Below are 144,179 nucleotides of genomic sequence, written 5' to 3' on the forward strand. Positions count from 1 at the left end.
CGAGTCCTTCTGGGCTTTCAGGGTGCTTAGATCCTAGCTAGGATACCCTGAATTCCGCCCACACAGCCCCAAGCCCAAACTCAAACTGCTTCCCTCCTGCCACTCCCTTCCTTTGTCCCCTTCCCGGGCAAAGGTGTTGACCTTTCCCCTCCCTTACCTAGCTCAGGTTACAGGCCCTGGCATCGTCCATCCCCTAAAGTCCTCCCCTGCTCTCCCACTCCCCACACAGACAGTCCCTACTGCATCACACTCTGTAATGCTTTTACTCTATGGATACATGTGTTTGCTTAGGAAGAGTTAGGTGGCAGCTTAACCGTGGCCATTACACAGTTTACCATCACTGAGGAGAAAAGTAAAGTGGATTGGCTGGGAAGGTCACAGTGTTGGCAGGGTTTGTGTTTGTGTTTGTGTTTGTTGTGGTGTGCTTGCTGCTGGACCGAAATATACTGTGTGATCTGTCAGTTTGGGGCTGTATGCTGACCACGTGGGTGCTGAGTCTAGCGCCCTGAGAGGCTGAGAGCTTCTTAACAAGGCGTTGATCCCTAAGCCCTTTAACACCCATCAACCATTAACCAGGGGGTGAATCAGGAAGACCAGGGCTTTAAAAAGCCCCGTCCTAAGCGACCAGGGGCGCTAGCGACCAGAAGCGGCTAACAGGGGAGTTTTGCGAGGAAGTTCACAGGGAAAGTGTGAGGGGGGCTATATACACTTACCATGCCTTAAGCTTCCTTAAACTAAAAGCCCAAAATATCCCCTGATAAAAACAAAACAAGACCAAAGGAACCAGCTGCAGGAGTAAAAAGGCAGAAGTCCAACGAAAGAGTGGGGGCTACCCAGTTTTTTGTCCCCAAGGCAGCATGTCTAATTACCTTCCCTAGGGCAGGTGGCGTATGTGTGCACTCGGTGCAAGGAGCTCCTGGCCCTCAGAGACTGTGTACAGGTTTGGAGACCAGGGTGGCTGAGCTGGAGGAGCTGAGGGAGACAGAGGTACATAGATGAGACTTTCTGGGACACAAGAGAACAGTCCCACCCCCCATCTGACAGCCTCTGTGCTGTTGAGGAGGATGAAAGTCCCAGGGAAGGAGAACATCCAGCTGGAGCAGAGGGAAATGATCCCATAGTTGAGACCCACCTTCCAGGTGATGTTGTGGCATCCTCTTGCACTGAGGACACCTCTCTGGGGGAGGGAACTCCAGTTATTAGGAAGAGATGGATATTAGTAATGGGCGATTCGATTATTAGAAACATAGATAGCTGGGTTTGCAATGACCAGGAGAACTGCATGGTGACTTGCCTGCCTGATGTGAAGGTTGCAGATCTCTCAAGACATCTAGACAGACTTATGTGTAGTGCTGGGGAGGATCCAGTGGTCCTGGTACATGTAGATATCAATGGGAGAGAGGTCCTGGAGGCCAAATGAAGGCTGCTAGGTAAGAGATTGAAGTCCAGGACCGCCATGGAAGCATTCTCTGAAATGCTTCCAGTTCCATGCACAGGACCTGTTAGGCAGGCAGAACTGCAGGGTCTCAATGCGTGGATGAGACGGTGGTGTAGGGAGGAGGGCTTTAGATTTATTAGGAACTGAGGAAACTTTTGGGAAAGGGGGAGCCTATACAGGAAGGATGGGCTCTACCTAAACCAAAATGGAACCAGATTGCTGGCACTTACAATTAAAAAAGGTCGCAGATCAGTTTTTAAACTAAAGGCTGGGGGAAGCCGACAGGTGCGGAGAAGCACATGGTTCGGACAGTGACATCCCTTAGGGAATAATCTATTAATGGAGATTCTCTATGTCCTAGTAAGGAGGAGAGGATGGAAGATGATAAAATACAGGTAGGATCTGATGAGAAATAGTCAAAAGAAAAAAGTCCCATTCAATCTGGTTGCCCCATCTCAACTGGAAAAGATTCAGAAAGGGGTAACAAAAATCATCAGGGGTATGGAGCGGCTGCCATATGAAGTGAGATTAATAAGACTGGGACTTTTCAGCTTGGAAAAGAGACGACTAAGGGGGGATATGATAGATGTCTATAAAATCATGACTGGTGTGAAGAAAGTAAATAAGGAAGCGTTATTTACTTCTCATAACACAAGAACTAGGGGCCACCAATGAAATTAATAGGCAGCAGATTTAAAACAAACAAAAGGAACTATTTTTTCACATAACGCACAGTCAACCTATGGAACTCCTTGCTAGAGGATGTTGTGAAGGCCAAGACGATAACAGGGTTCAGAAAAGAACTAGATAAATTCATGGCTGATAGGTCCATCAATGGCTATTAGCCAGGATGGGCAGGGATGGTGTCCCTAGCCTCTGTTTGTCAGAAGCTGGGAATGGGCGACAGGGGATGGATCAGTTGGTGATTACCTGTTCTGTTCATTCCCTCTGGGACACCTGGCATTGGCCGCTATCAGAAGACAGGATACTGGGATAGATGGACCTTTGATGTGACACAGTATGGCTGTTCTTGTGTTCTTATGGGAGCTAGGCAGTCTGGAAATACCCCAGTCAGGAGGGAGTGAGACGTAGGTTTCCACCCAAGAAGGGTTATGGCTGAAGAACCAGGAGCCTAGAGTGGGTGCCCTGCTTGGACCATAGAGAGGGGAATACGGGTGCAGTTGCACTGAACTGTGACTATCTGCATTTTACTTATTGGTAATATTCTCCAACAGTCACTTAAAACGTGCTGTTTTGGGGGCCACTCCAAAGCCCAATGAAGTGAATAAAGAGACTCCCATGAACTTGATTAGGCTTTGGATTGGGCGCTTGGTGAACATTCAGTTCAAGCAAACTCACTTGCTAGAATATCGGCATTTAGCACAGGCATGTGCATTTAAACATTCCAGTAAATATTCAGATAGTCTTTATGCAATATCCTCCCAGCTCTACTCAAGGTCGCAACAATATTCAAGCAATTTTACTGCAAAAATACTCCTAAAATGATTATTTAGTAAGATATTGCCATGATGTGGATTTGCAAACTCAGGATTGGATCCTCAGCTGGTGTAAATTGGCCTGTGTCTGTTGAAGTCAAGGGGACTATGTTGATTTATAGTTGCTGAGGATCTGGCCCTTAATTTTTAATGACTCGTTTGTATTTTAGAAATAGAAACATCCATTAGAGCATTATAAAACAACAGCCTACTGGAAACCTCCAAGCTTCCTTCTCTCTGCATGGAGCTTTCGCTCATACAGATATGATGTATTTGTATGTAAAACAGACTTTTTATATTAAATAGGCAAACAGCTACCAAGAAAAAATCAAATATTAGGTTTCCAAAGCTGTCATTATCATGATGATTTAAGACAAGGTTATGTACCAAGCCAGAATTATGGGAAAGCTGTTTGCAGTAATGATAGATGGGGCTGAAAAAGCCAACTGTGAAAATTAGTGAGGATTCTCCCCACATTAACTTCTCCTCAGGGAGGGTAACATTATAAAACAAACACCAGCCTAACGGAAACCATGGTAGGGGCTCACAACCACACCGGTGCGTTGCTGCCGAGAGGTGGACTGCATCTAACTCCAAGAAGAGACCAAACACACATGCAGATTGCAATTTACCCACTGGTCATAAGATCAGTGCACGGCTGTGCAGCCCAGCATAAGAACTGCCTGAAGGTCTCCCTCGTGGAGGCACAAGGCTGCCTGCCCACCCCCAGCCCCTACACATCACACAAAGGGCCTCCTTGTTGGCTTCATGTAGACCAATGTGGGAAGCCACCACCGAAGTCGGTCATGGGGCGGGATCAGAGGAGAGGCCCCATATCCACTTTTACATGGATTCAGTGTGCTCCGTACAATCAGTACAGATGGTCTGATATTCCAGAGAGTAGGGTTGGAAAGTAGATTTCTCCACACCAGCTGCCCCTCCAACCACCTGCAGAGGTCCTGAACCTACCCCTCACTGAAGACCATGGAAGCTCTGCTATTGCCTTCAGTGGGTAAAGATCAATCCCAAAGACGCAGAAGGAGTGGAGAGGATCTCTCCCAATGGACACAAGCAGAAGACAGAGGGGACTGCGCCCAGACATCTCAGCAATCCCACAGTGTTCTGTCAAACACCCGATGTTTTCTCACACCTTTACAAAGAATTAAAATCGAAAAAGGAATTGGGGAGCCCGCAAATCCTGTGTTAATCCAAAAGAGCTTCAACTCCCAGGCTGAGCCAGTTCAAGGCTGGTACCAAGCCGTCTGGGTAAACTTCTATTTATTTGGTGTTTTGGCACATCTCGGCTAACTGCAGGCCCGCACTCATCCCTGGAGCCTGGCACCATCCTACCTTTCAGGAAATATGGATCTGGATCCCAACATTGCTGCTTAGACCCGTTTCTGGTCTCCACACAGGAAAGTGTTTGGGCGTGTGCTTAACTTTGCAGACATATTGAAGCCTGACTGACTTTCCTGAACAGGGATGGACTTAAGCATGCGCTCAAAGACTTTCTTGAATCAGGGATTGGAGGCAGCTTGCCTGAAATACCACCAGAAAGTCAGGGGTTTGGCGTAACCTGTTTTCTCATCATCCCCTTGGAACTGCCACGTGCCGACATGCACAGGGTGAATATTTTGCTCCAGCTAATTATTCATTTCTTTTCCAGCTTTACAAGGTGGCCATCAATTCTGACACGACATGCGTATTTGTGATTGACATTTACAGTGCTAGGCTGAGGAACTATTTCTCCTACCAGCTATAAAAACCTTTTGTTCTTGATGCATGATTTAAAGATGCTTTTGACCTCTATTCATGTTCAGCAAATAGGATTCCAGAAGCAAACCTTTTAGCATTTAATTAAATATTATGTACAGGAGAAAGTGGGCAAACAAAGACTTCTTCCAGCTGTCCAAAACACACATTTTTTCCCCTACGATGGAAGAACAGGAAAGTGTTTTAAAACAAAACACAACCAATGGATGACAAAATGTATGCACAGCCTCACAGAGCCTCTGAGCAGCTTATTCCTTAGGGCATTTAACTAACGGAGGTTTCAGGAGACAGAAGAAAGTATATAAATTACACTAACAGATTCCATGATCAGTTATTAATGTTAACAGCCCAATGTTTCCTGAACGGAGAGATTTTGTCCATGATCTTTTGAACAGCCCAGGACATACAATAAGCATAAAAATCAGGTTCTGCACATGAACGCAGGCTGTTTTGCGCAACTGTGCCCAGCGGTCAATAGTTTCCTGCACTCATATGACCTTCCAATGGTCAAGAGTGCTTTGGGGTGTTGGGGTGTCACTGATTCTGATTGGCCAGTGATCCTGTGTGTCATCTTGTGCTGCTTTTAGAATGTCCTAGCTGATTGGCTGATCAGGACATTAGTCATTTGCCTCAACTCTTTCTGCTAGGATCTAGGCGGGGACCAAAAAGTCATGAGACCACCTGTTAGGTGGTAGAGTCCCTACCCTACTGCTAGCACATACCCAGCATGCTATTCAGAGAGCTAAAAAGCCAATTTACTAATCAAATGGTCAGTCCAAAATAACACAGCAGTCCCAGAGGGAGAGAGGGCTGGCTCAGACCCCAAACTCCCTCTCTGGCAAGGGTGATCCCCATTTGTCTTATATTCAGGATGAAGTTGAATGAACCCACCTGCCCCATCAATCAGCTGTAATTAACCTGCAACTCCCAACAGGGTTCTGACACCCAGTAGCAGAGTGGAGGGGGAACAGGAAAGTCCTCTTGCCAAAAAGCTATCATGTGCCAGTGACTCTGGGTTGCTGCAGTGATTTGGGCTTGATATGAAATAGTGACCAAAAGGGGAAGACAAAACTGACTAGGGTTCACTTGAAATGTCAAACTAAGGGATATTATTCCTACAAAGCTGATTGCTGAGTGGAGCCTCCTGGATCTACCAGGATTCCAATATGCAGGCACTCCTGTTGTAATCACAGACATGGACCCCCTGTGTGCACTTTACTACATGGCAGGACATGACTAGGTTCCAGTTTGCAGCAACAGATCAATGAGCTGACTAACCCCAACAATGAAGAGATCTCTGTAAATTGTGCCTTACTTTGTACGGAGAGGGGATTAACAAAGGGTGTCGCTGTTGAAAATAAATAACATTGCACTCCCGTTTGCTTCTGGAGGCATCACAATGCAACAAACACAATATAATGTCCAGGCCTCAGCTGGTTAATACCAAAGGGAGGAGTTGAATACCTGGATCTCTCTTTAGATCAGTGATACTCAGACTGTGACTTTAATGTGTCTCCTGCTGCTCTTTGCAGCACTTGCTACTACAGCTATTAACCAATCAGGATGCTTTTACTGTGCTATTAACCAAGTAAGTTGTCAGTTTGCACTAAGTTATCAATTTATTTGCTTTGAGAATAGTATATACACATATAAAAACAAAATATTTCCCCATCAGATTGTTTCAATGTGAATAGTACGATAGTCAATGAAACAATGAATTCACACTACTGCAGCTCTTTTGGGTAAGTCTGAGCACTAATTTGGCTCCTGTACAACTGAGGTCTAGGTACCACCGCTTTAGATAATAACCTAACTGCTCTTTTGAGGGGAAGGTTAGTGAATTTGGGGTTCTTTATTAGAGAGTTAAGTGTTGGTGAACTATCCTGTAATGTTCTGTTATCTAACCTTCTGTTTCTCCCCAGAACAGCATACTAGAGGCATAAGCAATGGAAATATCCCTTGGAGGTTCCTGCGTCTCCTGGAGGAATCATTCTGTAAACACATCAACGTTGGAAGGAAATTGCGCTGTGAAGATTGCCACTGCAGTATGGTTTTTAAAGGGAATCACATTCTCTTCAGCCTCCAGTCCCACCCAGAGCGAGGTTCCGCAGCTCCGTTTCACAGTGAGTGCTATTAACAGAAGATGCCAGTGCTGAGATGAGCCCTCAGCCTCATTTCTGGGCTCAGCCTGTAGGTCTGCCCACTAAATGGGAGCCTGGTGTCAAAAATCAGGCCTTGGCATTTCCAGCTACATGCAGAGAAGGTGGTTTAGGGGAAGCCGCTCTTCTTCTAAAACCTCTTTTTAAAAATCTCCCGTCCTCGCCTTAGTAAAAATGCTTTCAGCCCATCAGTGTTATTGGGAAAAGTGTCCAACAGGTGGCAGTAGCTTATCTCCTATTAATTTGCTTGATAGTCCTGTCTGGTACAATATTCATTATCCTCCTTCTTGGTTCAGGCTGACCAAATTTGATTTTCAATACAAATCCCCCTGACCTTCCTATTCTTAAATGCCTGAGAGTAACACGAATAGAGATCTCATGTTCTCACTATGTCCTGGCAACCATCAGCTCTAGGCTAGAAGGACGTTCTGAGTTGATTGAGCTTCTGGCTCACATTTCAGCAGATTTTTTCCTGCTTACTTGGGTTCATTTTCAGGGATTGGCACTGCACCTTGATCTGTGTGTACTGGGAAGATGCCAGGAGCAATTGTAGGACTGATGCAAACAGACCAGCAGTGATAACGAATATCCAGTACTCAGCACTGGCTGAGCAGCGGCCTAACTTTGAGAGTACCGAGGGAGAAGTCCTGTGGCTAATTTCAAGCCCATTTAAGCATCCATGGGGTTGAAAATGCAAAATCAGTGTTATTGGGTTCATGACCTGTGCTAAGGAGGACTGGAAAAAAGAGTGGGACCCAATGAAAAACCAACCCAGAAGGAGACTGCAAGGAAATGTGCATGGGGCAGGGAGAGCGCAAACATCAAAGGTAACGTGTCTCGGTATCCCCTAAGTATGGCAATCGCTTGGACCAGCGCAGCTGTGGGAGGTTGGGCCTACCCCGGATACATAGAACAGGCTGCCTTTAGCGAGATTGATTTTTGAAAAAAACATTTAAACATCCTTGGAAACCAACCCTGGGTTTAAGGGTTATGTACCTGAATGAGTTTTGCAACCCACCTAAAATAACCGGAGAGGCTTGACTCTCCCCTCTGCCCACCAACTCCAGGTGGCTCATCCATCCTGTCTTGTATTTCATGAAGGCTGCCCTGCAGACAATGTAGCAGCTATTCACAGTCCTGTCTCCTTCTCTCCAGCTTGTTTGGTAACCTGCTCTCTCTCTCTCTGTTTATAGATCTCTCTCTCTAAATACATTGTCAGTTTCATTTCCTGGTTCCCATGCTTGTGCTGTTCAGGTTGACAACACCACAAAAGAATAGGTCAGATTACCCTTCTGGTCTCTCCTCCCTTTCCCCTCCCCGCAACCCTGGCCAAAGGAAAAACACCCTCTCTCCTTAACTCTCATCTCTGAATGTTCAGCCCTACGCCAGCAGAGCCGAGCAGTGCCAGCCTCTTTCCCTCCCACACTGCCACATCATGCTGTTTGAAAGTGCATGGAGGGGTGTGAATGCCGAGATTAGGGTGTTACCCAGCAAGCTCGCTTGCTTGCTGCAGAAGAAGATGGTCCCTGTTTTCACTTATTTGCATGGGGCTAAGATGTTTCCCTGATGCCAGATAAACAGGGTGCTGATTTGGAGTGCCTCTACCTTACCTGAAGTGGTATTTTATTGAGATTGCCGTCTATCTCCTTCTTAGCTGATTATGATTTCCAGAATTCCTAGGACTCAGCGTGCCCCTGTGTATCAATGCCAGATGCTCACGTCAGATAAAAGGCTTTATCTACAGGTGCAGCTTTCCTATTAGTAACAAACCTTTCACTTTATATTTCAAGCATAAGAGGCAGTTTTATTTACTTTCATCACAGATATTTGATTTTGGCAAAAACTCCTGGAGTGGGATTTTTTTCATGTCAATCACTGTATATGGTTTTATGTATTTATTCTATTCGCTTTTCGTTGTTTACAAGGGTTTCTCAGCATCTTCAAAATAACATTGCAGGCTAAGAGCTTGGATTCTGCACTGACCAGTGCCTTAGAAAACCCTTGAGTAGTTAGATATTATTAATAGCACCTGGAACCTCCGCTGAGACCAGGCCCACGTTGTGCTGGGTGCTGCCTGAAAACCGAGAGGTCTGCTGCTTGCCAGAAGCTAGGATTCACGATGTGACGGAGAGACTGCCAAGACTCATCAAGCCCTCAGATCACTACCCCTTCCTGCTTCTCCACGTGGGCACCAATGATACTGCCAAGAATGACCTTGAGTGGATCACTGCAGACTATGTGGCTCTGGGAAGAAGGATAAAGGAGTTTGAGGTGCAAGTGGTGTTTTCGACAATCCTCCCTGTGCAGGGAAAAGGCCTGGGTAGAGATCGTCGAATTGTGGAAGTCAATGAATGGCTACGCAGGTGATGTCAGAGAGAAGGCTTTGGATTCTTCGACCATGGATGGTGTTCCAAGAAGGAGGAATGCTAGGCAGAGATGGGCTCCACCTAATGAAGAGAGGGAAGAGAATCTTTGCAAGCAGGCTAGCTAACCTAGTGAGGAGGGCTTTAAACTAGGTTCACCAGGGGAAGGAGACCAAAGCCCTGAGGTAAGTGGGGAAATGGGATACTGGGAGGAAGCATGAGCAGGAGAGTGCAAGAGGAGAGGACTCCTGTCTAAGACCGAGAAAACGGGACAATCAGCGACTTATCTTAAGTGCCTATACACAAATGCAAGAAGCCTGGGAAACAAGCCTGGGATTGTTTAGTCTGTAGAAGAGAAAGATGAGGGGGGATTTGATAGCTGCTTTCAAACTACCTGAAAGGGGGTTCCAAAGAGGATGGATCTAGACTGTTCTCAGTGGTATCAGATGATGGAACAAGGAGTAATGGTCTCAAGTTGCAGTGGGGGAGGTTTAGGATGGATATTAGGAAAAACTTTTTCACTAGGAGGGTGGTGAAGCACTGGAATGGGTTACCTAGGGAGGTGGTGGAATCTCCTTCCTTAGAGGTTTAAGATCAGGCTTGACAAAGTCCTGGCTGGGATGATTTAGTTGGGAATTGATCCTGCTTTGAGCAGGGGGTTGGACTAGATACCTCCTGAAGTCCCTTCCAACCCTGATATTCTATGATTCTATGATAGTGCAAGAGAGTCTCTGCCCCTAATAATCTACCCTAATAATCATTCTTCCGCTCTACTCTGCACTGGTTAGGCCTCAACTGGTGTATTGTGTCCAGTTCTGGGCACCGCATTTCAAGAAAGATGTGGAGAAATTGGAGAGGGTCCAGAGAAGAGCAACAAGAATGATTAAAGGTCTAGAGAACATGACCTATGAAGGAAGGCTGAAAGAATTGGGTTTGTTTAGTTTGGAAAAGAGAAGACTGAGAGGGGACATGATAGCAGTTTTCAGGTATCTAAAAGGGTGTCATCAGGAGGAGAGAGAAAACTTGTTCACCTTAGCCTCTAAGGATAGAACAAGAAGCAATGGGCTTAAACTCCAGCAAGGGAGGCTTAGGTTGGACATTAGGAAAAAGTTCCTAACTGTCAGAGTGGTTAAACACTGGAATAAATTGCCAAGGGAGGTTGTGGAATCTCCATCTCTGGAGATATTTAAGAGTAGGTTAGATAAATGTCTATCAGGGATGGTCTAGACAGTATTTGGTCTTGCTGTGAGGGCAGGGGACTGGATTCAATGACCTCTCGAGGTCCCTTCCAGTCCTAGAATCTATGAATCTACACAGACAAAGTGTGGAAGGGGAAACAGGTGCTGGGGGGTGAAGTGACTTGCCTAAGGTCACACCACAGGTAGGGGCAGAGCTGGGGAGAGAAAGCAGGTCCTCCCTGTCCAGTGCACCACACTACAGCCCCAGCTTACATGCCCCAATGAAAGGTGCTGTGGGTAACCCAACGGGAGAGAGATTTTTCCCAAATATCCTTTCCCTTTGGTGCTTTTGGGCACAATCGGCCCATCTGTGGTTTAACTTCTCCCTTGGTTGTCCAAAGCATCCTCAGGGAAGTCCTGACACCTGCTTCTCTTGCTCCCCTGTCGGCCTTTCTCTGCTTGGCACCGAACAGAGAGAGGCTTGTTGTGAAAACAATGTCAGTCCTTTAAAAAACTACAGCAGCCGCCTTTCTGTGTTAACAGCCTGCGAGTGAGAGGAAGATACCTCAGGAATGGCTCCAGCAGGGCTGGAACTTTCGATTTAAACATTTTTTTGCAATGTGCTTGTAAAATACATCGCTTCCCCCAGGGGCTGTCCGCAGCTGGGGTAACCTGCTACTGCAGGCTGCTAATGGGGTTGCCTAATGCACGATGGCAGTTCCTGCTCTGCTCCTGAGGCCTGTGTGCGCGTGCAAACTCGCCTGATCATCTGTATGCAACAAGGAGAACAATCCCAGTGGAAGCTTCCACATGTTGCCAACCACGGACTTGTGAGGGAATCCACCCCTCTGCAGCCCGGCTCCCCATGCTGTGACAGTGGCAGCTCCAGCCTCTCCCCAGTCCAGATGGCCCACTGCGCCCAAGCATAATGTGAGAAGCGGGAGGGGGCGAGCACCTGGCTTGGAAGGAAAAGGATCCGATGAGCGTCAGCTGGTTCTGTGCTTTCCACAGTACGGATTGAAACACTAAACACTATTCACTGTGGAATCCCGAATGGATTTGCCTCAGAGCACGTGTCTTGATCCAAGGCCAGTGCTTTAAAACCTCCAGCCTTGTAAATCTAAAAACCAGCCCTAATCAAGAACTAATTTCAGACACGGCTTAAACCTCGTTCCTGTTTGCCTTTCGTTCCCCGACGTGTGCAAAGCCTCTCAGAAGCCTGCTAGTCCCTTTCGCATGCAGTTTGCAATATTCCTCTTCCTGTCCTCTCCCATTTAGCAGGCGCAGCTATTTTACGCTGATTTCTTTTAAAGAGCCCACCACACGATGGCAAAGCCTGTCCACCCTTGTTGCGAAAAGCCCCCTGGACCCAGCCCAATAGTCAAAAGGTCCATTAAGTCAGGCTGCAGCCCAGGTGCAGAGGTGACAGAATGGCAGGTCTCTCCTCAGCACACTGCAATGCACAAAGCTGGGGCTGGATAGATGTGGGGAAAGCAGAGCATGATCTTGTCCCAATCCCAAGACAGCACCAGGCTCTAAGGCCCAGCACCTCACTGTGGCAGGAACAAACATGAACGTGCTGCTTAGCAACGAGAGCTAACTCCCAGGCCTCGACAGACTGACAGGTTGAAGGAAGAGGGCGTGAGAGGACAGAGGAAGTGTCGACTTGTCTGAATGCCACCCGGGGAATGCAAAGGCTAAGACCTGCTGCCACCCGGGATTTCTGCTTGACCAAAGCATGTGAGAAAGAAACTGCTACTCACAGAAAATGAGAACAGATGGGGGCCTGGCGTGAGGACCAGCCACAGAGATGGGACGGGAACATCCCACCAATTCCCATGGGACAGCCTCTCCCCCAGACAGCTGCTAATGGTGCATATGTAGAACTCAGGCTTCTCACTAGCCCAGCAGCCTGCTGCTCTCCGCCTACTCCACCGTAGCCGCTGGCAACAAAGCAACGTGCTCAGGAGCCTTGCCAGAGGCTCCCACACCCCTGCACGACTGAGTCTAGAATTAGTATCTGGGGAATGAAGAATGAGGTGCCAGTGCTGCAGTCTGATGGGCTAGGGCAGCCCCCTGCTCCTTGCTAGGAGACCTGAGTCCTGGATGAGAGCCTTAATCAGCAATTTCCCTTTTCTCTGTCTAAACCCCAATCCCACAGGGGACCGAACCTTTACTTTTGACTCCGTCTATGCCACGAATAGCAACATTATGTTTTTACCAGAGGTGCAATACGGGACTATATAGGGGGAGGTGAGGGAAATTGAACACATCATAGAATCATAGACTATTAGGGTTGGAAGAGACCTCAGGAGGTCATCTAGTCCAACCCCCTGCTCCAAGCAGGACCAATCCCCAGATTTTTACCCCAGTTCCCTTAATGGCCCCCTCAAGGATTGAACTTACAACCCTGGGTTTAGTAGGCCAATGCTCAAACCCCTGAGCTATCCCTCCCCCCCCTATCATCATAGGCGATGATAATTCAGGGATTGTCATAGGATCCAAGCCATCAAACTGCTGTGCAGTAAGACAGAGGGGGAAGGAGGAATAGATGGGGAACTGAGGCACAGGGAAAGACTAAGTGACTTGGTCAGGTCACACAAGGAGTCTGTGGCGGGGTGGGGAATAGAATCCAGAGTCCTCATCCATACTGTACTAGCCTTCTGTTTCTGGTCAGTTTCACAGACAGGGCACCTTTCACTGCAGCTGGACAACTCTTGGCTTTAGAAAATAGCTGCTATTATTATAATAGACTTTTTTCTTAAGTGTGCATGGAACTATTTCCCATGGGCCTTAGGTTTTTAAAGCTTGTTTTCATACAGCCTAAATGATGGGCTGGATTCAACCTTAGACTGTCCCTTTATTTCTTGAGGTTATGTTACCAATTGACACTTCAAAAACATATTGTCACAGGCCTGCTCCTTTGCCACTCAAGCCCCTGGGCGTTTCACCACCCACTGCAACAGGGCTTAAGCCCCATGTTTTCTGTATTGTCAGAGCAGCAGCATAAACCTGATTTTCCTCCCTGCTGACTCTACCCAGACCCACCAAATAAGATTGTTCATCTCCCCACCAGAAAGGAGCCTTGGGAAGATTCTGTGCTGCCTGTGACACTTTGATTAATTAGTTTAAATGTGTGAAGCTCCCTGCAGATGAAAAGCACCAAGTGCTAAATGTTGTTGTTGTTGTGAGCCTCTCTGTGTTACAATCCAAACTGTCTTGATGGGGGAGCCTCTAACAGAACACCTGAAAACAGGCATGCAAAGCACTTTATTCCCCCAGAACATCGCAGAACCTTAGTGATCAAAGCAAGTTTGCTCTGTGCTCACAGAACAGATTTCCCTTTATAGCAAGCTGCAACACAAAGACATAAACCATCACTTGTCTTTCTCTGCCCCAAATCCCCCATGCTCAGCCACTGCACTCCCTAGTTATGCTCACCAAATACCCAGTTAACACCCTACTCAGCTGCTTGCCTGCAGTAGTTTATCCCCAGACCATTGCCCAGTTGCTTCCTAATCTAGGCTCTGATGCTGCAGTCAGAACCGCTTGGGTTCCACTTGGAATCAGGTGGTCAGGTTAATGTATCTGATTGCAGGGTAAGACCATTGGGCTTGTCTACACTGGATGTTTAATTTGGATTAGGGTAGAATGTGAATTTAAAGCTAACTCCATGTATGGACACTCATTCCAGAACAAGAATGTCTTGTTGCTGTGGATTAAATTACCCCTGAATAACTCCACATGTAGACAAGCCCAATTACTCTATAACTACATTCCACCCCAGCTCTAATTAACAACTTTCTGCAACAATTAGGCTTGAAGAGACTTGGCTCTTTGCTCCAAACAGAAATGCCAGGCTACGGGCAGCGGGGTGATTAGGAATGGGCACACACAACTTGTCCTAATCGTCATTTCAGCAAGTTACAGAGTAAAGGAAAAACACCCTCCTTCCTTTCAGTGCTATATCTTTGTATGATGGGCACCTACCACAGGGCCCTTGGGCAAAGCTACAGTTGTAAGACACAGTCAATTAGCAGCTACTTTCAGGGCTGAAATTTCAGAACAATCCTTGAATAAACAAGTACTCCTAAATCTCCTTGTCTCCCTTTCAAGGAAAGCTTGGGGCAAAGGGGGTGCCCAAAGGGGATTGGACTTTCTTTCATTTAGGGCCTGCACCAGTCAGATGAATCGGAGTTTTGCAACTGATTTCAATGGGAGCAGGAGCCAGAACTTAGACCCCCATCCTGCAATCAGCTTTATCCTGCACATTTCTGGGTTCCATAGGGACTGGAGGGGTCTGGCTGCAAGGACCTGATTGCAGAATCGGGGCCTTCCTTTACCTGGCTGGTTGGTTTGATTTCATTCCAGGGCTTCTGTATTTGAATGTCTGCAGGTTCTATTTTCATTGTTCTGCAGGTTCCTAAATAAATAACAAACTGCTAGAATTGATAAATGCAGAGGTTTCCAGCTTCACCAGGAGCCCCCAAGTTGCACTGGCTGCAGTTTTCTGCTTGACCTTTCTCTGCCATTTCATGTCTTCATTGTTCCACAATCTCCATCTCTAAACAGTTCGCACAGAAGAACTCTCCCAGTGCAACTGATTCCAGCAAACAAGGTAAAAACACCAGCCCGGCAGCCACCCTTCTCACTGCAAAAAGGTGCGTTTTTACATCCAGACAGTTAACAGGGTGTAAAATCCTAATAGAAACAAGGGGACAGCATTGTTTCCTGGATGTAGCTAGTCAAGACCCAGTGGGGATATAGGGTTAACATCACCTGGACACATCCAGGCTGAAAACGATGTGAGTCTTGTCTCCACTAGCATTCTACACCCAGATAGTTATCTGCATGTAATACACCTGTTTTTGCAGGGATGCTTTTACTCTCACGTTCACCTGGTGCTCTTCTGGCTAGCAGAAGCAAGAAACATCAGGGATTCTATCTTTCTGTCTATCTAAGGAGAAAGGGACAACTTTGGTGGATGTGCCTGGTCTCTCATCTCCCTACCAAGCTGATACTAACAAGATTATGCAGATGAGACACTTGATAGATTAGAAAAGCCCTGCCATGGGGGCTGGGGGGAGAGCTGTCTGATGATCTGTTGGAAAACCAGCTCTCTCTGCAGCATGTGGTATCATCAGAGGTGTTTCTACTGCCTGACAGTGCAGCTCAATTACTCGGGCTTTGTGAATCAGTGTACAGCTGGGTCTAGCTTGAGCTTTTGCTGATGAGACCTGTAAATAGCTTAGTGTCTTTTCAGGTAGCTGCCTATTGACTTTTTCCTTTTATATAAAAATATATATTGCTCCTGTAGGTGTCTGTGAACAGACTCCCAATTACTGGGAAAGGAGCTGGCTGGCTGATGTTTTCTAGAGCTGTAAGATATAAAGTCTTCCCAATGGAAACTGAACACGTTACAGCCATTGGCCTTAAATAACTTGCAGGGGCTTTTTAAAAAACATAATGGTCATTGCCACAGCTTCAGTTCCTGGCTCTTCCCTTTTAAGAGCACCAGGGAGGTTAAAGCAGAGGGAGGAAGACCTGCTGGGAGGTCACCTTCTCCAGCTGCCAAGTAGTGACATCAAGAGTTAGACATCTAAATAGCAGATCTAACTACACATTGCAACCCGGTCGTCTCGTTTCTGGAACCAGCCTTGTGCTATAGCCCCAGGACCAGGAGTTGCTCTGTTGAACACAGAGCTGTCTGTAACTAATCCTCTTCCCTGCCCCACACCTTTCTGGGATAATTCATAAGGAAACCAGCCCTGCCTGGTGGATCTCTGCTAATTAATTTGTACAGCTAGGAAATGGCCATTGCTGGGGTCACTGCTCCTGCTAGGCAGGTCAAATAGCTGTTCCAATCTTCCATGAGAAATTAAATCTTTGCCGTTTATTTTTCCTGTGGGAGCCTCTCTCTGATGCTCATGTTGGTAAACAGATGCAGTGTGGTGCGCTTATGGGCTGTAATGTATTCATCTCTTTAAATCATGAGGATCCCACAGCTAATACCTTGCTACATGGCAACCATTCAGCATTGCGGAGGTTGCTAGACCTGCAGTGGCCCTCAAGCCAGCGACCTCAGCACGTGGTACCCTCTCATAGGGTATACAAACTGTATTCGAACAAATGTTCAAGTGATCTAATACATAGGCTAAGAAAAAAGAGTCTGTATATCTTGGTACAGTGCTTAAATTATTCAAAAGTACAAAGGTTGGTTTAAAAGTAATACAGTATATATAATACAGAATCAGCAATAACCTATAAAGATTAAAATATGTATCGATACAATTTACATGTTAGCATCCAAGCATTCAGGTACATCAGTCCTGGAAAGTTATACAAAGAGTTATGGAAATGCATGGAGATTGTCCCTCAGTAACTGAACGTTTAGGGTTGGTTGTCTGTTAGAAAATACAATCCATCAGGGAAGTATTTCAGTTACTTTCCCGAGTGTGCTCCTCAGTGGCACTCCAGCTCATCTCTCCGGTCGACCACCTGATGGCATTTGACACCATGTGTTGCTGTATCAGCCGAGTGTAGCGCTGACCGATTCCGCCTTCTCTCAACACTCACTCATTGCTGGGGTCCGATGCACCCAGGGCTCCAGCGATCAGAGCGTGAGTTTGAACCTGGTTTGTCCAATGGTTAAAGTGGAAGGGGAGCTGAGCCACAACTCCTGAGTTCTATTCCAAGCTCTGCCGCTGATTTGCTGTGTGACTATGAGCAGATCATGTTGCCTCTCTGTGCCTCAGTTTCCCCATGTGAATAATGAGACTAATACTATTTACCTACCTCACAGGGGCTTGTTGAGACAGCTAGTTAATTAATTACTGATCATGGAAAAATCAGATCCTGAGGGTCTTTCTCAGGCAAAACTCTCACCGAGTTTTAATACCTGCTGATTTTAATGTATTTTAGCTCATGATTTGTAAGTGCGCTGTCCAAGGTGTCAGATAATTAACGAGATATGAACTTTCCATGGTTCTGATAAGCATCTAACTGATCACGTCAGTGGGTGCCATGGCATCCCATCTCTCTATCAATTCCACACTCACCAGATTATGCAGATGAAACACTTGTTTGGAGGTTTCTCCAAATGTCTTTGCTCTGTAAGTCTAATCAACAAAGTATTTTAGACCCAGATCCTCAGATCTGTTTAGGGTCTTCATTCTGAAATATTAATAGCTTTAGCCTCACCATAGCCTCATGAGGGACAAACATATCGTTATCTCCATTTGATGGGGAAACTGAGGCATGGGACATGAAATATGTGCTGACTCCTGATCCAAACGCCTCCAAAGTGTGGGGCTGGTGAGGTGCCAGGTTCTTGGTTAGACCTCTCTTGGAACTGGATTTTTTTTAAAGGTTGATTTGTTTGAACAATTTGAGCCAGATCCTCAGTGGGAGTAAATCGGTGTCAGTCCCTGGGTTTCAGCAGGAACTTTGCTTATTTATGTGAGCTAAGGCAATGGCCTTTTTTAAAAGAAATTGGGCAAAACTGGGCAGTTCATAGTTCATCTTCACTGATCTTCATAAATCGATTGTCATAGCTTTTTAGACCAGAAGGGACCATCCTTGTCCTGTACATTTGGTCTGCTCACCTGCAGAGCCCAAGCCAGAGAACCTCACCAGTAATTTCTGCATCAAGCCTGGAAATTTTGTTTGAGTCACACACACAAAAGGACAGCTCCATTGCAGCTTTGTGGAGGCTTATCCAGGATTTAAACCCAGCATGTCTCTCTCCCAAGGTGGCAGTCATAGTCTTTGGTCAGTAAGTACAACTCCTCCCCTTATGCAAAATAATATAGGCATGAACAGCAGCAGAATCAATAGGTTTCTACAGGAATTTATCTAACACCCAATAGAACTCAATCTCCTTCTTTGCATATGTTTTTGGAACTATCCAATAGAATTCAATAGCAGGGAAATAATTCTCTATGTAATTCTCTAGGTAAAACTTGTCTGTTGGCAGGTTATCATTTTCTCACTGGGAGACCATGGTATGTGGCCTAGTGGTTTACAAATGACCTTCATGCTACCTGGACATTAACCTAACAAGAACCTGCCCACTGATTTGCATTTTTTAAATATCATTGTCTTGATTCTTTTCCATAGATTTCCCTGTTTTACTGATCATTGTAATAGCTGTGTCTGATACAAAGAAATCAACATATAAATAAGCATGTCACCAGCTTCCACTCATTGCTAGCACTCAAGAAGCCAAAGCATGAATTATCTCCCAAATTAACTGGGCATGAAATTGGCTAGCGCACGTGGCTCAGCCCATCTTTTATCTAGAAGATCTATTAATGGGCTATGCAGGCTCCCTGAAAGGTAAAACAGCCGGCAGGAAAGTTACTTGATGGGTGATAAGGAGGGAAATCTTGAAGTGGGATTTATTATTTGAAAACTTTCTATGGGTGTTTTGTCCTCTGCCTGGTTGGGGGGCAGCACTAAGGAATGATGCAGAGTGCATTGATCCTTGCTCCCCCAAGCCATCTCACCAGGCAGGTCCAGGCCCCTCTGCTCTGTCCAAACACTCTGGGAGTGCAACAGAGCCAGCCCCATCTCTTTAGCCACATGCTGGGGCTGGTCCTCGCCCTGCTGCTGGCCCCTTCGTGCCCAGGGGCTGAAGCTCTCCGAAAGAGTCAAGCTGGCAGAGCCAGCTGTGCCCCCACCCCAGCCTAGAGCACGTCAGAGGCGGTGGGCGGGGCAAAGAGTAGAACTCCTCAAATCCTCAGCTCCCCCTCTGCCTTCCTAGCCCCTTTTTGTGCTGGGGGAGGGGTTGCTTGGCATGGGAAGGGCTCTAACCACGGGGCTGTCATTCAGAACCTGGCCATGGAGTCTTTTGCCTGCAGACAGCACCTTGCGCTATTGTGAAACTCTCAGTTTGCACCACCATAGCTTGTAAATGGTAGTTGTTCCAGCTAATGTTATTTATGGATTAAAACTTCCCCGGAACAAAGCTGCGAGGCAACTGGCTTGAGCTGAGCCTGATCGATAGATTTCTCTTCTCTACACGGCTGCCAGTGCCGATAAACCAGCCCATCGATTTTCACGTGGTGTTTATGACTTCTGAAGTATTGGTTGTATTATTATTTTTTCTTCCCCCTCCATTCGCCGATCCCCTGCTGTACTGCATTTAGGGCTAAACCCTTCCGAGCCAGGCTTGGGAACCCATAGGAGATGCGATCTAATCATAGGCCTCTGCGCATCAGCCACCTGCTGCCGGGCTCCCGGGGGTCAATTTGTGTCAGTATCGCACAACTGAAAGGAAGCATTAAGGAGTTTTTGTTTTGCCTTGCTCTGAATCAATAGGCATCGAGCTAGAATGGAGTTAACATACCACACCGGAGAGACTGTTGCTACCACTCCTGATATGTGAGCTGCTCAGAGATGGGGTGCGGGGGCTGGGGAGGGACCTGGGAAGATAGTTCACTACTGGAGCCTGGTGAAAGCCACTCGAATGAGAATCTTGATTGTGTCTTTGAAGAGGTCCTGGGGCACTGTGCCTGGATGATGGCACTACCATGACCTCATTCTGCCTCGTAAAGAACTTTCGCTTCTGAGAAGTCAGGGATAGGCAGGGGGCAGGATAAAATGAACCCAGCCAGCAGTTTGACCGGCTTTCCTAAAAGGGCAAAAGTGAAGCAAAATGCTTTTTGAAATCTTGCACTTCTCCTAGCCTGGAACCCTTTGCATCCCTGGGAGAACTGTTCGGAGGGTTTCTTTGTTGCCATGCTCAGAACCCCGCATGAGACAAACATAGGGTAACTCTACCCAGCAAAACCACCTGCCTGGCAATGAGTCTCAGGGCATGGGTGAGCTGACTTGGGCTCATGCCACAGGACTAAAAAAGCAGGGAGATGTTCCTGCTTGGGCTGGGGCCCAGGCTCCCAGACTCTTCCCCCTTGCTAGGTTTTAGCCCAAGCCCGACAGGCTACCCTGCTATTTTTAGCCCCTGCCAGCTCACGGCAGTTGACCCAAAGAGTCCTGTGGCGCCTTATAGACTAACAGACGTTTTGGAGCATGAGCTTTCGTGGGTGAATACCCACTTCACCCACGAAAGCTTATGCTCCAAAACGTCTGTTAGTCTATAAGGTGCCACAGGACTCTTTGCTGCTTCTACAGATCCAGACTAACATGGCTACCCCTCTGGCAGTTGACCCAGGCTCTGAGAGTAGCTGCTGCAGCCTGTGTAAACATAGGCTGCTCCAGTATTCAATTCCCCAGAGGCAAACCCCTTGAGTGCCACTGATTTAACGTGGAGCCCCTTGCAGGGATTCACAGTTATTCATCAGATCCAGCGGCGATGGATGCTTCCACAATTTGGAGCCTCAGGACTTGAAAAATGAAATCATCAGAATTTGCTCTGGTTGGGAGGCAAACTGATTTTTGCCCAGAAGAAATTGCAAAAAGATTGTTCCCTGTATTTTGCAGAGAATTTTCCATTTCTGGGATGCTGTGTCTGAGCCCAATCATCCTCCCCAAACCCCGAAATGTTGCTGATTGTCAGAGTGCTTTCCTGATTCAGCAAAGCACTTAACTCTATGCACAAGTGTAAGCCCATTGACTGCAGTGAATTGACTCTCATATTTAAAGTTCACTATGTGTTTCAAAGCTTTGCTGTACTGGGACTAAAGCTACCATAGTGGTAGATGTCTTGCCAAACCCTAGATGGGAGGATGACGAATCGAGTTATTCCCCCAAGCTGATTGGTGAGAGCATGGGAGCTGGAGCCAGCCCCGAAAACTCAGCAGGATCTGTTTAGAGGGACTCATGGCAACCTTTCCTTCACTCTCAGACGAACTGGCCGTGTTTTGTCAGGGTCCCCTCTGAAACCGGAAACCCCCTGCCTCAGGCATGCTAGAAACATAACCTAGGTTTTGCTGACAGCATGGACCACTGCTGGGGTCTGTTCTGAAGCAAAGACCAAGAGACTCTTCATTTTGTCTGTTCAGCTGACGCTAGGTAGCTATCTCCCGATCTACCCACTGTAGGGTATTTCCAGGGAACTTGTCAGACCATCTGGCTCGCAGCGCTCTAGTGGCTATGCCATTCTGAGAGGCAATGCAGGCACCAGAGGGAAACATGCCCATTAAAACTAACATCCGCAAGACTGAGGGGCCCTTAAAAAATCCCATGGCTCTTTTGGGAAGCCTCACCATGGCGCCCTGGCCGAATTCGCACTTTGGGAATTCTACCAACCTCGCGTTCCCTTATGGCAGAGTGCTGGAGAATGTCCTAACTCAGGAATGCCAAATCCGGCTCGATTCCGATGTAGTGAAAGCCCTAACTCACCAGTTGTGAGGCTGATTTCCCCTCTTTGTAGACAGAGAGGTTAAGTGCTGGCAAAGTGGGGGCTAAAAATAAAACTCACTGCAACCTTATCTAGGTTCTGCTCCATAATTATATCTCCACTAGAAAATTCTAAAGGGTGGAGCATAATACCATGGAAAGGGGATTATTCTCTATTAAGTATTATAGGTCCTTAGAGTAATTTCTATATAAGCCTGTCACATTTCTATAGTGCCCTGGTACTTTTACTCCTGTTAAATTCTACAGGACTTTTCCATCAGTTCTCCCACTCAGTTTTAATCACACAAGTTATTCTTCACTTCTTGTCTGAAACGGTTGTGTAGTGTTTTTGCATGTGGTGCCACATTCAACCCCAGAGATGGCTGCATTGTAGCGGTGGAATAAGTTATCCCGGTACGTAGTACGTATATCAGGAACGCTTTCTGACCCCTTTGCGGTACAGGTGTTATGTGAGTGTGCGTTTTTTTCAGTATTCTGTCTGATATTTATTTGTTCTTCTGTATCCCCTCTGACTTAAGGTGGACTTGATGAGAAAAGAATATTCAGAACACAATTTTAAAAAATGATTATACTAGTACCAACATATTCTATGCCTTTAAGAGGTTGGTTAAGTGGCAATATGCATACACTGTGCATAACATGTTCATAATCATTTTCTTATATAATAGGCAATATATATATCCCAGCTAGAGTAGCGCCACATTTTGATCCCACTGTGTGATGGGCAAGGTGAAGATTTTGTCACAGTTATTTTTAGTAAAAGTCACGGACAGGTGTCCCTGCTGCCCACTGCCCTCCGGGTGCCCCTGCCACCTGTGAGTGGCACGTCAGGTGCTCCCGGCACCCTCTGGGACCTCCTGCCCCCTGCAGTGGCTGAGAGTTCTGGGGCCTTCAGAGCCTGGCATAGCTTGGAGCTCCAGGGCCCCTGCTGGCTGACAGCTAGGGCCCCTGCTACCCTGGGGCTGAAGCGGAAAATGTCATGGAAGTCTGTGAAAGTTACAGAATCCATGTCTTCAGTGACATAATATTATCCTTAGTGGTGGGCATTGGAAGGATGTCCCCAAAGCTAAGAGTTAGAAGTCATGGCCTCCTCCACCTTCTCCCCAACTTCACTGAGAAGCAATCTGATTTTCTCTTCTCTGCACTTTTATCTCTCTTTGGCATAAGTCTCTTCAATTTCCTTCGTCTCTGGAAACGTCTACATTACCCAGTCTTCTAGTCATTTATGGCCAAGTTTTCTAAATTTGGGTGCTAATTTGTATGTGCAAATGAAGATTTGTGCATGCAAATACCAGACTGCATGTGCAGTCACCATTAATGCAGAGTTTAAACACACAATTATTGGGTGCAAGCATGTATAATCTTTGAGGATCTGATTTGGGCCAAAGACTGAATGAATGAACTAGTCCAATAGCCAATAGCCAAAGATGGAAATGCATTTTGGCCACAGAGCATTCCAAACTCTAGGACATCATAATCCATATCTGTAGTTTTGATTCCAGGTGCTTTAAGGTGGTATTGTCCTTCTCTGGAGCAGTTCAGGAGGCATGAGGAGTGTAAAGGTGCAAGTAAAAGGTACATGAAGCACTGCCAGCGTTGGTATTGGGACTGCATATAAAATGTGCTACGGTTTGTCCCTTTAACAATCTGGGTCAGAGAATCTATAGTGAAGATTCATGGCACCCGTCATCAGACATGACTAATGTGGGTAGATGCACAGATTTGATAGGGAAAACCCAAGCACTGCTTGCAACACTTGGAAAATGTTCTTCAACTACAGTTTGAAAGCACTAGAGAGCGTTCATGGATCTCAGTGCAATTATCTTTTGCTTCTAATAAAAGCGGATGGGAGCTTATCCTGGGTGAGCCCCTGACGTACCAAACGTAGAGCTTAGAGGAGGGTGGTATCCTTTTCAGTCATTGAGGACATCTTAGAGAAGCTCCTCTGAGCAAGAGTCGAGTGGGTGGCGTCTTCACTTAGTGCATTCACTAGTCTGGAGAGGACGGTCACCTTAAACTTTTTGAAGTCCTGGCCCATGAAGACATACAGGATGGGATTCATGCAGCTGCTGGCCGCAGCCAGAGCCGTGGTGATGGGAATCCCAATCTTGAATACCACATGGGAGACTTGCTCATGCTGCGTTTCCAGGAGGTTCAGGACATGGTAGGGGGTCCAGCACAAGAAGAAGGTCACAATAATTGTGACAATGATCTTGAAGGGCTTTTTGGATTTGGCAAGCCGATTTCGTTTCAGCTTGACGACAATGATCATGTAACAGACTGTGATGATGGTGACGGGAAAGACAAACCCTGTCAGAAACCTGACAAGATTTACAGTCTGGTGTCTCCTCATGCCCAGAGGATGGTCAGACTTATTCCCGGACAAGGTGTAGTTACTAAAACATATCACATTGCCTTCGTGAGTTGCAGTGTCCCGGAAAACGAGAGACGGGGAACTCATTACCAAACCAAGCACCCAGTCGACGACACAAACCAAACATGCCAGCGTAGTAGTTCGATGGTTTTGGGCCCAGACTGGAAGGACCACGGACACACAGCGGTCTAAGCTGATGGTCGTCAGCAGCAGCACACTGCTGTACAAGTTTAGGTTGAGGAGGAAGGAGTTTAACTTGCACATGGCCGCCCCAAAGACCCAATGGAAGTTCATGGCAGTGTACGCGATATTCAGGGGCAGGAAGACGTTGAAAAGAAAGTCGGCAACAGCCAGGTTGAGAAACCAAATGGCATTGATGGACTTTTTCATCTTGAAAGTGATGATCATGATGACTAGGCCGTTCCCCAGAATTCCCAGGAGGCAGGTGAGGCTGTAGACTACAACAGAGAGGATTCTAGCAATGTCTCCTGCATCGTGCGATGGCTCTTGCTTAACTCTAACTGTGGTGGAATTATAATAATCATAATCATAATCCACCAAGTAGTCATAAGAGTAATTGTAGGTCTCCATTACCTGTAAACAAATCACAACAGTTTCACCAGGCTGTTCTTCTATAGACTATCCCTCTGCTTGTTTCTGTGTACAGGGCCAAATCAACAGGAGTGAAGAATTCAGGATTTGTCCCACAGACCTTAGTTTGTTGTGTAAAGGGATTGCTCCATGCTGCCTTAAATGCTTGTGTCTACAGCTCTCCACAGGAGCTGCATACCTGCAGGTGAGGACAGAAGCTGGCAGTTCTGTGCATGTATCTAAGAGTAGAATGTGCACTATGATGTCACAAAGTGGGGTTAAAATCATGCACGGGGCCAACGGGCTGCTCTTGTATACACATTTGACATGCAGTTTCTATGGGAAAACCTGCCTTTGGCCGCCTGCAAGCCCCTCCAGGACTGGTCAGTCAAATATAGCAAATCCTGGCTCAAAGACATGAAGGAAAGACTGCAGGTCATGGTGTTTAAGAGTGTCTGTATTGGTCCAAACACTATCTTCTCCCGTCGACATAGCTCCTGCCTTTCAGGGAGTGGGAATGCCTGTGCAGACGGATGCTCTCTCATCGGTAGCATCTTCACTAAGAGCTACAGTGGCTGCACTGCAGCAGCGCCGTAAGTGTCGACAAGCCCTTAATATGGATTTACACTCATAGGGCCAAGTGGAGAATTTTGCATTTGGTACCACGGGGCATGATCTAAAACTGTTTGATTTCATTGAGGTTTGGAATCAGGCCCTTGCATTCCAAAATAGGTCCGGTACAACCCACCCACCACCCAAGGAAGCATCTGAGGCTTAATTAATTGGTGCTCTGTAAGTGCTCCGAGATCCTCCGATACATGCTTTTCTTTCTCCTCCTCAGCATTCATTCAATTGCACATTTCTGGGCCAGATTTTTGTTCTCAGGCAAACATGCCTCTCAACTGACTTCTGTGGGATTGCACAGGTGTAACTAAGGCTAGAATCTTACCTATTCGTGCCAGTATTTTCTTCAGCTCCACTCTCAATGTCCCTGTAGTAGGGGCCTCATCCACTCACCGAATAGCTGGAAACACCTGCAATACAGGAAAGAGGCCCACTGGGTTTATTAGCCAGACCAACACGGACAGTTCTTTCCTTTGAAAGCATTCCCTGTTCAGAGGCACGTGTAGGTGTTTAGATATAATATTAAAACAGGAATCAAATAGGGCCCTGCACCCATCAGAAAGGTGAGTTGGAAGGCAGGAAATCCATGTTTGTCTTGGGTTCAGACAAAAATCAGAGGGATGATTCCTAGATGCCAAGGCCAGAAGGGCCTGTTGTGATCATCTCGTCCGACCCCCTGCCTCACACCGGCCGGAGAACTTCCCCAAAATAATTGCTAATGCAGAGCTTTTAGACAAACAGCCACTCGTGATTTTAAAAGGCTTGTTTTGGGAAGTTAAACTCATCTGATCTTTACATGTAGTAATTTCCTCTGGCAATCCTTGCTACAGGGGCTACAGCAGTGTTTTTAATTAATTAATTAGTTTATCTGACCTGAAGTTCCATTTGCTACCATCACCTCCAGCTCTCGTTGCTTACAACCTCTCTAGCAAGGATTTTCCAAACTCGATAAATCAGTGTAAATTTAATCTTGTTTCTGAGCCCCTGGAACAGCCACAGTTACAATTTCCCCAACCATGCAGCTGGTAAAGCTGTGGATCTTTTTCTGCTGGCTGGGTTCTTCGTTGTCACATGGACGCTGCTCCCATCACAGTTGTCTTACTCAGAGAAAAACTTCCTACAGGCCGTTACTGTAAATAAAAGACCTTACTCATCAGTCCTGTCTGCTGCTGCCTAACCACCAGCACCACATGGCTTCCCTGCTGCATGCTGGCAAGGATCGAGGCAGTGACAGTATAATTACGGGGATGTGCACGCAGCCTATTGTATATTGTATCACTCACGTTGCAGCTTGGGAGGGTGAATTTTTCTGGTAATCCAAGATTTATTACAAAATAACATCAGTGGGCAGAGATATCCTCGGCCAACTCTTTTAGGATTATTGTGTGCAAGTTATCCAGGCCAGCTAACTTAAAAATATATATCTCTAGATGATATTGTTTAACATCCTCCTTAGTTACTAATGGACTGGAAAGTATGCTAGCCTCCTTGTGTGATAGGAGTTACATTAGCCTCCTTGCGTGATAGGAGTACATCATCCATTTACTGAGTTACGTTAGCCTCCTTGTGGGATAGGAGTACATCATCCAGTTACTGAGTTAAAAATTCCTATCGCCTTCACCAGAAGTTTACCTGTGTAAGGACTGAGTTATGAACCAAAGCAGTGTGTCTAAAGACCTCTGAACAGCGCAAGTTTCCACATCCGAATCTACATTCAAATGCAAATTTTGAGGCTTGGACCCATCTCTCCAGCAATTAGTGATAAGTCTGGAGGTTCAGATAAGTCTTTTTGTTCATCTAAACATCTCCCGAGCTGCCTACGTTTCTTGGGTCTGGCAAACTGAGCGAGATACCTCAGGATAATACTAGACAACTTTTCATTTACAAAATTCAATAAGAATTGTTCCTGTTTGAATCAATATTTGCCATTTTCCTCCGTTTTGTATTAACTGTAGATTTTTATCTTCTTTTCCTAGGTAAAGAGTAGCTGGCTTTGGATCGACATAGAACAAACAGTATTAAAAGTACAAAATACAGTGACGTGTCATCTGCCCCATCTGTGCAAGAACTGAACCAGCCCTTCACCTCAAGCTTGAAATAAATGAAGGCGTTCTCCAATGTTCTTGCTTAGGGTCATTACATGTGGCCCTTGGTTCTGTAGCCACTATCTCATGTGGAAGACACATCTCATGTGTATGCTGGTCACAAAGGGCCGTAGGAGAAAGAAGCCTGGTTAGCTTTTGTTTTATTTTAATTATTTTTAATTGTAATTCAGCTCTGCCTGCCCTGTGCCTTACAAGGACCCCGAGCTCCAAAACCCAACTGGAAAGGCTGCTCTGCTCTTATTCCAGCCCAGCTAGAAGCCGGAAGAAGCAGAAGAATGAGGCGGGAGAACAAGATTTTTAAGCCTCGCTTTGCAGATTCTCCAAGCTTGGTTGCTCAGGAAACATCCCGGCAGTGCTGAGAGCTGAGCTCATGCTGTGCAATTCAGATCTGCTCAGGGCTAGATTCTGAAACACCCTAGCGCTCCCAGTAAAAGTCAAGGAGTGTTTAGGATCCAGGGTGACAAATTTGGCCCAACCCTGAGAATCTCAATTTATGGGAGATTTGCTGATGGAACCAAGGAGCATTTGGCAATTTGTCCATCAACTACTCATGGTCCCAGTTCAGGAAAGCCCTTGCTTAGGATTATCTACAGGATGCGGTAATGCACCCTACGGGGGTGGTATTTGTAAGGTGCACTCAGGTGTTGCACATTAATTGAGCCATGGACACCCTGCTGGTGCACACTAAAAGTTCTCTAGTGCGCTTTAAGGAAGTGTGTGTTGAGCCTTTAGTGCATACCAGCATGTGGACCACATAACACGCAACACCTGAGTGCGCTTTACAAATCCCACCCTATAGGGTGCATTGCTGCTCTGCGTAGACAAGCCCTTAAGTACCTGCTTAACTTTAAGCACGTGTTCAAGTCCCATTGACCTCAAGAGCTGGCACATCTTTAAGTGCTTTCCTGAACTATAGTCCAGGTGATGACACTGGATTGGGTCTCATGCTGCTTCAGAACACCTCAGCCACTGCCTTGTAGTCAGTCTCACTCCAGGACAAAGTGACACTCTGCAGGGAGACAACCGAGTGACTGTAATAAATGAGATTTTAGGACACGGCTTGTACATTGGCCTGAATCGAAAGGAGGCCTGGCCCTGGTGAACCCTTCATTGTCGTGAGGAGGAATTAAAGTTGATGATCCAGCGGAAGTAACAATATCAGCAGAACTGGTTGTTAAACAGCTGACTATTAATGTTCCTGTTTAATGAGCCGTTCTAACTGTTCCCTTTATAGACCAGTGATTTTCCTATTGTTACCTTTCGAAAGGCAAAACCGCAGATGGTCTCGGTGGCAGGATCTGGCTTCATTTGCACTTTCATTTGCAGGGTTTTATGGGACAAGGCTTCAATAAAAGAGCAGGGACCTGCCTTCTCTGGTTCATCCTTCCTCATACAAACATTCCCCCAAACGAGACAATCACTAAGCGAAGCTGTAGCATCTCTGACTGTTATTGAGCAGGTCTGGAGAACTTTTTTGTAGAAGGGCGTACAAAACAAGATAAGGTTGGATGAACTGGCTACGTGTGAGGAAGCCTGAGTTTCGAATCTAGGTCTGCACCCAGACGGCAGCCACCACCCAGCAGGGAATGTGGGCTGATGGACCCTACCTTAACACAGGAACCACCCACGAAGCTCCTGATTGGAGGAGACCTTTGGCCTCTCTGATTGGCTCAGACTCCCTATTTAAGCCAGAAGGAGGCACAGGAAGTTGTCTGGGAAATGAGGTGAATCCCTGACTGGCTGTTATATTAGACCCTGCCTCCCTGGTCTCTTCCTAGTTCCTGTCCTGTTCCAGATCCCTGCTTTTGCACCCACTCCTGGCTACTGACTCTGACCCTGGGCTTGACTCCTGATTCTGCCACCGGCTCTGTGCTCCAGTTCCTGGTTCCCAGCTCCTGCTCTGACCACTAGGTCCAACTGCCTAAGTCCCAGACCACAACACTAAGGGACAAGTATGCTGTCTATGGACTCTGCTCCATTTCTAGCGCTAACCCAAACCCAAACAGAAGGATGATTCTGAAGTGGTCAGTCGAAGTCTCCACACCAGCTCCTCCGACCCGTCTCTCTCTCTCTCTCTTATACACATGTTTTTCATTTGTACTACTGTGATCCATCCAATCGCTTAAAATATCACAGCTGCTCTTGATGTAACTCTGGCCTGACCAGTAGCAGAAAATCCCTGTTCAAGAGAGATTTTCAGCCTAATTTCACAGGCCTCAGAAAGGTGGATGGTTCTGATAAATATCAGTGCTTCTAGGGGGGTTTCTTTGTTGAATCTGAACCGTGAACCTTTCTGAGGTTGGCCCATCAGCTCAAACTCACCCAATGCCTCTGTGATAATGGATAATTCAGCTTGTGTGATACACACACCTGATGAACCGAAGGTTCCTACAATAGCTCCTTGACAGTTGCACATTGGTTGGAGAAATCTTTAAATATAAATGAGAGCTTGCTGGTGGTTGGGGTGAGTTGAATTCTGATTAGCGCTCATACGCTGCATGGAATAGTGAGGTCTAAGTCCCCAGTGAGGGGAATGCTTGTGAAGAGAAGTTTTATGATGTTCCCATGGTGCTCACACACGTCTTTTTTATTTCAAAATTCTATGTTTTATTGTTGCTCCGAACAACTAGTTCCCCCAGTGACATTTAGCTTGACATTTCAAAGCTATTTAGTGGTTATTTATTGGGATTCTCTGTTTATTTGGTTCTTTTTTACTTTCTTTTTATCAAACTTTAACATTTGGACAATAAAAGGAGACTGTACAAAGCAAATGACTAAAAGATCCCCAAACTCTCGCTGGGTCAGACAATCAAAGCCTCCCTGAGAATGGGAGAGATTCCATGTACTCTGAGTAACACTCAGTGACCCACCACCAGGTATATGGCACCTGAGCCATGCACAGGGATGACTTTCACCTGGAGTGCATTGGTATAACATACATCGAATGAGAGCAATGTTAGGCTCGAAAGGACCTGGAGAGGTCATCAAATCCATCCCTCTGCACTGAGGAAAGACCAAGTAAACCTGATGGGTGTCTGTCCACCCTGTTCTTAAAAGCCTCCAATGACAGGGATTCCACGACCTCCCTTGGAAGCTATTCCAGAGTTTAACTACCTTGACAGTTAGAAAGTTTTTCCTAACATCTAACCTAAATCTCCCTTGCTGCAGATTAAGCCCATCACTTCTTGTCCTAATTCCAGTGGATGTGGAGAACAATTAATCCCCATCCCCTTATAACAGCCCTCAGCATATATGATGACAGTTGTCAGACTGATCTCATGAAGATAGCAATGGGGGATAATCCCTTCCATGCTACTGCAGGTGGAGATGAGCACCTGAGGTCCCTTCCAACCCTGATATTCTATTCTACGAATATACCCCAGGAAAGGCATCTCACTGGCTTCTGAAAAACCTGTCAGATGAGCCCTATGGAATCAGTCCTTCAGCCCCAGGACCCGGCCTCATCGAAACGAACTGATACTCTCAGACGAAGAGGAAATCTATATCCTCCTGGTAAGTTGTGCAACGTTTCATATGTGGAGAGAAAGGTCCTGTTACTCTGAAAGATGCTAATGGCTGCTACCAGTGGGTTCTTGGACTCAAAGGAAGTCACAGAACTCATTAAGGCCAATGGGCATCCAAGCATCTTCCTTCAATCTCAATAGAAGGAGCAATCAAGCCCCATTCTGTTGTAAAGATAGCTACAAACAATAGATGCTACTACCCAAGGACTAAGCTGCCTGGCAGGTTGGAGCTAAGCCATGTGGACTGAGGGATTTCCCTGATGCAAACTCAGGGGATAGGATATTTGGTTGTTGCCTGTGGGTGCTGGGGACAGAAGACTGAGTAGTGAACATGACCCAGAGAGAAAGCAAAGAGATAGAGCTGCTTGGGCACAGAGTTCACTGGAGTGTCAGAGTGGGAGATTTCTGAGCAAAGAAACTGCCTGCTGTTGTGTGTTTCTACTGTGTTCAGAGAAATAGGACTTTGTGTGTGTTCTTTGAAAACAAACAATCTTACACAAAGAAAATACCTGCCTTGTATCACTGATTCCTCATCCAAATGGAAACAATCCTGCAAGGCCCCACAAATTGACTAATCACTCAGGCCAAAAAGGTAACCACTCCCCGATGCATGCGGCTACCAGCTGATGGCATAAAACATGAGTGGATAGTGGTTACAGCTGGTCAGGAAATTGGAGTTTTTCCTGTGAAACATTTCAAAGAATACAGAAATATTTTCATTTTTGTCAAAAATTTTCTGCAAAATGTTTCAGCACTTTGTTGTATAACTGCAAGCTAAAAATGTTGTTTTTTTGACAACTGAAAATTTGCAGTTGTCAGAAATGGACTTTTCTGAAAGAAAGGTGTATTTAGATCCAAAAATGTCATTTTTGATCAAAAATATCTTTGATGGATGATTGTTGACCATCTCTAGTAACTATGTAATTCAAGCGCTCTTGGAATAAGTGATTATCTACGGAGTGACAGCATGTGAGTATAACCAGCAGCCACCATTATCCAGCTCTTTGCTGTTCTGGTCTGAAGCAGAAGCTGTGTGTGATCCAGAAGCAGCCTGGGATTGTCAGTGCATTCAGACTAGGGAGATTAGCCCACTCAGACTGGGACGGCTGATGTGCTCATGCAGGGGTAACTGGGAACCCCAGGTCAGGATGTTCGCACAAAGCTCAGCCCAGGACGACTGGTTGACACCATCAAGGATGGGCAGTGCCTTGGATTGGGGTAGTTGGCACAATCGGGTGGGAATGACTGACATAGTCAAACCTATTCTGCGGGTGCATCCCATCAGGCCCAGCTGGTGCACTGGTTTAAACATGGCTGGCATATGCATGTGACATGACTGGCACACTCAGATGGAGATAAATGAAGGCTTTGTACTGGGACCATTGTGCTGATTGGTAATTTGCTTGCACCAAGGATTGTGGCATTCTAAATTAATCTTACGGGATGAAATTCACCCCTGTATAGACGGCCACCTTGAGTCTGTGCACACTGTATTTTCCAACCATAAATGTTATTGCAGTAAATAGCCACATAGCTCGATTGTATCCTCCATTTTAAACCATATGCCCAGTGACAAATCCTTCGACAGCTCATCCCCAGAAAGGGGTAGATATAAACTGGTGCAGTTTGTAGAAACATGAGCCTAGCCGAGGCAGAATCCAAGAAATTAGCTGGAAAATATTTGTTTCTTATTATCTAAAGAGCTGTGTTTACAGTGGCAATCACGGTAGCATTCCCCGTCATTTGGCACTGCACAGTATGTCTCTGTCCTCGGCATCAGAGGATGATAGCTTGAAGCAGGGAGCGGTTCAAAGCCATTTAATAATGACAGTAGGCTGGAGAACAGTGAGGAGTGAGCCTTCAACAGCTGAAAAGCCACTTCACTCTCAGATAGCCCGAGAGACACATACACACAAAGAAGCGAACGGGTTTAGGCCAATGCATTCAATGAGCTTCTGCTAAAGTAACAGGTGATGCTAAAAATTCTAAGTGAAGGTTGGAATATATAAGTCGATGTTTTCAAATGGCTTAGCTGGCTGCCTGTACAGAGATCTAACTTGTGTCTGTGTCTATACACACACACAGGCAGAAACTCTGTGCATAGCTTTGTTCATTTGTTTCACTGTGTTTGTGTGTCCATCTGTCTGTCTAAATCAGACCACAGATTTGTCCATTGTGTTCCCAGGGATTATCGGTGCAGTCAGACCTTCGCCAGACAAGCCATTCCAGGCTACAGGACGGCAGGGTGCAGACGCTTGGTGTACAAGTGACAAATAAAATGCACACACGTGCATGGGACTGTGTCAGCTCCTCGCAAACCTTCCTGCACCAGGCTGGTCGCTGTAGGTTTGTGCTGACTTGGGATGGACTCCTGGTTCGAGCTAGACCCTTTGCACAGCCCTGTCCTTGAGACACCACCACTAAGAGGTCACAGACAAGCTGATGGGTTCTCCACCCACATTGGATTGTGTGATGGTATTTTTTTAAATCAGTCTTTTGGGGTTTGAGGTGCCCTGGCTGACCCCTAGGCCTTTGTGGCAGTGCTGCTGGCCGTGGATAGGTGGCCCAAGTGAGTGTGCTGCACCAGGAAGTGGGGGTTATTACATTTAATTTCAGGATCCCACCTTTAAATTACTATGCAAGGTATTCCCTGGTGCACCCACCCTGCTAGTCACATTGGTCTTGGGTGTTGCAGTTTGTTCTACATAAATGCAGCTGGAAGGATAGTCATGCGGGCGGCAAAGAAAGGCCAGTCCTGGGAGTCAGTGGGATTTGAGGGTACGATGATGCATTACAAATGACTGTGGTATGTGGAGGTGGCAGAGCACTCACCAGGGAGACTGCTACCACAGCACAGCTGGTCTGATCCCTGGGTGAATGTGCATAGACAGGAACAAGCAGAGAGAGATGCCCTGGTTACAAGCAGGGGAGAGGGTCAGAGTGCATAGCTGGAGCAACTCTATGCATAGCTGCAGCAACTACCTTGAAGTCAATGGAGCATCTCCATATTTACACTGGCAAATGTAAGGGCAAACTCTGGCCACGGGGGAGAAGAGAAAAGACTCTGCCCTGCACACTCGCCCTTCAGGGCAATCAGCGTCTCCTGACATGCATCTTAGAGAAAGCCGCGACCAGCGTGTGGAAAGGCGGGAGCAACTTCGGCCTGAGCTGTGTGGGCAAATGCTTCACTGACCGCAAAATGCAGCTTTGGGGCGCTCCCCAGAGCCTTTACAATGACGCTGTCTCCATAGTCTGAGCTTTCGCTGCCAAAACGGAAAAAGCCTGTTTTTCCTGCCAATGGGCAACCCCCAGTTTTGCCCAGCAAATCTGATTTCCTGGCCAAGCAGCAGCCCGCACGTGTGAGAGAAACTTGTGCGGCTTGGGCTGTGCCCGTCCTGCAGAGAGAGGACCTCCATCTCCAGAGGTGCCAGTCCAGCACGTTCTCTCAGCCCCGCCAATCTGGTGCTTTACCGAATGATGGATATCGAGCAAGGTGCTTGGCTAGTTAAGGGTCTGAGCCACAGGCACTGAGGACAGTGAGAGTCTGGCTCAGTCCCTAACCCCAGGCTAAATCCTGTGGATTTCAGCAGGAGCCTTTGACTGAATACTGGGGAAACACCGAGCCAGGTGCTCTGGGCTCAGCCCTGCTGTATTTTGCGACCTAAGCTTCACTTGTGGGCCAGTTAGACATTTCTTCTACTTCAATTTTTTTTCCCTTTCTCATAACTAGCAGTGTCCCAGCGCTAATCTCACGGCTCCTCTCCGTAATCCTCTCCATCTGACATCTGCAACCACAGACCCAGCCTTCCTCCTGCAGACTGGAAAATCTGCCCACAGAGTGCTGACGTTCGAGCCAGATTTTGCATGTTCACAAGTTTTGCTGGCAGATCTGAAATTGGCTGAGGGACCAGTCCAGTTCTGTGAGTAACGGAAATCGCAGACAGATGTTTGGGGAACATTTGGTTAGCAGAGTCCTGCCAACCTCCTGTGCTTCTGCTAGCATTAATAAAAGACAGCAGAGACATGGTTGGAGCAGACATGGGCCGGAAAATAGTTTTGTTGGGCCTGGAAGTTGCTCCTTCTCTCACACCCACTGGCTCAGACTTTTCTTCAATTATCTCATTTATACGTTAAAATAACAGAGCCGGAGTTTCCAGCAGTAACCTCATCCTCTGTAATGATTCCTTTTATTCGTATCCCTGGCAATGCAGTTGATTAACAACAGGAGTTATGTTTATATTAGCAACATGCAAATCTCTGACAGGGATAATTGTTCAGGGTTATAGAAGCACCGAAAGATCAGATGCTCCCTTATTAAGGGAAATACTGCAGGATTCTATCTACTGTAAAAGAACAACACATTGCACTGACACTATTGTGTTAAGGATCTTTGCTGCAGAATATTGGGGTGGATGTTCTCAAGGGTTAAATGATCATCAACCAAATGACTCAAATTTCTTGAGTCTGTAGAATCGATGGTCTTGATTTGGGAAAATATTCTAACCAGGAAAGCACTTAAGTACCTGCTTAATTTCAATGGGATGCAAACACATGCTCAAAGTTAAGCCTAAGGGTAATGGGAGGGGCTTACCCAGGAGCGCCCCCTTAAACCAGGACTCGGCTTTGCAGATTTTCTTCTACTCTAGCACCCCTATAGTCTGCCACTCTGATTCTGCATCACTCTGCAGCTCCTGGGGCCTAGTCCTCCAGCCAGGTCCCCTGCCAGGGTAACACAAGTCTAACTAAAAGGCCAAACACACACCCCTTGGGCTACTCCTCAGCCCATCTTCTGGGCTCAGCTCCATGCCCCTTGTGGGCTACCATGTACTGAAGTTCCCTGCTCTTCACCCACACGCCCAGGCCCTGTGAAGTTCTCCCTTGTGCCTTTAGCTGAGCACTGCTTCCCAGGCCTTGCTACCTGGAGACCCTTTTTCCTAGTAGGTTTCCATGCCACCCTCCTACAAGACCTGCCCTCCGCTCCCCCCGAAGGCTAGACCTGCTTCTGGTAGTGCCTCTCCTCATTGCCTTCTCTCAGCCCTTTCCATGAGGCCCAGCTGTTCATCAGGCCAACCCCTGGCCCTGTTAGTTCCACTCCCCCAGGCCAGGAGGCAGCTTGTTATGGCACAGGTGGGACTAATTGAACAGGACAGACTGGCCCAAGGTCTCCTGGCCCCTAAAGGGGCAGGGCGGGCCCACTCTGTTACAATGGACTTAAGTGCTTCCCTGAATCAAGCTCTGAGTAGGCAGCTCTCCAGGCCAGGCCTTGTGAGGTCTCTAGTATTTCCCATGTCCAGAAATTCCTCACGAAGAGGCAGCCGTTCCTGAGTTATCTCAGCACTTCTGTTTCCCATTTGGGCTAAAACCTGGACATGCACAGACATAGAAGGGTGGAAAATAATGTGTGGGTGAGGGTGGGGAGGTTAAATGAAAGTTTTGGGGGAGGCAGGAATGTTCTTATTTTACCCCGCTCTAGTTTATAACCTTACCAGTAAATCGATAAGGCCGTATTGCTCTGGGGTCCAATCCTGAGTGTGTCGCTCAGTTTGCGCTCTTCTCAGAGCCAGTCCTCGGGGGCCAAGCCTGAAAATAGCTGAGCTCCCACCTGACATCAATGAGAATTTGCCTGAGTCCAGACTGCGTAAAATTCACCCGCCTGTGCAGGGATCGGCTCAAGGGTCATGCAGCACGTAAGTCCCATTAAATTCTCTGGCCTTTGATCTGGTGATTTTCTGGCACATGGTGGGGAGGGTTATCTGTTATTATTATGGGATGCCTGCTTCCTCATGCCATGGCACTGTGCCACAGGTCTACCACTGGCATGGGCATGGAACGAGGTGGCCGCCGGGGGGCCTGGAACGCAGATGGGTAGAAGCAGCTCCACTCCTGGGCACAGCTGTTGGAGGAATTTCAACAGCCAAGTTTTAATTCTGAAAGAAACCGCTCTTCAACGCTCCCACCCCAGCCTCAGTGCGAGACATTGGAAATCCCTTAACCCCCGTTCCTCAGTTGTGAAACTGAGTTAATAATGCTGACTTGCTTCCCAGAAGAGTAGGAACTGGGAGGGTTCACTGGCAAAGTACCCAGAGAGCCTCAGTGGAGTGGAGCAACATGAATGCAAAGCAGGTCATATTGTGCTATTGGTTTTCAAGGTGAACTACCCATGGATCTCAATGGCACAATGTATTAGTATGGTATGACTGACATCTCCACAGACATCCCTCAGCTCCAGGTTCAGCTGAATGTGAAGGCAGGGCTTCCTCAGAGAGACTAGAGAGACTTCTGCAGGAACAGGAGGACAAGCCACTAAAATCAAGCTGCAGCGGGGAGGTCAGAGGCACTAAGAATGAAGGTGGGGCCGCTATGAGTCACATTAACTGCTGCCCCAATAGACAGCCCTGGAGGGACATTCCCATTCGTTTCCTCACGCTGCCTCTTCCATCTTGCCGTGAGTTGCAGCCTCGTATATTGCATTTGTCTGTGCCCTCTCAGGCCTTCCTGCTCAGATCTCACCCTGAGATATATATACAAAAATAGAAGCACTCACATTTCCTCAGCACGTAAGGTACTAAGTCCCAGCAGAGGAGATGGCAGCCAGATAGGTTGGTCTGTTCTGGGATTCCCCTACCCCCATAGACAGCTTCCTCGTCAGTGACAGCAGCTCTGGGATGGCCAGCGGGGCCAGGATCACACATGTCAGTGCTCTAGCTGGAAAAAGCCACAAGAGTTGAGCCTTGCATCTTGCAAAGTCGGGGTCCTTTTACGCTGAACTCCCATGAGGGAAGAAGCCATGAATCAAAGCCTGATCACTTGGGTAAGCTAACCTAACCTCAGCCCATGCAATCGGCAGATCTTCTGCATCCTTCCAGCCAATGCCTTCTCGCTATCCTTTGCAGGGAGAAGGTCACTTCCACCACTTCCCTGGGGACTCTGCAACTGCCTTTCCTTCCAATTGCCCTCTCTCCTAATACCCAAGCCTGGAAAGGGGAATTGAGCAGATCCTGCCTGCAAACGGGAAGCTGTGCAGAGAGTTCAGATGTGGGGGGAATATATTAAATAAAGAGCCCACAAGTGCAGGGGAAGATGTGAAATAAGAAGGGAAAACTTGAAAGTTAGTGGGTGCTGGGATCTGCAGTTTGGCCCATGACAGAGGGAAAGGCTCGGCCTCAGTGCAGACCCAGGTAGGAATTTAATTTCCCCCAAAGCTTTAGGTTATTTAGACCTGAGGTGGGAGTGTTATTTTGGGACCATCTCCAAGGACAAATAACTTGGGCTAATGGTATCCTGATTTGTTACAACCTTCAGAAAGGTTTGTCCTGGGGGCAGGCTCCGTTCTACAGGAGCTGGTGCCTCCACCACCTGCCCCCAGCTCCATGATGGAACCCACATGCAGGTCTAGGAAACACGGCTTCAGAGCAGTTGGTCACATTATATTCTGTGACATCTTCTCCCGCCGCCCGTTCACTCCACCAGGACCCAGCCACCCGGCAGCTCACAGAGAAAGCCTGGTTGTCTTCCCCGGTACACTCTACAGGCCACTCGGTTTGTTTTCTAAAAGCATTCCTTTCCAGAGCAGCATTTGCACATGGCTGATTTATGTACTCAGCATCGCGGCTCTATGGAGGGAATGTCTGTAACCCTAGCAGCAGAGCAAGGATATAAAACTCCGCTCTCAAAGCAGAATCTGTGTGGCATGGGTGGAGGCACCTCTGTTATTGTAGGGCCAGAACCCCACACACATTTTGTGTCCTAGAATTACTGCCAGCCTGTGACCGGGGTCCTAATGGGGGGCCAGCTGTAGTCACTCAGTTAGGGTGAACTGCAAAGAATAGGGTCCAAAGCTCACCGTGTTTGGTCCCTGGTGTTCAAGCAGCTTGAGTTACAACGTTCATATGGAGTTCCAGGTCCAAAGTTTGGGGTGGGGGCTGAGACAGACCCGTAAATAGGGGCAGCGAGAGAGGAAAATAAGGCTGTTCCCTTGAAATCCTGCCCATTGCGGTAGAGTTGCTCAGGGGGACCAAGCAGGAAAATGGCCAACGTTTCCCTAACAAAGTCCACCCGTCCCTCCTAAACAAGGGCAGCTGGGCTGTCACATGGGCCCTGCCTGCACCTGCCCCCTGCCTTCCAAACTGCTCGGTCCTGATGCTCCAGCATCAGCGACCAGCAGGCAGGCAGGGGGTTTTTCCCATCCAAGAAGTACCTGAACCGGTCGTTAATTAAACCCTGCAACTCCTGATTTCCTCTGTCAGGCTCAGTGCTCCACTCTGGTTGGTGAGCATTCCACTGCGGAGTCCGGGGCCATGCCACCGTTCTCCGAGGCTGCTGTGCAGCTAGGGGATTAAAAGCAAAGGCATGAGAACTGGGGAGCATTTCCTACCTGCTTCGGTCACGTTTGCTGGTCTGGGGGATGCACAGAATTTAGGGGAGGCCACTGCTGTATTGGGGGCACTCAGACCCAATGCCACCAGTGATGTAGGTTTCAGTCCCTTGTCCAGTCGCCTATTGCAGTAATTACTAATACTGAGTATGAAAACGAGACCTGAGCCACCTTACAGAGGGGATTAGTACCCCACACAAGAATTATGAGACCCAACCCTCTGGTGAATGATTTAAAGCATGAAATAGAAATTCTCCCATTGAAGAAACTGACTTTGATCTTTAGGATCATTAGAGAAGCTCAGAAGCAGCTTCCAAAGATCTGTAAAGTCAGGGAATAAAAGAGTAAGGAGGGAAGGGCTGTGAATGAAAATTCCTCCAGGATCACACCTTTTGCAGGAGCAGGCAGCTCTTTACAACATCCTTCACTCAGCCCAGGAAATCCAGAGTGGCGAGAGGAGAGGCAAATGCAATCAGACCGTCTGGATCACACAGTTCACAAGAGCAGACCCCTCTCTATAATCCCCTGAATTACTCAAAAGCGTTTGTGCTGCGGAGTCTGGCTTGGATACGGAGGCTGCGATTCCTTTTTGGACAACTTTGGATGTATTTCAAAGACTGTTGGTTTGCCATGTTTTGATGAGCCATCACTCTGCGAGGGTCACATGTTATTTAAACTCTTGTCCTTCAAGGCTGGCTGAGCCAGTGGAGTTTGAATGCCTGCCCAATCCTACTTAGTTTTACCACCTCGTCATCAGCAAATCAAAGGCTCCAATCCTCCTATTGGATCCACAAGGGACCACTCCCACAGACCCGATTGCTGGACTAGGGGCTAATCATATTAGTAAGGCCATGAGCTCTCAGTCGTGGGGTTGTGACCCACGAGAGGTTGCAAACGGATGTCAGGGGACACAAGCACCTCTGAGAGATAGGTAAGTGGCAGGAAATCACATAGCCAAGGAGTAGAGCGCATGGAAGGGAGGGCAGGGGAGAAGGGGGGACTGACTGATGAAAGAGTAGAGAGTGATGGGAAGGAGTCAGGCTCGAATGCACTGTGGGTAGTGGAGACTTTACGGCCCCCTGAGTCTCTTAGTTTCACACTGTTGAAATTGTGGCTGCATGTCTCTGCCCCCATCACAAATGATCTAGGAGCCAGGAGAAATGCAGAGGGAAAGACTGAAGATAATGGAGTGCTTTGGGCCAGCCAAATAAATAACTGCACTTTGCACCACGCCCTTTTGGTCTGAGCACCTCAGAGTGGGGAAGGGGGTGAGTTTCACCATCCCCTTCTACAGACGGGGAAACTGAGGTGCCAAGATCGGCCCAAACTCACACAGCAAGTCAGGGTCAGGCTCCAGGAGAGTGCCCTGGGCTCCCCCCAGGACCTTCCTCAGAACGGGCCCACTCCTGTGACGAGCACCAAGGAACTTCACCGAACTCAAAGGCGCGTGCTGGTTAGGTGTGCTGAAGCTGTACCTGCTCGTTGGCTGGCCAGGTGCTCCCCTGCCTCCGTGCTGCGGCCGCTGTGGGAGGAGAAGGACACCCCCTGCATTTTCGCTCTCTTTCGCGTTCCAGCTGCAGGAGCTCAGAGCTGTGGGTCTCTTCCCAAGGCCTCTTCACAGCCCTCCCAGTACTCGGTCTCCTTCCCTGCACCTCTGTCAGAGAGCTGATCCCCCTCAACTCCTGCACCCCAGGGCCCCAGAGTGGACTCTGACTAATGCAGCTTCGGTTCTTCTCACCCAGCTTGGCTGCTCGGCCGGCCCACACAACAGCTGGAGACCCACCCTTTCTTGGCCCCCTCGCAGGCTGACTCCAACCCGTAATTAGATGGCAACACACTCATTCCTGAACTAGCAACCAGGCCTGCATGAATATCAACAATAAACGAACAAGGCAGCCTTGGAAAGCCCACCTCACCCACGGAGCACCTGATTTATGAAGGAGGCACAAGAGTAGGACTCGCTCGATTTATCTCGGCCAAGCAGATCCTGACGCTGCGCCCAGCTCAGATTTGGGAGGCTTTAAATCTCCATATGCTCCCTGCCCGGGAACACTTGCTAGCAAAGGGAGAATCAGCCAGCCCCACCCGTCTCCAAGTGCAGCCGCAGCCAGCAGCCACTGAGCACTTCTCGATTCTACCAACGCACCTGTCTGCCAGCTGGAAAGACGCTGGGGTTGGTGGTTGTTTTCAACGTCACTGCCAAGCTCACAGATGGAGAGAGTATTCCTCTCTCGGAGGAGCTTGCAAGCTGTGAGGAAATAGGCCTGTTGTTTAACCTCAAATACGGGTCGGATCGCAAGCATGATAAACTCTGCCCAGCGCTGATACCATGGGGTTTGCCACAGCTGCTACATGTAACTCTCCCTCCCTGGAGACAGACTCCAGTGCTCAATGAGAGAAATGTGTTTAAACTCCCAGGAGACTTAGGCAAGTCAGGGAGGTGAATAATAGTGCAGACACCACTGTGAGTTCTGGCAGCTCACCCACGCAGGTGCCCGTAACACACACACAACACGGATGGGAGATTTGGCTGCTGGTGCCAAATCTCACTGATGGCAGCGATGACTTGTCCATCCCCACACTGCATCAGTCTTGCCAAAGGGGTAGACTCAGAAGGGACAGTTCAGCCCCTGGGGATCTGCATTCTGGAACTGATTCAGCCTGGAATATCCCAGTGTCCCTTGCATGTGTCGTCTCTGTGCGTTGTGACCATTCGGGCCCTTACCTCTAGAAGCCTATGGACTCATTCTGCAGAAGGAGTAGGCCAATACGTGAGAGTTAGACAGCCTCTCCCAGCCCTTCCTGCATTGCAAATCTTTGTCCAGATAGCAGGTCAGGGGTCATCTCTCATTGCCGTACAAGCAGTACTGACGAAGATGCACCTAGATGGACCGGTAGATTCTGGGAACAACATATATTGAAACAATGGCCCTGGGCTGAACCAGCAGGTGAGAGCAGGACACAAGGCAGGCAAAAGAAATATGCCCCCAAAGGGGTTTTAGACAAAGTGTTATTGACGCAGAGCATTGGGAAACGGTGGCTAGCAATCAAACCAATGGACAACACTCTGCAGACAATGGACAGCCGGTGTTTAGGAATAAATTTTGGTGTGACGGCGTAACAAAGCCAGTACATGCATCTATGAGACTGCGATGCTTTTCATGCATTGCACCTTCTCCATTTCTAAAAATGGGGCAGCCATTTTGCTCTCAGAGAGGTTGCCTGCTACAGAGGTGACTCTTACATGCCGTGGTCTCTCTTGGAGTGAAGATGCTGGAGGGAGGGGGCCATTTAGGCTGAAAATAGCATGCTCATGGTTACTGTGGTTACATGGATTTCTTGTTTCAGACAGAGCCCAGCATGGCACAGACAGAGATATGAAAAAAAATACTAGGCAGAGCTGGGCCAGAACCAAATCTTTGGGTCTGAACATTCTTGGCCTTTGGAGGGGCCCAATCTGGATCCCAACTTTCCAGCCCAGGACCCTCTTGAAGTGGGCTGAAGCATTCCAGGCCTTTAAAAAGTAATGAGTCCGGTTCAGTCCCAGAATTGGATAAAATGTGCCGAGCTGGTTCCTATGCCTGGTGGAACTGGGCCCCCACATTGGGAGTGGTACCACATTTCACATCCATATCAGTCTCCAAAGGTGCAGTAAGAATGTCTGCCCAGTGCGTTCCCTCCAAGAATCTCCAGGGGCTTTCCAGTGCTTGGGAGGTATCATTGTGTCTGTGACGTCACACCCCATATTCTTTATGGAAATATGGTTATAATATGAATATGATGTAACTAAGATATACTTTTTGCAAGATGGGTCTTGTAAGGTATCATTGGGGGGAGAGAGAGATAAAAGAGGGACAATGACAACAGGAGGGGCCCTCACTCTCCCTACAAAGCACCTGAAATCACCTGAGGAACGCAGGCTGAACTCTGGGAAGTGATGGTCCCAGGCTAAGATCTTTAGCTTGTGTAAGAAAACCTGGGAAAGCCCAGGCAACTTGTGCCTTAAGAATCTGCCAGCCTGTTTATCACTCAGGGTGAGAATTCGTTAATTTGTATCCTGCCTCTCTAGCGTATGTTAAGCTCAGTCTGGGGCTTTTGTTTATTTACTAAGGTAATCTGCTTTGTCTGTTTGCTATTGAACCACTGAAAATTCACTTTTTGTAGTTAATAAACTTATTTCTTATATATAATAAAACCCAGTTTATGTAATTTCTAACGGGGGCAGGGGGAAGAAGTCGTGCACATCTCTCTTCACATTGAGAAAGAGGGCAGATTTTTATGAGCTTGTGCTGTGCAGATTTTTCTATACAGTGCAAGACAGTATCAGTCTGGGTTTATCTCCCCAAAGGAGGGGTGTGCACGTGAGTCTGGGGGAGCCCTCTCACACAGAGCTGACTTCCGTCTGTGTCTGCAGCTGGGTGTGGCCCTGCCTGTGTATGTGCTGTAAGAGGCCAGAGAGCCTAATTCAGCAAAGCAGGAAGAGGGAACCTTGGCTGGTGAAATCCCAGTACACCAGGTGGCACCTCAGAAGGGGCGTCCAACCCGTCACAGTCTCCATCTCACAGAGAGAGAACCAGAAGCCCAGTGTCTAAGTGATTTGCCTAACACCACACAGTGAAATAGCCCAGCACCCTAACCTCGGACCCACGCTGCCTTTAGTTCTATAGCGTCTCTCATCCTGATGTGCACAGGCAGCTGTTCTCTGGGTGTTCCCCTAGTTACTCCATGTTTTACAACTCTTTCCAAGCCATGGGGCCTAGGATTCCCACTTGCCTTAGGAAAGACAGTCCTTTCCAATGCCTGCTATCATCTCCCTAGTGTAGCCTCACTGACATGAATGGCAGATGTCTCTATAGCTCACACAGCATGTTCAAAGGGGACTTTTCTGATGGGTCAAATCCTGAGCTCTTTATTTAGCTTGGACTAAGTCTCTTACTCGGGCAAACTGAGCAAAGAACCTTGGATTTGGTCTATTGACTTCAGTGCAAATTAAGGTGCTCGGCATTTGGCTCATTAAAAATAACCATTTAATGGAGGCATAATTCTGTTTTCTTGCTTCCATTTCCCTCATATTCATTTGACAGATTTAATTTTAAAAGAAGGGGAAATTCTTGGGAGTTGGGGGAAAAAAGAAGCAATTTATGCTTATGCTTCTGTCTGCCCTGTGCTGAAAGGCCAAGAGCCTAGGGCTGTTTCTGAAATAATAAAAGTTCTTTTTTTTATCATTTTTCTTATTTTTTATACTGGTTGCTATTAATTTTAGGCTCTCCTGGCATTCTGCAGCCAATAAAAAGGCCAATAAAATGCTCTTTTTTCTCCTTCAAATTGTGCACTTCCAAGATGCTGCTTTTCATAGAAGAATCATAGATTAGGGTTGGAATCAACCTCAGGAGGTCATCTAGTCCAACCCCCTGCTCAAAGCAGGACCAACCCCAGCTAAATCATCCCAGCCAGGGCTTTGTCAAGTGGGCCTTAAAAACCTCTAAGGATGGAGATTCCACCACCTCCCTAGAGGTTGTGAAAGGGGAATTTGGGCCTGGAAGACCAAATAACCAGATGGGGGGAAGCTGGAGAGTGGACCAGGATGAATTAAAAATTAAGCCGAGCTGAGGGAGAGCAGGGCCTGTCTCCAGCAAGAGCTGGGTGAGCTCAGTTGGGGAGAGGAGATGAGGCGGGAAGTGTCCTGTCTCTAGGAACCTGAACCAGCTAAAGCCTGCCGGAAACAGTGAGGAAAGGGAGGAGTGTGCCAGCCCCTGGAGCAGGGACTGATTGGACCAGGGAGCAGCAATAGGAACAGATTGACACCCAAGCAGAGGTGGCAGCCTGCTGAGCCCAGCAGGACAGAAGGAATGGGTACATTTGTGCTGGACTTGGCTAATTGGCTATGTCACCCTGGAAGGGGCAGGACGCTGTAAGGAGGGACAGGTGCTGCTACATCTGGAATAGGCTAAAAGAAGGTGGGGGAAACTGAGGCAAAAGGCTCTGCAATGCTACAGTGAGTCAGGAGGGGGCAGGTTAGGGTGGCTACTTTGCCACAGGCCCAGATTCCGCAAGGTACTTCAGCAAGTGCCTAACGTTAAGTTGCACCACCGAAGTCAATAACATGAGGCAACTGATGCATTTAGAGAGCTCGGACCTGCTCCTACTAAAGTCAATGACAAAACTCCTGTTGACTGCTAGGGTGCAGGATCAGGGCCGAAGTCAGGGACATGCTTAAGGGCCTTGTGAACCTGGGTCTTTCTGCTGCTGTGGGTTCTGCAGCACCTCTGGCTGCGTTAGGAAACAGCAGAAACAAACTACTGTCAGGACCATTAGGCCATGCTGAGCAGGCCAACTGAGGAGGCACTAGAGAGCTTGCAGAAAAACAACAACCCCCCTTGATCGTGATCTGAAAATCCTAAATCAAAAAGGTCTGGGTAAGCCAGCCAATTTTTAAGAGCTTATCCAAACCAAACCTCTTAAGTTTCAACCATCACTTGATCATTTCCCATTTCAAAACCCTTTGAGCCCTACCAGGCTCTCCAGGTCTCACTGGTTTCTCACGCTGCACCACCCACAGAAAGCCCTCTAGATCAGGAGCTCATCTTGTAAAATGCTCATAGAGCTTGGGTCACCGTCGTGTTTCTGTAACATCTGGAATCGCGGCTCACGGAGACCCCTGCCCAGCTGTTGTGCCATTCCACCACACTGACACGCTCTGGGCACACTGAAGAGATTCTTTGGTGGCACTGCGCTGGAGCACCAGGGGTGCTCGTTTGCTTCCCCAAGAACTCTAGCGAACCAGCTCATTGGCCTAAGCACTGACGGAATCCAGGATGTTTACAGGAACATTTGGAGAAAGTGAAGTCAGGATCCGGGGTCAGGAAATGCGCCCCCGATGGTTCGTGATGATTCTCCGCCACCCCGTCCCTGGCATCATCACTGACCCAGCGCAACGGGAGTATAAAATGCTGAGCGATCAGGAGGCGACACTGCAAATCTGGGTGTGCTAGCACAGACCCTGTATGCCCCCTGGAAGCAGTAACAATCCATAGCTGGCCAGGGAGATGAACTAGTTCAGTGTAGATGCCAAAAGGAGTCACCCTCCCCTTAGACTGCTGCGTGCAAGGGTGGGCACAACCCCCTTTTCCCGGCCCACTTACCCCTTTCTTTCCCTGTCTACCTGCATACCGCACCCCCATGCCTCAGCCACTGTGCAGCCCTCCTCGCTCTTCCAGCGAGGCAAGCAAGGAATGGCACCAGCACGCAGGCTGCTGCCATTTTCATGACCACATCTGCATCATTACTTGGGTGATGAACTGACTCCATTCTGCTGCTTGAAGAATTTACACGCTGTCTTTCAGCCTTGCAGGAGATTTGTAAGGGGTGGACGAAGGGAATTCAGCCCTGCCCTTGGACTGACCCAGGGACAAGTCAATATGGTCACTGCACCATGGCTACTGAGACTAGCAGAGCCTTGGAAGCAGGGTCTGTTGCAAACCGTGCAGGATGTCTGAGACAGAGGAGAAAGAAATGAAAAAAGAAAATGGCTCTTTTATCCTCTGTCATATTTTTGGCTGCTTGGGGGCTGATTCCTGTGGGGGCTGTCACTGTTTGCTGCGGGGAGGGAGATGTCTCCCTTTATATCAGGCACCCAGTATAGCTCCCTGGGACTCATTCGTCAAGGTGAAAAATTCCCGTGAGAGCTGGGCCCTCCAGGAACAATCAAGTCACAAGAAATTCTGTTGAGCTGGGAGCAGCTCCCAGCTGCATGCAGCCTCCTCAGCTGCTCTGGGTGGCTTCATGCTGCCAAATCATTGCAAAGAAAAGCTCTGCTGTTCTCTCACTAGTTCCCACCCTCCTACAGCTGGTAAAACAATGGCTGCCTCTAGGCTCCCTGTGCTAGGTGGGCCCACAACTCGCTCACGGTGCCTAGAATTCAGGTGCTTTCCGCTGCATGGCCAACCCTGGTCTCTGAGCTGAGGCGTTCTCCCGCCACTACAATTCACTCTGAAAGGATCCTCAAGGTCCTGCTTTGGTTTATGACTCAGACAAACTGGGAGTCACAGAGTGCTTTGGAAAGGCAAAGAGCTAAGTACTGTCACTGAGGGCCTGCCTGTCCCTGGCCCTAGGGCACGTGGGGCGGGAAGGCATAAGAAGTCTCTCCAATCATCCAACACAAGGACAGAGGACAGTTGCCTCCCAGCTGTCAAGGCACTGCAGAGGCTGCTCCTCCTTCCATGCCCACTAAAAAGCAATTCCCCCCACCGGAGTTGGGAGAGGAGAGAGGGACATATCCCCACCTCCAGACTCGCCTGCAGAGCTGGCCACAGAGGGGTGGAGCAGTCTCAGCAAGCCTAGGAACTATGGGAGAAATTTGGCTTCCTGGGTCAAGATGGCTGCAGGCTGCCCCCTCACCAGGGCTTTGGCAAAATGCCATAATCCAGATCCAACCCAGGGCAAAGAACTGTGTGTGTTTACTGGCCTCAGTCTGGGATCATCCCACCCCTCTTCTCCATCAGTGTTAATTACTGAGCAGATCACCACTTCCAATGGAAAGCAAAAGCAGCCAAAGAAGAACTGTGATTATAAAAGACAAGGGTCCAGTGCAGTGGTGGGTGAATCTCCCCAGCTCTAGAGATTCAGCTCAGCTGAGCATCCGGCAGCTGAAACGAAGAACGTCTGAGCTACTTTGGCCCTGAACTTGGGCTGAAGAGCTCATGAGCTTAGGCTCTCACTCAAGAGTCCCACAACTTCCAAAAGAACTAGCAGGACCACTTGCAAAAATGAAAATAAACATTGTGGGACGTTCTGAAGGCTCTGGAGACTTTCGAGGATGGGCTTTTGATCCAAGGCATGTGCCTGTCTGGTTTTGCTTTAACCAGTGCTGCCAAGCCACCCCCGATGAAGATGTGGCAGTGCTATCAAAAAGAATAACTATTCCAATCTAGCTTCTCTGGCGAGGGTTCTCCACCTTCTTCATTCTAAAGAGTGACTCTTCTATGCCCTACTATAGAAAGTCTGTACGAAACTTCAGAGTGAGCAAACTAGCTTCTCCTGCACAAGCAGAAAGATACATGCAACGAGATGACTGTACAAAGCACAGTGCTATAGCTCCAGCCACAGAGCCTTCTGCTGCAGAACTACATGACTCTCTGAAGAATCTGAGTCGGGGAAACTTGACTAACAAGCAAAATCATTCTCACAACCACCATGGAAAGAACACCCCTCAATCATTCCCGAACAGCCACCGGAGTACCATCTCCTGCCAATGCTGTTGAGTTTCCCTGCCATCCGTTTGTAACAGCAAATGCCATAAAACTTTTCCTACACAGTCTCTGCAAAGAGAGCATTTCCCCAGGATTTGACTGTTGCATTTTGTACCCTCTTAGATCCCACTCACTATCCAAGCAAGCCAATGATAGAAGCAATCCTATAAATAATCAGAAAGAAATCTAGATTATAAATGGGGTTACATTTACCTTGTCTGAGTGTGATCAGTTGGGTAATCTCAGAGTTCTAAATCCACATACAAAGTGAATCAGGATTACATCTGTCCGGCACTTTGAACAATTAGGGTCACATATGAAACTGACTCATGGTTCTGTAATTTCTGCCCATGCAGCTGATAGATTTTTAGCTAAGTCAAGGCTCCTCCTTTCTAAAATAAAAAAAAAAACACAAGGAGGAAGTGCTATTTAGCAATAGGATGTGGTGCCTCTATGTCTATTTTAAAAAACTGACACCCAAGAGTGAAAATACATGCCATATCGTGAAACTGTGACATCTCTGAACATGGCTGGGTGGGAACATCCCACCACACCTGCCATACTGGGTCAGACAATGGTCCATCTTGTCCAGAATCTGGATTCTGACAGTGGCTGGTTCTGGAGTTGAGAGGGGAGTGGAGGACATGGCAATTATGGAATGATCCACCCACCTGCCATTCCTGGCTCCTGTTAACCAGAGATTTAGGGTTGCCCTTAGCATGGGGTTGTGAACCTGGCCACTTGACTAATAGCCATTGATGGACCTATCCATGAACTTATCTCATTCTTTTCTGAACCCAGTTATACTTTTGGCCATCACAACGTCCCATGGCAAGGAGTTCCACAGGTTAGTTGTATGTTCTGTAAAAAGTACTTCCTCTTGTTCGTGGTAAGCCTGCTGCCTATTAACTTCATCGGGTTACGCCTGGGTTTTGTATTGTGGGAAAGGGTAAATAACACTTTGCTAATCACTTTCCCCCCTCTTCATCATTTTATAGAACTTGAGCATAGCGTCCCTTAGTCAAGCTTTTCTAAGCCGAACAGCCCTAATGTTTTTAATCTTTCCTCATATGGAAGCCACTCCATATTCTTGATCACTTCTGTTGCCTTTCTCTGAACCTTTTCCAGTTCCACTATGATCTTTTTGAGATGGGGCGACCAGAACTGGGCACAGTACTCAAGGTATGGGTGCACCATGGATTTATATACAGGTCTGTCTCATCTTACGCTGGGGTTATGTTCCGCAGTCAGCGCATAAAGCAAAAATTGCGTATAGTCAAAATTACATTGAGTGTAATGGCGGGCGGAATTGCCCGCACTACAGAAACAGTATTTAAACTGTTGTTTTTCTCTTTTTGTTTTTTTCTTGTTTTTGCCAACTGCTTAAAGCTGAAATCGCACGTGTTAAATGCGCCTAAGATGTGACCGACCTGCAGCGGCAATATGATATTTTCAGTCTCTTTCCCAATAGTTCCTAACATTCCGTTAGCCTTGTGGACTGCTGCTGAATAGTGATCAGATGTTTTCAGAGAACAATCGACAATGACTCCACAATCACTTTCTTGGGTGGTAACAACTAACTCGGACCTCCTCCCTGTGGTGCTTATCTTACCAAATGGAACATCTCATAGTCCTATCACATGCTTTTCTGAAGGCCATCACTGCATCTCAGCGGTCACTGGGCAAAGAAAACAAGTGTTTTTCAGGAGATGAACTGGTGAGAACCTAGATGAAGCCCACCTCTGTCAAAGTCGGACATGCAGCACCATCCATCCATGAAAAGATCATGAAGAGCACAAGCCCTATTCACAAGAGACCTGACATTGCCCCCCTAAAATCTCAGGCAGGAGAAAGCTTGACCCATTCCTTCCAGGCTACTCAAGAAACTTCTCAGCTGGCATTTTCTGAGAGACCCTTGGACTTGGCAGACTGTGATGTTGGGCAAGTCATATGTTCTCTGCCTCCGTTTCTTCATCTGTACAATGGGGATGATAGCACTGCCCTGCCTCATGGGGGCGTGGTCGGGATATATAAGTAACCTAGACTGATAACTCCACTAACTGGCACTTCCAAAGGAATCCATGCCATTGACCCTGTCCTTTCTCCTCTCAGCCACCCCATCTCCTCGGCAGATACCTCCTCTCCTCATCTCCACAGACCTGGAGCTCTTGGGGGGGGGCACTAAGGGAGGGACCCCGGAAAGGAGATGGCGTCCCAGTGGTGCACACAATCCCAGACCAATTTAGCGAGCAGGGGCTGAGATTTGTGAATGCCGGTGAAGCTCGGACTAAGGACTTTTGCCGTTCCAGGCCAAGGCTGCACAGAGCTCTGCTCCCCACATCCCCTGCAGGATCCTATCCCTGACTCACCAATAAGGGAACAAAGAAAACCCACCCCTCTCGACCCCCCTCCCAATACACACAGACCCCAAACATAAGGTTTATCATGCTGCCGGGATTCCCACAGCTGTGACTCATCGCGTTTGGTAACAAAAGAGCACGGTTTAAGTGATGCCAAAGTGTTTCACTTGTCCTGCAAACCAGTTCAGTGCTGTGCTTGATGGGAAGAGTGTATTTACCCCAGTTGAATTAATACATTGGAATGTACTGACTCAGCAGAGAAGTAGACTTAATATCTGCTGGGAATGCACAGGGGTAGAGGCTTTGCATTGCAGAGCTTTGAGGAGCTCGGGAGCTGGAGGTCACTAATTGTAACCTGCTAGGTGAGGTTTGGCCCGGGGAAGACTCAAGGGGATGACAGGCGGCTGCGGCAGGAAGTAACACACAGTCTAAGCACCAGCAAAGCTCGCTCTTGCTGATGTAGACATTTGGCCAGGTGACGCACAGCTCTGGGTCTCTCCGGCAGCCTGGTACACAAGTGTGGAAAGTCCCCCTTCCTTCCTGTCACACTCACAGAGCAACAGGAGAGTGCTCTGTCCCCCACTCCCAACCACAGTGGAGAGACACACAGGTTACTTCCCTCTTCAGAGAAGAAAACTGCATCCTCCACACAACTGCAGAGGCTGGGCACGAGCCTGCTCAGTGCTTGGAGCAGCTGGCATTCCTCAGGGCACAAGCAGGGCATCACCGCGGGCGTGGGACGCAGACAGCAGCAGGCCCCAGTGTGAAAAGCATCAGGAGGTTAATTCCCCCAGGACAGCTTGGCCTGGCTGTGAAGGTAAAGAATCCCTTGAGAGCAAGGTCTACAGTTTCCGAATGAGGCTTCTGTTTGGCAAGCCGAGGTGCCCCTGCAAAATGCATGTGTGCGTTTCTGCATCAGCCCCCCCCCACTCTGGTTGTTTTCAGTGGAGCTACACCTCCGGACCAGAGCAGAAGGTTCATGGGATGAATGCAGAGGGCATTGCTAGCCGGGGCGGATCGACTCCATCTTCCGTCTGTCTGCATTTGGTGACCTTATCACCTCAGTCATTTGGCCTTCTCTGTCCAGCTGGTTTTTATTTCTCTGCTTTTTGTGGTGGGGGGGAGGAGGAGGATTATTGGAAGAGGAAATAATCTCCCCTTCTGACGTTACCCACAAAATGTATTTTAGGGCCATAAAAGAGAAGCGGGATTGAGCTCTGCCCAGCTGCATCTGTTCATTGACGGATCTGAAGTAATGCATGGAATAAAAGGACCTCCCACCAAGGCAAAGGAAGCAGCTGTTCTCCACCACCTGTAATGATGCCCCCGACTGAGTCATCTCTGGGACTGCTGCTGCGATCTCCAGGAGTAAAAGACTCCCTAGGGACTAGAGCCCTGGACTTGGATTCAGGAGACCTGGTTTCTATTCCTGACTTGGCCATTGGCCTTCTGGGCAAGAGTGGGCAAGTCACATCATTGCTCTGTGCCTCAGTTTCCCCCTCTGTAAAATGGGGATACTGGTGCTGACCTCTTTTGTAAAGCGCTTTGAGAACTACAGGTGAAAAGCGCTAGATAAGAGCTAGGGATTGTTATTAAAGTGGCTGAGTTTAAGAACTAGGTTCGTTAGCTGAGAGGCAGCAGCAGACTCAGAAACCTCGTTAGTTAGTCAAGCCACTAGCTGGTAACAAAGAACCACACTATATGTGTGAGCAAGCATTAGACATGGCCAGTTCAATGTGTTTTTGTTCAGTGGGCTCATTTGCATCTGTTTACCCACAATGCTCTTGCACTCCATGGCTACAGTGAAGTTACTGTAGGCGTGGTTCAGTTATGGTAGGGCTGAGCCAAAGAGGAAGTGGGGCTCAGAGCTACATAGGGCTGAGTGTGGGGTTCAGGGTTTGGGTCTTCAAACCAAGCCAAGCCAAGGGTAGGTCCCGGGTTTGGGTCAGAGGGTGCCAAACTTTGACAAGCTGCTCTTTGCGATCTTGGCCCAGTAGCGGGCACTACAAGGAGTGCATGCAACTGGGCCGAACTTAATCCGAGTTCTTTTATGTCCTTAAGGTGCATTTTGTGGGTAACATCAGAAAGGGAGGTGACGTCCCCATCCATATAGTGCCATCTGATCAGGATTCGCAGGAGCTTTTCACAATCTTGCCTGTTCTTGTTGGAGTTCTCTAGCGATTGTTCCAAGCTGGAACCAAAACCACCGAGATGTGTTCGGCTCCAGGAACTCAGACCCAAACTCAGGAACTCTAACCGTTGAGGGGATCTGGTGGGTTGCTCCATTGTTTGCCCAGCTCTAACCCAAAGCAGAACAAAGACCCCAAGTTACACCAACAAATCACCAGTAGCATTTCCCCTGTACCCTTCACCAGTGTGTAACCATTCGCAAACACATTGCTCACGCACGCAGGATACTGCCTCCGGCAGCCCTCTGCGTCTGTGCAGCCTGGCAAATACATTTGTGGTCTTCGTCACTAACAAGCACAAACTCAGTGTGCTGATCTGCTGGAGATAAACAGCTGTACACATAAAGTAGTCTGAGCTAGTCCATTTATGGGAAAGCAGCACTCTATCCACAACCAGGGGTCATTTGTTAAAAACAGGAAGAGGAAGTGGGTAGGAGAAAAAGTTTTGTTTAAATCCTGCTGCAGACCCGATCCAAGTGCATAGCGCTTAATAGCGTAGAACAGTCTGAATTTCTAGAGGGCCTTTCTTACCCAGCCACATCAGTTCCTGCTTGTATTCCTCATAATTAGAAAAATAAAGTCCAGTGGAGATGTACAAACAATCCCATATCTGTAACTCCTGGGTAGCGAATGTTCTGTAGCGAAGACTCTCCCACTGTCAGGGAGGTAGGCAAATCCCTGAAACAGTTGTGATTAGTTCTGTGAATCTGTGATTCTTCGACAACAACATGCAAAGCTTTTCATGTAAAGCCACGGGGTGACAGGCTGGCCTCACTGAAGTCAGTGGTAAAACTTCCATTGTGTTCAGTGGGGCCAGGATTTCCCCCTTGCGGGAGAATGCTGTGCTGCTGAAGTCTGGAAGAGGGAGGCTATTGGCTTCAGGGAAGGTGAGTTCAGGTGCACAGACAAAGATAAGGATCAGCCTGAACATGGTAAGAACATGCAGAAAAGTGTGTGTGAGGGGGTTCACTGTATTAAGAAACTACCCAACTGCTGTCTGGACATTTTAAAAAAGACAGAGATAGAAAGAAACAAAGGCAAATGGAGAGGGAGAGAAAAAGTGGAAAAGAGAAGAGCGGTGAAGAGGAACTTGCAATGCTGTCCAAACATTAAGACTCACAGTGCCACTGATATGGCCAGTCAATACGGTTATAACTCTTTTAAAAATGGTAAACTGAGGTACTGGGCAGTTAAGTGACTTGCACAAGGCCACACAATGAGTCAGTGGTGGCCTTGTGAAAGGAACCCAGGAGTGCTGGTTCCCAGTCCTCTGTTCTAACACTCCATAACTGGGGAGGAAAAAGCATCTCATCATTCGAAATAGTCATAAATGGATTGGGTTTGTTAATCTGACTCCCTGGTTTTTTTAAAAAGTGCTGTTTTCTACTGAATGTAGTGTATGCAGAATATATCGCAGGGGCCCTTCGCTCATGTCTCAGTCCTTCCTCCTTCACGGGCAAGTCAAAGAGAACACAGCTGACCCTATTCAAGCAGTTGTAAACTTCCTTGGGCAATGCAGTGAGTAGTTTGTCCTAAACCCCTCCAACAATAATGGCATCTATTTAAATTAGCATTCAGCGCACAGCTCTTCCTCCCAGACATTCTGCTGTAGGGTGTGCACTGGAACATCCTCAAAGCCCATTAGGTTTCCCCTTAAATCATCCAGCCCTATTTTCATCACAGGGATCGACTGTTCCAGCAGATCCACGGGGAAGATCTTAAAATGTGATTAAAACAACCAGAGGAATAATGCTGCCTTGGCACAATTTACAGGTGAGGGCTGCAAATGCGAACCAAAGCAGTGCTGAAAATGGGAAAAATAATTACTTTCCTGGCAGCTCTCAAGACTTGCACCTCATCTAAATGAGGCTGATAAAAACATCCCCAGCTCAGGTCATTCGAGCCAGTTTTTCCTAGTCCTCAGCTTCACCTCCTTGTCTGATTCTGAACTATTATACCCGATGCATGATTCACGTCCTGACCCAGGGGTTGAACAGCCTTTGCCCTGAAGTCTGAGGGTTAATAGCTCTTGTATTCGTTACCTGACATAACTACATCAGCCAACTACATTTTTATACTGCATTCACCCCCATTGTATCTGAGCACCGAACTACAGTGGCTATTTTTATTCCGAAAAACCTAATTCTTTGCTTTATTTTTCACCAAGATGTTTGTCAGAGTCCTATCAGGAGGTAGGTAGTTCTCCAGGTTAATCAGACCTCATATTGAGCTTTTATCCCTTCTAATTTTATTTTCCATTTCAAATAAAAGTAGGGTGACCAGATGTCCTGATAAAATCAGGACTGTCCTGATATTTAACCCTTTGTCCCATGTCCCTATCAATGGACGATTGGGACGCCATTTGTCCCAATATTGTGGTAAGGAGGCGAGTGGGAGGGAGGTGCTGACTCCGTGGGTGCTCCAGGGTTAGAGCACCCATGGGGAAAAATTGCAGCCAAGCTCCCCCCTCCTCGCTTCCTTCTCCCCCCTCCCCCAGCATGCCGCGTCCCTGCTCCTCCCCCCCTCCCAGCGCTTCCTGCTGTCTAACAGCTGTTTGGTGGCACTTAGCGCTTTCCAGGAGGGAGCGGGGAGGAGCGGGGACGCGGCACACTCAGGGGGGAGGTGGAAAGAGGCAGGGCAGGGGTGGGGACTTGGGGGAAGAGGGTGGAATGGGGGCTGAGCGAGGCCGGATGCTTGGGAGAGAAGAGGCGGGGGGTGGGCAAGCACCCACCCAGCAGAGGGGAAGTTGGTGCTGTAGGGATGAGTGCCAGGCGGGGGGGTGAAGAGGCGAGCGAGGGTCCTGTGGGCAGGCCGGGGGGTGAGGAGGTGAGCGGTGGGGGACTGAGGAGGGACGCAGCAAGCCAGCAGGGGGACGGGGGATGAGGAAGGGCAGGGGGGGGAGCAGGGAGGGGGTGGGACCTGGGGGCAGAGCCTAGGAGGAGTGAGGGTGGACTGTGGGTGGGGCTGATGGCACCCCAATGTGTCCTGATATTTTAGGGTTGTGATCTGCTCACCCTAAATAAAAGCAGCAGTACTAACAGTTGCACCCTGTTAAGCGACCCTTTAGGCATTGAAGAGGGTTGGTAGTCAGCTATAGACAGGGCCGCCCTGCGGGGGGCAAGTGGGGCAATTTGCCCCAGGCCCTGGACCCCGCAGGAGCCCCCAAGACAATGTTCCGGGCCTGGCCCTGCCTCCACCTTCCCCCATCTCCCGGTGCCTCAGCGCGCCGCGTACAGGAGCGGCCCTGGACAAAGCTAAAGCGGCCTGGCTCTAGCAGGGCCTGAGCTCCATCCCGCTCTGAGCCGCATGGTAAGGGGGCAGGGCTGCGAGCTTTGGGGCCCCGCTGGAGTCACGCCGCTGAGCGCTGTCCAGGGCCGCTCCTGGACGTGGGGCGCTAAGGCTCCGGGACAGGGGGGAGGCGGGGGTAAGCAGCATGGCAGGGGGGCGGGGCTGGGGGGTTAGATAAGGGGCAGGGAGTCCCAGGGACAGTCAGGGCACAGGGAGGGGTCAGAGATTCGGGGGGGGGCAGTCGGGGAACAGGGAACTGGGGTTGGATCGTGGGCATTCTGGGGGGGGGTCTGTCAGGACTCAGCGGGGGGTCAGGGCATTCAGAGGATGGGGGGTGGGGTCCCGGGGTGGTGGGTGGGGAGGGGGTCTCGGGGGGCGGTGAGGCGAGAAGGAGCAGGATGGGTCGGGGATTCTGAGGGGGGCAGTTGGTGGGCAGGAAGTGGGTGGGGGTCGGATAGGGGGCAGGGCCAGGCTGTTTGGGGAGGCACAGCCTTCCCTACCCTAAAGCTCATTCAGCAGTTTGAGGCTTGCAGACAGCTATTTAACACAAAGAACCAAGCTGTTATCTTTTCCATGGGGGAGGGATCACATGAGAAGAGCGATATCTTACACCACCTACCTCCTTCCCAACCCTACCAAGGGAGACCTCCCTCCCCTGCATTCCCCAAGGCTCCAGAGGGGTTAATTCAGTGGTTCTCAAACTTTTGTACTGGTGACCCCTTTCGCATAGCTAGCCTCTGCGTGTGACCCCACTCCTTATAAATTAAAGACACTTTTTTATATATTTAACACTATTATAAATGCTGGAGGCAAAGCAGGGTTTGAGGTGGAGGCTGACAGTTCGCGACCCCAGTAATAACCTCGTGACTCCCTGAGGAGTCCCAACCCACAGTTTGAGACCCCCTGGGTTAATTTAATTTTAGCATCCTGTGTCCATTCACATGCATGTGCTATTTTGAGCATTTCAATTTTCACAACATAGGCTCATCCCAGATTCTGGAAAAAAGCTCAATTGCTCAGTTCGTGGAGTATGTACATAAGCTATACTAAAGACAAACCCACAGGAACCGTCTCCAGTTTGTGAGGGACCCCGTGGAGCCAGTCTCTAGGAAACAGATACATTCGTGGAGGTTAAGTCCATTAATGGCTATTAGTTTTCTCAAAACTGGGTTTGTGCCAAGATGAGGAAGGTTTTTAAATGTTTATTTTTCCCAGGGCTTCCCCGGGGGGTCGGGGGCAGATGTGGGGCAATTTGCCCTGGGTTCCCCAGGGTCCCCCAGGAGAATATAGTATTCTATAGTATTGTAACTTTTTTTTATGGAAGGGGCCCCTGAAATTGCTTTGCCCCAGGCCCCCTGAATCCGCTGGGTGCCCCTGGCTACAGAAACCACGAATTGTATCAGTCATGTCTGCACTGGATGGGTAATCTCCCAAACATCTAATGCTCTGTGCCTGCCCCATAGGGTTCCGGGAAAACTTGGAGAGGATTCTCTGGGTGGGGCAGTTCTCTCTAGTTATTCCAAAGATCTGGTCAGGATGGCTCCCAGACATTGCACTAGCTTTGCACAGAGCAGTTCCTTGAAGTGCCCTTCCTGGGGGAGCATTCCAAGCTGGCAGATTGACTGAGAGGTGCTAACAGATGCTCAGAAGGCTGCTGGCTGACAAAATCACTTTCTTCCTTTGGGCTTTTTGGAACAAGGAGTCTGTCTGGGCAAATCTGCGAGGACCCATCTCCGCTTCTGAGAAACGCAGTGCGAAATACGGCAGTGGAAGGGAATAGCATGAGTGGAGCGTTTTCTGACTGTGGCCAGTGCCTAGATCTCCTTTAGTGACAGAAGTCTTGCCAGCAATTTCAGGACATTTGAGATTTTCTAGCAGTGAAGAGAGAGAAACTCCCTAGCCAGCCTTGGCTTCCTCCTGGACTTAAATCAGGGAGTCAGCTGTCTCCAAAGCTCAGTGTGCACAATGCTAAGCAATCAGAAGGGCCACTGGTCATGTTCCTGATCAGAGCCTGGAGAACGGTCCCTCCACTAGCCTGGCAGTGTAATACAAACACAGGATCAGGGTGAGGTAACGTAGAGAGTAAGGAGCAAGTAGCCAAAGCAAGAGAGACTGTGCATGAACATGTCCAACCTCAGCACAGCTCCAGGAGGCAATAGAAACACACCTCAATGCTCATGCATCAGGACCTGGATACCTCTCTCCTGTTCTATAGTACAATTTGTGCTCCAAAGACTTCTGCCTATGGACTTAGCACCTAGCAGTGGAAGGGAGACTTCCCCTCAGGGGATGGAAGATTTCCCATTGAGCAGTGGTCTGATGTCATTCCTCTGATCAGCAGGTTTAAAACAAACAAAAGGAAGTATTTCTTAACACAAAGCACAGTCAGCCTGTGGAACTCCTTGCCAGAGGATGTTGTGAAGGCTAAGACTATAACAGGGTTCAAAAAAGAACTAGATAAATTCATGGAGGATAGGTCCATCAATGGCTATTAGACAGGATGGGCAGACATGGTGTTCCTAGCCTCTGTTTGTCAGCAGCTGGGAATGGGGGACCAGGGATGGATCACTTGATGGTTACTTGTTCTGTTCATTCCCTCCGGGGCACCTGGCATTGGCCACTGTTAGAAGACAGGTTACGGGGCTAGATGGACCTTTGGTCAGACCCAATCTGGCCGTTCTTCTGTTCAGTGGCTCATGGGGCAGGGTGGGGGCGGGAGAACGCAGTAGAGCTGGGTTACAAGTACGCCATTCAAGGACATTATTTTAATTCCTAGAGCTACAGCACCGACATGGGCGTCGGCACGTTCCAAGCTGCAGAGTTGGAGGCAGTGCGGTGAGCTGTGGGAGTGGGTCTGTATGTTGGAGGCAGTGTGATGGCCACACGTCCCTGGGTTCACTGGGTTTATGTGCGGTCTGTTTACTCTGAAGGTTCGCGGCTGTGACATCAGCTTGTGAGCGCCTTGGGCCTCATGAGCTCCCCATGGCAAAGTCCAGGAGGCCTCTGAGGAACCCCAGGCTGCTGCCAGAAGTGCAGAGGGGGAATAGACTCCGCCCAGTTTTGTTTCGTGTAACACCTTGTAAATGGAATTGCCTTGTGATCAGTGAGGGAGAGGAGCCTGGCTTGGAGACTCGGAGGCAGAAGGGAGTGGCTTGCAGGAGCGACTAATTCTGAAAACAAATGAAGAGAGAAAACCAGACACCAATACTCCTACCAATCAAAACAACCGCTGCCATCAACCAATGAGACTCAAAAAAAACACTGGGGAAAGCCCAGAGAGAATCAGAGGCATCATGCTGCGCAATTCATGCCTACCACTATTTATTTAACGGCTATGCATGAAATTCACTCCTGTTCAGAGGGCCTGCACTATGTCTTTGCCTCAGCTAAGTAGCCCTGAATAGTGCCCACAGCCTTTTGTTCCCCTTTGCAGAGGGTGAATTTCATCCTCCATGAGACACTGTTATAGTCGTCAAGCAGCAATTAGCAAGGGCTGGGCTGACTCCTGCTGATACAGGACCTGCACTTACTGAACACCGCAAGATTTGACTTCTTACATCAGCGCTGTATCCTTGATAACCAAAGTGAGCCAATGCTTGAAAAGAGGAATCCGATACACTAGTGTCAGTCCTGTTTATTCTTTCACAATTGCCTCTTACAAAACCACCCGAAGTTAAATCATGAGGAAAGTTGCTAACGTGGCTGGTAATTTTGGAGTTTCTTCTGGAGAAAGGAGAACAGAATTTTGGCAAGAGTGAGCTCGAAAGTTACAGAAATGCCAAAGTGGGGTGCATAGCAAACTCCTCTACCCACACAGTTTTCTTGTGACATTTAAATTGACAAGAGAATAGCTTAGGCGTGAGATCCAGTCTGCTCAACCCTTGGGGGCATTTCAAACTAGATGGGACAGAACACTGGAGAGTAGGGAATGAGTCCTGAACACGCCCTGGGCAGACAATGGATCTCATTGGACTTTTCCATCTCTAGGTTCAGTTGCCAGGCACACAAGAACTCAGCAGAGAGACTTCCCTGCCTCAATCAGTGAGCACCAGCAGGTGTGGAATGACCTTCACCTGCTGTGGCAAGTTAGGAACATAGATTCATAGACCCTAGGACTGGAAGGGACCTCGAGAGGTCATCGAGTCCAGTCCCCTGCCTTCATGGCAGGACCAAATACTGTCTAGACCATCCCTGACTTCCTGCACTGACATGCACTGACTTCCTGTAGGATGATGTCAACATTTTCCTGTTGCCTCCAGCTACCATTTTGCTCAAGACTTTTGACTGGCCTTCACTTGCAACCACCTGGCCATTGACAGGTGACCTGCTTCTTGGGTAGAGGGCTGAATACTTTCTTCACCCAGCCAATCCCATCCCCCTTTTTTCTAATGTTCTAGTACCCCTACCCCATGACACTGCCTTCCTCTTAGACATCAGGCAGGTAGACGCGAGTACATGGAGACGGGTTCGTTACGATCCAGCTCTGAGCTCAGCAGCAGTAAGTTAGAGACAGAAAAGTAGATGTCAATACAGCCCATCGCTGCTGGCTGGGTCTCGGCTGGCTCATCGATAAGGGATGCAAGAGCATGAAGAAGACAAGAGTCCATCCTCTTGGTGAAAGTGTGGGTCTAGGAGAAGAGAGCCCTAGGCTAGGAGGAAGTGTCTGTCTGTGGGGTTCCTCAAATTAGCTGGTGGAGCAAATGATCTGCTTCATTAGCAATTCTGGGTGTTTTTCTGCTAATTCCTGGGGGTAATTCAGGCTAGTGAGGAAGCTGAATTCAGTGCTGAATAATCAGAGGATGAAGGAGTGGTCCTCTCAAGACAGACAGGAGTGTGAGGAGTTCACAAGAGATGGATTTGTGGAACCGCTCACTCTGCTGCTTTGATGAATCTCTGATTCCTAGGGATCGACTTTAATCCATTTGTGAAAAGGCTCTAAATAAATCTGTCAGAATCATCACTGTGCGCAGCATTGCTGTAGCAGTGTTAGGCTCCCAGACCGGAAGAAGAGCTCTGGGGAAGCTCAAAAGTTTGTTTCTCTCACAGACAGAAGTTGGCCCAGTAAAAGATACGACCTCACCCACCTTGTCTCCAGAACATCACTGCCAGTTTCACTGAACAGAGGAATGACATCAGACCACACCAAAGCTCTGCTCTCATATCTATTTTATACAGGTTATGATTCTGCAGCCAGCCCCGTGGGACCTGAGTGCAGGCCCCACCACCAGCAAAGCTTTAATGCTGGATGAACACAGCATGGCCAAACAACTGCAGAGGACGCCAGCTCCTCGGTGCGATGCTAGGCCTAGGGGACTACGTTTATGGCATGGTGATCTATTGAATAACTTCAAAGGTGCTCAGCATCTAGATGCCCAGACTCATTAGTTACAACTGCATTTCCACCATAGGTCAAACTCAGGTAGCAGCAAATACTATTAACAACCAGAAACGTATTCAGGCCTTTAAAAAAATGTTCTGACGCCATTAGTCTCCATAGCCCGCTGTCGTGGTGAGTCCCAGGTCGGCCGTACAAGAAATAGTGCACGAACTGTAAATGTACTACCTTTCTGTTTCACTGGGCGGTTCTTTGCTCACACGTTATAGGGGAGATTAGACCGAATCACACAACTGGGGTTTATTATTGTGAATGCTTTAGTCAAGCCACCTCTTACTCGCCTCTTTAGGGTAAAACAGCAAAATCAAGATCCCAGTGTGTCTTTCACAAGACTCCATGCTAAGCATCTCTGAAATGTTTCTTAGCATCTCCTTTATCGCTCTTGAGTGTGAACCCGGCACTCCCCCATCATGTTATAAATGCCTTGATAGTACCCTCCGTCTCACCGGTAACACATCCGAGCATCCTATTTTCTATTCTAGCTTCTGCACACTGGCCAGGCCACTGCATCAACCTCTCAAAAGGTGGCTCTCAGCTCCTTTCCCCTTCGTGGCACCTGCTCATTCAGACCCTTTCTGCACAGTGGATGAGTTTAGATCATTCCTTCTCATCGTGCAGCTCTCCAAATCAAATTGCAGCTGCCCAATCATTCCCCCCCCACAATTTGATTAGGTCCCTGTAGAGCTTCCAGCCTAAATAGCTGTGTCTCTGTCAGCAAGTTTCACTGCTGATTGCGGGGTTAGGCATCATGAGCTCTGGGCTGCCAGCATCAATTTATTTTGAAATTGTTTAAGGGCGTAAAAGAGCTCTTTAAGGATTTGTTGCATAAATTACCCTGGAACATCTAATGGAGAACATGGGGTTTGCAGAGAAATTCAGAGGTGAGAGGAGGGTGGGAAGGGCAGCTCATCTTAGTCCACCCCATCCTGGTCCCTTTGGTCCAACTTCAAAATCTTTCAGTACCTTCTGCTTGGCGCTGTCCTCCTTGGGCCTGCTTCTCTCTCCTTGGACTGCCCGGGCTGGGTATTAAAGACAGGATGAAACTACACGGAGTTCACCGACTGCATCAGTGAGTTGCCACATGGAACCAGCTCTCCCCTTAGGCTGCAGCAAAGCTCTGAGTAGGTTCAGCCCTTCGAAGGAGAGAAGCCATTCAGCACAGTGCAAAGAGCTGGTTAAGGTTTATCTTGCACCTTCTGATGATGCACCTTCTCCAGGGGAAAAATCATTCTATGGCCCTTCAACAGAGAGACATACACATACATGGATACACACACACGCATAAGTGCACACAGTGCCTTTCCGAGCTGATCTTAAGGCAAGAGAAAAAAAGCCACACCAAAATCTTAGGATGGGGTTTTTGGCCGGGTTTCCTCTTAAAGCAACATCTGGAAGTAACACAGTGATCTAGCAAAATTGGCAGGAGTCCTGCCGGTGACCCAACCCTAGACAGAAATCAGCTGGGCCTCCTGTATTGTTGCCAAAAATGTGACACACTCTGAGTTCTGTTTGATGGTGGCTCATAGGGTCCAAAGCCTCCGAAGTGGAGCCCCTCCTTCCCCTGATGTGGTTAGAGCGAGGCTGGAGAGGAATGTGTACAGCTTCTCTAATCTGGCTAGAATTAAGCCATTAAGCTCTGATCCCAGTGTGTGAGGCTGCCACCCCTCTGTGGTAGTCTGCCAACCATCCCATCTCTTTCCAAGGCACTGAGTCACTTCCCCTCTTGAAATCTGACTTCAAAAAGTTTCCTCTGCTACCCCTGCTTCAGATTGACTTTCTCAGACGGCTTTTCTGGTTGTCATTACTTAGCATTTGTATTGTGGTAGTGCCCCCGGACCCAGTGGGCATGTCTGCACGGCAGCTGGGAGGAAGTCTCCCAGCTCATGGCCACAGACTTGTGTGAGTGGGGCTTGCAATAGAATGATAAAAATAGCTGTGCAGATGTTGCTTCAAGGTTGTGACTCAGGCTGGCACTTGGGCTCTCAAGCCATCCCCTTCTCCTCCCCACCCCAGGGTTGAGCGGCCAAGCTCCAGCTCAAGACAAAACATCTGCACACCTGCCTCCTCCCAGATGCAGTGTAGACATACCCAGTAAGACTCCATTCTGCAAGGCATTGCACAAACACAGAGCACTTGCAATTGTAATCCAGTGGGCTATCTTGCTTTTATTATATTAACTGTTTTGCATTATTGTGACCGGGGTGCCAGTGGGGAGTCAGCCAAGGTCACTCAATTAGGGTGAACTGCAAAGAATGGGGCAGACAAACCCCAAAGCTGATGGATAATTCAATACTTAAATGTACCACGCCAGCATAAAACAGCTTCTCTACTACTGCACTGGTTATTCAGAAGTCCAAAACAAAACAGTTCCCTTAAAGTGACCCCACCTCAGGCCATCCATCCATATGATGACCATTTCTGAAAATCTTATTTCATCGTATAAAAGAAAAGGTTCTATCAGTTCCAAAGGATCAGACACATTACCTCCAAGGTTATTGAATATTCCAGATCTTACCCAAATACAGGCTACAGCCAATTCTTATCAACTAAACTACAATTTATTAAAAAACAAAAGAGAGAGAGTATGGTTAAAAGACCAATATACATACAGACATGAATTCAGTTCTTGAGATTCAGAGTCAAAGCAGAGATGGTGAGCTTTGTAGTTGCAAAGAATTCTTCCAGAAATAGTTCATAGATTATGGCCCAATGTCCAATATCATATTCAAGGTGTACCATCATGACTGGGATCTCATCTTGCGACTCAAACTTCCCCTGATGAAGCTTAAGCAGATCTGAGATTAACAGGGATCAGGACCCAAGTATCTTTTTTACAATTTCATGTCCTCTTTGACAAGTTGGAGTTCCTCGGGGAACAAAAGGTAATTAGGATGACTTTGTAGGAGCTCCATCACCGGTACTTAGCTATATGAATTAACATAAGGCAATTGGCTTGTTCCTCCACCAGTCACAGATGATTTGCTGTACATTTCAAAGAGAGATGAATAGCCTGTGTTTATATTTCATTTAAATGCTAGGATTTTTTTTCTATCTTTGAATTATCAGAATACAGCACAGATGGGAACTGTTGATTACCTTCTTGACCATTACCCATAAACATGTAAATACACAGAAACCACAAACATTATCTCCCCACATGACTTTAAGGGTTGAATTTGAATGATTCTTCCTGCAGGATGTTTAAAGCTTTTTGGCCATGCGTCACAGTTATATTCTGCTCTTATTATATTCAGCAGTAGCGCAAAGATCCTACAGGCCTGTATCCTGTAAGACATTGCCTTCAGCAGTTAGCGTAATGCTTGAGGCCTACGAACTTCGAACAGATAAACTTTACACAGATAAACAGCCCAATGGAAACCCCAAGTTTTGAGGAGCTGAAAGGAGTGTTTAAGGGAAATTTCTGAGCACAGGAACATGCTTTAACCCCAAGAGTGTCATGGTAACAAGTTGACATATATAACACGTACGTGTGCCACATCCTCAGACACTTAACCACAGGAGGGCCGTGGTAATGAATTGACGTATGTAATAATAAGTTGAGATCATTAGTATACTAATCTATAGAAGAAACACACTCCAACCTTAGTAAGGTGAGGAAATACAAATGAGGAAAAGGGGGAAATCCCCTACTGAATATGCATCAAACATAGCAGCATCAGCGTAACATCTTATAAGAGTTGCTTCCCAGCCTAGGGGCGGTAGGAGAAGGAGATGCAGTCTTTGAGAGGTGCCAAAATGATGCCGCTGGTGATGAGGGAGGTGAAAGTGATGAGGAAGATGATGGCTCACATTCACATTGTTCTGCAAGGGATGATGTGAGTATATGGGTCCATTCTGTAGTATCTCGATCTACCTTCCTGAACTGGGGTTGCTGTGACTGTGCTAAATGTATTAATAAACTATATGTAAATATAGAGGAGTTCCTATAGTGTGAGTGTTGCAACTGTGCACATCGGGGTTCCCAGCTATATAATCATTTAAATATACTGGGTCTGATCTTGGTACAAGAACCTGTCACCCTCAAAGTGATAATTGGGGATTCAAAATAATTAACACATCATTTATAGCTCAGGCTACACAATCTAATTAGAGAAGAAGGGAGCAATTAACTGGTGGAGGGGTTGTGGGAGGAAGGGCACTGGGAGCAGTGGTAGGAGGGCTAACTCAATGATTTGCACATGGCAGCCATGTGATAAGTTGCATTAGTCATGCACCTTAGACTGCCTCACCTGCATCCTGCCCTGAGGGGCTGGATTGCCACAGCTCTCACTCAGCTGCGCGAGGCAGTAGATTCGTAGATTCAAAGGCCAGAAGGGGCTATTGTGATTGTCTAGCCCAGTGGTTTCCACTCGCGCCCCAATTAGCGCACAGCTGCGGCCCAGTTCAGCTGAAGTCTGGCCTGTGTGCTGGGGTCCACCAGGTTTCCGGCTGTCTGGCGTGGAGGAGTCCTAGCATGGCAGGGTCAGGGTCAGGCCTGCCAGCCTGCCCTGCATGGCGGGAGTCCGGAGTCCAGGGCTCCCAGCCAGCCCTGCGAGCTCCAGGTCCGGGGAAGCCACCTGGCCCCATGAGCTCCCGGGTCCAGGTTCAGGGTCCAAGGCTGCTGGCTGGCCCGGAGGGGTCCAGGGCAGCAGCCCAGCCCCACGAGCTCCGGGGCAGCTGCACAGTGGGGGTCCAGGGCAGGCAGGCAGATAGCTGGCCCATGCGACAGGGGCCCAGGGTCGGGGTCCGGGCTACCTCTGCCCTGCCCAGGTAACACATGGTCTAGCCTGACTTCCCAGATAATGCAGGCCAAAGAGTTTCCCCAAAAATTTCCTAGAGCAAATGTTTTTGGAAAAATGTTCCACCATGACTTAACAATTGCAAATGATGGAGAATCCACCACAACTCTTGGCAAATTGTTCCAATGGCTAATCGCCCTCACTGTTACAAATATATGCCTTGTTTCCAGTCTGAATTGTCCAGCTGCCCCTTCCAGCTATTGGGTTAGAATAAGTTTCTCTCTGCTAGACTGAAGAGCCCATTACCAAATATCTGTTCTCCAGGTAGGTACTTACAGACTGTGATCAAGTCACCCCTTAGCCATCTCTTTGTTAAGCTAAATAGATTGGACGCCTTGATTCTATCACTATGAGGCAGATTTTCTAACTCTTTAATCATTCTTGTGGCTTTTCTTTGAACCTTCTCCAATTTACCAACATCCTTCTTGAATTCTGAGCACGTTATTCCATCAGCAGTTGCACCAGTGCGAAACACAGAGATAAAATAATCTCTCTGCTCCTACTCGAGATTCCCCTGTTTATGCATCCCAGGATCACATTAGCTCTTTTAGCCACAAGATAGCACTGGGAGCTCATATTCAACTGATTATCATCAGGAACCCAAATCTTGTTTCAGAATCACTTCTTCCCAGGATAGAGTCCCCCATCCTGTAAGGATGGCCTGTATTCTTTGTTCTCAGATGTTATATTTACATTTAGCTGTATTAAAACATTTTTGCTTTTGCCCAGCTTACCAAGCAATTCAGATCACTCTGTATCAATGACCCATCCTCTTCGTTATTTACAACTTCCTCAAATTTTGTGTCACCTGCAAACTTTATCTATGGTGATTTTATGTTCTGCTCCAGGTCATTGATAAAAATGTTAAATAGCCTGGGGCCAAGAACCGATCCCTCTGGGACCCCTGTAGAAACAGACCTACTCAAGAATGATTCTCCATCTACAGCTACATTCTGAGACCTATCAGTTAGCCAGTTTTTAATCCATTTAAAGTGTGCCATGGTAATTTTCATCATTTTAGTTTTTTTCATCAGAATGTCATGCAGTACCAAGTCATACACCTTACAGAAGCACAAGGATATTACATCAATGCTATTGTCTTTATCAGCCAAACTTGTAAGAGAGTGTATGGCCCAGTCCCACTCTGTGCTGCTCAGCTCTGCAGTGAAGAGAGCAGGGGCTATTCACCAGAGTCGCACAGGAAATAGGAGGAGAGTTTTCTGGAAAAAAAAATATTCAGAACACAAAATTGGGAAGAGAGAGGGGCTCAACAAGAAAATTAAAAAGTTTCAATGAGGGGAACACTTCCAGATTTTTCTTTTTCCCCCGGCATAGGGGGAAGGGCGATAGGAAAGTGACTTCCCTTTCTCTCACTATGTAACTTTCTTCCCTTTTCTAGTGCCGGAGGAGGAAGGGAGAAAAGGGGGTTGATTTTTTTCACTTCATTTGTTTCATGACTCTTATGCTTGTATTTAACCTGTAGTGCACAGTGTAAGGTGCAGGGCTTTCTTTGTCTGGCGCATGTAGCTTCCACAAGGATCTCTAAAATGCTACACATCGCTTAAAGCATGATTGGCAGGCGTTCAGACACTCCGGTGATGACCATGATAGAATCTGAATAGAACAGAAAGAGTGTCAAAGGTTGTAGCACAGACTGTAGGATTTCTGTGGTATTAAATAAGAAATAATGTGTGATCGTGTAATTAAAGACTGTGGGTCAGATTCACATTTACAAGAAGGCCCCTTTTACACCACTCTGGCAGTGCTAAAGGGCCTTAAAGACATAATAAGGCCCAGTGGTGGCTCCAGGCACCAGTGCTCCAAGCGCGTGCCTGGGGCGGTGTCATAAACAGATAAGTAAGAGTTAATAGAACAGAAGTACTTCATATCTCTTTTGACTGTAATCATATCTCTTTTGACTGTAACAAGATCAGTGAGCCTGGCTGTCACCTGACCAGAGGACCAATCAGGACAGGATACTTTCAAATCTTGAGGGAGGGAAGTTTGTGTGTGTGCTGTTAATTTTTGGTTGTTGTTATCTCTGGGTTCTGAGAGTGACCAGACGTGCAACCAGGTTTCTCTCCAATCTCCCTGATACAGATTCAAAATAGTATCTGATAGATTCAAAGTAGTAAGTACTAGGTGATAAGGCAAGTTAGGCTTATGTTTGTTTTCTTTATTTGCAAATGTGTATTTGGCTGGGAGGAGTTCAAATGTGTATTTGGCTGGAAGGAGTTCAAATTTTTATTTTGCTAAAAGGATTTTAATTTGTACTTGTATACTTAGGCTGGGAGGGTATTCCCAGTGTCTATAGCTGAAAGACCCTGTAACATATTCCATCTTAAATTTACAAAGATAATTTTTACTGTTTTTCTTTCTTTAATTAAAAGCTTTTCTTGTTTAAGAACCTGATTGTTTTTTTACTCTGGTGAGACCCCAGGGGACTGGGTCTGGATTCACCAGGGACTTGGTGGGGAGAAAGGAGGGAAGGGGGAGAGAAAGGTTAATTTCTCCCTGTGTTAGGATTACTTTCTCTCTCAGGGAGAGTCGGGGAGGGGGAGAGAGAAGTAGCAGGGAAGGTGAATTTTCCTCTCTGTTTAAAGATTCAAGGAGTTTGAATCACAGTAATCTTCCAGGGCAACCCAGGGAGAGGCAACAGTGGGGGAAAGAGTTTTCTTTCCTTGTGTTAAGATCCAGAGGGTCTGGGTCTTGGGAGTCCCCGGGCAAGGTTTTGGGGGGACCAGAGTGTACCAGGCACTGTAATTCCTGGTTGGTGGCAGCACTACAGGTACTAAGCTGGTAATTGAGCTTAGAGGAATTCATGCTGGTATCCCATCTTTTGGAAGCTAAGGTTCAGAGTGGGGAATTATACCATGACAGGTGGCAAGCCGTGGGGGATGCTCTGCCGGTCCCTGAGAGGGCAGTAGTCTGGAAGCCTTCGGCGGCTTGCCTGTGGGAGGTCCGCCAGTCCCGCAGATTTGGTGGCAATTCGGCTGCAGGTATGCTGAAGCCATGGGACTGGCAGACCTCCCGCAGGCAAGCCACCAAACCCATGGGACTGGGGACCTCCCGCAGGCAAGCAGCCGAAGCCACAGGACTGGGGACCTCCCACAGGTATGCCGCCGAAGGCAGCCTGCCTGCCGTGCTTGGGGTGGCAAAAAAGCTAGAGCCGCCCCTGGTAAAGCCCCCTTTTCCTGCTAGTGTGATGCAAAGAGGCCTTAGTGTACAAAAGAATCTGGCCCTCTGTCACAGTAATACATGTGCACGAGGGGGCAGAGTTAAGGTTACTGGTGCAAACTTGACTTTGCTATTTTCTGACTGCTGAGTGCTAGTGGGGCAGCCTGAGCAGTATCTGAACAGAGGTTTTATGTTAGAATATATATTCTTGTTGCTGGAAATAAACCAACTTGAAGATCCATAGAGGAACTCTTCTTTTCTTTTCCCAAAGCACTTGCCCAAACCTTGCTCACTTTTAACAATGACGTATTTCTGGCCATGCATCCTCAGCAAGACCTTCCTGGGGTTAGAGCATGATTATGGAACTGGGGCTCAAGCATCAAAGGTGAATTTACAGTACTGCAATCCTGGCGGCAGGGCACTGTGTGGGGGTGGCAGGAGTGATAGAGACCAGTGCTAAGAAGACATGGAAAGAGACGGCTGTTGGTGAAGCAGAACAACAAGAACCAGAAGGAAGTTGAGAAAGGAGCATCTAAAGTATCTGTCTCTGGCACAGCATTCTGTCTACCCCTCCCACTGTCTAGGATCCCATGCAAACCTGGAGGGGACAGTCAGATTAAGAATCACCCTAAACATGAAAGAAAAGCAGCATCCCTCAATCGCAAACCTCAGTGAACAAACATGAAACAAACCAGCCCAGAAGTAACAGACATGCTCTGGAATCAGAAAATGCACTGAGCTAGGAGCAACAGGAGGAAATCCAGGCTGGATGTAAGGGGGAAAAAAATCTCCTAATAGAGAGGCCTGCCAGACTGTGGGACACTCCCCCTCCACTTACTTAGGTCATTTGAAAGCCCCATCATCTGGGTCATTTTGAAGAAGGGTGGATGAAGCCCAGGACCATATAATGAAGGGAATGGTTCCTTCCCAGACCCGGGAGAGGCAAACAACTAACAGACGAAAGAGGAGTTTTCTATCTCTGGTTTAAACAGACCAAAAGCCTGAGGTCCTAACTTAGTGTCTGCTCAGTGGGAGTTCACTGGAGTAAGGGTGGAATAAAAAGTAAGCATCTAAAAACCTGACTCTCTGACTCCCTGACCTGGTTGCATTGTCAGAAACTGGGACAAAGGAAACTTAATTAAGAGTCACATTCTTGAGGTTTAATAAACAAAGCTCACTCTCAGTCAGAGCATTAAGAAAATCAATTATTTGCATCACTGATTTCCCAGCTCCTTTCAAAGCTACAGGCCTCCAGCTTTACAATCCAACACACCCACTCCCAGTGAAATACTTAGCTCTCTACATTTGTAGTTATATTGTCACAAGTTTGGGGACTGAATTTTAAGGGAGAAACTTCTGATAAAACTTCTCCCAGTATAAGGATTAAATCTTCTGGACCCTGCACATTTAGATGGAAGAGCAGAGATAGTAGGAATTGCCACTTTATAACAGATCAACATGCCTATCTCATGCAATATCCTATCTCGAAGGCGCCAGCGTCAGATAAGTCCATGGAAAGTACAGTCCACAAAATGTGCAATGCGCTTCGTGACGCGGTATAATGCCAGGCAAACAAAGTTCTTCCTGATCCCATCTGATCACCAATTTATGCCTGAAGTAGCAATGCAGATGATCTTTGTATTTTGACTACTTCCAAGATGCAGTCACCTCCATTTGGCCAAGGTTGGCAGAACCCAGTGCCCTGGCCAATGCAAAGTTCATAAATGAAACTGCTCCCCAGCAAAAGCTGATTGTTCTCAGCTTTAAAGGTGATTCCAAGTTCAAGCAGCAAGAACCAAAATAGAAAACTGCCATTAGGTCACCTATTTACCAGACCCCCACCCCCATCATAGCCTCAGTCAAAGCACTGGCAAGAATCCATTCTTCTCAAAAGATGTGAAGTTATTCGTCAGCTACATGCGATACCCACTGGAAGTTTGTTTCTGGAAGTAAGAAGTGATTGAGTAGACATTCACCTAGCTCATTGTGGAAGGTGGCCAAGGCATATCTCAGGGGGAACTGACTTGCATCTCAAACTTTCTAAGAAGAAGAAATAGCCTCAAGGAATTGGGGAAGTAGAACACAAAATGGGAAATGACTGCCTAGGAAGGAGTTGACTGCTGAAAGGGAACTGGGGCTTATAGTGGACCAAAAGCTAAATATGAGTCAACGATGTAACACTGTTGCAAAAAAAGAAAACATCATTCTGGGATGTGTTAGCCAGAAGTGTTGAAAGTAAGATACGAGAAGTAATTCTTCCGCTCTACTCAGGCCTCAGCTGGAGTATTGTGCCCAGTTCTGGGCACCACATTTCAGAAAGGATGTTGACAAATTGGAGAAAGTCCAGAGAAGAGCAACAAAAATGATGAAAGGTCTAGAAAACATGACCTACGAGGGAAGATTGAAAAAATTGGGTTTGTTTAATCTGGAGCAGACTGAGGGAGGACATGAGAACAGTTTTCAAGCACATAAAAGGTTGTTTCAAGGAGTGGGGAGAGAAATTGTTCTTCTTAACCTCTGAGGAAAGGACAATAAAAAAGTAGCAAGGAAGGTTTAGGTTGGACATTAGGAAAAACTTCCTAACTGTCCAGGTGGTTAAGCACTGGAATAAATTGCCTAGGGAGGTTGTGGAATCTCAATCATTGGAGATTTTTAAGAGCAGGTTAGACAAACACCTGCCAGGAATGGTCTAGATAATACTTAGCCCTGCTGTGAGCGCAGGGCAGGACTAGATGACCTCTCGAGGTCCCTTCCAGTGCTATGATTCTATGATTCTATAATTGAAAAGAAGTGAATTAGAGTGTAAAAAAATGCAAACTAATTTCATGTCCTTCATAAGAACGGCCATATTGGGACAGACCAAAGGTCCATCTAGCCCAGTACCCTGTCTTCTGACATTGGCCAATGCCAGGTGCCCCAGAGGGAATGAACAGAACAGGGAATCATCAAGTGATCCATCTCCTGTCGCCCATTCCCAGCTTCTGGCAAACAGAAGCTAGGGACACCATCCCTGCCTATCCTAGCTAATAGCCATTGATGGACCTGTCCTCCATGAACTTAGCTAGTTCTTTTTTGATCCCTGTTATAGTCTTGGCCTTCACAACATCCTCTGGCAAGGAGATCCACGGGTTGATGGTGCGTTGTGTGAAGAAATACTTCCTTTTGTTTGTTTTAAACCTGCTGCCTATTAATTTCATTTACTGACCCCTAATTCTTGTATTATGAGAAGGAGTAAATAACACTTCCTTATTTACTTTCTCCACACCAGTCATGATTTTATAGACCTCTGTCATATCCCCCCTTAGTCAGGGGCCCTGGAACAATTTGTATAGTGGAGGTGCTGTGAGCCATTGAACCAAACCATAAACCCTGTTTATAATAAAATCCACTTCAAGCCTGGGGGTGCTCCAGCACCCCAAGCACCCACAGTTCCAGCACCTATGCCCTTATTCATCTCTTTTCCAAGCTGAAAAGTCCCAGATTTATTAGTCTCTCCTCATATGGAAGCTGTTCCATACTCCTAATAATTTTTGTTGCCCTTTTGTGTACCTTTTCCAATTCCAATATCTTTTTTGAGATGGCGTCACCACAGTTGCACACAGTATTCAAGACGTGAGTGTACCACAGATTTATAGAGAATCAATATGATATTTTCTCTTATTATCCATCTCTTTCCTAATGATTCCCAACATTCTGTTAGTTTGTTTGACGGCCGTTGCACATTGAGTGGATGTTTCCAGAGAACTGTCCACAATGACTCCAAGGTCTCTTTCCTGAGTGGTAACAGCTAATTTAGACCCCAGCATTTTATATGTATAGTTGGGATTACGTTGTCCAATGCACATTACTTTGTATTTATTAGCGTTGAATTTCATCTGCCATTTTGTTGCCCAGTCACTCAGTTTTGTGAGATCTTCTTTTACCTCTTCGCAGTCTTCAATGTGTTTCAAGTCATAAGCAGCTATTGTGAACTCTCTTGGATCAGACATTGACTTTGGTGCCAAATGAACTGAATTTTAAAGTTCTGTTCTGATCAGCAAGGAAAGACACCTGGCAGCTGCTAGCAAAACTGGAGGGGAGCCAGAAGGATGCAACATAAAGGGCAGAAGGCAAGCAGGTTGTTCAGGCTAATAAAACCTTTTCTGCATTTTGCGAGTGGGGATAAAAATGTTTTGGCCCTGGAAACAGGGCTGGCTCCAGGCATCAGCTGACCATACATGTGCTTGGGGCGGCACCTTGGGGCAGGGCAGTGCTCGGGTTTTTTTTTTGGTTCAGCCTGGCAGCGCTGGAGAGGTTTGTTTGTTTGTTTGTTTTTGTTTCAGTGTGGCTCTCAGGGGGGCGGAGGGCTTGGGCGGCATGGTGCTTGGAGGGGCAGGGTCTTGGGCAGCATGGCACTTGGAGGGGTGGGGGCTTGGGCGGTGCTCAGGTGGGCGGGGTCTTGGGCGGCGTGGCACTTGGAGGGGTGGGGGCTTGGGCGGCGCTCGGGGGGTGGGGTCTTGGGCGGTATGGTGCTTGGAGGGGCGGGGTCTTGGATGATGTGGCGCTTGGAGGGGGCGGGGTCTTGGGCGGCACTTGGGGGGTTCAGAGGCACAGCGCTCGGGGGGTTTGGTGGCACGGCGCTGTCATAACTGTCCTACTCAGATCTGAACCTTAGAGTTCAGAACATGAGAAGCTAGCATGAAACCTCCAAAGCTTAATTACCAGCTTGGATCTGATATTGCTGCCACCAGCCAGAAAAATTCCAGTGTCTGGCTCACTCTGGTCTCCCCAAAACCTTCCCTGGGGAACCCCAAGACTCAGATGCCCTGAGTCTCACTATAAAGGGAAATAACCCACTTCCCTTCCCCCTCTCTTCTTCCTCCCACTAATTCCCTGGTGAGCTGCAGACTCAATCCCCTTGAGCCCCCACTAAAAAAAAAAAATCCACAGGTCTTAAGAAGAAAGCTTTATATAAAAAGAAAGGAAAAGACATAAAATGGTCTCTGTATCAGGTGACAATATATAGGGTCAATTGCTTAAAAGAAAAAATGAATAAACAGCCTTATCCAAACAGAATACAATTTAAAATATTCCAGCAACTACACACATGTAAATACAAAAGAAAACAATATAAAGTTATTGTCTTACTATCCTTGTACTTACAACTTGGAAACAGAAGATTAGAAAGCCTGGAGATAGAAAGATCACTCTCAGAGCCGAGAGGGTTACCCAACCAAGACAAAGAACAAAGAACTCACACCCAAAACTTCCCTCCACTCAGATTTGAAAAATCTTGTTTCCTGATTGGACCTCTGGTCAGGTGTTTGGTTCCCTTTGTTAACCCTTTACAGGTAAAAGAACATTAACCCTTAGCTATCTGTTTATGACAGGCGCTCAGGGGGGCTTGGGCAGTGTGGCACTCGGGGAAGGCAGGGGGCTTGGGCAGCGTGGCACTTGGAGGGGGTGGAGTCTTGGATGGCGTGGTGCTCGATGGGATGGGGGCTTGGGTGGCAAGGCTCTCGGGGGGGGGGGGTCGGCGGCACGGTGTTCCATGGGCTTGGGCAGCGCTCAGGGGGGTGAGGGGCTTGGGCGGAGCAGCGTTTGCAGGGGGGGTCAGTGGCATGGCGCTCACGGGGTGGGTGTTAAGGTGTGGCAGCACTTTTTTTTTGCTTGGGATGGCAAAAAAGTTAAAGCCAGCCCTGTCTGGAAAGACCTGAACAATCCTGAGCTATGGAAGTTCCATTCACTTTCAGAACAGTAAATGCCAGAAGGAATCTAAGATCTAAAAATGGCAATATTTCTGCACATGACAAAGCTACTTTTAGATGCTGTTATTTTAATACTCCAGCCACCAATAAAACTCTGAAATTTGGGAGAAGTGGGAGGAAATATAAACCAGTCTAATTCCTTACTCAGAGAAACCAAAAAAACACATTCAGCCAAATCTGATGTAACTTTAAAATCTGACTGTGGTCTTGGTTAACAAAGGCTGACTGAGGTTGTTGTCTGCAATGGTGTCTTTGCAGAGATCAGTCAGCTGGCGTTCCAGGTTTCTGAGCTCCTCTGTACACCAACGGGTGTGTTTTAAGGCCTGAGCCAGTGGCCACAGGAGACTATAAGAGCCTTTCCGTTGACTTCAACAAGCATAGGATCAGGGCCTAGGCATGAAAAACAGATACAGTCGTATCATGGAAAGCCAAATGGCACTTGCGGATAGTCCTGCCCCAGAGCATGAGATCTGCAGGAAGAGTTAGAGCCCTTTGCAGAGCTCAGTAACTCTTATGTTTAGCAACAGAGTGAAGACTAAAGGATATTGACATAAGAGAAAATTCTGCATCCAGAATGTTTGACTGGAGACGGGGACACTTTTCTTTTTTATTGTAAAGAATAATTTCCACAGGAATAACTATCACCAAGTTGACTCGGTCTGTGATCTGCAGAGGGTCAGGCCTAACCATGTATAAAAGACCTCCCCAAAACACCCAAGGTGTTACAGGCAATGGTGCCAGTGAGGTTCTGTAGGCTGAGTCAATACTGGTCAATGCCGCAGCTTTGTATGAAGGGATGCTGTGATGACGGTACTTGGTAACAGGGTAGGCTACTCCGTAGTTAGTGGTGACAGAAGCTCAGTAGATGGGGCTCTTCTTTCAGGGTCACTAATGGGCTTAACACTCCAGCCCGCCCTGAGTCTGGATGAACAGACCCACTGGATGTCACTGGGTGAAGCCGTGAAATCTCTAAATTCAGTTCGTCCAAATGTTCCCAAGATTCTATTGTCTAATTAACCAAATTATTTTGCTTATTAGCTGCCAGCATGACTGGAGTGCAAGACTTTTCACGGAGAAACAACTTAGTCGACCAGTTTAGCCACTTTTCCTCCTAGTGACAAGCTGAGACTTTTACAGAGATATTCATTGCTAATAATTATTATCAAAACTTTTTATGCAAATGAGATTCTGTAAATTGTAAGATCTTTGGGGGAGTGGTCAGCTTTGCCTTATATCTTTGTACAACCCCTAGCCCAGTACAGCCCAAGTTCCTGAAGGGATCCTCTGGGTTCTACTACAATATGAATACATGTTAACGTTTCAGTTTACGGATTTCTTGCATTCACAAGGACTAATGCACCGAAAGTTTGCTAGTGATGCTGTCTGACTGGCCACCTAAACCTAAGGTGTCTTCTCCTCAGCTGGTTTTGCTTCCCGAACCCGCCGTGTGCACACTTATGGAATGAATACCTGTGTGTATACCTTCCTTACAATACCTAGTTGGACAAGCATCAGTGACACTTTCTCTTTCCATGAACGTTTTGGTGGCCAAAAGTGCCCTCCTATAAACGTGCCCAGAAGGAGCACAAAAGGGGTTGCGAGCATTGTCAGAACAAGTTCTTGGCTTTCATTCAGATGAGGTTGGCTAATAATACTTTTTGCACAACTCTGCTGGTGCCTCAACAGGCACGTGGCAGCGCAAAGGTCAGAGCCAGCTTACGGCAGCGGGGCAAAGGTTAGACTTTAGCCAGTGCAAAGCAGAGGAGCAAACCCCATCCTACTTCTCCTGAGAAATTGCCCCGATGAGTGTTGTTTAAAATGGCCTCCCAATCTGCTTCACCATTCTGGGTTGCCTATTTCACATCCTGTCACTGTGAACCTTTTGAATGTCTTTATCGCTGGGCTTTATTTTCATTTACACTAAGGCCCCTTCACACCACTCGAGTGTGGAATGGGGTCTTCAAGTGAATGTAAAAGCCATTTATACCCATTCAAAGGCCCCTTTACCCTGCAAGAAGACTGCAAAAGGGCCATAGCATAGATGAGAATCAGGCCCCCCAGCTCGGCACTTTGCAGCTGAACAAAGCAAAGAGCCCACCTGGAAGTCTGTAGCTGTGGCGGCTGCAGCCAGAAGGGAGAATGTGTCAGCAAGGGGCTGGGGCACTTTCTATCCGTCTCCAGTTAACTCAGCGTTACTTTTGAACAGCCTCTGGCCAGAACACAGCCTGAACTATTCAGCTCACATGTGGCCCATAATAAATAGCCCAAGGCCCATGCTTCAGCTGCCTGCCTCAATCTGACCAGTATCCAATTGCCAGTCATGGACACTCTTGCCCTTCTGCAGGTTAAAAGTGGTCAGCCTTATGATACACCCTAACCCTGGCTGACTCAGCCCCTGGCCTAATATGCGCCTGGTTTTGATCCTCTCCGATGCTTTCTGTTTCCAAACACTAGCAGTGGCTTTTTCCAAAGCTGAAGCAATTGCTCCGTTGCCAAATTCAGGCTCAGGATTGAGGGGCTTTCACATATCAAAGGATTGAGATTAATGGCCCACAACTTTACATTTGTCTTCATAGTTTCCTGTCCTGGCTGCTACCACCGTGTCTGAGCAGTACTAACAGCTGATAGGCTTTTCATTCGAACAAGATGTTCAACCATCACTGAGATTAAAAAATAGAGAGAGAGAGACAGGAAAAAAACAATCAAAACCGCTTCTCTATTTCCAGGATGTGACTTAACGTGAAAGCCACCTTATAATACAAGGCAGCTTTATTCTGTGATGCATTTCTCATAAACAATGTAACCCAAAGTGCTTTCTAGGGAATGGAATAATACAACAGCTTAGAAGACTGAAGCATGTGAGCCACAGAAAGATGTATTCACTGCAGAGCACAGGTGGAAAGTAATTGTCCTTGATGTACACATCTACTCTGCATGTTTGCTCAGCCAAACAGGTGTGTGCTCAGTTAGACAAGCTTCGGTTGCTGTGTGCATTGTGCTATCACCAAGCAAACATGTAGTAAGATGTTAAAAAAATATGAGGAGGAGGAGCTGGGTATTAGACTAGATGACCTCTTGAGGCCTCTTCCAACCCTAATATTCCATGATTCGATGATGATGATGATGGATGAAAGTTTGCATGAGTTAAGAGAATGGGAAGGATGGAGCATAAACATGTATTAATAAATATGGGTAATCCACTAAATTTGAGTGCCTCCGTTTTTGAATGCCCAATTTTGGCTTGACTCCCAGAGGTCTTCAGCCTCTGTGGGGCTGAGCATCTGTGCATATAGGCCTGAATCATTTCAAAACTCTTACTTAGTCATGGTGTCAGCCCTTAGACCTGAGTCCCAGTATTTCTCATTTGATTGCAGATGACTGAGTTAGGCATTTATTCAGCATTGACAGTAATTGATACATAACGGGATGCAGCGCAGACACTGGTACACATGTCCATCTTAACACTAGAATCTTGAGCTGGACAAGTGAATGGAAGGTTCAGCTGACTTCTGGTCTAGCAAATTAATACTTTTATTATTTATTCTTATGAACTATTTATAAGCTTCAGTTAACCAGCGAAAATGCAACTTTGGTTCGGTGAATTCAGTAATTTGGAAACATTTCCGTCTAGCAGTCTGCTTTAAATTTGCTCTTCAGTGAAGTTGTGAACCCCATCAGAGCTTGCAAACAGCCAGTCCCTGCCCAGACACCGTACCTGCACCCCTCTGAAGCGACTACCTTTTCCTCCAAAATCTTAGCTTGGAACAATAACTCTGAGGGGCCTGGGCTGCCCCATTCCTCCCAGTGAGGGAGAAATACAGCTGCCCGGTGACTCTAATTTAAACATCCAGCGTGGGAGACAACAAAGCTGACCTGCATGGTTTGCTGTGAGCAATGGCTCATTTTGGGGCCACAAGGTGGGGGCATTTGGGAGATATCAGCACTGATGGTTTTTCGTCAATCAAGGAGCCTAGCAGGGTCCATGGGCCGGGGTAGATGCAGCCTCCTGATGCAATGCATGCGCTATGGGTTGCTGCCCTCTCCATGGGGCTGGGGGAAATGAGGGAGGTCAGAGAGGGCCAGGCCTGTGGGGTCACTGTCCTCTCTGTGTGGATGAGGGGCCAAGTAGGGGATGGGGGGCATTAGAGAGGGCTCAGGCTGTGGGGTCACTGCCCTGTGCAGCTGGGGGCCAGTAGCTGAGCTCCAGCCCTGCTGCCAGTGGTAGCGGGACCTCCAACCCGATCCTGCCTCCAGACTCTCGGCCTGGTGGTTTGCCTTGGGTCTGGCATGGGAATGCCAGCAGCTCTGGGCCCAGCTGGGCAGGCGAGTCACTCCCTGCCCTAGCAATGATGGGCACCAAACCCAAGAGGCGCTGCGACCCCGCATGCCAGGTTGCAATGCTGCTCACTCTGATTTGGCCGGGCTGTCATGATAGAGGGGCAGCCAGGCCAAATGTGAGCCAAGGGCCCTGTGCAACTGCTCCCAGCCCACACTGCTCGGGGCCTGACTTTCGTGGGTGCAATTGCACCCCTGAACCCAGACTAGAGCTGCCTTGGCCATAGGCCTATTCAAACCCCAACAAGGGGCAGCCCCACTCAGGGAGCCCCATGCAGAAACCCTGCACAATCCACAGCGTCACATGGATGGGGCTTATTTTGTGGGCGGAGCTTGTAAGAACACCACTATCCGTGTCCCAGCCCTGGTGTAGCCCCAGGACTCAATAATGGATATTCCTGAAGCACCAACACCCAGCTACACTCTGTCCTTTGCTTTGTGATGTGCCTTAAGGTTTTCAGGTAATTAGATATCACGTAACCACACTGTAGAATCAAAGGGTTCTGATACCTGAATAGTATCTCAATACAAACGTTCTTTAGCTCCCCATCAGTAAAAGAAGGAAGCTGGAGAGAGACAGAAGGGGAAAAGTGCTTACAGGAAGGCAAAGATTCCACACCCGAGTTCTGAGGTCTGGATAAAGCAGCCAGGCTCTTGGGAAGTTTTGCCATATGTTTGTTTTGCTGACTGTGGCTGTCATTCGATTTCTGCTGGAACAGATTTGCTCCTGCAGAGAAATCCTTGCTGACGACTGTTATTTCTAGAGCTGGGAGGGAAACTTTTCTCACCTTTCAAAAACTTTTGAGATTGAAAAAAAAAATTTCCAATCCCAAATTGGGATGAAAAATCAAAATCTTGAAAATGTTCATGAACTGAAATAAATAAATAAATTGGTTTGGGTCAATCAAAATATTTTATTCTGATCATTTCAACCATTTCAATCCCCCTCTCAAAAAAAATTAGCGTTCATTTATAAATCGATTGGGCACTCTGAACTAGACACTGTCAGAACATTTCATTTCTAATTTCTACATTTCAATTTTTTTCCAACATTTCTTCAAACTCAGGAATCCATTGAAACTGAATCTTTCCTGAGAAAAATTTCAATTTCAACAAATCAGCATTTCCAAAAAGAAAAGAAAAAACCCAAACATTCATTGAAGAATTCTAGAAAAGCTCAAGTTATTTCTGCTGAGTCAGTTTATCAATCTCAAATTCTGCACAAGATTCCCTCTCTACTGTGGGGGTTTGAGCACCAGCCAAACTGGATGCATTCATCAGAGAAGCTCAGCTGTTGGCTTGGGATTTGTCTGATTGTTTGATCTTAATACCAAGTTCTCAGTGTATTACTCAAAGCTGCCTTGTAACCTGGGACAAAACCCCTCCAAATTCAGCAGCAGGATTACCTAGCAGCCTCCCTTGGATGCTGGGGGCATTTCCTTAATTTGACATATACAGATTGGCACAGCTGAGAGCAAGTATTTCCCATCATGGAAGGATCATTGTGGGTCCTGCGTTGTTTCTAAGCTGTGTCACACTGTCTCTGACATTTAAAAGTCTGGTGCTTTAGTCACGTTGCATTAGAGATAATGTGGAAAGACTTGTCTAACGTGGGCTTTCAAAGGGGCTTCTTGACATCCATTCCACTCACTGGGGAAAAAATTATTGCCGGGCGCCTCCGAGTTTCTGCATAGCGCTTCATGGACCAAATTGCCAGTGAGAGTGAGAGTGAGACTGGGGGGTGAGCTCAGTAAATCTGCCTTCGGGTCTGCTGTGCTGTTATTGACATCAAGGGAGCAAGTCACATAGAAGCCCAGAACCATCGGGCTAGAAGGGACCGCAAGGCCCAGCTAGTCTAACCCCCTGAGAAGATTCAGGATTTGTTGTGTCTCAAATGCTTACAAGCGGTGCTGTACCAAGGCCGGAACCCAACACCTTGCAGGATTGACCCGCTAACGGACAAGTGTCCCTATTTCAGATGTGCACAAAGCAGGAGAGCAGGTGGTCCTGACTCAAATCCAGCGGAGGCCGGTCTCCACCCCCTGGCAGCCTTCTGATGGCTCTGTGAAGTGCGAGGCCATCTCGCTGCAGCTCCCACGGCTCGATACAGCGAGGCTCTGGCCCTGATCCAGCCCAGCACCTAAGAGCACATTGAGCTCGCAGCCCCCAACGGATGCCATCATGACTAGTCATGCATGCTGGGCCGGATCAGGGCCAGAGTGTGCTGCACCTCGTGGATAAGTGACCCTCCCACCGCCATGGGCCCTGGTGTTAGACTCCTCTGCCCTGGCCAAGGAATGACTGAGCTTGGGAAGCCGCACTACCTGACGCTGGCTGGGATCCCTGCAGGACAGCCCCGAGTCCCATTGCAGCAGGGAGGGGAACATGCACTGCAGCTGTCTGCCCTGTGCCTGTCCCAGGAATAAGTCTTCAGTCTCCTGGGCTAATTAGCCCTTCAGCAAGGGGATGCTTTTTTCCTGAGGCATTATTAGAAAAGCCTCCCCACTTTCCAGTGGGCTACTTTTCTGATTTCCCCATGAATGAGAGCTCTCTAATTTCTCTAGCTGCCTGTAACGTGAACCTGTTGGTTTCTCCAGCTGTAATTCATCTCATGCAATTATTACATCGCCTCCAGAACTGGAATCACCCTCAATGATGCTGACAATGTTCCTTTGAGTCTCCTCGTTTCCTTCGTCTGTTGTGTGGGAATTAAAGGAACAAACGCCCCTGGCCCTAATTCCTGATTAGTCTTGTCCTATCTAATGCAGACTGTTTGCCCTGTCCCATTATTTTTCCCTCTTTCCTCCTCTGTCTCCTGGCAGGAACACATTTTCATGTGGTTGGGCGTGTGGGTACTTTCTCTGGGATGAAAAACGGCCTGAGTCATCACTAAGCAGATGTCATGCTCTTATTGTGGAAGAAATGCGGGAGCTTTTCCGTTGCTGGGGGAACTTTCAACACAATTCACTAACGCCCCTTCCTTGCCTACATGCGGAGAAAAGAAGGGGCAAATCAGGATAAACCCACAACCAGCCTGAGTCTCCACCCAAAATTAGAATCAAGGAGAGGGCCCAAAGCTTGCTGCAGATCGGGACATTTTCAATTCACTTTTTAGTAGTATTCTCTATTTTCCACGAACTTCTGAGCTCCCAGGTTCTGGCTGGAAAGGGCAGTAATATCACGAAGATAAACGTCTCCTTGTATTTGCACAGCCAGTGTAGCAAGACATACCAGAAACCTCACCAAGAAGCCAGCACTTGGGGATGTGTCCAGCTCAGTGACATGCTGCCAACAAGAGGCTCCCACCAAAGGTTTCCACCCTTACCCATGACTGAGCCCAGCAGCTGCTTGCAGAGAGATGGGGTGAAACAAAAACAAACAAACCACCAAAAACATTCTTGTAACCATGGAGTCAAATCCACCTGGCAAACTTCTGCGGAGGCATTTCCTGGAGATGTTTGCGCTTTGTTTCAGAAAGCCCGTACTGGGGGTGTTGCTAGCGGAGCACCCCGTCCAGGCTGCGTGAGTCAAGCCGGGTGCAGAGTGGTGGTCATGTTGCAAGCGAGGGCGGGGATGGATGGATCCTGGGTCATTTTTTGAAAACAGCTGATATTTGGTGCAATCTGTTTCATTCCAAAGGCAAAAGGATATTGATGAGTTCCAGGATGCATCATCCCTGGCAGGGCTGGTTTAGCCGCATCCAAAAAGACAAAAAAATTACCACAATATTCTTTTCAATTTTGGAGCAGAATTTGAACAAAGGCTTCATTCAATGATCCCTGCCCTCCCCCAAGGAACCAAGAGTGCCAGTGGCACAGTGATCGGCTTCAGACACAGGGCCACGTACACATGTAAGGATTTTAGCATAAATCAATTGCTTTTTCTATACCTGGAACTACACATACAACCCAATGCTCAAGAAACAGCAGCTCTAAGTGCCTTACCGACAACGATTTTAGTTACTCAACAAGCAGATAAAACAGTGGCACTAACATGGCATTTGCAAACCCTTTCCCAGGGCACTCTGCGTGTGTGTTACAGATCACTTTTGCCCCGGTCTGTCTACCTAGAGTGTAAGCTGTTTGGGGGCAGGCCCCAGCGCTCACTACATTTGTGGACAGCACCTCGCACAGAAGGGCCCTGATCTTGGCTGGGTCCTTTGCTGAAATCACCTTGATCATCCAAGTTTCCAGTCCCAACCCACTCCCCTACCCATCTCAAACCATCATGAGCTCAAAGCCACCAGTAAAGCTGTCTCTCCCCTCCCGCCCCCTCCCATCCCTGGTTCTTTGGCCAAGTCCTGGCCAGGAAACAGCAGGCAAGAGTCATTTTCTGCAAGAGAATTTTTTTTCCCCAGCTCTCTATTGGCATGAGAAAGAAACAGGTTGTTTGCATTTCCCATTCTCCATGCTGGTGAACTTCCTGGCTCTCTGGCAGGCTGGAATGGCTCTTGGAACATGTGGAACGCTGAACTAATGGCCACTTAACGTCAATTAATGTCAATGGTAGATTACTATTGAAAACATTGTTACAATCTGATAACGAAGCATTAACTATACCCTGCAGTGGGCTCGGTGCTGATGCCGGGGAGGTGGCGAATTATACATTTATTCACGCCGACAAACTCTGCAGCAGCCAGATCAGCTGAGCGTCTCATTCAAATACATCCATTTGGCAAAGACGGCCTGTGTCAAATGTGCAGCAAACCACATGGCTGTGGATGTTCTCTATGTCTGGTGTGTAGGGACTGCATGGAGCTCCTCTCAGTCAGGACGGTGGGGAAGGACAATAGACCGTTGTTCAGAAACCTGCTTTGTTTTTCCTCTTGGAATGAACTTAAACAAGGGGAAATGTAGGGTGAAGAGGAGGAAAAACAACATCCTGGGGTGAGCTATTCAATCATGAAATTATCTGCCCCCAAGGGAAAAGGCTGAAACCCCAACACTTTGGACATTTCAAAGTGATCTGGACATAAGCAGTGGGCAGAACAACCCTGGCCATGCCGCCTGGAGACCGACAAGATGAGTTCATAGCAGTGGTGTGCCATCACTGTATGCATTGCATGCCCCACTAGCTAAGCATTGTCCAAATGGCTGCCTGCGGGCTGATTCCATCCAGCCCCCATGGAGAAAGCCATTTTCTAAAACAAATTGGCATCCCCCACACAACTTGACACCTCATGGAGGACACCATTTTGGACCACGTATGGCATGCAAGTAAGCTGTTGCATGCCTTATTAATACTGTCATGGCACACCACTGGTTAATAGGCGTTCTCTTGCCTCTAGTTTCGGTGACGTTGGTTTGAGGTCAGAACAGAACAATTAAACCAGAGTGAGTGATTCACTACGCCTGCATCTCAGTTTGCAAATTGCTTGTGAGCAGCTCACGAGTCACCCCAGTTTAGTTACAGATAATGAAAACAACCTCACAAGACCCTGAATATTAACTAACTGCTTGGGCCAAATAGGCAACACGTTGGAGACAGTCAGTACACACAGCTGCCTTTGACCTTCTCCTTCATCATCATCATCATGATTTAGTTGTATTTCCGTAGCACCCACCAGCCCCGGCGGTGGCGCAGGACCCCAGAGTGCGAGGCACTATAAAGACACAGAACGAAAAGACGGTCTCTGCCCCAAAGAGCTTCCAATCCAAGGCATGGGGTGAGGAGACTTTCCCCTGCATATGTAGCCTCTCTCCACAGCACCCCCTATTGTAACCCTCAGAGATACCTCAGGTCTGCTCTGCATCCCCCAGTTAAAGAGGATAAACCTCTCTGGGAGAAGGTGGATCCAGGTTATGTTCTGGACAATGCTCCACCTCAGACACCTTCCATAAGTGGTATTTCCAGAGGCCCCTGCCTGTGAGGGTCAGACCTCCCAGAAATCCCAGGAACACTGCACCCCAAACCCAGGTTCTGCTAGAGCAACAAGAATCTGTCCTTGCCCAAGTTCCTTTGTGTTCCAGTTCTTATCCCAGGACAGGTCACCTGCCACTGCCCAATGACCGTCTGTCATACCCACCAGCCTGTCAAACCTTTATCTGTTCCCAATGCACGCCACTGAAAACGCCATGCATTTTCTTAGCTTCATAACCCTATGGCAATAAAGGGACATATGCCATTACTGCCTTGAGATCCAAATGGAATCAAAATCATTGCAAAAAACCCTCAAAATCCCACATGCCGGATGGCAAAGAGACAGTTTGCTTCACATGTTTTACTGATTTGACAGAACTACACAAAAAATACTTTGAACTTGGTGCAATCCATAGCCTATAGATAGAAACCCAAACAAGGAAACTGACTAGGGCTCCATGCAAAGATGTCTGGGGTTCTGACGTCATTGCTGAAAACAAGCTTCAGTCCTAGTTGTCATCTATATTGTTGGTGGCTATCTCCATATTAATGTGATGTGCTTGGGGCTTCATGTTGCAATGCCTGCTGCAATGTGTAGGACTGGACTGCAGAGCCTAGGGAGTTGAAGATAAATTCAGCTGATGAAGTGGCATCCGAAAGAGAAATTGCGTCACTGGAGCCAGTGTGGCATAGCAAATGTGAATCTCTGCACTCGAGCACTGGGTGGGGAAGGGAAGCCTGCTTCAAGAGCGTAGCTACTCATAGCACTAAAAGCAGCAGTGGGGAAAGAGCATCGTCTCTCTTCTGCTGCTGTGAACTAGTAGGAAGAGACCAAGCTTCAAATCCCAGCTGGGGAGCAGGGTGAATGGCAGGCCTGAGAACCAGTGTTAAGGCAACGGTAGCACTCTGCTCTTCTCTAGTCCCACCCATTAGAGGATCTCAGAGGGCTTTACAGCCATGCCATGGTGCATCGTGAGAGATGTAGTTCAGCTGGGGAACCTGGCCCACGCAGTAGCATGGAGTTGCGAAGCACCAAACTACTGCTCTCAGGAGGCACCACGGTGGTATTTCCATATAGAAATCGCTGAGGTTTGAGTAAAAAATTTTCAATTTTGGGGTGTTTAGTTTTTCAACACAAAGTCAAATTTTTCTGAGGCTTAGTTACTATGTCCCTGTCACAGTTATGGGAATTGAGAGGGGGGGGGATAAGTGACTTTCCCAAGGTGACACATTGTGTCAGTGGCAGAGTGACTCCCATTTTCCTGTTCTTTATTCACTGCAGACTTTATATTCCCTTCCCCCCAACATGCGCAGCAAAATAAATAAGAGCCAAACAATCCAGCCCGACACCCTGGCTTTCAGAGCACACACACAGCTCAGCACATGTGGAGGGGGTAGCTGCAGTAAGTTCTCTTCTAAGAGCTTTGCAACAAAAGCTGAGACCAGCAGGCATAGCAGAGAGTGAGCGAGCTGAATGCACTGCACCGCCCTGGTGCTTTTCTCATTTCAGCTGTCAGCACATGACCTCATAGGCCCTAAGCAATCATTCCCCACAGCTGTTACCTCCCACCTACAGCTAACTGCCAGCTCTCCTTGGCTCCTGGTTTGCTCTGCCATGCTTCTTATAAAGGGCCTGGTGCCTGTTACAAAATATTCCCCTTCCACACAAGGTCCCTCTTATCTAGTTCCTCTTTCAATCACTTCCAGGTGATCCAGTTATAAAGGTCCCTTTCTGCCCACCCTTTCTTGGCTCAAGAAGGCTCCCTGCACCAGCCCATTGTTTCTTTATTACCAATTAAAAATAAGGCTAATTTGAGCCTTTACAAAGGCTGTTTAACATTTGTTCCCAACACACTAGGGCTGCCTCCTCTCCAGAGATCTCCATTGACCCCCATACGCCTCACTGCCCGCTAAATCCCAGTACCAGACCTCTCCCTACCAAACCTGGGATGCTCTGAGCTTACCGTCCTTTGGAAGGACTCTTGTTTCTCACAGCCTCTGAAAACAGTGTGATTGCTGTGCAGTCATGAGAAGCTTGGGTTTGTTTTCTATATACTGGCACAGGAGTAGCTACAAATCAAAGGTTCCTTACTTTCTTCACTGATAACATTGGCTATATTATGGCTCAGATTCACTCTGTCTCTCTCTCACACAGAGCGATATCTCCAGGCAGCTGCAGAAGTACATGGAAATATCATTTTGCTAGGCCTTTTCACTGCAGGCAACATGAATATGCCCCACTGAACTGGAACCAGAACTAATGCATTTTTCCTGACTATGGCCGTCACAATCTGAGAGCTAGCATGTCATAAACACCACTGCTAAAATATGCAAAATCATGGGACGGTTGCAAAGTTCTGTTTGGATACTTTTCTGAAGTGTCACCTACCTGCCCAGGGAATTTGACAGAAACAGGGTTCAACTGTGAACAGGCTTTCTGGAGATATCTTTCAGCCAAAGAATAGATGCACTCAAAGGATAGGTCTTCATGGCAGTAAACTCAGGTTCTTACTTGGTGTAGCCCCTGATTCCCTCCCTGTCCACACATGCAATCTTCTCATCTGACTGTGGTGGTGCTTTCCATCTGAGCTGGCTCATCTGAGGCTATAGGCTAAAACCCCAGTGCTGCTTTCACTCGGGCTGGTTATTCACCCACTTTGCAGTGAGGACACCAGCTAAACAACTGGAGTGCTGCTCATCCTTCAAGGCCTTCCCACAATTCCCCCTGCGTGCCCAGCAGGACAGACAAGTTCTTCCACAATTCACTGGGACAGAATTCTAGAGCGGCTCAGTTCCCTGCAGCACAGGGAACCATGGGATATGCCACCAAAAGTCCTAGCAACACACATAGGTGAGCTCAGCCCCAGTGAGGACCCAGCGACTCACGCAGGACTGCTTACATCCAGGCGAGGCTAACCTGGGTGCCCCAGACCCTGGTCAACTCTGCAATGAAGACATGCCCAAATATGGTGAAACCTGCATGAATGGCCAACTCTAATGGGCAAACGGCATGTTTTATTGCCATTGCTATGAAACAGCTTCCTGTGCTAAGCTAGGAGATTGGCCTTGGAAGATCACTTCTGTTGTTGCTTCGGAGATGCTTTGCTGCCTTAAACAGAACAAAAGTTTTCCAAATTTCATAAAAGGCTCTGGTTGAATTATAGGGTGTAAATTTCAGGAAAACTCTCGTTCCATCCAACCCATTTTATCCATTCCAATTCTTGCCTAATAAATACTGAATTCATTCCCTCTCTTGTGCAAATAAAGCTCTGACATGAGACATACTGTGCCCAGAACAGACTCCCAGGTGCCTGGCACTTATTTTGGCTTCCGTGGGCGCTGCGAACTCTGAATCTCAGTTAATTAACGGTGCTGGAGACCTGAAGAAACTTCACCGTGTTCTTGGAAAAACAGGAATCTAATTAAAAGGAAATATTTAAATGCTGCTGTGTTGTACTAGCATATAAGTGGCGAGCACGGTTTTAAGATTCACATCCTTTACCTTCAGAGGGGTAGCCATGTTAGTCTGGATCTGTAAAAGCAGCAAAGAATCCTGTGGCCCCTTATAGACTAACAGATGTTTTGGAGCATGAGCTTTCGTGGGTGAATACCCACTTCTTCAGATGCATGTGGTGGAAATTTCCAGGGGCAGTATATATATGCTAGCAAGCAAGCTAGAGATAACGAGGTCAGTTCAATCAGGGAGGATGAGGCCCTGTTCTAGCAGTTGAGGTGTGAAAACCAAGAGAGGAGAAACTGGTTCTGTAGTTGGCAAGCCATTCACACCATCAGCTCAGGATTGAACAAAGACTGTGAATGGCTTGCCAACTACAGAACCAGTTTCTCCTCTCTTGGTTTTCACACCTCAACTGCTAGAACAGGGCCTCATCCTCCCTGATTGAACTGACCTCGTTATCTCTAGCTTGCTTGCTAGCATATATATACTGCCCCTGGAAATTTCCACCACATGCATCTGAAGAAGTGGGTATTCACCCACGAAAGCTCATGCTCCAAAATGTCTGTTAGTCTATAAGGTGACACAGGATTCTTTGCATCCTTTACCTTGCTTGCAGAACTGGGGAGGAGGGATAGCACCGGGGTTCAGACATGCCATTTTTAATGACTTGGAGGGGAGAGAAAAGCTTTATTCAGCCTTTGGACCACTTCTACTTTTGCAATCTTTAATGAAGTTCATTAGCAATACAGTCTGTGCTGAATCAGCTGCATTTGAAGGCTTGTAAACCACACTGCAAAGGGGAGAGACAGCAAAACGGGATGGGTTCTGAGGAGACATGTCGGATTTACTGTTTGAGAGGAACATTCTAGGGCTCTTCTAATCCTCTGGTTTCTCCATGTATTATCAGGCCAGGAGTCAAATATCAGCAGGACAAGTAGGCCCAAGTGGGGTCTGGGAGGGAGTTTGGGTGTGGGAGGATGCTCCAGGCTGTGGCAGGGGATTGGGGTGCAAGAGGAGGTGAGGGGTCTGGGAGGGACTTTGGGTGCAAAGAAGGCCAGACAGAAATGTTAGACGGGCCAGATCTGGCCCATGAGCTGTATTTTGCCCACCCCGTCTCAGGTTAGAAACCAAAAGGAGGTGCCCCAAATCACTCATCCTTTCTGAAGCATTAGGTCCTGAAGTTTTGTAAATTTCACTCAGAGGTTGGTTCCTGTTCATTTCCAGTTTGGGGGAAGCAGCAGGTGGATTTTTCTCTTCTCCAGCCCATCTGCAAACACATGCTTCACACACAAACACACACACACTTACACAGAGAGTACATTATACACTGTATTTGGTGACAAGTATCAGAGGAATAGCCATGTTAGTTTGAATCTGTAAAAAGCAACAAAGAGTCTTGTGGCACCTTGTAGACTAACAGAAGTATTGGAGCATGAGTTTTCGTGGGTGAATACCCGCTTCGTCAGACGCATGTGGTGGAAATTTTCAGAGGCAGGTATAAATATGCAGGCAAGAATCAGTCTAGAGATAACAAGGTTAGTTCAATCAGGGAGGATGAGGCCCTCTTCTAGCAGTTGAGGTGCTAACACCTAGGGAGGAGAAAGCCCTCATACCTCAGCTGCTAGAAGAGGGCCTCGTACTCCCTGATTGAACTAACCTCGTTATCTCTAGACTGATTCTTGCCTGCATATTTATACCTGTCTCTGGAAATTTCCACCACATGCGTCTGACGAAGTGGGTATGCACCCACAAAAACTCATGCTCAAATACTTCTGTTAGTCTATAAGGTGCCGCTGGACTCTGTCACTTTTTATTCGGTGACTGTCTCTAATTCAGAATCATTGCTGAGAAGCTACACGAGTTTGTTACATTCAGGAATGTGCGCACGGCAAGAACATTTCTGTTGGGAAGAGTTTGGCCTGTCCCGCCATACATTAACAATTCTGGATGATTGTGTCAAACACGGAATGCCGTTGTTTGTTGACGTTGCCAAAGGGGACTTGGATGTTTTGAAAGTGCCTGGGCTGCTGTGAATGGAGAATGGAGTTTCACACTGACAAAAGCAAAACAGGATCATAACAGGTAGAGTGAACAGCCCTATTAGATTATTGAATCCAACCGTCTGCCAGGATGCAACAGATACTAAACTTGTTCAGCACTTAATCTTAGCACAACAGCTCAGAGAAAATTGGGGGCTAACCAACCCAAAGCAAGAGTGTCTATTAAGTCATGCAGTTTACTGACCGGGAAAAGCATTTTAGAGGTTACTGAAGAAAAATCCTTGAAAGCTTCATCCCAATTTATGGCAGCAATTAAAAAAAAAACAAACAGGAAAGTGGGACATCTCAGGAGAGGGCTAGAGGAATACAAATGAGCAGCACTGGAGGGGAAGATTCTCCTAGACTCAACCCCCATGGCCAGCTCTCCCCACTCCATCTTCTGAACTCCCATTAGTGCTGACAGGCTAATTCTATAAAGCGGATCTCTCAGAGAAACACCAATCTCAATGCTTCCGCCCCACGAGTGTGAAGAGAACCATTAACCCACAGCTAATAACAAAGCTTTGCATTTATGCAGCTTGTCAAGTGCTACGGAAACCCTCACAACCCCCTTGTAATGTACTTCGTTCCATCCTCATTGTGCAGCTGAGGAAGCAGTGACATGTAGCAATGCTGGGAATAGAGTTTGGCCATTCCTGGCTCCCAGCTCCGATCTCAGTCCAGCTGACCACATAGTTCACACAATTCCATGTCAAGATGCTCTAGTGCCTATTCAGGAACACTACCGGTACCTGCTCAACTCTTCACAAGAAGGAGGTTCTACACTGCGCTCACCCAAAACCGGCAGGAGCTACGGTAAACGCTAGGCAGCGTGGAGTGAGATTTCATTTCGATGCAGTCACTGATTCCTGGATGACTGGAATGTTTAAAAAGAGACGTGCATGAGGAGTCATGGGAAGCGGGGATAAAGCACAGGAAACGGCAGGAAAGATTAAAAGAACCATCTCTCTCTATGTTAGCCAAGGGATGAGTAATGGGGATACGATAGATATCTGCAGGGGGTGAATAGAAGGAAGTGGACTGTGCAGGCATCTCCCAAGGGACATGATGAGAACCACACTGCTTAACAGATGTAAGCAATGGAGGCCCTATGGTTACACTGGAAGGTGCCATTCAAAGGTCACTGATCTATAGGCTCCCCGGGTGAAACTCCCCATAGAAAGAGTTAAAGAGAGGGCGGCCAGTGACGCATCCCCTGAATACAGGAAGTCCCTTTGGTTGTCCCCATTCCCACCTGTGTGACCTCAGCCCGCCGGCACATGCGTGCTGGGCTATGCTACATGGAGGATGCCATTCTACCTAGCCAGTTGCCCCTCCCCCACCAGTATGATTTCACATGCACAGTGCACACGTGTTCACGCTGCCCAGAGAACATCATTTTGCAGCATGTGCTGCCCCGTGCCCACAGGCATGACAAGATCCCACCGGCAGAGATGGAGCGGCGCGCTCTGCAAAATGGCGTCCTTCAGACATAATACCAGACAAAACCCCGTCTGCTTTCATATCAGTGCTACACAGGGGACAAACCAGACAAAACCAGCACTGTCCGGCTCAGAACTGGACGAACAGCCGGCCTGGCTAAAGCCGCCTCACCAGGGCAGCACCTGAGTCATGCAGAGGACGCCCTCGTTCCTCTGGCAGGTAAAGCTCTGCAGTTTCCTTGTGTTGCAGAGCAGCCGTACAGCAAGGGGTAGCAGCACAGGCTCATCTTTCCAGGCCAGGAAGGCTTGGGCGGGCATCCTTGGGCAAGGCGTAAAAAATCAGGGGTTGGGAAGAAAGAGGAGAATGTGGACTTCTTATACCAGGATAAACAAAGGTGTGAACTTAATCCAATATTGTCGTATACCACCACAAATCCCTGTGTGGACACGTTTCTCCTGGTTTAACTTATGTCACTTGAGAAAGGGCTTAAGCTAAACTGAAAGAAGCTATTCTTATACCAGCATAGGGGTGTCCACACACCTGGCTACCCTATCCTGTGTTAAGCAGAGATACTTTTGAGAGCCCACAAGGCAGGTGGCTTTGGAGGACAGGCACCTGAGGTTTCTGCAAGCAGAGTTGCCAGCATGTTTCTTGTTACCACCCCTGCTGACAGAGCAGGACTTGTGTGCATTCTTTAAATGAACAAATGACGCAACAAATATAACTTGATTCTGCATCACTGGTTTCTACTGCAATGGAAAATGGACCAGAAAGGCCCTGAATTCTTCTATTGCTCAACAACCGTATTGCAGAGAACAAGCCTGCGTTAGCCGATACGAGGCATCTGCTGCTCCCACCGACCTATGGATGCAGTAGCAAGCAGCCTTTAAGGCTGCCGCGTGACAGACTCATTTCTTTCCAGAGCAGCTTAGCTCTAGAATTCATCTCTTTCCTTAGGCACTGATTATACAAGTCATTAGCAGTTCATCCCCCGTCACCTGACCATCCAGCTAGGTGCAAAGCAGACTCCCTTAAACAATCTGTCCTCAGCCAGAAGCTATGCCTGCTGAGGGCTGGGGCCAGTCTTAGGGCTTGGCTACACTGGAGAGTTGCAGCACTGGTGAGGGGGTTACAGCGCTGCAACTCAGGATGTGGCCACACTTGCAAAGCACAGCCAGCACTGCAACTTCCTGGTTGCAGCTCTGGCTGTACACCTGGTCTGCCTCGGGTGTAGCGATTCCAGCCCTGGTGATGCAGCGCTGGTCAGCAAGTGTGGACACCACCAGCGCTTTTATTGGCCTCCGGGATATAAGGAGGTATCCCAGAATTCCTGTCCACAACAAACCAGAAGAATGGCTGAACTCCGATCTCCCCGTAGCTACTTGCTAAAAAACAAACACAGCTGCTCTTTGCTCCAGCGAGCAAGCCAGCGAAGGCAGGAGAATTGCTTTGGAATGTTCAAAGCTGTTTGCTTGAGGAGAGAGGGGGGAGGGTTAATGTTGAGCAACTGTTTATGTGGTCTGACGGCTATTTAGGAGTGCATAATTAGCATTTAGTGAATAAGAGACAGGTGGGGGAAAGGCCAAAACTTTTAAAATGATTGAAGGTAGGCACTGTGTATCTTCCAGTCCTTAGAACTTGCAAGGCAGGGAGCTGAGAACAGTGTCAGCTCCAAAAATCCACTCTCTCTGTCTCCCCCACGCTCCCTGTCACACTCCACCCCACCCTCCTCTTTTGAAAAGTACGTTGCAGCCACTTGAATGCTGGGATAGCTGCCCACAATGCACCACTCCCAACAGCGCTGCAAGTGCTGCAAATGTGGTCACACTGCAGCGCTGGTAGCTGTCAGTGTGGCCACACTGCAGCGCTGGCCCTACACAGCTGTACGAACACAGCTGTAACTACCAGTGCTGCAGAACTGTAAGTATAGCCATGGCCTTAATTTGTGCCAGGGCCCAGCCCTAGCACCTCTGGGTCTGGCAGTTCAGAGCCCCGGCACCTCTGGACCGGCTGCATCAGTTATGTACAAAAATTCCTTGCACTCCGGCAATTGCTTGAGCCCCGGCACCTCTGTCATTACAAATTAAGCACTGGCTGGAGCCATCAATGCGAATTTACCAGGAACAATTGAATTGCTTAATTTTGCCCGATTGATTCAACTGCAGCTCATGAGATCAGACAGCTCTTTCCTACTCTTGCTGGGTCAGACTTGACAGCCTGGAGGGATGCAAGTCAGTGTAAAGGCAGGGGAAGAACTGTCTGGAGAACAAGTACTCTTCAGAAGGGGGCATCCCTGCTGCTGATGGTGCAGTAACTTTCTGTAGCCAATGAGGGCTTTATGTGACTTCCTTCCAAACTCCTTGGGGCTACCCCCGGCTCAATCACAGGAATCAACACAGAGCAAACTGCTCCCCCTCCCCTGCAGCAATCCCAGCCCAATTTGGGCCAGGCAGTGGCAGGACATATAAAGACTAACAAGCAGGTGAAAACACCTCAGGTGAAATGCTGGTTTTATTGAAGTGAATGGAAGACTCCCATATAGGCTCCAGCACTGAATGACTAAATGTCACCTGGACACAACGTGGCCACTAGGAGTATTGTGGTTGAAGGCTTATTTCCCTGCATTTCAGGTGGCCATGCCTCCGAGATGCTGGTCACCTGTCCATCAAAAACAGTTGCTGGATCTGGCGGGCCTGGAGGACACACTCTACTTGGAGACCAGTCTGCCGAGATACCAGACAGGCTCTGTATTTTTCGGTCCGAAGAAGGCCAGCACAAACTCGCTGCTCTGGAAATGACTCCAGGGTCACCATGGCTGCTGGTGAGGTATAACCAGCAGGAGACACAAAGGTCTTGTTTTCATGCCTGTGTCCATTAAAGAACGATAGAAGAAAAGACATTAAAAAAATAATACAGTCAAAGTAAACAGAGCCATTTTGTAACTGGAATATTTGTTCAGAGTCCCATGTGAAACTGACAACATCACCCTCTAGTTGCTGGAAGATTGACAGTGATTATAAATTCATGCAGGTTGGTCTGATCCACCTACCTGCAGATAGCCATCAGCTAATGTTTGTACCATGACATTCTGTTTTTGTGCTAGGTATTCTTAGTATTTTCAGAAACAGCCGGAGATTCAGCAACAATTTGAAAGACCCCTGGAGTGGCCATGAAAAGAATGACCTGAACACGAGGAGAACATGGCCTGAAAACAGCATGCACTCCTCCCACAGAGGAAGAGGTGGTTTCCTTGTCTCTTGTATTAACTATAGGTACATAAGCCTTCCCTGAAGTCAAGTTTTTATGCTATGTAATTAATTCAGGCCGCAACTAAATTTGCATCTGTAGCCAGGGTTTTACACTGGCAGAGAGTACTGCCATTGAATAGGAGAATCGCAGTCATAAATAGCAGGAAAACACTTCTTTAGCTTATAATGCAATGCAAAAAAAGGGAACTTTAAAGCTACTATATCAGTGTTTGGTTATATAGCATCTTGTGCCTTCAGAGCATCCCAAAGGCTTTGCAAAGCAGTGAGTTAGATACTAGGGATGCAGTAAAAAATGAAGTAAGCATCACACACACAGCAAGAGCAATGCTTGTCTCTGGCCAGTCAGCTCTTTTATTGACAGCTACGGTGCTAGCTGGGATATCTGGCTTGTGTCTAACTGTTTTTAATGTCTGCTGGAGGGCAGGGGGTGCTCTTTTACTCCCACCATTCTGCACCGTGACCAGAGAGAGATAATAGAGGCTCCAGAGTAGCTCATGGCATTTCTAACGGTGTGTCACTGCGTCCTGTGCTGCCTTGCTGTCCACACTGGACGGCGGATGCTCATGGAACAGAGCAGGGTGAGGAAACGCAATGTGTGTCTGAGAACGAGTGGAATCCTAGGAGAGGGGAGTGGGGCAGAGAGTCACTTCTGCTCCTTTTCTGCCACAGTGCTGCCTGTGAGCATGGACCATCACACAGATGGGATCGACACTCAGACATGGGGGATCTAGGGGCACTTTCCTGATCTGTGAGGTAGCTGTCTAGTGCCCCGGCAGGTCCATCCCGGAAAGAACAAGGGCTTGCTGCCCACAGACACCTTCTGTTATGTTACTTTTTAACTTCAGAACAGGTCGTTCCTTTCAGCATTCTCCAGCAACTTGTCCTCAGATCCCTCAGGAAGATCGGAGATAGACCATCACCTTGCCTTGGATTTATGAAGAGCAGAGGCTATTGCCTCACACACTGTCCCTCTGGAAATCTTAGGTCATTCTCTGTATCAGCATGAGGAAAGTCAAGTGAAGACTACACCAGTCTGATGTCCTCTGTCCACTCCCCCCTGCCACCATCATTCTGCTGAATTCCCACTGACGTTCATGGGACATACACACCCCTAGGAAGGGGGGCTTGGATCTATGTCTTACCAGACAAGGTTTCTCCAGAAGATGTAACATCCCCAGCTTTGGAACCCTTATCCAAAGCCCAGGGAAGTCTCTATGAATCTTTCTGGTGGGCTTTAGATCAGACCCTAAACGACTCCCCACGCCTGCTGTGTGGCTGGCATTCCTGATGGCTCACTCCCCACTCATAGGCAGGGCCTGCACATGGGAGCTGGTGTTGTTTCATGAGACCTGGCAGTGTGCTTGGTGCTGCACAACCACAGATGAGAAAGTGGGGCTGAATCCGGGGTGGTGGGTACATTAGAGGGCCACACGCTCCCTTAAGCACCCCATCTACCCTAGCCAGTGACTGGGAGGCAGGGAGTCCAAGGCTGAAGTGACCCAGAAGGAAGTGTACATCACTTCCTTCTTCTGGGTCCCACACATGAAGGATCTCCCACCTCCAAGGTGCAATCTCCATCCCCCTCCAGACCCTGCAGAGGCTGCTCTGCAGGTGCAGGGAGAGGCAATGGAGACTGGGTTGGCTGGGGTGAGAAGCGGACAGGACAGGGGATAGTGCTGGGGGAATGCTCCTGCCCGCAGATATGTCTAATAGCTGTATTACTGCAGGATATTTTCCAGATCTCTCCCACCTCCCAGGGCATTGTTGGTTCAGGGACAGCCCGGCAGGAGCAGTGTCCCCGCTAGCTCTGTCTCAATGGATCCTTGCTGCGAGGTGGGCTGCTGGGGACCAGAGCCAACTCAAAGTTACCGGGCCTCTGTATGGGGGATGGTTCTTGATGCCTAAGGGTCCCCTGGGGAAATGCAGCCTCTTCTGGGGGCCAAAACCTGCCCCCAGCTGGAACGCTAGGGGAGAGTTTCCTCATGAGGAGAATAAGGTCCTTACTGTGATGGGGTAGCATGCACAATGTGGGCCCAGAGGAAGGTATAACTTCCATTAACTTAATGCACTACCTAAAGGCGCCCCGATACCACTGGGATGGGCACAGTATAAGAACTGGAATAGAACAGGCCTTAGCCAGCCTCTTGCCTCTGTTAGATTCATGGGTTGTCCATGGAGCTTACAAGCTAAATCAAGAGTGAACACAAATCAGCCACATGTACACCCCGTGGCACCCTTAGGAAGACTCTGAGGTTTGGGGGAATGACAGGCAGCAGTTATGCAGAGATGGGGTACAGCACATGGGGGTGGGGAAGTGAATGGACTCAATCTACTGTTTCAGCAGATTCATTCCCGTGTTGGGAACAAGTATTTCACCATAACTTGGCTTCAGCCGCCAGGTGACAAAACAAACGATCATGAGGAGATGGCTGGCCATGGAATAGCTGGGTCCAGACTTAATGCAGCGGCCTCAGCACCTCACAGGATCAGGCCCTGAACACCCAGTCACAAACTGAGTTATAGTTTCTGCTCAGAGACACCAAAAACTGAACTGGCTGTTTTCTTTGCTCTCCGCAGAGTGCCCCTCTCATGCTCGTGTCATGCCAGATCAGAGCAGTGTTTTGGTGGCCGGGGTTATTTTGGTGCTATTGTCTGCATTTTCCCCAGCCTGAGCTGTTGTTCAATGAGAAAAGACCTGACAGCCTGCCTCAAAGTTATGACTGTAGCTTCTGCTGGGTATTTCCCTGGTCCAAAGAGCCTGTTTGCAAGGCAGTGCACGCACCTGTTAAGGTAGTGCAGCTCTTTAAATATTAAAGGGAGCACATGTTGTTTCTTTACAATAAAGGCCCAGTCCCGCTCCACTGAGGCCGGTGACCATCTTGAAATTCACTTCAGGGGTGGCAGGATCAGCTCTATAGTCTGTAAAGCACTTGCAGGGATGGTGGTGGGAGGGGTTCAGTCTTTCCACAGAGACGTTGTTTGAAAGACCAACGAGCCTCAGGAGGCACAAAGCGTCCTCTGGGGAGCTGAGACCCTTTTGGCAATGAGAACCAGCAGCAAACTTCCATCCACACAATAACACAGGCTCCAGGGCCTTTCTCAGAGGTTCAGCTTGTTAAACTTCAGGGATTAAAAAACGCCACCGTGTGCATCTTGGCTTGGATTAACAGACAAGAGATGATGCAGGGAGAAAGGAAGGTCGTGTTGTTAAGCGGCAAAGGCCTTAGCACGCAATGAAAGGGATGAGTGAGTTGGGCTTTTTGGGCAATTTTCAGCGAGTGCTGAGCACCCACTCTCTGAAAATCAGCTCCTTTTAAGGTGTCTCAATCCAGGAACTGAGGCAAATCATTAGCTCCTTTTGGCCTCACCTGGAACTCAGGAGATCCGAATTTAATGCGTCTCGCTACTTCCTTTGTGACCTTGGGCAAATCAGCTAATCTCTCTGTCCTGGTTTCGCTATCGCCATGCAGCTTGTGTCGTCATTTACACCAGTGCATGGTGAACTGAAATCAGAAGCAGGACGTCTGTCTCTCAGCTCCTCATCCGTGAAACGGGGTCAATAAACAATACTTCTCTCTCAGGCTAAAAGTGAGACCATGGTCCTGATTCCGATTTCACTTACCCCAAGAGTACGGTCACTGCAGTAGAGTCACACCAGTATTATACCATAATAATAAGCTTGATATAAAAGCATAGGGCTAGGCCCTCGCTGATGTAGATCTGTGTTCCTCCACGGACTGCCCTGCACAGACACCATGAGGGGAAAAAAATGAAGAAAATCAAATGCATCTTGCAGAAAAATCAGTTGAATCTAATCTGTGACCACAAATACAAATATGCATCATAAATGTATATTGCATGGCACTGCTAGAGGGTAGCGTTAAGGCTATTTGCCTGCCTTATGGCATGCCAAATGTTGTAGTGAACAGATCATCAGCTCCCTAGAGGCTGGAATGGATTCATCTCTACTATTCCACTAATACTTGTGATTATCAAATACATTAATTAGTGATTCACACATTTGGCGAGTCACAAACCAAACAAAAGCAAAAAATGCATCGAATGTTTAGTTCAATATACACTGTTGGGACAGCTCTAATGCTAATATGGACACATATTAGATCTATACAGGCATCACTTTTCAAAACTGAGCATGCCCGAATCCTTTTACCAAATGGTCAATGAGCACAATTAAAACAACTGATCTGGCCCAGACCCTCAACTCGTGTCAATTAGTGTAGTTCCATAAAAGTCAATGGAGCTAGGCTCCTTTACCTCATCTGAGGATCTGACCCGATATTTCTTTTCCATCCAGAACTCTATTTTAAGGGTGACCAACAGCATCCAGGCTACCCAAAGCCAGCTGCAAAGCCGTAGCAGAGAAGATGACTATGTGACTGTGGTATGAAAACGCTTTTTTCCCCCTGAGCAACTCAGACAAAGGAGAAGCTGTACAGATTGCTGTAGAAATAAGATACTCTTTATTCCTCTTCTAAGGCCATCACTACCGCAATGGCTCTTTTTTTATAGACCAAGAGCCTTTTCCCCCCTAATCCATTAAGGCTGCACTGACAAACTTCCTATCTCTGAATAATTCTGGTATCATTTCAAGGAGAAAGCGATTGTAATCACCAGGTGGTGTGTTGTGAACATTCCATAGGAGCTGCTGGTAGCATGGGCACCATGGGACATCTATTTCAAGCCAGTATGTAATTTATATTCTCCATCATGTTTTTAATCTCTGGAAATTTAATGGCACAAGCCTAAGCTATATTAAGGACACAGCTGATCCATTCCCAATAAATCAAAAACTCCTGGAGATGCTTCAGAATAAATGATCCCTGTTCAGATGAGACTATCTAGCTTGCAATTTTTAATGCACTTCCCACTAGGAGTATACTCAGGTGTTGTACTAAAGGTAAGAATTAGCACAAGGCATGCTTTAAAGTTTAAGAGTGTTGTAGATTATAAATCTAGGTAATGGCTCACAGCTTCCACTGCTAGACTGGTATTTTCCCCTCCTTGCATTTGCTGATATATATGTTCAGCCCTTATTATAGAGCAACCAGGGCCTAATCCAAAACCTATTGAAGTCAATGGAAAGTTGGCAGGTCTACAGGTTTTGATTGCATCACTAAATAGGGCCAGGTCCTGGTCAGTAGTCGGCTGGGAGACCTTCAGTGGAAAATCTAGGTACTGCAGGAAATGGAGTTAATGATTCAAGAAGTATCATGAGATCAGCGACTCATTGAGGAGGTAGAGGGCATTTTGGTGTGGCCTCTAAGGAGCGATGTCAACTGAAATCTCCCTTGTCACTTAATCATTAAAGATTCCATAGCATTTTTTTTAAAAAGTAAGTCTGTTAGTCTAAGTGCCCTGGACAATGCCTCTCTGGCTGATTACATCCTGTAGTTGCAATTGAATACAGGGTTCGTCTTTCCTTTTTGACTTGCAAATATTGTGTAGTGCTGCTGTCTGCTGTTAACCAGCCGCTGTGTTCTACCCTAGAGGTAGGTGCATTGCAGTGGTGAATTATTTCTGTATAAAATTTACACAGTGCTGTAGAGCCCTTTGAAACGCTATATAAATGCAAGTGATGGTTATTATCTGTAAGCCTCTGAAAACACTCCATTCAGAAATAGCCCATGTTTTTCAAACCACTTTAGCCTATCACTACTAGAAATATTTTAAGAACCATTTTTGTGAAAAATGTAGCCAAACATCAGATGAATTATTGAGGATGATAATAACATATACATCTCGAATTAGCATGGTTCCGAGAGTGCTTTCCAGACATCAAAATGCAGCCACCTCCAGGATGGAACACAGCAGCTGTCTCAATAGCTCACAGCAACACTGCACCAGAGTTTGTCTGGACAATGTAGAGTTTTTAAAGCAGTGGGCTGCTCAGCTAAAAATAAACATGTCAGAGAGACCACACAGCATAAAATTTACAGCACCGCAATTTATTTTTGTAAAACCACATACAATAGAAAGTAAAATGTCAAGACAAGACAAGAAAGACAACTTATTAATTCTCACAGTAGTTCAGGTGCTGAAAATGTAATTTGTTTATAAAATGCTTCAGCACCAGCGTCATTGCCAGTCTCATGTCATAGCTCATAGCGCAGCTGCCTAATACACACGCTCCTCTCTCTCCAGATGGCCAGTGCACAGGGAGGGAAGGCTATTCTCTCTCGTAACTGTAAGAAGAGATAGGATGCTCCAAGTGTTGCAATGAATATTAGAGCTGGTGTGGACTGACTGCTTTTTCTACCTAAAAATGCCTGTGCACCAAAACCGAGCCTCTTTGTGGGAAATCATCAGTTTTTTAATGAATTTCCTAACTCAAAAAAGGTTGATTTTTTTTTGAAATTGTCTAAACATCTTGTTTGACATTTTCTAAACAAAGGGTGGTGGGTTTTCATTTTGAGAATGACTTTTAGTTTTGAAATCTAAAAAAAGTGGGAAGGGAAAGGGAAAAGTTGACATCTCAACAAAACATTTCAAAATGACCAAAAATGAAACATTTTGATTGGCCCAGACTGCAATTTATTTATTTTTTTAGTTTATTGGTTCAATTTTTTTTTGAGATTATAACTATTTGTCTTGGTTTGGGATGAAAAAATTATTCAAAATCTCAAATATTCCCACCGGATGGGAATACAGTTTCCAGCCCAGATGTAATGAATATGCTAATGAGCTTATACGGATTTGGGTTTGGACAAACTAAAGAGATGATGTAATCGTATGAGTGTGGTTCAGCTAATAAGATCATGTGATGTTAATGGGTGAATGCCATTGGTAATCCCTGTGTTAAACCCGTGAGCATGCCCAGTGTGAAATAAATGTTTCCAGAAGCCTGTGTCGCCTCAGACTGAGCTGGATGTTCATGTATTTAATCAGTGGTGGGTCTTCTTTCCAATCCTGAGTGCTTCCTAGACACTGCATTGTGTCAGCAGTGACACTGAAGCAAAGGCAAAGCTGTTATTCCCTCCAAGCCAACTGATTGGCAATGAAACCTTGCAGGGGGAAAAATACATAAGATTAACCAAAATTTCTCATCTTCAAGGGAGGTGCAGTGAAAGCACCTGAAATGCAAGTGACTCTATATCCCATATAAAGGGCCCAGCAGCATAGCAAGTGTAAGATGCTTTTCCATAGGAGGAGGAAGAAAAGAAAGAGGACTTGTTGCAGATCAGGGCTAAATGTAGCTGCAGAAGAAATATCATTGTGAAAGACAGTGATAGTGTGTGTATGGCCTGGTCTACACTATGCGTTTATACCGATTTTAGCAGCGTTAAACCGATTTAACGCTGCACCTGTCCACACAATGAGGTCCTTTATGTTGATTGATATAAAGGGCTCTTTAAACTGGTTTCTGTATTCCTCTCCGATGACAGGAGTAGCGCTGAAATGGGTATTACCATATCGGATTAGGGTTATTGTGGCCGCAAATTGATGGTATTGGCCTCCGGGCGGTATCCCACAGTGCACCACTGTGACCGCTCGGGACAGCAATCTGAACTCGGATGCACTGGCCAGGTAGACAGGAAAAGCCCCACAAACTTTTGAATTTCATTTCCTGTTTGGCCAGCGTGGAGAGGTCACCAGCACAGGTGACCACGCAGAGCTCATCAGCACAGGTAACAATGCAGTCTCCTAAGAATCAAAAAAGAGCTCCAGCATGGAGTGCACGGGAGGTACTGGATCTGATCGCTATATGGGGAGAGGATTCCGTGCTAACAGAACTCTGTTCCAAAAGACGAAATGAAAAAACATTTGAAAAAGTGTCCAAGGCCATGATGCAGAGAGGCCACACCAGGGACTCAGTGCAGTGCAGAGGGAAAGTTAAGGAGCTCAGACAAGCCTACCAGAAAACCAAAGAATTAAATGGAAAGGCCGGGGCAGGATCGAAAACATGCCACTTCTACACTGAGCTGCATGCAATTCTAGGGGGGTCCGCCGCCACTACCCCACCCCTGTCCGCAGATTCCGAGGTGGGGGTGGTAATCTCAGCCATGCCTGAGGATTCTGTGGATGGGGAAGATGAGGAGGAGGAAGAGGAGGACGAGCTTGCAGAGAGCACACAGCACTCCATTCTCCCCAACAGCCAGGAACTTTTTCTCACCCAGACGGAATTACCCTCCCAGCCCTCCCAAGCCACTATCCCACACAATGAAGCCATGGAAGGGACCTCTGGTGAGTGTACCTTTGTAAATATAAAACATGGTTTAAAAGCAAGCATTTTTCAATGATTAATTTGCCCTGAGGACTTGGGATGCATTCGCGGTCAGTAGTTACTGGAAAAGTCTGTTAACATGTCTGGGGATGGAGCGGAAATCCTCCAGGGACATCTCCATGAAGCGCTCCTGGAGGTACTCCAAAAGCCTTTGCAGAAGGTTTCTGGGCAAGGCAGCCTTATTCCGTCCACCATGGTAGGACACTTGACCACGCCATACATGTAGCAAGTAATCTGGTATCATTGCATGACAAAGCCTAACTACGTATGGTCTCAGTGATTGCTAAAGCAGCAAAGAATCCTGTGGCACCTTATAGACTAACAGACGTTTTGGATCATGAGCTTTCATGGGTGAATACCCACTTCGTCAGATGCATGTAGTGGAAATTTCCAGGGGCAGGTATATATATGCAGGCAAGCTAGAGATAATGAGGTAGTTCAATCAGGGAGGATGAGGCCCTGTTCTAGCAGTTGAGGTGTGAAAACCAAAGGAGGAGAAACTGGTTTTGTAATTGGCAAGCCATTCACAGTCTTTGTTTAATCCTGAGCTGATGGTGTCAAATTTGCAGATGAACTGAAGCTCAGCAGTTTCTCTTTGAAGTCTGGTCCTGAAGTTTTTTTTGCTGCAGGATGGCCACCTTAAGGTCTGCTATAGTGTGGCCAGGGAGGTTGAAGTGTTCTCCTACAGGTTTTTGTATATTGCCATTCCTAATATCTGATTTGTGTCCGTTTATCCTTTTCCGTAGCGACTGTCCAGTTTGGCTGATGTACACAGCAGAGGGGCATTGCTGGCATATGATGGCGTATATTACATTGGTGGACGTGCAAGTGAATGAACCGGTGATGGTGTGGCTGATCTGGTTAGGCCCTGTGATGGTGTCACTGGTATAGATATGTGGGCAGAGTTGTCATCGAGGTTTGTTGCATGGATTGGTTCCTGAGCTAGAGTTACTATGGTGTGGTGTGCAGTTACTGGTGAGAATATGTTTCAGGTTGGCAGGTTGCCTGTGGGCGAGGACTGGCCTGCCACCCAAGGCCTGTGAAAGTGTGGGATCATTGTCCAGGATGGGTTGTAGATCTCTGATGGTGCGCTGGAGAGGTTTTAGGTGGGGACTGTATGTGATGGCCAGTGGAGTCCTGTTGGTTTCTTTCCTGGGTTTATCTTGCAGTAGGAGGCTTCTGGGTACACGTCTGGCTCTGTTGATCTGTTTCCTTATTTCCTCGTGCGGGTATTGTAGTTTTGAGAATGCTTGGTGGAGATTTTGTAGGTGTTGGTCTCTGTCTGAGGGGTTAGAGCAGATGCGGTTGTCAGCGATTGCTGGCATTCAAGCAACATCTGTTCTTTATCTTGCTGTGTTATCCTCAGGAGAGTGATATCGTTCATGGTAACCGGGTTGAAATTCAGGAATTTAAGTAAGGGGACAGAGATGGCCATTCCTACTGGGCTGTTTGCCTGTTGCTTAAAAGAAATCCTTCCTTGCAGGTAGCCAAGCGGGGGGAGGGGGGAGAATGGCACTGAGCTTTTTCGTATTTGGCTAGCAGGGATCTTCCCTGCTACCAGCCACGCAGTGAGGGGGAAGGGGGGTGATTAGCAGCGATCTTCCATGATACCAGCCACGCGGTGGGGGGTGGAAGGGGGGTGATTAGCAGTGATCTTCCATGATACCAGCCACGAGGTGGGAGGAGGAGTAAAGCGATCATTCCAGAGAATAGGATGGGGGGGGCGGTTTCTGCTGCTGCATGTTAACAGGAAAGAAGCAGCACTGAACAGGATTTGCTTGCTATTTGGTAAAGGAGGGCACTGTGTATATGAAGGCTGCAGAAGCCGAAAGACAATGGCCGCATGCAAGCTGAATTCTGCTGCCCAGATCTGCGTCTGTGAGATCTCTAACACCAGAGCCTCAGACACTCAATATTAGGATCCAAAATGCGACCTTGTAGTGAAATCACATGCTAGGTAAGGTGAATAGTGTTGTTCACCGTGAAAGAGTATAACCATTGTTCTGTAAAATGTATCTTTTTAAATACTTCTCTCTCTTTTTTCCCTCCCTCATGCAGCTGCAAATTTTTCAAGCCTTCCTACTCCATCCCGAAGGCTATCTCAGAAAAGGTGGCGGAAAAAAAAGAGGTGAGACGAAATGTTCTCGGAAATCATGGAAGTGACCCGCAATGAAAGAGCTCATCTGAATGAGTGGAAGGACGTGCTATCAAATTACAGGAAAGATGCCAGTGAATGTGAGGACAGGAGGGACCAGTGTGAAAATAGGAGGGACGCTCGAGATGAGAGGTGGAGGCAGGAAGATCAGTGGTGGCGGGATGCAACGCTGAGGCTGCTGTGTGATCAAACTGACATCCTCCGATGTCTGGTGGAGCTTCAGGAGGAGCAGCGGGGTCACAGAGTGCCGCTGCATCCCCTGTGTAACCACCCTCACCCCTCACCATGTTCCTTAGCCTCCTCACCCAGACGTGTAAGAACGCGTGGGGGAAGGCTTCATGCACCCGCCCTCTCCACCCCCATGGACAGCCCAACCAAAAGGCTGTCATTACTTTGAAATTTTTTCAGTGGCCTTTTCCTTCCCTCCTAACCTCCTCCCAAACCACACCCGGGCTACCTTGTCAGTTCTCTCCCTCTTTTTATAATGACTTTTTAATAAAGAATACATGATTTTTAAAGAATAGTGACTTTATTTCCTTAAGCAAGCTGTAATCCAAGGGGGAGAGTGGGTTGCTTACAGGGAATGAGTCAATCGGGGGGGGGGGGGCGGGTTCATCAAAGGAAAACAAACACAACAGTCACATCGTACCCTGGCCCGTGATGAAACTCATTTTCAAAGCTTCTCTGATGCGCACTGCTTCGTGATGTGCTCTTCTAATCGCCCTGGTGTCTGGCTGCGTGTAATCAGTGGCCAGGTGATTTGCCTCAGCCTCCCACCCCACCATAAAGGTCTCCCCCTTACTCTCACACAGATTTTGGAGCACACAGCTAGCAGCAATAACAATGGGGACATTGGTTTGGCTGAGGTCTGAGCGAGCCAGTAAAGTGAGCCAGCGCGCCTTTCAATGGCCAAATGCACATTCTACCACCATTCTGCACTTGCTCAGCCTGTAGTTGAACAGCTCCTGACTACTGTCCAGGATGCCTGTGTATGGCTTCATGAGCCATGGCATCAAGGGGTAGGCTGGGTCCCCCAGGATAACTACAGGCATTTCAACATCCCCAACTGTTATTTTCTGGTCTGGGAAGTAATTCCCTTGCTGCAGCCATTTAAACAGAATAGTGTTCCTGAAGACACGAGCGTCATGAACCCTTCCCGACCATCCCACATGGATGTTGATGAAACGTCCGTTGTGATCCACCAGTGCTTGCAGCACCATGGAGAAGAACCCCTTGCGGTTTATGTACTGGCTGCCCTGGTGCTCCAGTGCCAAGATAGGGATATGGGTTCCATCTATCGCCCCACTACAGTTAGGGAATCCCATTGCAGCAAAGCCATCCACTATGACCTGCACGTTTCCCAGAGTCACAACCTTTTGTAGCAGCAGCTTAATGATTGCTTTGGCTACTTGCATCACAGCAGCCCCCATAGTAGATTTTCCCACTCCAAATTGATTCCCGACTGACCGGTAGCTGTCTGGCGTTGCAAACTTCCAGAGGGCTATTGCCACTCACTTCTCAACTGTGAGGGCTGCTCTCATCTTGGTATTCTGGCATTTCAGGGCAGGGGAAAGCAAGTCACAAAGTTCCATGAAAGTGCCCTTACGCATGCGAAAGTTTCGCAGCCACTGTGAATCGTCCCAAACCTGCAAAACTATGTGGTCCCACCAGTCTGTGCTTGTTTCCCAGGCCCAAAATCGGTGTTCAATGGCTAGAACCTGCCCCATTACCAGCAGGATCTCCAAAGCGCAGGGGCCCGCGGTTTGAGAGAATTGTGTGTCCATGTCCTCATCACTCTCGTCACCGCAGCCTCCTCGCCTGGCTTTGCAGGTCCTGGTTCAGCACAGACTGCACGAGAATGCGTGAGGTGTTTACAACGTCCACAGTTGCGGTCTTGATCTGAGCAGGGTCCATGCTTGCTGTGCTATGGCATTTGCACAGTTCACTCAGGAAAAAAGGCTCGAAACAGTTGTCTGCTGCTTTCACAGAGGGAGGGGTGAGGCTGTATCCAGAACCACCCGCGACAATGTTTTTTTGCCCCATCAGGCACTGGGATCTCAACCCAGAATTCCAAGGGGCGGGGGAGACTGCGGGAACTATGGGATAGCTACGGGATAGCTACCCACAGTGCAACGCTCCAGAAATCGATGCTAGCCTCGGTACATGGACACACACCGCCGAATTAATGTGCTTAGTGTGGCCATGTGCACTCGACTTTATACAATCTGTTTTACAAAACCGGTTTATGTAAAATTGGAATAATCCTGTAGTGTAGACATACCCTATGTGTCTTAAAGATTAGGAATTCGGGGACTCTTTAGCAGAAGAGAGGCTCCTGGGAGGAATGCAGAATGACTGACCCTGCAGCAGGAGGCTAATTTAAAATTAACTCAAGCCATAGGCATTTGCAAAGTCAGTGAAATTAGAGAAATGAGGATTCAGATCCAAGAGACCTGACGAGAGTGAGAACAAAATGTATCCAGGCTGCTTCCTTTCAAACTGCTAAAAGTAGAAACAAAGGAAACTGAAATACCATCAAAATAGAAATAAAAGGTTTTTCATGCAGTAGGGACCTGATCCAGCTATCAGTTGGAGTCTAAGCTAGGGAAAGCATTTGCCTACCTGTCCATCTGGAGAAAGGTTTTCTGTGTCACAGCACTCTCATGAGTCACAATGTATATTAAAGGTCAATTCATAAAGAATTAACCATGAGTAACAGAAGTTGTAAGCCTGTTATAGATGTGAGTACTAAGTATTATCAACAGATCAATAGAAAGCATTATGGATGGCTATAACCTCAGATAAAGGCAACCTATTGACAATTTGTTACCTATTTATTAAAATGTCAATTAATTCTTTATTAACCCTTGTCATAAACAGATAGTTAAGGGTTAATGTCTCTTTTACCTGTAAAGGGTTAACCAACAGGGACCCAAACACCTGACCAGAGGACCAATCAGAAGACAAGATACTTTCAAATCTCGTGTGGAGGGAAGCCTTTGTTTGTGGGTTTGGGGTTTGGCTTTGTTCTCTCTGGGTCCTGGACGGGGCTAGAGGTGCAACCAGGTTTCTGCCAATCTCCCTGCTACAGTCTTATCTATTCAGAATTATAAGTAAGAAAAGGCGGTCACAGTCTTTTAACTTTTTTTTTTAATTAAAAGTTTTGCTTTTAAAAAAAAAGAAAGAAAAAAGCAAAAGGTTTATCTCTGCACTTTAGATGGTAAAAAGTTACAGGGTCTTTCAACTTATAAACAATAGAAAGAAACTTTCTCCAGCAGAAACACAATTTAAGCTACTTCCAGCAAGTACACATATTCAAATAGAAAAAAACAAATCTGACTCAAGATGATGAAAATGAATATGAGTAAATCTGCACTGCTTTGGATTGTTATAGAGCAGAACCCATCATCAGCATGGATGCATGTCCTCTGGAATGATGGTTTAAGCATGAAGAAACATATGAATCTTTAGCGCATCTGGCACGTAAATATCTTGCAACGCCAGCTACAACAGTGCCATGTGAATGCCTGTTCTCACTTTCAGGTGACATTGTGAACAAGAAGTGGGCAGCATTATCTCCTGCAAATGTAAACAAACTTGTTTGTCTGAGCGATTGACTGACTGAGAAATAGGACTGAGTGGACTTGTAGGCTCTAAAGTTTTATATTGTTTTATTCCGAATGCAGTTATTTTTTGTACATAGGTTTACATTTCTAAGTTCAACTTTCACGATAAAGAGATTGCATTACAGTACTGGTATTAGGTGAATTGAAAAATACTATTTCTTTTGTTTTTTACACTGCAGATATTTGTAATAAAAAAATTGAAAGTGAGCACCGTGCACTTTGTATTCTGTCTTGTAATTGAAATCAATATATTTGAAAATGTAGAAAACATCCAAAATATTTAAATAAATGGTATTCTGTTATCGTTTAACAGTGCAATTAATCATGATTAATTTTTTTAATCGCTTGACAGCCCAACCAACAAGGCAACCGCTTTTACTTTGGACACTTTATGATTTGATACTGAACCTGGGGGTTTAAAGTGTCTTGAAACAGTGTCCTTGTCTTTCATCCCTCCTAAGTATTTCCACCCCCTGTAGGCAGCTGAACACAGTGTCTCATCTTTACAAACTTTATTCTTATTTACATCACAAGGATGGTAAAATGGCTAGTAATTAACATGGCAAAAAGATCCCATAAGAACTGACTGCCCTGAGTCTCTCAACCTGGAGGATGTTTGCTCCTTTGCTAGTCATCCTAATTGTTTTGAAATATGGCAGTTCAGCAACTCCCTGTTTACTGGGTAAATATCTTCTATTTAAGAACTCCCGGCCCCTGAGATCACGAAAGGTAGTTAAACTCTATTTATAAGCTCCAAAGGACTGAATTACCCACTTACATTTGTGGCTCAGAGAGCTCCTTATAAGTAATTCAGGTATCCAACTGTTCACCCTCATAAACCAAATGTTCACAGTATTTCACAGGGATACAAATTGCCTTTGTCTGAACAGTAGCTACATTCTGAACACCTGCAGCTTGTCCCTGTTTTTCGTTTGTTGCTTTCTTCTCCCTGTCTCACTCCCACATCCGGTTTGGCACCACTTTTTTCAGCCAGAGAGATGGAAATTCATCTTAATTCAAAGTCACCCGTACCGGTGCCACTGGCTGTATCTTCAGACATGAGTGTCCAAAATACAACCCCAGTCTAGGTACAGATAGGCAAGGATGCCTGCAAAGCTCCCACTGTCGAGTGAGAAAGGGGAATTTGTAAGTTTTATTAGGAGCAGTCCTTCAAAGAGCTCTCAGTGTTGCAAACCAGTCCTGCAGACACGTACACACGTGGCCGTGGCCTTTGACTAGAGCTAATGAAAACAAAAGTGATCTTTTTTGTGAGTAATTTTGAAAATTTTCCATAAAAACAACCCATGATCCTCCAAAAACATTTCAGGCTTTTATCAAAAAATTGAACCCTCCCCCCTCCCAAAAAAAAGACTTTCCCCTCATGCCCCAGAAAAGAAAATGATTTTGAAAAATATTTCCAGTCAAAATAATTTTTTTTTTTTAAACCAAACTGCACTTTTTTGAACACAAACATTTTTGGTTTTTTCCACAGAAGATAAAAACAAACAACAAAAAACTACTGCAGAAAGTTACAACAGCAATGAATACTCTGTACAAACATTTACATGTGTGTAAAAGAGTCATTTGCCATTGAAAAAATGTTTTGATGAAAACCAAAATCTCAGCCAGCTCTGTGGGAAAGCCGCTTCCTGCCTACAGGAGTTTACAATCCCAAAAGAGACAAAGCCAAGGCAAGACATGGGATGACTGATTGTAAAGGAGAGAAGAATTTCCAGAAGTGCAGGACATTGTTTGAACATCTTTCCTTATAATTAACTTCAATTTTGCCTACAGCAGCTAAAATCCGTGACACTGTCTTGCTCCAGCCCTGCTGACTAATGAGAAGAATCAAGTCCTCTTCTCTCCATAGTGTCCATTTACATAGCAGACAGCTAGCCTGCCCCCAGCCTCTTTTTCAATATAACACTAGCACAACCCTCTTAACCTTCTAGCCGATTCCTGTCCAGGCCCTGCTGAATACTCTGTCCCGTTGATGACACTTCTGGCAAGAATTCAGGTTTCAAGGGACAGAGCATGCTGCCTTCACACACCACTTCATATTGTTGGCCGACCATGTGGTAAAACAAAAGAACAAAATGAGAATACGCAGCACAACAGATTTCAGCTCCTTTCTGAGTCACGAATTCATTTCTAATGCCACAATCAATTAATGTGAATTTCCAACGGGGTCCCCACCATGTGTTTTGTTGCGTAAGATTAATGGTGAATATAAAATTATTTTTCCACCTTGGGACATCCCTATGAATCTATACAAAACCCATCTAACAATTGCCCATAAATATTCAGAGATTTGATGTATCACTAAGTCTTTTGTTACAGGAATTTATTATCATAAACATTTTTCCTCGGGCACTTTTTATGGCTGGCAGCACTCAGAGTACATTCTACAGCTGTACAGCATGACGCTCATCTTCGGTCTTCTCATCTGTGATGTTATTTGACAGTCTACCATATCAGAGGAGAGGCAAGTATAAAATCCTAATGCCTCTTTGAACCTTTCATTCAAGGGTCTTTCCTAAAGACTGGGAGACATGAAAATGTCGAAAGCCCCATTTTACAGAGAGAGAAACTGAAGCCAGAAAGATTAAGGCCCAGATTTAAAAAAATAAACTCAAATTTTGTAAGTTTCCTGCTGCAAGAGTGCTTGGTAAAAAGTAGAATATGTGTGTGTGTTTGTGCATGGACATAGAGATAGTCATACATGTGAGGAAAGTCATCTATTGGCAGTAGGAACAGGAGATTGCTCATAAATATATAGGTTCAATAAAGTTGTTGTTACACTGCAAAGTGGCTTCCTTGCTGTGCAGCTTTTAACACCTCCATGTTTGGTTGCCCAAGTGTAGATATCCAGGGCCTGATTTTCAGAGGTACTAAGCACTTGCAGCTCTCGGCTTTCATTGGAGTTGTAAAAGCTCAGCATCTAAAATTAGCTTCTATGGTAGGTGTCTAAAGTTGGGGATCCAGATATTTCGAAAATTTGGGCATAAGTGACTTCTCCAGTGCTTCATGGTGTGTCAGTATTAGACCCTGGCCCAGAATCCAGGAGTCCCGTTTCCCGGGTCCCTGTTCTATTCATCCAGTTGACAAAATCCCATTGCACAAGACTCTGGCTACCCTTCCAAGTTACACAAGACAGAAGCAAGCATCCCCTGGAACAAACAAACTGCAAAAAGAAATCAAATTATCTATTCACTTTCAAAATGCCATATATAATATTTCTGTCTGGGTGGCTGGCTGTGGCCTCGATCATTAAGGTGCCCCAAACACTTTCACCCTAATAACAGTAAAATAGAGGAATTCAGAATAGACAATTATACTATGAAAGCCTAAGCTAGAATCAGGTATTTTGACATTAATCAGATCTATAAGGTAGCAGATCAGATTTGAATAATTGGCCTGGTATATGGTAATTCTTTCAAAGGCAGACAGCTCTATCCAAAAATCATTTCTCTAGGGTGCAGATTAGATTTCTAGTCTCTCACAGCTATTTTTTCCCCTATTTCATAACCAGTGTAGAACAGAGCTGCTGTCTCCTCAGAATTTATCCAGGGCAAGGATCAGCCTGACAAAAAATGGATTCAAGATGGGGTAGTTTAAGGAACAATTTTCTTCTGTGCCTGTGAATATCCTGCCTTTCGAGCAGCTCAGTCCAGAGCCATTATTTTAGCAGCGCTTGATTGTGTGTGAATTATGATACTGATCTCCCTTTAATGGCTTGTGTTGTCTGCAAAATTGCTGAAGCTTAATATGTGCTTATCCTTTACAATGCACTTCAGAGGTCACGTAGGAATCAATAGGTTCTGCTGTTTTCATAGACAACTTTCACTGTATCACGGCTGAAGGTTGCTTGTTCTCCTTCCCTCTTACCCACATATATACAAACACACATACAGGGAGATGACTGAAAACCATATACACACATTCTTTCTCTCTCGCTCTTTGGTTTTCATGCAATGCAATAATCCCCTGCTTTAATACTTTCAAATAACAGGAGGTGCTGCCGACCACTTGCTTTTCCTTTCCCCAGCAATCAGCAATTAGACTTTGCGGGTGGCGGGGGGGAGAGTTGGAATAATTCATTCAACTGCTGATTAGGTTCCAATCAACAGAGAATCAAAATAAAACAATGGAGCTGGTTTGATCCATTGGCCGTGAGCTGTTTTCTCTAATGCTACAGATAAAGTCTCTCATCTCATCTCCCTTCCTTTTATTTGTTTTTAACTGCATGAGCTGCAAGGAATAAGGGCATGATCTGATGCCTGTCAGCACGTCCGTTGCCTTCAGTGGGCGTTGGATCAACTGCCTGATCCTGCTGAATATCACCGTTTTCTTCCGGCTGTTTGCCATGCTGCTCTTCATTCTACGGAACCGCAACAGTCCCAGCATGCTTCTTTCTACAGAGGGGGAGCAGTTCAGATAGGCCTTTCTACTGAAAACAGCCCAAGCACACAATGCCTGGGACCTCCTCCAATAACTTAGAAACAGGAGTAGGTGAGGGTGTGCCTCAGTTTCCCCTTTTCGGGAAGGAACAGATGCATTAGAAGGATAATGCCATGACCAGCATCCTGTTGATTTGCACACCCAGGGCTAGAACTTGCCAAGAGCTACTGACACCTCTTGGGAAGGTGGGAGGAATTGGTGAGGTAGAGGCAATTCTGCCTGCTCAAAGGAGGGCGTTTTTCAACACTAGGGGTGTTTGCATGGAAACGAAGGGGCCTAGGAGTCCATGTGCCCCCGAAGTGGCAAGTCACTGTGACATCACCATGGCAACCATTGCTCGGTATTACTGCTCCATGTTATTATTCCAAATCCTGAGGCCCTGGCTCCGATTTCACTCAGTCTTTATTCAGGTAAAGCTCCCTGTGACATCAGTGTCCCCAAGAAAGGGGCGCATGACCAGAATGGCTGGGCCCGCACTGAAGAGCCAACTCCATCCTGTTGTTGTGTTATTTTTAACCTGTTATCAACCCCTGAAGGCTTCGCATGCTGATCTTTGCACAGGAGGTGATGGCTGCTCTTCTGAGAACTTAATTAATGCCAGCACTGAATAGCAAAGCACAGCAGGAGTGTATCACAAGGGAAAAAACAGGCCTGGCTGCTGCATTCCACCTTTTGGCCTATGGCGAAGTAGCCACCAGCCAAGACAGTAGTTAAGATGCAGGGTTCCTGCTCAATGTCTCTTTCATTTAGATGTTCTTGAGATATGCAGGAGGATCAGTTCATAGGCTGTTTCCAGCACAGTCGCGGATACCAGGGCCGCCCAGAGGATTCAGGGGGCCTGGGGCAGGGCCAGGTCTTCGGCTGCAATTCAGTGGCGGGTCCCTCTTGGACGGAAGGACCCCTCACCGAATTGCCACCGAAGAATGAAGTGGCAGCAATAGAGCAGCCTAAATGCCACCGATTGCGGCTTTTCTTTCCTTCTGCCACTTGCGGCTCTTGTACTCACTGGGCAGCGCTCCGAGGCTTCGGCAGCACTTCAGCAGCGGGTCCTTCACTCGCTCCGAGACTTCCGCTGCACTGAAGGACCCGCCGCCGAAGACCCGGAGCAAGTGAAAAGCCTATCGCCAAAGTGCTGCTGAAAACCTGGGGTGGCTCTTGGGGCCCCTGCGGGGCCTGGGGCAAATTGCCCCACTTGCCCCCCTCTCTTGGCGGCCCTGGCGGATACCCCGAGGTTCAGCCAATCTAACTGTAAGCAGAGTCAGGATAAGCTCTACCCTGACATCTGGTGGAAAGAATTTTAGAGAGTGTATTTGCATAGGCACGCCTACCCTATCCCAGACTGCTGAGCGGTGGGACTGCTTGGTGACAAATGACTCACCCTCAGTTGGGTGGTACTTGCTAGACAAGGGACATGGGTTCCAAAACCCAGTGAATTGAGAGAGGTTGGGGACAGGTATCTGTGGCTGGTGGTGCAGTCTCCTTGTGGAGCCAGAAGCACCAGTTCCATCCCCTCCTCTCTCCACTGTGGAATGTCAGAGTTGATTTTTTTTATTCCCTCAAGAATTTAAATACAGGTTACTGAGCTGAACTCACTTTGGGCTAATGGTGCACTAGCGCTGGGGCTCCCCCACTAAGAGTTGAAATCACTAAAGAGCTGAAATGACTGAGCTGAGAGCACTGAGTACTGTGCTAACTAGTGGGGGAGCCTGAAGTTATACTGTGGAACAGAGCAGCTGGCGGAGTGGAGCAGTTGCGGGGACGGCTGGAGCGGATCACGGGACAGCTGGTGGCAGCAGAGCGGCTGGCAGAGCAGAGTAGCTGTGGGACGGGTGGAGCGGCCCACAGAGCGAGCGGAGCCGAGCAGTTTGCAGAGCAGCTCATGGAGCAGAGCAGCTGGTGGAGCGGAGCAGTTCCTGAGGATGGCTGGAGGAGCAGAGTGGAGCAGCTGGTAAAGCGGAGCAGTTCGTGGAGAAGGCAGAAACAGAACCCACGGAGAGGCAGGGCAGTTGGCCCCGGACCACGTAAGGTGCCCCTTTCTACCCAGGCTGGGGGGAGGGACCTCTACAGATAAACTCTCGAACTCTGGGGTGGCATTGACCAGAGACTTTTGGGTTGTTGGACTTTGGGGTGATTGGACTTAAAACCCTAAGGGGAAAAAGGACAGTGCCAAACGTACTTGGAGGTGGGTTTTTGTTTATGGTTTGTGTTATAACCCGGTTTGTGGTGTTTCTCCAATGGGATGCCGCATTGATTCCTCCCTTTATTAAAAAGATTTTGCTACACTCAGACTCCGTGCTTGCGAGAGGGGAAGTATTGCCTCCTAGAGGCACCCAGGGGGTTGTGCTATGTGAGTGTCCCAGGTCACTGGGTGGGGGCTCGAGCCGGTTATGCATTGTGTTACTGAAACGGAACCCCTGGATACTGAACCCGGCCCTTGTTGCTGCCAACTCAGAGGGGCAGAAGGGTTACATAACAGAGCTAGAGAGCTTGGATTTGGAGTTGTCAGGATCCAGGGTCTTGGTTCAAACTCCTCCCCAGGTCTGTGACTCAGCTGCAACACAACCTGGCATGAACCCTTAGCATTCTCACTGCCCGATAGAAGGCAACAGCAGCTGCATGTCTATAGCTCCTTTCATCCAAGGATTTCAAAGCACCCTATCGTTAACGTATTATCTGTGTTGTGCCACATACGCCTGGTGCTGTGTGGCCCAGGCTGAAGGCTGAGGGTTTGTCTACATGTGAAATCTGTGCTGCTTTCACACGACTATTCCAGGCGAAGGGGCTTCGCCCCCCCAGCGCGGACACAGTGATATCAGTATAAACGTTCCTCTACCAGCATAGCAGGTTCGGGAAGCCAAATAGGCTGTGCCAATGCACGGCACCTTGATACCAGTGGCACTGTGTCCGTGCAGGGCTTTCACTACGTCTGTTAAAACATCACGCAGGTGGCCAACAGAGCTGGAGTGGAATTACTTCTAAGAGTCGCCCAGCCTCCCAGCTCTGCCCTGACAGGCTCACAACCTACGTTGCACAGCGAGGAATGGGGCAATCATTAGTGCCAGTGAGGCACGCATGCAGAGCCCCATTTCCCACGGGGGGACTGGCGCATGGTGAGGTGGAGCGCCTTGCACAGGCGCACTCAGAGAGCCAGTGGCCCCACTGGGAGTAGCCCCCAGGGATCCTAGTATTGTCTCCAACCACCTAGACCAAAGTTTTTTTTCCTCCAGGGAGTGATTTTCTGCTCAGAGCAGTAGCAGATGCTTTAATGAAGAACTGCCATGAGCACTAACAATAGGGTGGGATCGGCAGTCTATTGCACTTGCTCCAAGATTTTTTTTTCCCCCTTCCTTGTTTTTGGAGTACAGGGCAGAACTAATCTGGGAGTTCAGGTTACAAGACCTGGCAATTACTGTTCTCCTGCATGACTGCAGCTATGATGTCTTGATGCTACTCGCTAATAGATGATGCTGATGATGAGAAATGGGATTGGATCTTTGTCTGCAAATTTAATAAGCATAGCCTGACCTATAAAATGCCCTTCTGCGTGGAATCTCATACCAGCACAGTGGACTGTCTGTCTCTCCTCTCCCTTTCAGCCCAAGTGACATTTAAAATGAGGCCTGTAATAGAAAGCGATTGCCCAGAAATTAATTGCAGAGAAAAAAATTGATTTTTTTTTATTCCATAAAGAAGAAATGAGTTTATTACTGGGGTTTGGGAGGTTCAAACTCCCTGGTGGTCACTTTCACAAAGCTGTCAGGTGGCGCCGGTAATTGCACATTTGCCAAGGTGTTTAAAGGGCATAAGTCACAACAGACGGATTTAATTTTTGTGATGGGACCACGGGAAAAAAGTGAGCTCTAAGTTTTCAGTGTGTCAGTTTAACTCAAATGAAGTTTCTTTGCAAGGGATCCTCTGAGTTTTACAGTGTGCGCACCAGATGCCACTAGTCGAGATGCTTCTCCTTCCTATTGGTGATCGATCCTTGGATTTCAGTGGAGCTTTACAGAGCTCAACCCCTGGCAGGTTTGGGATCCCTCCGAGGAAGCTCGTGTTTAGCACTCAGCGAGCCTTGAGAGGCCTGGCTCTGATAAACACCTACACATCTGGGTGGTTTTCTGAACCATCTGGCTCTCCAGAGCTGGACGTCTCAATGACTGTTTGATATCTAAGTGTGTTTTGTTTCTGACTAGACCAGAGGTTAAGCTGTATCCTTAGATCTCAAAGCCCTTTGCTAAGGAGAGTAATCTTTATAGAAGGGGAACTGAGATACCAGAAGGGGATGCGTCTTGCCCGCAGTTAATGGCAGGGCAGAGAGTAGAACCTGGACCTCCTGACTCAGAGGCCCATGTGCTGCCCACTGAAGCTTGCTCTCCCACCGGCTTCATCCTATGGCATTTCAGCACTTCTGGGCCCACCCAAGCCCAGTGGTGCATGAACAGGAAAACCAATGGGGGAATGGGAACATGTGATCAGGTGCCACCTGCTATCCTATCAAATACAGTCAACACACTATGCAGAACCCAGACTCACCCTTTCCTACAATAGGCCTAAGCAGCCAAACACCATAAAGCTCAGCTCAAACCTTCTCCCGCAACCCAGGTTCCTCCCCCTGCACTGCTCAGCCCACACCCTAAATCTTCTCTCTCTAGAGAGCTGTTTCTCCAGCCTTTATATCCAGGTAAGTCAGCAGAACCACAAGGAGGCTCTACACCTGCTAACAGAGTGGGGTTTTTTCAGGCGGCTTCTCTCACATTCTAGCTTTGGCCATAGCAGGAGAGAGAAGGAGGAAACTCGGGGCTCTCAGCTGTAAGTGGTGAGCAACTACCACAACATTCCATTAGCTGCCTGTTAATTGTTACCTAGGGAACTGCAGCAAGGGTGTTTGTATCCTAGGTCCACACACAGCAGAGAGAACTTGCAGCAGGCCTCCTCCAAAGGGAAAACTGTAGAAATGAGCTGGCAACAAACAGCAAACACTCGAAAACAACCTCTTTGAAGGTGTCTGAAGAGCAATTCATAAAGGCAGGCAGTTAGGAGGCCTTGCTGCAGGGTGGGAGGGGGATGAGAGAGGAGCAAAGAGAGTGACATGTTAGGGTCAGGAAATGGCTGGGTGAATTTACTAACAGCAGGAAGCTGTAGAGAGGAAGGATTGCCCAGTGGTTAGAGCATTAGGACTTGGGAGACCCCAGTTCAAGTCCCTGCTCTGCCCCAGACACTGGCTGCACACTTTAGAAGAGGCAATTGGAAGCCAAATGGTCAATGTACCTGATAGCCACTGCCCCAGATTTGGGTGGGTAACAGTAGCCCCCAGAGAAATCAGAGATTCACTGTGCTAGCCACAGTACAGACACATAGTAAGAGACAGGCCCTGCCCCAAGGAGCTTCCAGCTGCAGCATCTGATCCAGTGTCCAATGAGGTCAGTGGAAAGATGCCCATTGATTGCAGCAGCCTGTAGATCAGGGCTCTCGATAGCAAAGTACTCCACAGGGTGGGAATCGAGGCACGGAGAAATTGAAGGACTTGCCCAAGGAATCTGTGGCAGAACCAGAAATTGAACCTAGTTGTCCCAGTCCAAAGCTTCAGCCATAAGATGAACCTGTCTCTCTAACAGGCAGCCAGATACAAGGGTAAGGGTCACATTGGAAAGGGGAAGGAAACTTTGTCTGCTACAGCCCGTTTCCTCTGTTAAGAATGCAATTGTTTGGGGCAGGGTCTTTTCTGACACTGTGGCTGAGGCACCCCACACGCTTGTGTGATGAACTGGGAATGTTCTTAATGTTTTCTCTGAATACTGTGTTGGTGCCTCAGTGTCCCCATGGCAGTTCTTAAGTATCTGGCAGAGCAAAGGGCCAGTGCACCTAAATGCCTGACACTCTGTCTCCTAGCAACTGATGGCCTGGGCCTCTCCCCTGCAAAGGTGCCAGCGGAAGATGTTGGAGACAAAGGGATCAGGTGACCTCCTGGCCCGGGAAAGGAGCTGAGCAGAGAGGAGGGGCTGGAGGGGTGGTTAGTCGGGAGCTGGCTGAGGACGAGGAGTGAAGTGCAGACGTGGGGGGTCTGGTTCACTGCCCCCCAGAATGGACCCGGCCGAGGGGTCCAGTTCGCTGTATCTACAAGCTCTGTTTTAGAACCTGTTCCTGTCATCAAATAAACCTCTGTTTTACTGGCTGGCTGAGAGTCACGTCTGACTGCGATGTGAGGGTGCAGGACCCTATGGCCCCCACAGGATCCTGCCTGGGCAGACTCGCTATGGGAAGCGCACGGAGGGGCAGAGGATGCTGAATGCTCCAAGGAGAGACCCAGGAGGTGAAGCTGTGTGAGATTCTTGCCCTGAACAAGTCTGCTCCAAGGGAGAGGAGGCTCCCCAAAGTCCTGCCTGGCTTGGTGGGGAGCAGTTCCAGATCATCACCCGGTGACTCCGTAACAGCTTGACTAATGACAGTCAGGAAATCTCTGCACAGCCCGGGGTGCGTGTTGAAGTGCACATTCCCATCTTCTGTTCAAACCCGAATGACAAGCCCTGTATGTAGGGACGAGCGCGTTTGCACCATCAATGCATGTGAAAGCCGGGGCAGACCCAGGTGGCTTGGGCAGACTGGAGCCTATGCTGCTGCCACAACAACACAGCCCCTTGTGTCAGCAAGTTATGGTGCAGAATTTTCTTGCCAGCCTCCACGTGTTTTAGCGACTTCATCTATCAACCTGTCCATGAAGCCATCATGGCAAGAGAAACAGAAAGCTAACAACTAACCTCACAGCAGCCTGAATAATTCAGCATGCTCTGCAACCTTTAGAACCAGACTCGGGAATTTATTATTTGGCACTCCTGGTTTATTCCCACAGACAATTCTCTAGCTGGCCAAACAGGCATTTCGAAATGCGGATGGGCCTAATTTATAAACTAACCAGGCCCCTATGTCGGAGGCGAGATGGAAACTACACAGCAGCTTGTCAGAAGAGGCAGTTAATTGAAGCTGTCCCAGGTAATGCATGGGTTAGTGCTTGGAGCAGGCATGCCACGTGTTTCTTTTCCCAACTCTACTACTGCAGAGGAGTGACCTTGAGCATGTCCCTTCTTCTCTGTGCCTCAGTTTCCTCACCTCTAATATGGTGCTTCACCTCCCAAAGGAGTTGTGAGGCTCCCAGTGTTTGTAATGGTGCCATGAGATAACTAGCCTTTTCAGAAGGAAAGTGACTTCTTTCACACAAAATTTGGAGGGAAGGCACTAGCACAAGTCTCTCTGGAACCTGTAGTTTTGTGCTGGGCCTGTGCGTGTTTGCGGCACAGCACAAGTCTCTCTGGAACCTGTAGTTTTGTGCTGGGCCTGTGCGTGTTTGCGGCAGTTCTTCGCTCCCCGAAACATGCTGTCCACTTGACCGAATCACCTCCCCTTGTCACCATGCACGTAGCCCAGCAGAGCTACTAGTGGCAGCTTCCTTAGTGTCTGGGCTCCCTTCTTCGCGGTAGACAGCACTCAGGAAGATGCAGTGCTGTCCAGAGGTTTTCTAGGACCAGTGACAGTGGTTATTGTTATTTTGCACTGGAAATAGCTCTCAGTATGCATCTCTTTATGTGGAGCTCTTGGCAGGTTTCCCTGGTCCCAAGGAGGCTAGAAACCCAGGAGCTTTAGGGGAAGTCACAAATGCAAATGGCCAAACCCAGCTTCACTGATTATATTTCCAACATTGCCTCTGGGGGGCAAAGGGCCAGAGGTTGAACAGCCTTGATATTTGTGGTGCTCCGACGCTGGAGTAAGCCAATGTGGAGCCATCTCTCCGGCCCCAAAGGCTGGCCCTGTCCCTTCTTCTCCCATCCCCCAAATACCATCTTTAAAGCCCCGCCTCACAGGAGCCCTTCCTGCAGCTGAGTGAGTCAGGATGTGAGTCCTGCTGAAGCCCAGCACCTGAACCCTATGTGCCATTCGCTGGGCAGGCCATGCAGAAGATGTCCCCTGATGGCAGCAGCAGGCGCACCAGGAGGTTGGAAGATTATTTGTGGCTGCTAGACATCCCACTGCACTCACACAGGGCTTCTTGGATTTGCACATTCTGAAAATGCTGAGAGCAATCTGCCCCCAGGGGCAGTGCACACATACAAGTCTGCTTCCTGCATGAGTCAGTTATCTGAAAACTGCAACAACTCCCTACCCCCCAACATAGAGAAAAAGAATTAAATAATTTTGTTGATGGAAGCCAGATCCAGAATTTCCCTTGGAAAGAAACAAATCAAAGTCCAACAGGGAAGAATCTGTGCTTGAGAGTTGTATGCAAATGTCCCATGTCATATTATACAGAATTAATGCTTCAGCTTGTCTGTGCAGATGAAAAGGTTTTAGCTGAAAGAATCAATTAAGTTCCTTTGCAGACAGTCTAATCTAACCCTAGGGGATCTTTAGAGGGAGCTTATCCCCTTCCCTTTATTGATGGCAACAGTAAATCGCAGACTCATTATGGTATTGATCTTTAAAATATATTTTTTCTATAACTCAAATGATATTTTAAAAAGGATTGTGTCCAGCTGGAAATCATATAACTTAAAAATATTAATCATCTGTGTTACAAATGTCACCTCAGCTCATTATAAGGGACTTAGTTTTAACTATCATATTTACTTTTCATCATCTCTATTTTCTTTCCGGATTTCTCTCATTATGAACATTAAAACTTAAGTGGTTGGTTTCACTTTTGTGCTAGTCATTATCACTGAAGGACCTTCCTCGTCCTCTCCATACACAGATTTGGGTCTGAGCTCTCTTCTGTTAATGTAATTTCATTGAATTCACTGGATTTTAGTGAGGGCTGGCAAATTATTATTTTCCACCCAAAAAGTTCCCAAAAAATGACTTTTTTGCCATTTTTCTTCAATGTCTTTTAGATTTTTGTCAAAATGAACCCTAACATTTTCAGAGTTTTGTTTGCTTGTTGGTTGGTTGGTTTTGGTTGCTAGGTTTGGTTTGGGGGGATTTTTTTTTTTTTACAAAAATCTGAAAATTATTGACAAAAAGGGACCCTTTCAATGGAAATTCCCTTTTGGTTTGAAATCAAAAAGATTTTCTTCAAAAAGATGTTTTGGTGGAAATTTTTCAACCAGCTATAGGGGACGTACTCCCAATTTATACAAATGTAGTTAAGAGCAAAACCAGAGCCTTTGGTGTTGAGTTTCCTTTGTATTTTCAAAAGTCATTATCTGCTATCATCTGTGGTACGATGCCTGTACATTCTCTCCTTCTTTGACACTGTTGGCAAAGATCAAAAAATAACGTGGGTAAAAAAACGTTGATTCGATGGCCTCTTGAGTACATGATACAGGGTTTGCATAGACCAAAGTCAGCATGGACATACAGGCTTTCCCTGGAAAATGGTAGGGATGCATGTTTCTGAAAGTTGCACTGGGTGTGAATCAGGGCAGGATGTGCCTCCAAGTCCCTGACCTGCAGAGACTGGTAGGGGTCAGAGACCTTAAAAATGCCCAGCAATCAGAAAGGAAAAGCAATCCTGGTGTATTTATCCAGACCACATGTAAGGGGAAGGCAGGTGCCCCAGGCACCAACTTGATCTGGAAATACCTTGAAAGAATCAGACATTTTATTCTAATTTAAGGAGCACAGTGTTTTGTCTGAACTGGGTCAGACAACCAGGGCCAATCACCCCCCCAGAATAAGCTGTAATGAAGCTGATATGCATTTGCTTTAAAAAAAACGCATGCCCTGGTGATGAACAGCCCTTCATGGCATATTATTTTCTAGGCCACTGCTTGTAAGAAAGGGACATGGGCTAGTGTCAGAGGAGACGGGACAGGCTGCTCTGCCACATGGTTCTGCTGCTTTTCCATATGCTGCGATGTCCCCTCCAGCCAACAGAGCCCGAGGTGGAAGGCATGCATCAGCACCAAGCCCCAGTTGCAACGTCGGGGAGGACGCTCGGTGACAGCCGCCTCTCTCTCTCTCTGGGCACCTTTCTCCTTTCCCTGTGCATGTCGCCGTGTTTTAAAATAAGTTATAAAGAGAAGGAGAGCGCACTTGGCCAAGGGATAAGGGATGGGATGCCAACCCTCGATGAGAAATGTTCATAGGCTCCAGCAGATCTGGCTGTTACCACCCTCTGCTGGTTGGATGATAACAGACCTGCTCATGTCCACACCACTTGCCTTTTGCTGACTGAGGGAGTGTGCCTGCTTCTTAGATCACTGGTGTTTTTGCAGCCAAAGGTGGTGATTCTACCTAGCCACTCCATGCCAGGTGTGTGGTTAGCTGGGCACTGCATTGCGGAGTGAGTTATTTTTATGAGCCAAACTGCTCAGTTTGTCCCTGACAAAGGGTGCATTGGAAATTGCTGAGGACGGAGTAATGTATACAGACTATGAACCTGAGCATGCTAATAGAAAGTAGGAGCTCATACTCTGACATAATGGACCAAATCAGTCACAGGTTTAACTGCAATGGAGCCTGTCTTGAATGCTGCCAAACTTGCCCTTTTTGAAAATGGAAAACCCGAGACTGTGCTGCAATATTTGGATTTGAGGAAGCTAAGGACAAAAGCCAGAGGAAGTGTAACAACGGGGTTTCATCAGTGACACAGCACACACTCGCCAGGCATTTGCAAATAATGAATAATGTATTTTTTATTATGAAAAAAAAAGAATTTGGTTTTTGTTCCCAGATGCGCAACTCACCCTGAGTATTCTGCAGGGGCCAGCCTTCGCCAGAAGTGAATGGGATTAGAAAATGCTATTGACAAACTGTGCTTTGGATTTTCAACTGCCAAGCTGAGGGTTGCAGCTCACAAATATTAAAGGAGAGAGCCTGATTTACCTTCCAGGAAGATGATAAAAAGCAATTGAAGATGGAGACAAACCCTTCAGCTGGAATTTTGCTTTAGCAACATCACTGCATCAGCACAACTGCATCAGCCAGTTCTTCCATGCTCTAGTGTGAGCTGGGGATCTGCCAGAAGTGTACATAAAGTCAACAGTTTTGGCTTTTAAGGTACTGGGCTTGGCCTGGGACTCAAGAGATCTGGGCTTAGTTCCCACCTCTGCTTCAGACGCAATGGGTGACCTTGGGCCAGTCCTTTAATCTTTCTTTGGCTCAATTCCCCCTCTGTAAGATGGGGATAATAGTACTGCCCTTCTCAAACCCATTGTCCGTCTCCGCTATTCAGCTTGTAAGCTTTTCGAAGCGTTCTGTGTCCATACAGGGCCTGGCAGAATGGGCTCCCAATTTCAGCCGGAGCCCTGGACTGACATAATGTGAAAAACGAATAAGGAGACTCATTGAATCTGGAAGGGGCAGGAGAGCTTGCAAGTGTTTAAGAACATAAGAACGGCTATATTGGGTCAGACCAATGAGCTATCTAGTTCAGTGTCCTTTCTCTGACAGAGGCCAATACCAGAGCTTCGGGGGGCATACAGAACAGGGCACTTGGAATGACCCACTCTGGTCTTCCCCTCCCGGCTTCTGGCTGTCAGAGGTTTCGGGTTGCCCTTAGCATGAGGTTGTATCTCTGACCATCTTGGCTAACAGCCATTGATGGACCTGTCCATGAACTTATCTCATTTGTGACAAAGTTCCTCCTCTACTTTGGTGGGTACTGTGCTTATTGGCGGATTTGCTCACCTCAGTGATCTCCCCCACAGTTTGGATCAACTCCTCCTGTGTCTGATCTACTCGGGGTTCCAGCCCAGGGCCCTGTGGATTGCAGCTGTCTATAATGCCTCTTGTAACAGCTGCATGACAGCTACAACTCCCTGGGCTACTTCCCCAAGGCCTCCTCCAGACACCTTCTTTATCCTCACCACAGGACCTTCCTCCTGGTGTCTGATAACTCTTGTACTCCTCAGTCCTCCAGCAGCACAGCCTCTCACTCTCAGCTCCTTGTGCCTCTTGCTCCCAGCTCCTCACACACACTTCCTCTCCTCTGGCTCCCCGCTCCCTGACTGGAGTGAGCTCCTTTTCAAACCCAGGTGCCCTGATTAGCCTGCCTTGATTGGCTGCAGGTGTTCTAATCAGCCTGTCTGCCTTAATTGGTTCTAGCAAGTTCCTGACTACTCTAGTGCAGACCCTGCTCTGGTCACTCAGGGAACAGAAAACTACTCACCCAGTGACCAGTATATTTGCCCTCTACCAGACTCCTGCACCCCACTGGCCTGGGTCTGTCACACATTCTATTTTGAACTCAGTTATACTTTTGGCCATCGCAATGTCCCATGGCAAGGAGTTCCACAGGGTAGTTGTATGTTCTGTAAAAAGTACTTCCTCTTATTTGTGGTAAGCCTGCTGCCTATTAATTTCATCGGGTTACACCTGGTTTTTGTATTGTGGGAAAGGGTAAATGACACTTCACGAGTCACTTTTTCCATATCGTTTATGTTTTTATAGATCTCAGTCAAATCCCCCCCTTAGTTTCTAGTCTTGCTCCAAATGTTTTGTGTGAGGGCAGCTCTAAGTTCTCCCCACCGGCCCCGAGTAATGTCCCAGGAGAGACAGAGTGAATGCATCTTGTTTATTCAGTGTCGTTGCCGAATAAATTACATTACAGACACAGAACTATGCATACAGCATTTTAATGTGTATTGTGAATAATACCAGACCCTCCTGGAGGGAATTGGAAGTGGATCTTGCTTGGCCTGGTTCTGTGGTTGTGAGACCTCTCCAGCACATGGCACAGGAGCCGAGTTTCGCTTAACATTTCCATAATGCAGACTGATATTGCCTGGCTGATAAAGAGCTTAAAGCCAAGATTTTCAAGAGTGACCAGTGACTTGGGGGCACTCAACCTGAGAGGCCTTACAGGAGCCTGATTTTCAGAGGGCAGGTTCTCCGCTCCTTCTGACAATCAGGCCAGGTCCCGGTGTCCCAAATTGGGTCTGGGGGCCTCACTTTTGTTATGCTCAGCCCAGATGTGAAAGTAGGCTGGTAAGGGGCAGTACAGCGTATCGGTAAGAAGTGACCACCAGTACCAGCCTGTACACAGCCATACACAGCTTTAACGTCGCTGTCCCTTCCCCCTCCGCCAACTCCCCAGGGCTGCCAATGGGTAGCGGGGGCAATAGGGGCAGCTGCTCCAGGGCCCAACAATTTTAAAAGATCCCAGGACTCCCAGTCACCACCATCACTAACGTGGCAGCAGCTGGAGCCCCAGGCAGCACGGGCTGGGCTGTATGGAAGGACTGGCTGGGGGAGGCTGACCCCAGCCCCCCCTCTTCTGCCCAAGGCCACACCCCTTCTGCCCAGGGCCCCACCCTTTCTGGGGCCCCAGAGCCGGGACCCCACACCGGTAAGTCTTATGTTACTTTCACCCCTGGCTCAGCCTCAGTCTTTTGGCTTCATTTCCTAGTACTGTGTGCACCCATTGTTCCACTCTTTGAGCTCTCTGGGTCAGGGGCTGTGTCTTCCCAGACGTCTGTACAGCACCCAGCACCTCTTGGGTGCTACTACTCACACAGTCTCAAAAGCTGATGAAGCAAAGCATGGGGGAAAGGAAGCATCACACAAGCGAAATGCTCGGGGTGGTGACTGGTGCGTGGCTCCTGGGTCCCATGCAGGGCTCGCTTTCCATGATGAACCAAAGAAGCAGCAGTTTTGACTCACAGCTCTTCCGTGTCTCAATGGAAGTCAGGGTTCGGCGGGGCCTCGCAGACCAGCTCAGGGAGGATAAACTGCTTGCGGGAGGTGGAGGACTGAAGAATCCCAGCTGCCATCACTGGCAGAGGAGGTACGTGTAAGCAAGGCCAAGGAGACAGATCCCCAGATGCCCCAGACAGGCCATGGATATTTGGGGACCACTGGGATGAAGAATTCTGGCTGCAATAAGACTGACTACTCAGAGATCCCCTGACAGCCACTGAGTTCTGGCCCTGCTATGCGAGCTGGCCCTGAGTAATCGGAAACCCCATCCCACCCCCAATGGACTAACGGAGGATGCTCATTGCTTCGATGGTCACTGCCAGAGGCAGCGTGCACTGCTCAAAAGTCATCAGAAAGCTTCCCTAAATAGAGTAAAACCAGATGGACAGCTTCCACATGGAGGGGAGATACCACAATCTCAGGGGTACACAGACCACTAAAGCTAGGAAAAATGTACTACAAACTGGATACTGAGGATTAGAGATTGTCCAAACCAGACCTCCAAGAACCGTAACCTCTGGCACCCCCAATTCATTCCCCATGAATAATGCAGGCCCTTGATGTCAACAGCTGGGTTAAATATTTATCAAGAGTTGAGTTTCTGCCATGATGCATCTGTGACTCACAGCAAAAGGAAACATCCTATGAATCATTTATATATTAGCAACTTGTTAAAATACACAGAGTTCATGGATGCTTTAAATCTGAAATAGCCTGTTCTCAGTCTCCCCTGGGTCTTCCAAGAGCCGAGTCTGGAGCCAGCTCCAGGAAGGGAAGCTGCTGATGCTGCTAGATTCATGTGCAGCCATGTTAAGCTTGTGAGGTGCCATGAAGAATTTTGCAATTCGCCATGAACCCCCGGCACTCCCACAGAAACCTTGCATTATGATCTGTTGGCCGTAAAGAGAGAATGAGGCAAAGAGCACAGACCTGAGCTATGCATGTGGGTCAGAGCTATCTGGAGACTATTTCAGTTCTGAGCTGTGGAGGTCACAAGCAGAAACTCACAAACATAGAATCATAGGTCTGGAAGGGACCTCGAGAGGTCTTCTAGTCCAGTCCCCTGCACTGAGGCAGGACAAAGTATTATCTAGACCATCCCTGACTGGTGATTATCTAACCTGCTCTTAAGACCCTCCAATGATGGAGATTCCACAAGGCATGATAAAAACTTGACTCCACCTTTTAAAACCATGAACAAAGCTGGGATTCAGTTCGGCTTTGGGGCCAGGTGATGACGAGCTTGTCCCCCAGCCCCAAAATAAAGCTAGAAAGGGGAGAACTTCCTGTGGCTCCAAGTCCAAAACCACCTGACTTCCTAGCTCTCTCCTTGCTGCTGGTTTATATTCTCCCCCTCTGAGAAATAGTACTTTGCAAACAAGACTTTCTAATGCTGCCCCAGCACACTTCTGTTTTCCCATTGAGATGACCTAAGCTAGGAGGCAGAATCCTAGATGGCTATTTGCTGTATGAGTCCAGACTGGTTGCTGGGGCTCCTGGCTACCTTGGAATGAAGTTTTAACTCCACCTTGCCTGGCGTCATACAGATGTCCTCCACATCCCATCACACGCCAAAAGGCTGCTCTTACAAAGCACAAGACTGGAAATCAGGAGATTCTGTTCCTGGCTCTGCCCCTGAGCCTGTGTCTGACCTGGGGGTCAAGTCACTTACCCTCTTTGTACCGCCATTTCCCTACCTTCTAAATGGGGATAATATTTCTCTGCTTCTCGAGGGGTGGGGGGCGAGCCTTCATTCACTAGTCATTGGAACATGGCCTGGGATCCTTGGATGGAAAGGGCTTAAGAGATGCAAGGTATTATCTTATCCTCACCCCCCGGGACTTTCTCTCCATATACCTATAGCTGATCTGATTAATAGAAGCAAACAAACCCCACAGCTAATTTTATCTCCAAGGCAGACTATTATTAAGGTGTCATTACTCTTTGAAAATTTTGACCTTGCCCAGCCCACGATATATAAACGCTCTATATACTCGACTGTATGATTTATGGTTTGCCATCAAGAGACAATAGAAAAATAATTCAGTAGTGTCACTTTTTGTTCCTTTTAAAAAGCCTGCTGCTATTAATGTTTACCTGATATGAGACTTGCAATCAAAATGGGATCAGCTAGGTAAGAAAATCACAATCTTCATTTGACAAAGAAGAATTACTGTACCTTCAAACACTGTCCCCCTAGCAGGACTGGAAAACCATCGAAAGGGTGGCTCCGAAACCGACAGAAAGGAGATCACTTTCTATTACGTGTAACAGGGTAATTTCTACAGAACCCTATTACATTTCTATAAAAACCCATTAGTTTCATCTCTAAATAAACCCTACAGGACTTTTTCATATGGACTGCAAATGTTTTGTCCACCTCTAATCGGGAAGATTCATTCCTAGGTTCAGTTTTGAAGCTTCCTGGCTGGATAAATGGCACAGAGATCAGATCTTCATAGAGAAAGCAGATCCTCCAGTTCAGAAAGGATAAAAGAAATTGCATTTATTTGTCCTCTCCCTGCTTTCAGAAAAGAGGCCCCCAACCCTTCCAAAAACACTAAACAAGTAAACCCTCCCACATAAGAAAGGGTATTATAAACTACTTCCATGCTTCCGGACGGGTTACTCTTTGTCCTATGCCTCAGGCTGTCCTGTTCCTAGTTTTCCAAGACTGGACAGAAAGACAGAAGGCTTCAGTGAAAGAAGGAAAACAAGAATGCACTCCCTTTCCCATTTCATTTAGAGCTCATTCTCTCACATACTCACACCACACAAACCAAGGAAACCCAGAACAAGAACAAAATTAAAATCTTCTCTAAAGGAAAAAGAAACAAAATCCCAACAGTCTCTTAAAGGGCAAGTCATCCCATTACAATAAGAACTGTCCTAAATCTTCACCCAGGACTCAGGTCAGACCCAATCTCAGACACCTTTCTGAGATACAAAAGTCTTAGCATTTTTCCCCGGTATTTTTCATTTTTGCACATCCTTCTCTTCCAGTTCACAGGTAGGATCAAGGGACCAAAACACAAGGAGAAAGGCTTTTTGCAAGGTGTTTCCAGCCAGAAATGGAAAGAGAATGTTACATACAGGACATCTCATAAGAAAAGATTATGCCTATGAGGGTCCCAATTCAATCTTGCAAACTCAGAACTTTGGGATCAGGTTTGGGGATGTCTCCAAGGGAAACAGAACCCCAGTGTGATCCCACTTCCCCCCCTGTATTCCAGGAGCAACAAGTGATGCAATAGGCAGGCTGAGACCCGTGCAACATGCTTACGCTGTGCTGTGTCTCTTACAGCTTCCAGCCCCTTGCATTCCAGGTCCTTCCCCATTCTAGGTCCCTCCCAAAACCCGATCCTCTTTGTACTCATCATATTTCACTGCCCTCTAGAGGTATTGGGATGGCATTCACTGTCCTGCACAGAGCTGCATCCCATAATACTACTGAATACTCTTCCCTAGGATTGCTGAGTCTTGCATTCGAATGCAGTGGTACCAACCACTAATACCCACATTCGTGCTGGCACTTCAGGCTATTCAGAGTTCCGCCTGCCACTCTAGTCTCCCCCGAGACCATACGAGAAGCCTCTTGCACTGGGTCCCACTGTCCTAGTGCTGGCTGCTTCCAGTTCCAGTGGACCTGCTCCAGGTTAGTCACAAGATCAAGGTTTGGAGCCTCCCAAACACCGCTGCACTTAGAACATGTAGCAGAATGGGAGAGCCCAGACAATAATCTACAAGGGCACAAACAGCTGCAGACTAGTGAACAGAACCAAAATACACTCGACTGCAAAACCCAGCCCAAAGTACCGGCTCCTAGCACCTGTGAAAATGGAATGTATGCAGGGCCCAACAGACAGGGTTGCAAGTCTGGTGTCTGTGGTTGATTTATTGCTGGCATTTGTACCGGGCACCAGGGAAGTGACTTCCAGAATGCCGCGTATTATCTGACTTTAATTCTGTAATGGTTATTGAATCTGCTCCCAGAGACCCTTCTTTTTGCTGGGCGCTGCCTTCTTTGGAGTAATACATCAGCAGCAGCAGCAGCAGGCTTGGCTCTGGATGATGCATTTTGCCAGCACCTCATTAAAGCAATAACTCGCTCTGGTGAGGGATGAGCACAATACATCATCCAGAGCACACGGGCAAGTGTTACTAATGAGGAGGAGAGGCACCCCCAGCAAAGCAGGACGGGGAGAGAAGAGGCACTTTAATGACAGGACGGGGAGGGATGCCAGAACTGAAGGGCTGGCAATGCACAGCACTAGGACCTGTGTTATTGTCAAGTTAATGGCATGCACTGGGGGTGGGGGAGTTCAGGGATTTCATCTGGTGCCCAGCGGGAGTCTGGCCTCGAAGAGTGTGGTACGTGGACTGTACCATAGTGTGACAGTAGGTGCCACGTACATACTGGTTCGTTTGGGTACAGACTCCTTACAAACACAAATGAATTAAGCATCAGAACTCATTATGGGCCCCATGCACAAAGCACAATGAGATGGCTTGGCTTGCTCAGCATTCCTCTTGAGTGCATGGCGGTACTGGGAATAGACCCCCGGCGTCCTGGTTCTCATTCTGCTGCGCTACACAGCAACCTGGCCTCCACACTAGGTAACTAGAACCGGACTGCGCTGGTATCCGTACCTGCCACAACAGAACAGGATGTTCCTCCAGACTCCGCGGGCTCTGCTCTTTTGACACTCACGCACAGGAGATTGTGCAAGGCTAATGGCAAGGGGTAGCCCAGTGGCCTGGCTACCGTGCCACACGTGGGAGCCTCCTGGGGCGTGATGTGCCAGGCCCTGCATGCCCAGGAGGAAGTGCTCACCCCTCTTCCGTGGCATTACCATTAACAGGGCAGCCCCAGGAGATGAGTGAGCTGTGTATAGAGAATACAGGGAGCTGGTTTGCTGGGAGGTGGGGAGGTCATTCCTCTCTCAGCCTGGGCCCTTACACTGGTGCACCTCCTGAAAATGACCGTAACAAGCTCTTTCTCTCTCTTTCTTTCCTGCTAGTAAGGAGCCAACTTTGGGGGGGTGGGAGGAAACGTGGCCAGAGAGGAAGAGAATCAACACTCATATATGAGCTACCAAGTGCTGGATGGACAGTGCTGCTGGCTGGGATGATTTGGTTGGTGTTGGTCCTGCTTTGATCAGGGGGTTGGACTAGATACCTCCTGAGGTCCCTTCCAACCCTGATATTCTATGATTCTATGAACTCATGGCCTTTTCCACTGGTGCTGCAGCCTGGGGCTGTGGTTGAGCCCCTCTTGCCAGTCACTGTAGATTTAAGGGAGCTCTCAGCTCTGTCCCAGTTTGAACCAGTTGGCTTTAGGATTTTTCAGTGCGCTACAGGGTGATCTTCTGCCTGCTGCAGAACCTTGCTGATGGCAGGACGAGCCATTGTGCTGTCCCAGGTCAGGACTAAAGTCCGCTCTGCTCATTCACACTCAGTAATATTGTTAACCTTAAGAAGACTCCCTGATCCCCGTGGGAGCACAGGGGACGGAGTACCGTTCTGCTCACCCGGGGTAAAGCCAGCCCATTGTTAGCAATGCCTGTTCCCAGCTCCTGCGGGGGAAGGGCGATGTCCCCCTTTATTTTCCTAACGGAGCCCAGCAGGCTGCTTGAAACCACAGCTAACTCCACCTTGACTCTGACCCCCACACATCTGTAGTCAAAGACAAGTTTTTCATGTGTGGGTAAATCAGAGAGAGAGAGAGAGAGGAATTGAAATGTGTTCGCTATTATATTTTAACATGGGGATGATCCAAAGTGTGTGTGTGTGGCGGGGGGGAATCAATGGCCTTTCATCAGCATTTAGCAGCCATCATCACACAGGGGTGGGGGGAAGCTTTCAGACAAGAATGTTTTTGAAAGTCCCACCCCTCTCCTTTTTAATATTTAAAAAAAAAAAACAAAAACTAGTGTCCTAGAAAAAAAGTGTCTGAGTTTTGCTCTGCATATGTCAGTCAAAAAGACTGAAATATAATGAAGGAAAGAAGCAGCACGGAGGGAGGACAACTGTTAAACAAGCGATCTGTCACCTAGAAAAGATTCCAGAGGCCAACGCTCACTGGGTGACACAAGCCATCAGCTGCCAATTCATCCTAAAAACGCAACAAAGGGGCAAACTTTCTGAAACTCTCAACTTCATTGAAAGAAACTCCCAAGATGAAAGAGACTTGCCCATGTCCTGGAAAGCATGACCCATGGGACTACTGCAGATCCGGGCTGCAGGACCCATCTACCAGACACAGGAGCAGCTCAGTCTGGCGTCCCCCATCAAGGAGGGCAGAGAGAGGATGGTGAACACAGGGGATGACAGCCTGGGGGCTCCTGCCTGCACTTTCTAAAAGCTGCCTGGGCTACTTTAAGTGACATTCTCCCAACGTCCTCTCCAGCTGTGCGCTGGCGTGGGCAGAGCACACAACATGATGCTGTCTCCCCCGGGCCAGGCCTTCCTCTCTTTTAAACCCATCCACTCTCTTGGAGCTGTGCAAGAGACAAGCACTGCGGACATGCCATGATGCCCTCACGCCCTTGCACAGGGAGAATGAAGGCAGCATCCTATGGTGCTTCATTGTGACTTGCCCACCTCCTTATCCAAAGGGGGGCAACTTGCATCTCTTCATCCCTGTGTGTGGCTCTCAGGACCATAACGGTCAGACTGAGACCAGCTGTGGCTGCACTGGGTCTCCTAATGCTGGATCCATTGTCCTCAGGCACTGTACTGCATGCTTCCAGTGTCTCCTTCTCTGCATCTCTTGTAAGCAGTGGTTTGGGCTTCACATCAGACCTTTTCCATCTCTCCGATGCCAGGCGATTTTCTTTATGAGGTTAGTTTCCTGTCTCGGTGCTTTCTCCTCATCCCTCCTTGCTTGTTTGTTTTTTCTAACCCAAGCAAGCCATGAGCTTTGTGGACTTATACACAGACAATGAAAAAAACCCTCCAAGGTTATATCTGATCCCCATACCACCATGTGCCAGGAACAGCGTGGGGTATTTGCTCTGGGAAGCCACACTCCTTGATGTCATCTGGAACCTACATCTAAACAAAATTACATTTGCACCCTCAATCCCCTTCCCCTCCCAATATGACGACACCAAGAAAACCCATGTCTGCGTAAAGTCCCGTTGAAGCCAAAGGAACTTACGCATTTGCTGCAAGCTGAACATGTGCTTTAGAATTTTACAAAATCAGGGCCTCGGTCCCAAGCTATGAAAGGCCAGTGCATTTGTGGGTTTTTCTCCACCACTGTAATGCTCTTTGAATGCCGATGTCTTGTTATTGAGTGGGTGTTAAATCAACCTCCACAAAGATAATTGCTTTCTTGCTTTCCTTTTTTTTTCAAATGAGCGCCAACTCAAAGTCGGGAGGGAAAAAACCCACCATAATCTGTCGAAGGGGCCACCAAGTTAATTGGGAGCAAGAGGGACATCGTCTTCAAAGCGTGATTTTAATCAAGCTGGAGCTCATTAAGGGAGAAATGCCTGGCTGAAAACAGAGCTGCTCTCAGTCAAAGAATAAATGAGGTTGGTGAGATCCAGCCCACTGCAACTGCGAAAGACATTTCAGACTCTCTCATGCATCACCCTTTTCTAAGCTGCTGCCTAACGGGCAGTTGCACTTTCAGAGGCCCCTATTAACCATGTGACCTTGAGCCACAGCTCCCCTCAATGGCTGGCAGAGAGGAAAGATGCTCTTGTGACTCACAGCACTGGCGCAGCATTCAGTTTCCCACTTGCCCACAGGGTTCTTGGGTGAGTCACTGCCTTTGCGTGACACAGTTTTCCATCTGTGAAATGCAGGTAATCAGCCTCCTTTCTGGCACTCTTCACCTCTTTTCTCGGTGTAGATTGTAAGCTCTTTGGGACGAGGACAGTCTCTTACAAGCACCCTGCATTTGTGTGAGTTGTCCTTAGGTGAGAGGTGTCACAAGGGTAAAGATGACTCATGTAACCAGGAGTCTGCGGGATCAGATGCTCACTAAGGAAATACACCCAGTAACCACACTGAGAGATGTGCCCGAGCAAGAACATCATTTTGTCCATAACATGGGCAGTAAGACAGGAAATTTTACAAGTGCCCAAAGCATAAGCTCTGAGAGTGAAGCTCAAGTCCCCAGATCCCTAGGGAGGAGCTAGCAATCTCCAGTTCAAAACCTGCCTGGCTGGTGGTTGTTTTATAGCAAGGCAGGAATCCGTATTGTCTTAAAAGATGCCCAAGCCACCCCAAAGGAGCCAGAAGAGAGAGCGAAATGCTGCCCACAATCTCCACCAGGCAAACCTTTGAAAATACCATGGCTTTAATCATGAATCACAAACCAAGGAACCACTTCTGCACTTTGGATCATGGAGGAAGAAGATGAGGCGGGCAGAGAAGTGAGAGCTTTGACTGGTGTGAGAGAAGAGGAGTGTGAGGTGTCAGGGATTTCTCACTCACCCCTCGCATGGCAGATGTGAAATGAAATGGTAATTCTCTGCGGGTGTGGAAGCATATACAACAGGCCACAAATTAAGGCCCAGATTCTGAGCAGTGCTGAATGCTCCCAACTCTTGTGGACTTTAGCCGGCGCCGAGAGCACTCAGCACTTGGAGAACTAGGCTGCCAAAGCAAATTGAGGCAGTGATGTGATACTATTTACATGGCCTTTGCAGCTGTGCCAATGTACTGCCAAGTCTAAACCACTCACCCAAAGGCACACAAGAAGTGTGTGGCCAAGGCAGACTCTGAACCTGGAACTCGGGTTCGTAGGCAGTGCCTAACCACAAGGTCACGCTTCTGCTTGTGGGACAGCTGTTCAAGTGGTAAACCCATATGCTCCTTGCTCCTTGCTTTAGGTTCAGAAAGAGTTTTCTTTGCAGATCGAAGTCGGCATTTTCAACCAAATAGGGACTTCAAAGAAGGGGAAATGTGGTAGGACTAGAAACCAAAGTCCAGTTTCTGAGCTGCAGCTGATCCTTGCATTACAGTCGCATCTGGAGGTCCCCAACCAAGGATCAGAGCTCTGTTGTGGAAGGCACTGTTCACACACATAACAAACAATTAGCCCGGCCCCAGAGGGTTTACAATCAAAGTATAAGATACGAGACAACCAGTGGATTGACAGCTCAATTGGGTCAGAAATCCCCTCTTGCCTCACTCCAAGGAGAGCCCATCATCAGCGAGTGCATCGTGGGGTACATCTACATAGTCCGTAGCAATGAGGCTCAGTCTCGGGCTTACACTATTGCCCTACAAATAGCTTTTAAAGAAAACAGGAGGCGGACAGTGAATTCGCAAGCAGCGCAAACCCTACTCCATGACATCATTTCCACAAAGAGGCCCTTAGAAATGTGCTGATTGTGTAGATTTGGCAGGGTAAAGACAAGACAGGGGAGAGAAAAGCTCCATCTTAATTTAAGCCGACTTGTAAATGCACAGTGTGAGTCCCTGCACTCGGAAAGAAATGCACCATTTGTCTGATGTGATTATTCTTAAACAATTATATTATCACTAGATGAGATTATTTTAAATGAATCACACATGGAGCGGTGTAATACCTCAGATAGTGCATGAATTTTTATTAGTTTTCTGTCCTTCATCAAATCATTTATTTGCAATAACAGTGAAAGATTTATTAGGCAAGATTTTAGCATTGTGTTTTCCTTTTAACATCTCTTTTTTTTTTCTTTCTGATAGGCCATAAGCTCTTGTATTTAAAGCTAGATTGATGGTCAGATCATACCAAGCCTTCCTCCCAGCTTGGAAGCAATGCCGTAAATTGCCAGCAACCAGAGGGCCATCCTCAGGAGAGGACTTGAGTTTCAAAGACCCATGACAAGAGATGGCTGGATTTTGCAGATATAACATGACCAGGTCCAGCACTCAAGGGAGTCTGCATCCATGTCATCCATCCTAGATCATTTCTATCACTGCTAGGAATGCAAACAATCTGTTGGGTCATGGAGCAAATTCCATCCTGTTCCATTGGTGTAAATCCAGAGTAACTCTGCTGAGGGTCAGTGGAGTGACTCTGCATTTACACCAGTGTAATAGAGAGCAGAATACGGCCCAGTGAAAATTAAGTTTCTGGTTTATATGCATGAAGTCAGATGCCCTTTGCCTTTTCTGCACAGCTGCTGGGTACACCTCACCAGAGCACACTTTCCCGCTCCTCCTGCAAGTTCTTCAGCATAACAGACTCTGGGTAAAATCTTCACAAGTGCCTTAGCCTGAGTCCTATTTCCAGACGTGTCTTAGGGACTTAGGCTCAGCTCCCCAAAGGTGTCTAGGAACCTCCCACTGCTTCGAGGTGCAGAACCCAGGGAAGGGTATTATTGGAGTTGCTGGGTATAAATGGCGGGGGCTGATCCCATGCAGAGTAAATAGGAACTTTTGCCCAAATTTCAAGTGGAATTTCATTGACTGCGTCTCTTTCTCTCTTCAGAACCATAGGCTCTCAGCACCATATCTATATATTAGAAGAGCCTTTTCCCATCAAGGTATCCACAGCCATCATCTCTTAGCTATTTGTGCAATGGTCTTCGAACATCTGCAGTTCGGCTGTTAAGCCGAATGTGACTCGTCCTAACTCCTAAATGGAGCAGCCTGGGGCTGCTTTGGTCAGCCTTGGCCAATGACCACTGAGACAAGGCACGCATCAGTCCTCTCTCCTCGACAGCATGCCAATCCTGCAAGGTGCCGGCCAATGATAGCAGTCATTCAGAACCATGGAGAGGAAGGATGGTCTAGTGGTTAAAGCACTGGGCCAGGAGTCAGGGGATTTGGGTTGAATTCTTAGCTCAACCCCTGACTCCCTGTGGAAGCTTAGGCAAGTCCCTTCATCTCTCTATGCCCCAGTTCCCAGCTGTGCCCCCTCTGTCTGTCTTGTTTAGATCACAAGCTCTTTGGTGTAGGGTCTGACTCTTGTGTGTGTATATACAGGGCCTACCACAATGCCCACCCCATTCCAAGACAGCTAGCTAGATGCTATTGTCATACAAATGACCATGTGCAGGGGATCCAACCCATCTAGCTCATCTCCCATCTCCACCACTGGGGACGTCGCTCCGCCCTTTTGCCATTTCCTATGTTTCCCCTCTACTTTCATTCCTTTCCCGATGCCCTCACCTGCCTTTTTGCCCCGCTGCGCAGTTCCAAGCCTGGCAATTGCTTTCCCATCTAGGCTATCAGAGGCAGCGAGGCTCCTTTTTCTTGGCAGGAGGAAACAACGCCTTTTCTGCTCTGCACAGCAGCCTGAGAACAAATCTGGAGAGCAGAAACTTCTCACCTTGGTAAAGTGTGAATTGCATCTGAAATGTCATTAATTAAAGCTGGTGGTTCCCAGCCTGTCCTCCTGCAGGTAAGTGACATTACTGAGAAGCCCATTACTGCACTGGGGGAGAAGAAGGAGGGACTGGAACTCACGCAGCAACAAGGCATTAAAGAAAAACATTTGCATCTGCCTTTTCCAGTGGGCACCACATGGGCTAGTTCTCCCCAAACCCTGGACCCAGTGCCTGCCCTCTGTCACTGTTGGCTGCAGACAGTTCCGGTCAGAGCAGAGGTGGTCAGACACGAAGTTTCTCACGGAGTTTAGCTTGGGACTCAGGAGCTCTGGGTTCAGTTTCTAAGATGCACATCACACAAGGGAGTTAGTAGCAATCTGTGCCTGTTTCCCAGCTGTAACATTGCTTTTTTCATGGCTATGTAGAGTGCAAGCTCTTTGGGACAGGGACTCTCTCATTCCATGGATGTACAGCACCACGGACACCAGGGCCCTGGTCCCAATTGAGGGCATTAGGCACTGCAGTAACATAAATAACAACAATGCTTCATACTCAAGAGTAGTAGCTGGAGTTGTAACAGGAGCTGGGCTTCCCAGGTCTGGAAGATTGGAATGGTTCTCGCTCTAAATGATGAAGGTTTCATGAGCCCCTGTGCTTACAACCTGGAATATTAATACTACTACTTTTCACTCTGCGTGCACCTCTCATTCCAGAGCCTCGATGACGCCCTTCGAAAAGTGGGTAAGTACTATCATCCCACTCTGCAGCTAGGTAAAGTGAGGGACATAGATGTTAAAAGCTCAACAGCAAATCACTAGGAGAATGGTGTACAGGAGCCGTTGTAGCAACGAGCCCCCCTGTTGTAACCACTAGACCATACGATGCTGCCTCCCGGAACCCATGATGGACAGGGAAATGAAGTCTCTCTCCAGGAACATAAATAAGGAATGTAAAAAATTCCATAACCCCAAACTAGGGGAAACGGCCTCAGTACTGAAAGCCTTATTGCCACCATAGAAGCAAAAAGCCATTCTTCACTTCAGCGATAACGCGGACTCAATGCTGAGCACTTGGACCCTGCCACCACTAGTATTAATGCAGCATGGAAAGCAGCAGAGCAAGCAAGAGTCCACTACTGCAGTGCTCAAGACAAGTAAAGGAGAGAGACAGGCTTACGGTCCATTCAGTCTTATCTTGGCTGCAAAGAAGATGGCAGCTGGTGGCCGGGATGAAACAGACTTGTGTGACGTGAACACCTCTCCACGAAGAGCTGGGCTGAGGACTGCCAAACTCATTTCACACCTGCCACCGAATAGCCCGTTTTGGTCTCAAGGCTCCATGTTTAAAAGCACAGGGCACAAGGTTGCCAGCAGCCTGAATAGCAGCAGAGCTATCATTTTAATTGCACTGTATTGTTTTTATAGTGCTAGCAGAAGGACTTGGAGGGGTGGCGGGGGGAGGGGGCAGAAAAGCTAATTCCATTCCTGCTGACCCAATGGCATGACTAGAGAGATAAACCCCCTCATTTATCCAGGCAGTTCAGCCCTGAAACTTTTGTTACATTTTCACTTTAATTATATGTCCTGCTAGAGGCGTTCTGCAATTATCTCCCTTTAATTTCCTGTAGCAACGCGCCCTCTAGACCCAATGGCCTCCTGGCCAGCTGGGCTGGCCCAGATGAATTACAATTACACGTACAGGATCTCTCTGTCACGCTTTCCCAGCTGGGTAGAAAATTAGCAAGGAAAAAATTTCTATATCTGAGTTGTTGGTTTTCTTCCCTTCCTTATTAGACCCATGTGACATTTTTTTTCATCATGTCTCTGAGGGTCTTTTCTCTCAGAAGCTTGTGGCAAATCTGTAGAAGGGATTCATTGCACCTGGGCTTTCACTCCATGACTTTCTCACTCCTAATTAGGCTACAAACACATCTGACTCGCATCTTTTATCCAGAGTGGCAGTGACCATACGTAATTCCATTTTCCCTGCTGTGTCTTGGTTGCAACCTGTGTAAAGCAGACCGTGATGGCTCTCTGTGCTGTGTGGAGAGACAGGAACTGAGTCTCTACCAACCATAGGTGTTTGCACCAATGTTTTGTGTGATTGAATGGATTATTTTGTCCCCTTTAACTTGTGGAAAGTCTCTTCGGTATTAATTTATCTACCAGAACTTTTGAGGTCAGTTGCAGAACCCAATGGCTTCTTACAGCTCTCACTGAAACTCAGAACTCTTCACTTGTGCTGTGTGTACAGAATCAATAGCAAATCCTTGTGAGAGACAAGTAAATGTTTGGATCTGTGGGTTCTCTAGTTCCCTCAGCTCCTAACTCCCCAACCTCCCAAATGTACAGTCAAGGAGGAGTCGGTTCATTCGGCTGAAGTGTGAATCCTCACAAATACATATGGCTTTGAAAATCCAGCTCAAACTCAATGTCATTGCGACTTGTGTGGTGCTTCAAAGACACTAGGGGCTGGGGGGCGGGGAACAGGGTGAATAATGAACAGGCAGCGAGAGAGAAAGGAGCAGCAGAGGGAGAGAGGAAAAGCACTAATGACAAAATAAATACACCCAGTTTCTGAACTAGCCCAGCTTTTGCGGGGCCCTGGGGTAGAGTGTTTTATCCCACACGGAATCTATTGGTTGGAGAAACATACGTTTATTTTAGACTAGATCAACCTTTAAAAATGGGGTGAAATGATACAGGGAAGCACCCCTGTAGCCATGGTGCCTATGGCCCAGTCTATCACATGCCTCCAAAGCCACCATTATGGGGCATGGCCCTCCACCCCCCATGCTGATAAAGTGGGAGTCCCTGATCTTCATGTGAAGCCTAATGGAACAACTTTGAAGTTTAAAAGTCAAATCCAGGTAACGTTCTGTCTCCACAGCCCCAGGCTGAAGGTTTCCTCATTTCTACATGTGCTGGTGGCATACAAGAAGTGGGGATTTGAATGAGGGGAGGCTGGAGGCAGCAGGAGAAGGAAATTGGTCCTTCTGATTGAGGGTTGCCAGCGCCACCTATCTGGGTTTTGTTTTCTGTGTCCAGGTGCCATTTAGGGTGGCCAGGTGCCCAGTTTTCAACTGGCAAGTCTGATTGAAAAGGGGACATGGGAGTGTCCAGTCTGATGTACTAACAGGACACCAAAAGTCCGGTTACCATGGGGTGGGGAGAGGCTCCAGGTCATTAACCTGCGCCAGCCCCTGCTCAGCTGGGGCCACCTTTTACCTGCAGACAGGCTCCTTGTCAGGCTGCAGCAGCTCCTGTCCCAGCCCCAGAGCAGAGGGAGCCCAGCTAGGGGCGAGGGAGGTGGATCCAGCAAGCAATGGGGGAAATGGGGAGAGGAGCAAGTGATGGGGGTGGGATCTTGGGAGAAGAGGTGGAGAAGGGGCAGACCTCATGGGAAGAGGTGGAGACAGGACAGGGATTTGGGGAAAGAGGCAGGACAGGGGTTGGGGCTGGTTACCAGCAATTAGAAAGGTGGCAACCCTATTTGTATTTCCGCAAGACCAGAAACTACCTGAAATGTCACCTGCTCGACTGGAAAAAACATTTGCTGCCCAGCCATGGATTGTGAATTTTCATTTGTTTCCTCACAGAGCTACAAGAAACGGAGACGTGTTGAGGCCTTGCTCCAATTTCCCCCAAAAGGAATGAAAAAGCTGGGGAAGAGTTAGAATCAGCCCCAGTCTCACCTTGTCCATTTGGTACCAGGGTATGATCTTCTCCAGCCTCGCACTGGCCATTTTAGCATTGAGGAATGTCAACCATTTTGCAGTCAACATTTGCCCTCTATTGGCGGTTTCTACACAATCCATCTTTCACTCTCAGGAAAGGGTCAAATGGAGAACAAAGCATGAGTCCCTCTTGGGGGTACTCTTGGGCCAGGGAGGGAAATGGAGCAGTTGCTATTTTAGGATTTATTTTCCTTGGTATTGCCAACCACAGGGCCAGATCCTCCAAAAACCAGAGTAGCTCCAGGATCTGACCAGCAGTTTCCAGCCCGCTCCCAGTTCTAGGAATGTATCATCCCAGTCAGTGCACACTGTTCTGTTGGTAAAGCTTGGTTGCTGCAGACTGAACAAAAATCCCATTCTATGTGTATATAAAGGTTCTCTTAAAAAATTCAGTCTGATACCCTCCATGTTTTGTGAACTGCTTAAATGATGTGCAGATGGCTGTGGTCTGGGGTCCTTTTTCCTTGATTAGCACAGAGTTCCCAGCCTACAGACCACCCTGCAGCTGAAGGGTCACTAAGCAGTCAGGCCTCGCAGCCCGGCACTTATATAATTTATAAGATACTTGGAACCTTGCCAGGAGAGCCAATCAACTGGCAAAAATTTACATATTAATGAAGTCTCATAAATAATACATGACACCCCAAACAGAGCTGATGATAGCTACTGGAACACCAACAGCATAAGCTGTCTATTTAAATTATTTTCATTTTGCTTCTTTTTAGCTTAGAAGAAAGGGCCTAACCTGAGCCCCTGCTAAATTATATGTATAAACCACATTGGTGAATAATACATAAACTACATTTACTGTCTCCATTATCAACTGTTGCAGAAAATGGAAATCCGGTGTATTTATAATTTGACTTGGGCAGGTTCAAGACTGCCCCCAAAACATGGTTTATAGGGAATGTAGCATAGAAAAAAGGTCATTTAATACCAATATGCTAACCGTGGCATCTAGCTAGCTACAGAACTTATATGGTCCCCTCACAATCTTTATTGTATTTATCCTCACCACACCTCTGCTTGATAGAAAAGTGCTATAATTAGTAGTAATTTCCACATGGGCACAGAGAAAGGTTCTACCTTAGCCCCAGCAAACCCACCACAGCCTGAGATCTTGTC

At 47.5% G+C, this 144,179-nt stretch overlaps 1 protein-coding gene and 1 long non-coding RNA gene across 3 annotated transcripts; one reads left to right on the forward strand and one right to left on the reverse strand.

Moving 5' to 3' along the window:
* Positions 1-6,351: 6,351 nt before the first annotated feature.
* Positions 6,352-27,540, forward strand: LOC127034884 (uncharacterized). Its single transcript, XR_007769516.1, has 3 exons — positions 6,352-6,449; positions 6,630-6,830; positions 27,295-27,540. It is a non-coding gene; the product is annotated as an uncharacterized LOC127034884 (long non-coding RNA).
* CMKLR1 (chemerin chemokine-like receptor 1) lies at positions 21,477-63,056 on the reverse strand. Of its 2 annotated transcripts, none has more exons than XM_050924230.1 (3): positions 62,765-63,056; positions 25,644-25,728; positions 21,477-24,697 (listed from the first exon to the last, which is right to left on the reverse strand). In XM_050924230.1, exon 3 carries the CDS (start codon positions 24,692-24,694, stop codon positions 23,621-23,623), a length of 1,074 nt encoding a protein of 357 aa, XP_050780187.1. In that variant the 5' UTR covers positions 24,695-24,697; positions 25,644-25,728; positions 62,765-63,056; the 3' UTR covers positions 21,477-23,620. The 2 variants fall into 2 exon arrangements, with proteins under 2 accessions (XP_050780187.1, XP_050780186.1); XM_050924229.1 differs by lacking the exon at positions 62,765-63,056 and adding an exon at positions 48,783-48,890.
* Between the last annotated feature and the right edge of the window lie 81,123 nt (positions 63,057-144,179).

This window comes from Gopherus flavomarginatus, chromosome 15 (genome assembly GCF_025201925.1).
Source record: "Gopherus flavomarginatus isolate rGopFla2 chromosome 15, rGopFla2.mat.asm, whole genome shotgun sequence".
Taxonomy (NCBI): domain Eukaryota; kingdom Metazoa; phylum Chordata; order Testudines; family Testudinidae; genus Gopherus; species Gopherus flavomarginatus.

Bases quoted from the DNA above. Each gene is read 5' to 3' on its own strand.
- CMKLR1 (XM_050924230.1), bottom strand. From the start codon at position 24,694: ATGGAGACCTACAATTACTCTTATGACTACTTGGTGGATTATGATTAT.